This window comes from Rutilus rutilus, assembly GCF_951802725.1.
Source record: "Rutilus rutilus genome assembly, chromosome: 25".
Taxonomy (NCBI): domain Eukaryota; kingdom Metazoa; phylum Chordata; class Actinopteri; order Cypriniformes; family Leuciscidae; genus Rutilus; species Rutilus rutilus.
In genome coordinates, this window is record NC_140229.1 from 25644799 (window position 1) to 25766694 (window position 121896).

At 38.5% G+C, this 121896-nt stretch overlaps 2 protein-coding genes across 6 annotated transcripts; both read left to right on the forward strand.

The window, feature by feature from the left end:
* The first annotated feature begins 6118 nt into the window (after positions 1-6118).
* On the forward strand, positions 6119-115802 carry palm2akap2 (PALM2 and AKAP2 fusion). Of its 5 annotated transcripts, XM_084401451.1 has the most exons (13): positions 6119-6398; positions 18126-18317; positions 27150-27195; positions 43014-43094; positions 48444-48574; positions 58506-58620; positions 60037-60058; positions 60582-60683; positions 62495-63160; positions 70974-71056; positions 102312-104451; positions 107343-107536; positions 110960-115802. In XM_084401451.1, exons 2-13 carry the CDS (start codon positions 18277-18279, stop codon positions 111086-111088), a joined length of 3750 nt encoding a protein of 1249 aa, XP_084257577.1. In that variant the 5' UTR covers positions 6119-6398; positions 18126-18276; the 3' UTR covers positions 111089-115802. The 5 variants fall into 5 exon arrangements, with proteins under 5 accessions (XP_084257577.1, XP_084257579.1, XP_084257578.1 ...); XM_084401453.1 differs by lacking the exon at positions 62495-63160; XM_084401452.1 differs by lacking the exons at positions 6119-6398; positions 18126-18317 and adding an exon at positions 27023-27037.
* A 619-nt stretch (positions 115803-116421) lies between these two features.
* slc46a2 (solute carrier family 46 member 2) lies at positions 116422-121490 on the forward strand. Its single transcript, XM_084400301.1, has 4 exons — positions 116422-117759; positions 118889-118972; positions 120533-120689; positions 120803-121490. The coding sequence occupies exons 1-4, from the start codon at positions 116796-116798 to the stop codon at positions 120855-120857; spliced, it is 1260 nt and encodes a 419-aa protein (XP_084256427.1). The 5' UTR covers positions 116422-116795; the 3' UTR covers positions 120858-121490.
* The last annotated feature ends 406 nt before the right edge of the window (positions 121491-121896 follow it).

Here is a 121896-nt window from a genome sequence, read left to right on the forward strand (position 1 = left end):
TGGTTTGTTGTGAGCACATGGCTTGTCATGTATTTCCTTGTGCCATGTGCTCTCCTGTCAATTGTCTAGCCCCTCCCATTTTGTTACCTGATTATTGATTAATTTGCCCCACCTGCTTTCCTCGTTACCCTCTTTTGTTGCTTCCCTATTTAGTCTCCCTGTGTTTGCAGTCCTGTGCTGGTTCGTTGTCTATGTTCCCTTGTGTTTCCAGTTTTGCCAGATACCTGTCTTGGTTTTCCCCCATGGGGATTTTTTGTTGTAGTTTTGATTACTTAATAAAAACCCTTCTTTCCTGCACATGAATCCTCGCTTCACTATTGTTACCATTCCGTGACAGGGATACAGTGGTGTAAAGCATGCCGTCACTGGACTCTAGAGCAGTGGAGACATGTTCTCTGGAGTGACGAATCACGCTTCTCTGTCTGGCAATCTGATGGACAAGTCTGGGTTTGACAGTTGCCAGGAGAACGGTACTTGCCTGACTGCATTGTGCCAAGTGTAAAGTTTGGTGGAGGGGTGATTATGGTGTGGGGTTGTTTCTCAGGGGTTGGGCTTGGCCCCTTAGTTCCAGTGAAAGGAACTCTTAATGCTTTAGCATACCAAGACATTTTGGATAATTTCATGCTCCCAACTTTTGTGGGAACAGTTTGTCCCTGTTCCAACATGACTGCGCACCAGTGCACAAAGCAAGATCCATAAAGACATGGATGAGTGAGTTTTGTCTGGAGGAACTTGACTGGCCTGCACAGAGTCCTGACCTCAACCCGATAGAACACCTTTGAGATGAGTTAGAGCGGAAACTGCGAGCCAGGCCTTCTCGTCTGACATCAGTGCCTGACCTCACAAATGCGCTTCTAGAAGAATGGTCAAAAATTCCCATAAACACACTCCTAAACCTTGTGGAAAGCCTTCCCAGAAAAGGGTGGGCCAACTACATATTAAACCCTATGGATCAGGAATGGGATGCCATTGAAGTTCATGTGCATTTAAAGGCAGATGTCCCAAAACTTTTGGCAATATAGTGTTGGTCTATCCAGCCTATATATCGTGGACACAAATGAAGAATTCATTCATTTAGCAGCACGTACTACACAGCGTTCTGCCTGAAGCGACAGGAACAGGACCTTGTACAATAACTTTATATAACTTGATTCGTATTAAGTTCAACAAAATATTATCCAATCGATCGTTCCTGAAATCGCCATGGTTATCACTTAATATTTCTGTAGTATGGCCAAACAGTGTAGTAGATCATTCATAAACTCTTACATAAAGGGTAATGCTCATCGCTCATGCCTCAAGCGTCTACGCCAATGAGAATGCTGTATTATAAACCAATTAAATTGGGTGTTGCCCCGCCTTAATGTGTCGCCCCGCCCCAATCGTCCAGGCAGACTGCACTCTGGAGTTACTCAACCTAACTGGGTCAAGCTCCAACCATTCTGCTCTGCAGTGAGCACCACTTTGTCCCCAATATACTTCAAGCAGAATCGAGGAACAAACTGTTGTGACGTCCTTTCAAACAAAATCAGGCAAGACTGTTTCCTCAAAACCTTTTGCTCAACTAAATTATATTTAACACAGCTTAACAAGGCCTTGAACAAAGTCTTACATCACACTGGCTGAATTATTAAAACATGGTGATTGACAAATGCCTCTCTGAACCTGCATATACCTGAGCACATGTATCAGTCTGCATATCAAACCTGATCTCTAAAGTGATTTGTAGTTGTCTAATGTATGTTAGCCCACCAAAACATGTGAGATACCTATTTATTTCAATGGCCGGACTGTTGTTGTTGCTTGAAGTAGGATAAGGGGTCTTTCCTAAGAAACTATATAAGGAAAAAAGCTTGCCCACTTTGTAGATCCAACTATTTTTTTTCAGCATCCTATAATGTTGGATGCAGTAATTCATATTTGGCATACTATTTAGTATTATACTATTCATGCAAATTAGGCCACAGCAATAGTTTGAAGAAAGTATGAACGTCTAGTATCTTGTTTTGAACACAATAAACTGTGATAATGAACAGTAAAACATTAGTTGGACTCAAAAGGTCAGCGAATTACATGCTGTGAATTATTCAGCTATGCATTCATTTATATTTAATCGCACCAATAAAAGAAATAAAAATTTGAGATGAAGGGCATTAAAGGTGGCATTCGTTCCATGCCGGTGAAAAGATTGCTCTGTTTACGTGCGCAAATGCAATCAAAACAATAAAATGCGAGGGTGAAGAAAATGATTCAGCATGAGAAATTGATTGCACGTAGCGCTTGTTTTTCTGTGCATGCATGCACTCAGAATGACTGACTGATCTGGCCTGCTGGAGTGTGTGAATCTGGAAAGAAATGAATGCGACAGTTGGCCAATGATGCATCACACGTTACGAAATCACACACACTATCTGTTTTAGGCTGTAAACCTCCTGAGATGCGCAAACATATAACTCATTAAACTGAATGTCTTACATTGCTTTTTACTGTGAAGCGCATGATTTTCTTTATAACATTCCTGGAGATCTACCTTCCTGCAGAATTCAGCTCTAACCCTGATCAAACACAACTGAACCAGTTAAGATCTTCACTGGATAATAAGACAGATGTGTTGGATCAGGGTTGGATCTGAACTCTGCAGGTAAGCAGATCTCCACAACTAGTTGTGACACACATAGTGATTATAATATATTTAGCTGGGTTTAGAGCGAGTTAAATTTCAAGTTAATTTGCATCAAGCAGTAACTACTGTATGTGAGATGCCACTATCACCAACAAATGGATGCTATTACTGTGTAGACTCAAGTTTGCGGTTCAATGCCTGTAATTTGTATAGAAATACTGCCCTCTGCTGTTGTATCATTGAGATTACAAAAAAAAAAAAAAAAAAAAAAAAAAACACAACAGTAATGATATTTCTGTAGACCTGGGTTTTGATCTCTATATAGTGGCATAAGACAAGAAGCTACTATACCTCACATATAAGGTTTAACTGAATCCCAAATCAACAGAATTAAAAAAGGGTAAAATACACAAAATAACATTTTGCTTAAAGAAAATTAAGCTATTTTAGGACATAAAGACGTTCTGCATTGTGACTATTTTGAAATAATAAAAAATAATGAATTATTACAATTATCAATTATTATTAATTAATTCAATATTCACACACACACACACACACACACACACACATATATATATATATATATATATATATATATATATTAGCATTGCATATATGTATTACAATATTAAAATTTTAATTGTAATTGTATTACAATAATAATTTACTGTATTATTTTTAGGCCAAAAAGATGTTGTGCATTGTGACATTATTTTAAACTAATTAAAAAATGTATTAAAAAAAATATATAAGAAATGTTGTAAATTGTTTAATTTGGTATGTACTGTACTGGCTTTGGTAAGTAACAAATTATATTGTAATAAAGTTTTTTTTTTTAAGTAATAAGAATCACCATTGAGAATGTAGTAGATGTATTGCAGTAAAGATAATTTGAACGGATGTCAATGTCACACTCACTAACTACTTAACTAACTAAATACATATTTACATACATACACACAAACATAAAAAAACTAGGTGAACCATGAATGCTTTAGTGAGATTTACCCACGAGGCCTTAATATTACACAGTCCCATGAATTAGTGAGCAGTCTGAATAATGAAATGTTTAATATTTTATAAGTGAACAATTGCTTTCTTTATCTGCAGCTTTGTAAGTAATATAGCACTTTAATTTAACTCTCTTCTATAAAGACTAGAGTGCTGTGTAAACAGCCTTTGTCTTTGGCACAAGTCCAACAGATAGTATTAGTTGCCTGATGTTCTTAAGAGTTTAACCGCTTCTCGTTGGTCTTTAAACTACACTCAAAGTCGATTTGCAATTGCCTATTGTGGCAGATTTAATGCATTCTAAGCTTTTAACAGTAAGAACTATTGATTTATAACCCCAAAGCAATTACAACTTAAACTAGGTTTTATTGAGGGTTTTAAGAGACTGTAAATTACCAAATAGTCAGATATCCTAAAACAATTGGGTTTAAGCATGTTTAGTACAAGATTAGTCCTTTAAATAAGGATTTAAAAGCCAACATGTACGGCAGATTTGTATGTGTTGTTATGTTATACTGTAATTTTAAACTTTTGCACATAAAGTTTGCTTAAAATAACCTATTGTATTTGTAAGGATTGTCTTCTTCATCATCTTTTTCTGCAATAAAACTATCTGGATGTCAGAGACTGTAAGTTATAGACAAACCAAACTAGGTGGGATGATCAGAAATCACACCCTCTACTCAGGCACACAGAGACACATCCGCTGGACACTAGGTGGCGCTATAATAACAACCAAAATTCTTGTTTCATCTGAATCCTTGCTTTAGTCCCATTCAAGATTAAGTCTCATTGGTATGTTTATCTATAAACTTTATCCACCATTCTAATTTGTAAAAGAAAAAACCTTCTTAAACCTTGCTCTAATTTGCATAAACCTTGGCATGCATCATCTCCGGACCCTCATGTCAAAAGGATTTTGATTTGTCAAAGTGTTCCAAAGACATTAGTTAATTTATGGGTCTGGCAATGCCCATTTGCACTAATTTGTCAATTTCTGCTGAAATGTATAGTTTTATAATGTCTAATATCTAATATCTATATCTTATCAGTTACCAAAGAAAGCTGTGATCTCCAAATTACCATTATTTTTACATATCCTTATGATACTGAAAACATATCTGTCATGCTGCCAGACATGACTGAACTTATTGCTGTCCAATTAAAATGAAGAGACAATAATATTTGTGGATTGTAATGTAGTACATTAATGTAGTAGGCCCACATTCATACAGACACTAAAAGAATCATATTTAAAAAGAGACATGGTCATAAAACTATATCGTAACATGAGCCGTTTGAAATTGGACCCCGGCAATCACAGCTTGTGGCTATTCTTGTGTTTGAGTTTAATCATCAACAGAGTGGCTAATTGGTGGCTAATTGGCTATTTCTCAGAGGAACCTATTTCTGAATACTAGATTAAAAAGTATTTTCACATATAACTTATATACACTACAGTTTAAAAGTTGACGTCGTAAGATTTTTTATGTCTTCTGTTCACCAAGGCTGCATTTATTTGAAAAAAAAATACAGTAAAGCATATATTGTGAAATATTGTTACAATTTCAAATAGCTGTTTTCTATGTGAATATATTGTAAAATGTAATTTATTTCTGTGATCAAAGCTGAATTTTCAGCATCATTACTCCGTCTTCAGTGTCACATGATCCTTCAGAAATCCTTGTGATGAGGAAACATTTCTGATTATTATCAATGTTGAAAACAGTTGTGCTGCTTCAGATTTTTGTGGAAACCATACATTTTATTTCATGATTGTGTGATGAATAGAAAGTTCAAAAGAACAGCATTTATTTTGAAATAGAAATCTTTTGTAACACGCTGTAAAAAAATTCTAACCCTCCCAAATCAAAAATTTCAAGTGACCGATAACATCTAAATTTTTCAATTGGCCCAAGTGAAATTCTGTAAATTTCAATTGGCCCAAGTGAAAATCTGTAAATTTAATTTTATAATTTACAGAATTTCACTTGGGCCAATTGAAAAATTTAGATGTTATCGGTCACTTGAAATTTTTGATTTGGGAGGGTTAGAAATTTTTTACAGTGCATTATAAATGTCTTTACTGTCAATATTAACCAATTTAATGTGCCCTTTAATGCAAGTATTAATTTCTTTAACGAACTTTTCAATGGCATATATAACAATGTGGTGATCAACAGGACATTAAACAAGATGTGAACTAGCTTTCTGGCCTCTAGTGCTGATGCGAGTCATCCTGAACGACCTTAAATAGATTACTGATGAAGTGACAGTGCAAACGGTGACTGCTGAAAGGCCCCTTCACTGCAACTACAACAGAAACATTCCAGAAAGAGCAGTCAACAAAGCTAACATTGTATCAGCGTGTGATATCTGTGGCTCTGTCGCTTACATAAATGACCTTGTCCATTACGCCCCCATTTACAGGTTTTTTTTATGCTGTTTAGGAATCTATGCCACTTTTGTGAGAGTGTTTTTGTACTGTGATGTGTTGTGAACATGAGGAACATGTCCAGTCAAAAGGTCTCAAGGTCTGCCAAAAACTAATCCAACCAAATTAACGGCAAAAGGTACAGCGCACGCTCCTGATACTCCTGGTAAGCCGAGACGGGCCTTGGGAGTCGGGACCACTGCTGTGCCTCCTCGCTGGGCAAACAACTGAGACGGACACTTTCAACTGTCAGCCATCCTAGGAATGCAGAGGGTCATGTAACACTACAGCGCTCGGGTAGAGTGGCTTACCGCAGACCTGAAAGAAGTGAGTATATTAGTATTAGCACCAGCTTTGCCCTTCTCAATTTGGTTATCCTTCACTTGCTTGTGTTGTTTTCTTAGAAGAATGAATTAGACACAGATCTAATCCAGGCTTGGAACATAATCTTGTTTCATTGTTCAAAGGTAGTTTGTTATATTGCTGCCACAGTCTTTCAGAAAATTATATTCAACCATACTTTGAAATGTTATTTCAACATAGGAGAGAGTTAAGTGTCAATAGTTCAGTCAAAAATTAAGATTCTGTTATCCTTTACTCATTCTCATGATGTTTCAAACCTGTATGCATGTATTTCTTCTGTGGAACATGAAATAAGATACTTTGAATATTTCAATGGTTTTCGTCCATACAATGAAAGACAAAGTAGTCCAACAATAACTTTGGACCCCATTGACTTCCATTAAATGGCCAAGAAAGAAAAAAATCAGACACATTTTGTCAAATATAATTTACAGAGCAAAGACATGTATGCAGGTTCAAAACATTATGAGAGTGAGTAAATTAAAAAAATGTTTTTTTGGTTATATATATATAATAAAAAATGTATTTATTATGCGATTATTTTTTATGCGCAGTTTGTCATTGATATACAGCTCTGTAAACGCTGCTCCATCTGTGAAGTGCGAGTCACTTATAACGTGCATTTGAAAAAGCAACACGCGTCAAACATCTTTCAAAACATGAGAAGGATTTATGAACCTCTTGTCCAGCAAAAGACAACATTTAATAACATGCTTTTACTCCAAACTCACTTCATAAGGACAGTTGAGAATCCTTCTGTGAGATGATGTGGCTTCTGTCACAGAATAAGGCAGTTGTGTGTTTATTAGTCATGTTTAATCAATCAAAGCATTTCAATATTCTGTTTATTCAGCTACAGCAATAGTATGATGCCCATAGGGATTTCCTGGAATGATGTGCATTATTGTACTTCTGCGGCTGGGCATATTTGGCATGTCTGCCTGAGGGCACCCTCTGGTGTTCAGATCAGCCACTGACAAGCTGTGCATAAAATAATCGCAGCCTTTGTCAAATCGCGGTTTCATTGCGATCAATTGTGAGTGTAAAAAAAAAAACAGTAACATAACATAGAAACTAAATATTTCCATTTCCAAATAATATTTCACTAGTCACAGCTGTTTTGTAGCAAAGTAACATTGAGACAGGATCTAAATGCAGCAGTCAACTTTAATAAATAATAAATCAAAATAAAAAACACTCAGGAGATCAAGATAACGCGCAGGAGAAACACAACCATTATACACAGACGAGAACTGAGAACACACTGAGGGCTATAAACACACTGGTTAACTAAGGGAGGAAAAAAGAGACAGATGGGGCAAATCAATCAAACAATGAATTACCATGGAAACAAAAGACAAACACAGGAAGCACAGAGATACTTACTAAATGTCTAGGAAAACAAAAACTTAAACTGCTTGTTACATTAGTCCCCCTTCCAAAAAAGGTGCATCCTTGCACAGTAACAGTCCAACGGAGGAGGGAGGGGGCTCTGGTGAAGGAATCAGAGCTGGCAGGAGGAGACACCAAGGAGGGATGAGACGAAGAAGGGGGGAGGCAGGGAGTGAGCCCAAGTAGAGCCGTAGGCTCACACTGGAACCAATGAAGGGAAGAGCCATGGTGGAGCCAGGAGCCCGACGAAGGCCCAGGGCAACACCAATGGACTGGATGGCAGGCTGAACAGCAGCTCGGCAGACCGAGGTGGAGCTGGTGGGAGTGAGGACAATGGTGGAGCCGGAGGGAAAGAAGAGCCCTGTGGAGCCAAAGGGGTGGAGAGACGAGGCATAGCCAGAGGACCGGAAGTCTGTGACTGAACCAGGGTGATGACTGACCAAGATAGAGCCAGATAGATGAGGGAGCCTGGCGTAGCCAGAGGGATAACGTACCACAGTGGAGCCAAGGGAGCGTGGAGCCAAGATGGAGCCGAAGGGTCGACAGGCCGAGGTGGAGTCCAGGGCTCAGAGGCCCGAGGCGGAGCCAGGGGATCAACACACCAGGGCAGAGCTGGAGACCTGGAAGCCCAAGGCGGATCCGAGCAGCTGGGTGGAGCCAGCGAAGGAAAAGCTAAAGGGTTGGAGGGAGCCTGCGGAGACGGGACAGAGGAGCTGGCTAAAATCGATAAAGGAGGAGGGAGTTGGAGGCTGAGTGGGACCATCAGCAATGAAGGAGACTTGGAACTAGCCAAAGCAGGAGACTTGAAGATGGGCACAACCATCAGCAAACAAGGAGACTTGGGCGGAACCAGCAGTGACAAAAGACACGACGGACTGGATGGGACCAGCGGAGATTGCTCTCACACCTGGTCAGACTCAGCTATAAGCTCGGGCTCTGGGATGAATATAGCATCCGGCATGTACTCAGGCTCAGGCTTCGTGGTGAGCGCGTGCTTGTGTGCTGGGTCTGTGGTGGGCTCTGGCTTAGAGTCAGTCGTGGGTGTGGCAGGAAGCTGAATGGACTGTGGATCCAGGGTGAGTGAGCTCATTGATTGGCTGGTGAGTTCTTCCTCCACCTCACCCACGGTGAACGAGGAGATACGTTTTGAGAAAACCAGTTCAACAAAATTCATAACTCCCCTCGAGGACCATCAACAGGTAAGGGAACAAGTTGTTTAATGTGACTAATTAATCCAGTCCAGTAAAAGGAATTCAGGGCACTGTCGGGGTAGTGGGTATAAAAAGCTAAATCCAGAAACTCACTGGTATGGTCCTCAAGGGAGCGCTATTGATGTTACATATGACGCTGAAGCTTTAAAGCATGTCTCAAGTTTGCAGCGCGATTTCTCACGAAGCTCCGTGCCGGAGACGTATTATTTTCAGAGAAACATGTGATCAACGAAAATCAAAGCCTCACTTTCTTTCCAGTAACGTGAATACTTGATTTTGAATGTTTGAACCCAGACCACCACTCTACAGGTTTATGGAAGTTAATTTACTAACATTTTGACATATTAGCCTATATCCTATATTTCGTTATCATATATTTTTCCAGATAAACAGTTAAAAAACATAAAATAATTAGAGTACCGCATTTATTACTCTATTATTTATACTCTATTATATTTACTCTATTTATTTATTGCCTCAAAGTACTCTGTTGGTATTATTATAATTTGTATCATTATAATTATTGTTGTTATTTATTTTATTGCCATACTTTAATGTGTGAATTATATTATCAGAAAACTAAACACATTTAGCATTCTCAAGCTTTTACTTGTGCTTTATGGATAAAGCAACGAGCTGCGCACTCTGGCTTCCTTCAAAGCATTTGTCACTCTTCACCCCATAGCTACCTTTCTGGGAAAAATTATTCATGTAATTAATATTAAAATTATATATATATATATATATATTGGCAACTCACCAACGTATGATATAGTCTATATGCTTACCCATGTGCAGTTTGTAGATAGTTCTACAATGACAGGCATTTGTTCTGAAAAAAAAAGTTCAACTGTGCTACTTACAGTAATTACAGTATGATTTACTGTTTTACTGTGCAATGAATTTAAACATTGCCTCTGTGCTGAAATACAAAGTTCTGGCATGAAACTCTAGATGGCTCAGGATAACAGGTCCTTTTACTCATCTGTTCATAATCACATCATTCTCTATAGGGCACCGCTGATTGGTTCCTGCTGTATCAGTAGCCAATGAGCTTGCTGCTCAACATTCAGATTCTTGTTATAACATGTCATACCCATTACCATGCCAATGACTTTGAGAGTTGTCATGACAGAATTACTTTTAAGGCCAGATATATACATTTTCACAAACAGTATAAAAACAATTCACACACAGATTGCTGCTACAGATTTAAGCCGCATAGAGTCTTTAAATCTTTTAAAGGGTATGCTTTTCCACTTTTTCAACTTTAGTTAGTAATGTAACTAATAATGTAAATGTAATGTTGCTGCTTGAGCATAAAAAAGATCTGCAAGGTTACAAAGCTCAAAGTCCACTCCAAAGGCAAGGCAAGTTTATTTATATAGCACATTTCATACACAATGGCAATTCAAAGTGCTTTACATAGAAGAAATTAAAATAATAAAAAGAAATAAGAATAATTAAAACTTTAATTAAAATATAATTAAAAAATAAAATACAGTACAGTACAAACAGTCGGACGAACAGCGGCACAGTGCTCATTCATTAAATGCATAGCTAAACAGATGTGTTTTGAGTCTGGATTTGAATGTGACTACTGTAGCACGTCTGATCTCCTCTGGAAGCTGGTTCCAGCATAATAGCTAAAGCTGACTCGCTATGCTTAGAGTGAACCCTTGGTATTTCTAGCTGATATGATCCTAGAGATCTGAGTGATCTGTTGGGTTCATATTCAGTGAGCATATCTGCAATGTATTGAGGTCCTAGGCCATTGAATGATTTATAATAATACTTTAAAATCAATCCTAAATCTAACTGGGAGCCAGTGTAAAGACCTGAGGACTGGTGTGATATGTTCATATTTTATGGTTCTGCTCAGAATCCTGGCGGCAGCGTTCTGTATGAGCTGCAACTGTCTTATGGTCTTTTTGGGAAGACTTCATCTTTGTTTCCAAAAGCAATGACTTCAGTTTTGTCTTTGTTTAACTGAAGAAAGTTTTGGCACATCCAACTGTTGACTTCATCAATGCATCGGCACAGGGAGTCAATGGGGCTGTAATCGTTAGGTGATAGGACTAAGTAAATCTGTGTGTCGTCTGCATAGCTGTGGTAAGAGATTTGGTTCTTTCTCATTATTTGGCTCATTGGGAGCATATACAGGTTGAACAGGAGTGGCGCAAGAATTGAGCCTTGAGGGACTCCGCATGTCATGGATGTCCACTCAGACTTATGGTCTCCTATACTCACATAATAAACTCTCCCATCTAAGTATGACCTGAACCATTTTAGGACTATCCCAGAAAGCCCCACCCAGTTTTCCAGCCTGTCCAGAAGTATGTTATGATCGACAGTGTCAAATGCAGCACTGAGGGTCGAGTAGTACCAGCACGATAATTTGCCTGAATCAGTATTTAAGCGAATATCGTTTATTATCTTTATGAGCGCTGTCTCTGTGCTGTGGTGCGGTCGGAAACCAGATTGAAAATTGTCAAAGTATCCATTCGAGCTTAAGAATTTGTTCAGCTGATTGAAGACAACTTTCTCAATTATCTTGCCTATGAAAGGAAGATTTGAGATCGGTCTATAGTTGCTTAATATGGTCTTATCCAGATTGTTCTTTTTCAGGAGGGGGTTGACAACTGCAGTTTTCAGGGAGTTTGGAAAACTCCCAGAGAGAAGTGAGGCATTTACCACTTCTAGAAGATCTGCTTCATGTTTAACACACTTTTGAAAAAAGATGTTATTTTTTATTTTTTAAAAGATGTTATATCTCCTACAAAGGGAGATATGTTATTTAACAGAATTGTCACAGTGCAAAAAGGACCCAAAAGCCAAACCTGGTTATGAACAAACAATGAACAAACAATAAACCGACAAAGAAGAGAGAACACGAGATCTAAATAGCAAGAAGATCAGGGCAAAGGGGGAACAGGTGTTAGATGGTGAGCGAGTGCGCGAACGCTGATTGAGATACTGGACAGCTGTGTGAGAAGTGAGAAGGAAAACAAGCTGAGAAATCAAACCTGACTCCTGACAAAAATCCCCTTTTCAAGAACTACAATGAACAGCTCGTTTGGACTACAATGCGATTTTTCAGGATCTTATGAAGTCATTTAGTCATTTAAATAATCCGCACCCACAGAATACGCAAAAAAGGGGACAAGGCCTGGTTGACCTGCGCTAGAGAACATGAAGAGTGTTGCTGCAATGTCAAAGAGGTGATTTTTTTCCCACACTGGTTCCAAAACCCCTTTGTTTGGCCGTCTTAAAGTGGACAAACTTAGAGTGGTTAAAAAAATAATTTTAACACTGTTCCCAAACATTTAATATTTTATGGAGAACAGCTTGTTTTCAGTTTCTTTCGTAAGCTCTCGCTTTTGTAAGAAGGTTCACCGCTCCTTAGGAAAGTTAACCATGGTTTTGTGATCGAGTACTGTTTGTATTACCTTAGTTTTCAGACAAATATCACAGTATCATCGTATCGGTAAAATAAGAAAATTACAAAAAACATACCACTCTGAAACGTCCTGTGAAATCCATGCTTGCAAAGTCCTTGCATGAAATCCGTTCTGCACGATCCTCTTGTTTGTTAACACTGTCAGGGTCTGAATCAAGCTCGAATTGGTTTGAAATTGACGCCATCCTCAATATTTACACTAGAGAAGTTAGTTAAGAACTCGCAGTTATGGAGGGGCGGGACATTTCCCGAACACGCACTAAGCTCTACCAATCACAACACACTGGGCCAGCTAACCAATCACAGCGTATTTCAGAAGGAGGGGCTTCATCGAAATCGGCATGTTCGAGCCAGACTGGGGAGAGAGGTGCTGTAATAATGTAAAATATGTGAAGAATAATGTGTTTTTTGAACAATCAAGTGTGAAAGCATATATTCTAGTTCACCCCCCAAAAAAATCAAGACTTCATATAAGGGTATAATAGGACCCCTTTAAATATATAGTTTTGTAAGCAAGATGCACTAAAAGTAGAGTTAGTAAATAAGGCACCCAAATATGGTACAAACAACTGAAGTCTACAACAAGCATTCCAGACAGATAGATAACTCAAGGTACTAACTTCACACAATCACAAACATCCAAGTATGTGACACTCAAGCATGCAGATTGCAGAAAGTCTAAACACGTCAGCTGAATGTGACCTTGGTCTTGTCTTTTAGGAGCAGCCCATCTCAGTCACACTGTCTGAGGGAATATTGTAGCTTTATTACAATTAAAATGACACTGAATTGACATGCAAAACAAGTTATTTGGTCTTGGTAAATGCTTCCTAGTCAAAGTGATTTGTAGCCAAAGTGTGCTTTCAGTTTCTATACCGACACCTACACCGATACACTTATTCCTTACTGCCAACAGTTGTTCAACCAGACATCTGGTCAAACTCTTTTGTGCCTCAAATTAGCAAGGACAGGTGGCGGGGAACAGTGTATTGTAGTATCACTGAGACACTGTAAAAATGTATAAAAATGTAAAAAAAAAAAAAACTGTTTTTACAACAAACAAAACCATTACAAATGTGGTTGCCAAAATAACTCCGTAAAAATACAGTGAAAATGTAAACATAATAACATCCTGTAAATTTAACAAAAAAAAAAAAAAAATAATAATTAACTTTAAAGGGACAATATGTAACTTTTGGCTCTCTAGCAGTTAAAAAACGTCTTGGTTATTAATGTAACCCTCGTTCCCTGAAGGAGGGATGTAACTTTTGGCTCTCTAGCAGTTAAAAAACGTCTCGGTTATTAATGTAACCCTCGATTTCTGAAGGAGGGAACGGGAGACACAACGTCGATGTGACGACGTAATTGGGATCACTTCAGGGAGCCCGTTGTATGTGGCCCCCAGCCGGTGGCAAAGGCATCTGTGATGACCACAGAAAGGGTCCGACCACAAGCTGAGAGTTTGGCGACAGTGTGGGGTCACTAGGACCCGGCACGAGCCGCTCTGCCACGCCCATCTCGGTCAGTTTTGGAGAGGCCTCATATGAAGCAATCCGAGCTGCGTTACCTCGGCTGCAGATGCCATATGCCCCAGGAGCCTCTGAAAAAGTTTCAGTGGTGCCGCTGTTCTGCGTCTGAGCATACTCCCGCAGTTCAACTCTGACGGGCCTCTGAGAGGCGTGCTGTCATGTTGATCGAGTCCAACTCCATACCAAGAAAAGAGATCCTCTGCCCGGGGGTGAGTTTGCTCTTTTCCCAGTTGACCCGAAGCCCTAGGTGGCTGAGGTGACTAAGCACCATGTCCCTGTGTATGGTTCCCCAACTGGTCTCTCGACTGGGCCAGGATAAGCCAGTCGTCGAGGTAGTTGAGGATACGAACACCACGCTTGCACATGGGAGCAATGGCCGCCTCCGTGACTTTCGTGAAGATACGGGGCGACGGGGCCAGCCCGAAGGGTATGACTTTGTACTGATATGCCCGCCCCTCGAATGGAAAGCAAAGAAACGGTCTGTGTCGAGGGAGAATCGAGAATTGAAAGTACGCGTCCTTCAGGTCAATCGCTGCAAACCAATCTTGGGGACGGATGCACTTGAAAATGCGTTTCTGCGTAAGCATCTTGAATTGCAGCCTGTGAAGGGACCGGTTCAGGACACGCAGGTCCAAGATCCACCGCTTTTCTTGGGTACAAAGAAGTACGGACTGTAGAAGCCGGTCTTCATATCGGCTGGAGGGACTGGCTCGATCGCGTCCTACGCCAGTAGAACTGCGATCTCTGCCCTGAGCACAGGGACATTGTCCGCCAGAACACGGGTGAACAGAACACGGGTGAAGGCTGGGGGACGTCGGGCGAACTGAATTGCATAGCCGAGTCTAATAGTATGGATGAGCCAACGAGACGGGCTGGGAAGCGCTAGCCAGGCTCCCAGACACCGTGCAAACGGGACCAACGGCACCACAGACGTGCCCGTGGTGGGGCAGCGCGGCGGAATGCAGGGACCCGACTCGGACGGCATTGCGGCCCGGAGTGGGGTCTGAGTGTGTGGTGCAACACGTACCTGCTTCTGTCGAAGAGCGTGAGTGTGCAGAGGCGTCAGTGCGTCCAGAACACAGCCACTGCTGCTCGCTGGCGATGAAAGAGGGGCTTGAGGGTGACAAGGCATCGACCACCAATCGCGCCCTCTTGGGACCCAAAGGTTTTAGAGACTGCTCTTCTCTTGAAATTGTGGGAAACAAAAGGAAACAAAAGATTCTCCGCCCGGCCCTCCACCGGGGGTCTGATCCACCTCTGGGTCGCCCGTCTCAGGGTCGTTTGCACGTTTAAACCTGCGGAAGCGATAGAAATTCTGTATTGTACATTTTAAGGCCAGACAAGTAGTTTGTTAAGTGTTGGTTTGTAGGGAAAGACTACACGCCTGCGCACATATATTCAAATGCGCATACCTATAGACTGAACTTGTAATACGTATGGGAGGAGCCAATAGGCCGTAGTCTGGCACTATACGGTGCCGACCATGACTTAGTGAGCTCCTCATGCACCTCCAGGAGAAACCAATCATCCAACCGAGAAGGTTCGGGACGTGGTGGAGGATTCCACTCCATTCTGGATCGGACTCGGGCAATGCTACACTCCCCGAATGGGGTAACGCAGCCAAATCCTAATCTCCAGAGGTCTAAAGCTCACCCTCCGATGCTGCGACCGACATCTGATCGTCAGGAGGAGCCCCAAAAGACACGACTGGTCGTTCATGAGAAGGACCAGCACACTCTTTTGGAAGCTCCAGCGGCGGCCGTATTTGTGAGGCGAGAGGGGCCCATGGAGATTGCCTCGGCAGGGAAGCCCTCACGGTAATTCTCAGATCACCCTGGTAAGTGCCGAAGTAGGCCTATTCTGAGGTCCAGAATAGACACTAGATCGGGGCATAGGCGAGGGAACTGCACCTCCCTTAGGTAAGCGAGTCTCGATCTTAATGCAACCATAGTCATATTCCCACAATGGGAACATGAACTATTCTCAAAAGCTACCTCAGCGTGCTCAATGCCCAAACACGAGAGGCAACTATTGTGGCCATCTGCTGGCACCAGGGAACGACCGCATCCAGAAACGCACATGCGGAATGACATCCCGAAAAGGACGCAGTGTCATGCCTGTGTTGCTCTTTTGTGAAGAAAAGAGAAAAGAAAAAATACTCTTTCCACAAACTCTCACAGTGCGGAGGCACCCAGGGAATGGCCGCTGTGTACTGTGTACACTGAGGGAAACACCCACCGAACCGACACAAGCTCTTGCTGTAAAAACAGCAGTTGTTGAACATAGAATTGTTTGCGGCCACTCGCTGCACGCGCTGTCACACCAACACTGTTTAGAGAGTCTTCAACACACAGTAGCAGTCTGTAGAGTTCAGAGATGAACAGGAAGCTCGGCTCCGAAGTGAAAGACAATGTGTCCGTTTGCCCGCTTCCTGTTTAAACCCACGCTGCGGGGTGGGGCGCGTAACGCGATTCACGCACGCCAACATTCATTGGCTCATTCTGTAGACACTCGAAGATGATAGGGCTTCCTGAAGTGATCCCCATTATGTCGTCACGTCGACGTTATGTCGAAAGTGAGCAACTGAAAGGGAACTAAACTGCATGCATTTTGCGGAAGAACATTGTTTTGGTTGTGCTTTGGCTCTGCGTGACTGTGTGGATATGATTATCCTACAGCTCATTAAACATTCACTACAAGGCTTATGAGATATAACCAGTTTAGATGGAAAGATCTTAAGCTGACTAGATAAAGACATTACTGTACCCATAAATAGACACAGTACTTACTTGAAAATAAATTCCAGCACAGCGCTCCAAAAACCATAATTAAATAATCTTCACAATAGATAATGCTTTACAATCAACTCTGTTAGAGAGCTTCATATGGCAATTTATCTGTTCAATAAAATACCTTACTCACCTCTTGAGTAATAAAAACCCCATCATCTCCGCGTTGCTTTTACAACATTTCAAATCCATCAGTTCTCACCATCTCCGAAAAGTCAGAAAGTCAGCGGGGCAAAGCAAAATTATCTGCCAATGGGGTAAAATTTCAATTTGAATTAAGATTATTAGAATAATCTTATATATCAGTTTTTCAATGTAAATTACACGAAATGTAAGGTTGAATCTATTACAGTGATTTGCATTTTTACAGTATTTTACAATTACAATTTATTTTTTTAACAATGTATAGCTTTTTAAATATATTAAATTAGTTTTTATTTTTGTATTTTCGGTTCTCAATTTAATTTGATTTGATCAAAGTTTTAGTAAATTTGTTGTTTTTGTCATTTTTATTAGCCTTTGATTTTTAACAAAAAATATGTTATTAATATGTACGGGGTCATTTAAAATTCAGACAGTTTTAGTCATCCTTGATTATTGTATTTTGTGAAAAGAAATGGATTTTTCAGACATATGTCCTAAAAGTGCCCCTGAATTGATGAAATTAAAGCACAATTTCCACAGACAGACAATCAAACACGTTTAAAATAACAATTATATTATGTAAAAAATAGGTATAAAAATTGTAATGTGTGAGAATTTTTTTTACTGTTTTCAGAATGAATTTTTTTTTTTTTGAAAATGGACAGAAAGATGTTTAACACACTCTTTAGGTTTAGGGGTGAATGTTCATGGTTCACAACAAATCATACATTTTCATACTAATCTGATTTGTACTAATTCATACAAGTTGCCAACTCATACAATACATACAAATTCCCATGAATCTGAGGCTTAAAGCTGCAGTATGGAAGTGTTTATGGTTAAACGTGAACAATTAATATAATCTGTATAATGTGAGCATGTATTTTTACTGTATATTACTGTATAGCAGAGTGAAATGGATTAAATATGGAATCATTAAATCTGACTCTTTCAGTGTGATATATCTGTTACACAGCTTAGGACTTTACTGTAGATTTAATGACATATCGCTAATCAGATCTGCTGTAATATTACATTCTCAAATTAAAGTTCAAAGAGAAGCCTGTTCTCTACCAATAAAATCAGACGTTAAACAAATGTGACCCTCCCTCCTGTCTCTCACTCTCTCTCTCTCTCTCTCTCTCTCGTTCTCTCTCATCCTGCAGGCTAGACAGAGCGGAAGCAAGCTGCAAGCACCCAGCATCCATCTGAAATCTCAGGAAAAGCTGGAGAAGATCCATCATTCCCAAGGTGAAGCTGGTAACAGCAGCGGAGAGAAGACGAGGAAAGGAGGAGGAAGAGGAAGAAGACGCGACCATGATGGGCACACCTCTCCGGAGGAAAGACCCGGTATACGAGTGAGTTCTTCCATTTTTCCTCGCCCTCCCTCTGTAGGGTTGGACATCACGGACGGGTTGCCATGGCAACGGCAGCCAGGGCAGCAGCAGGAGGATGATGATGATGATGATGATGCAGCTGCTGTCTGCAGTCATAGACTCCTCCTGAACAGCGCAAATGCATGTATTGTGTCACAGTGTCATTGGCAATGGAACTGTAGTAATAAATGAACATACAGTATGATGAGATTGAATTAAGATAATGTAGACTTTCTACTATCTTATCTTTTGGGGTGTTGGCCCTTATTCAATAGTAACTGGATGGGCAATTAATGTCAGACTTGTAAAATAATAGGGACAACCTGGAATATTCTTAAAGTCACGAGGTTGAAATTGCAAGCTCCAACCAGTGTTGCGTTTCCTGAAATCATTGTTAGCCAACTATGGTCGCGAGTCCTGTTATTAGCAACATAGTTCAACGATTCAGTGTTTCCTGAAACCATTCTTTCAACGAACATTTGTGAACAGTACTGCAGCTTTATGCCCGGTACACATTGTACGATTTTGGCCTGTCCCAGATGACAGATGACCAATAGTGGCTCCTAAACGGTGGCCCTACGTCGCACAGGTAGAGAGGTTCAAAGACAGCCGATGTCACGGTCTTGCGACCAAAGATAGTCTGCAATCATTTTCTGACAGTGTCATAAATTTAGCATGATCATCTCACAGTGTGTTTGCTGCTACGAACTACGTCTGCTGACTCGCTAATAAAACTGCAACATTAAATGGCTTATTGATCAACACGACATGGCGCTAAAATTTAAAACTACTTTCCTCAAGCTCCATTTGCTAAATATATTATGACTATTTTCCCTAGCCATGACCATATCCATATTCTCCTCTTCATCTTCTGTGGATTTGAGCGTTACAGAAGTATTAAACAGCTAACTTACTCCAGCCCATAAGCCGATAAAAAGCCAACTATGGCGACTTCTGCTTCTGAGAACCCATTTCGTGAGGTCCATTGTTCGGCAAATTTCCGCTGGCGAAATCCAGTCATCCATGTGATCAGGAATTTCACTTGAAGACAAAAGTAATTTTGCATCAGGTTCAATTTGGTCATGTGGATTCACCATGTTGACTAACAGAAAGCTTAGTATGAAACGTGCACTATTGACAACAGACAATGGACCCTTTTTGACCCTTTTCACCAAAATTTTGGTGAAAATCCCAAGTTTTGTTTTAGCCATTTTGAGCTAATAAAACATAATAATTAAATATTTTCTATGTGTTGCTGTATTCAGTAAATACCATGTAATTAATGGGTAAAGTACAACCAGTCATCAATCGTGAAAAAAAAAAAAGAAGTAAACTCCTTCAGGGTGATACGAGAACTACAGTAGTCGCTCTGGGGGGTTATTTTGCGATATTGATCAGCAGACTGTATATTAGTAATAAGCAATTACTTACAAATGATATTCAAAATGTAATGGACATTTTGGATCTCATTTGTAAGTAATTGATTATTGATTATGCCAGATCAGTGCCAATGTGTTCCCTTGAAAACGTCACAACTGCAATGTAACAGAAAAGCTAAAACTAGGCTATGGGCGAGTTTACAACTGTAATTCACGATAAACAGTCTGAATTTCCATTCAGGAATTTGCACAAACCACTAAAATTAGCAATTTATCTCACCGTGGCTGTGTGACGGTGTTGCAGTCTCATTCGAGAGTGCTGTCTTGATAATAAAGAAGGCCTGGAGCCATCTCACCAAAGAATGCCTTTGAGTTTGAACTGAGCACTTGTGTGACTGCAGCTGTCACATTCCAGACACATGCAAAATTAGCAGCAGTCACAGCACAGCAACTGGCGGCCTGTAGGATAAACACCACGGGCAAATCCTCAGAGCTAAACACCACATTAATCTTATTTATAATGATATATGTGACATATAGCAGTTGTGTTTCCAAGTTGGTGTTCAAGTTATATTACCTGATATAGCAGCCCAATGAATGTCATTATTAGATTAAACTTGAAGGTGCATTAAGCGATTTCTGAGAAAGTGGATCAGACCGAGCAGCACGACACACTTGTAGCCAATCAGCAGTAGGGGGCGTGTCCAAACATGATGGCGGCGGAGAGAGAGTGAGCCAATCAGCAGTAGGGGGTGTGTTTACTCATGCTGAGGGAGCAGAGAGTCTGAGCCAATCAGCAGTAGGGGGCGTGTCCACTCATGATGGGGGAGCAGAGAGAGTGAGCCAATCAGCAGTAGGGGGTTTGTCCAAACATGATGGGGGCAGAGAGAGAGTGAGCCAATCAGCAGTAGGAGGTGTGTTCACTCATGCTGAGGGAGCAGAGAGTCTGAGCCAATCAGCAGTAGGGGGCGTGTCCACTCATGATGGGGGAGCAGAGAGAGTGAGCCAATCAGCAGTAGGGGGTTTGTCCAAACATGATGGGGGCAGAGAGAGAGTGAGCCAATCAGCAGTAGGAGGTGTGTCTAAACATGAAGGGAGCAGAGAGAGTGAACCAATCAGCAGTAGGGGGTGTGTTCACTCATGCTGGGGGAGCAGAGAGAGTGAGCCAATCAGCAGTAGGGGGCGTGTCCACTCATGATGGGGGAGGAGAGAGTGAAGAGAGACTGTAGAAAGAGAGATGGCCGAGAGACATTACAAAAGAGAAAAGGTCAGGGGAATATGGTTATGATCAGGCAAGAGCTTTAGAACCCGAGACAAAATTAGAAAAGCTTTCCAGCACTGGAGAGACCTGAGTGGGAAGGCCTGAAAACGGATGTGGAGGTTGCGTTTTTTCTGCTCCATGCGCGAGTAATATTGGTTTTGAGTGTCATTGTTTGTATGGAGCTATAGCCACTAATACCGGACACTTGCTTGCATAAACTCTTTTGTACTGAATGTTCATTTTTTGTTCTTCTTTGTCATTCGTTCATCATCTACGCTTTATTTTTCATGAAGCATTATTTTGCTTCGCTTCAGCTATGATGAGGAGACATCCACTCTTGCATTGTGTTCGTGCATTTTGGGGGCGGAGCAATGAAGGGAGGAGTCTGTTTCAGATGTCAACAGGGTTTCTCATGAATCGCTTACTGCACCTTTAAGTGGCATTTATTTAAAAGAAAAACAGCAAAGCGCACTTTTCAAGTGGTTCACAGTAGTCTACAAGCAATGTATTAGGTTTTAAATGATTAAACAACACATGTATTGTTTGAAATGAAAATAATACAATTATACAACCTAGATGCTGCCATCTTTGCTCAATTTTGAATTGTTTTTGTAACCAGTCACCTGAGCCGGCTCGTAAATGACATTATCATGACGTAACTGCACGCAACACGCATCTCTCTCCATTGACTTCCATCGTACACAGTGTTCCATTGAGATGAGTTGTAGATATAGACGAGTCTGATTATAGATCTCTTTGGGAGGTACTGGAAAATGACAGTATGACAACACTGACTGGTTGATGGCACCACAAGTCTAAAGCAGCAGACTACAAAAATATAAATTGAGACCTCCAAAAAAATCAAGGAATGTTAAAATATCTGCTATACAATGAAATTATAAAGTTAAAATGTTAATTCACTGAGAGTTAAGTATTATAATCCCAACTGACAGCACACTATTTAAACTGTTCAAAAGAAGCCAGACCAAGAGATGTGACAATCTCCAGAACAACTGCAGCCATAAACACAGAAAACAGCAGGCCACCGTTATCATTACAGGAGACAGACCAGAGTTGAATGAGTTGCTTGCTAAAGTTTTGGAGAAACTACTCTCTCCCATTAACACCATTCCAACAAAGCTAAACTGTTTGCTTACCATCCTCTTGGAAAACAGCCACGTGTGATTGTTGCTTATATTAAACACCTTTACACACACACACAAAAAGAAAGAATGAAAAGCTATTTCCTTAAAAGATTTGAAACACACTCGTATTGTGTTACACTTGTATTCCAATTTTTTTTTTACTTTTCTGGAATACGCATGGAAAAGCGGTGGCTTGATTTATGATTCATGACAGAAAAACAATTACATACTGAACCACAAACTAAACAAATCATGACTCATATGTGATCACTGTGGATGATGACTGTGTTTTCAATCACTGTTAACGAATGGTAATCATAATCACCCCTAAATCAGTGACAACTGCAGTCTTGACTTATGCAACTTCCAAACCAATATACTGCAAATAAAGTACATACATTTTACAAGTACGGTAAATGATTGTAGGTTTAAAAAGTAATATAATTATTAATCAAAATGAATAAATATTGTCAGAGTTAATTAAGTTTACATAATTGTCGCTATTTGCTCTCGTCTTGGTCACGTTTCGTGTCATTGTCATGTTTCTGTGTCTTGTCATGTGATTCCCTGTTTGTCATGTGATCCTGCCATGTGTCTTGTCATTGGTTAATTGTCTGATCATTGTTCACAGGTGTTCCTTGTCTTGTAATTATTCTGTGTATTTAAGCCCTCATGTTTGTCATGTGTCTTTGTCAAGTATTTTTTCATGTAGATCTCTGGTTGTAAGTCTATGTTCCTGTTCCTGTCTTCATTTTTGAGTTTTCATGCCACGCCATGTTTTTGTTTCATGTTTGATCTTGTTTGTAATAAACTGCACTTGGGTTCTCAATAAGCTTGCCTCCAGTGGATCCATTACAATAATACAAAAATGTAAATACATTCCTTAAATGAACAAATAGACTCACCTTCGTGTCACTCCAAACCCATAAGCAGAATGTCCAGGCTGCTCTTTTCCATACAACAAAAGTGAACTGGTTCTCATATTCAGTGTAAAACGTGCTCTGTAGAGTCAGCTAGTTCTATAATTGATAGCTAGTCTACATATTTTGTATGAGGAACAGTTTTATTCTACCTTCATGTTTTTGTCAAAGACTACATCCAGATCGGATTCAGATCGATGATCAAAACACAGATGGAGTAGACTGAGTCCATCAACGCCTCCAAAACGTCACAGTCCCGTAGCTCGTCCTGGATCGACATTTCATTCAGTAACATTAGGCAGTTTTGATGTATATGCTGTTTAATATTGATGTGCATCTGCTTACATATGGCTTGTTTCTGCATCTTCTTCGCATGTGTTTTGATCAGGAAATTCAGTGCTTTTTCAGAAGATGCGTAATAGCGCCCTCTACCGTATAACAGTGAAAACACGGAAAGCCAGAAATTTTCGTCATTGGTGGGGAAATAGTTAAACACCATTGTCAGCCACACTTTACAATCAACTAATTTAACATTTTAAGGAAACAAAGGTTATATGCACAAGTGTCTTTGGAAATTTGCGGTCTAAATTTTAGCTCAACCTAATGTAGAACAAAGGCCCTTTTGCTAAAGCCGGATCGGACACTGGCCTTTGGGCAACTCTTACATCAGTGCCCTTGAGAGACAGTTACCAATTTGTCACTTACTTGTGGCTCAAGAAGGTAATTTGCGCCAAATGCCAATGCGAGCTCAGCACTAATGAAGTGCTGTTAGTGAGCTCTCTGAGAGGCTCGTTTGAGTATGTTTGAGTGCCACTAGAAGACATGTGGAGAAACTACTAGTTCTACAGCTTAGATGCCTATAATTACTTTTTGAACAATAGAAAGGTCTCATACATTTCTTCATGCCCTGTCAGTGTGGGGTCATTACTCATCAAAAACTGATTCAAATATTCCGAAGTAATTTCTTGCATAAGTTAAAAATGTCTCAATATTTTGCAGTTATTGCATGAAAGTTGTTAGAAATGCCTATGAATGCTTTATAATGCATTCGTAAATGAGTTATTAATCATTAGTAAACATTTAACAAAGGAAAAAGTTAATGTAAAGTGTTACTACTATTTGTTCACTGTTGCACAAAGTAACTAAATACCAAAAATCTATCTCTCTACCTATCTATCTATCTATCTATCTATCTATCTATCTATCTATCTATCTATCTATCTATCTATCTATCTATCTATCTATCGTCTGTCTGTCTGTCTGTCTGTCTGTCTGTCTGTCTGTCTGTCTGTCTATCTATCTATCTATCTATCTGTCTATCTATCTGTCTATCTGTCTATCTGTCTATCTGTCTATCTGTCTGTCTATCTGTCTGTCTGTCTGTCTGTCTGTCTGTCTGTCTATCTATCTAAATATTGCTTTTGTTATCAATAAGTGCTAGAATAAAGCAAGGCAGCCCACTAATAGTGTGTTTCACTTTAAAAGTAATTTGAAAGTAATTTTGCTGCGTGTTTACTACTCTTGGATTCCCAGCGTTTGGACCGCCGCACATCTGGAAGGCATTACTGTGCCTCGCTGGCTCATGGGATGAGGTCACTGTGCCAGAGAAACAATGTTGCTTTTGTCTGTTATGCCGAATGATGACGTTGCAGCCGCTGGTTGGAAATGGAAAAGTAAAGCGTGCGGCGGGGGTGAGAAAGCCTGAGAACTAGTGCTCTGAAGAATATATAGTACTTTTGAGATTGCTATTAATTCTCTCTCAAATGTTGTCTAGCGTATCATCGTCGACAATGAAAAGTCCAGGTGCAGGAAAGTAACTTCTTAGGTTAAAGAGAGGCCAACATTAAGCGGTTTGGAACTGAAGTCTGAATTAAACTGACAGTCAGATGCTTAGTTTGAAAGAATGAAGTGTAGACTTGTAACACAGAGTGCTACAGTAAACAGACTGGCCCGAATGTTTCACAGACCTCTGTTGAATGATTTATCCTGAACCTCTAGAGCTGGATGAGTTTCACCGCTTCTGAAGTCTACCGTCTGTGAGCGCCGTGTGTTTTGTGGCTTTAAGCCTATTTCCAGCAGTTACGTGAACTTCCAGGAATTTCCTCCATCTACTGATGTTCACTGCTGCTGTAGGTTTTGATTCTGTATGAATGACTGAGACATCATGTTGAATTTCACCTATGAAGATAACTACTATTTACTGCCTGACAGATAAGAAAACTCAATATTATACTTTACATACAGATACCGGTTTGCAAAGTCTTTCTGTGCATTGCACTGATAACATTTGGAGCAAAGTGCAATTAATTCCACTAGCACAAAATTCACAAGGCATCTGAGATAAACAACATTAAATGGATTATAAGACATGTGTTTTATTTCTATGGTCAGTCTACATCAGTGACTGTTGTAATACAGCTTGTACTTGCATCTTTGCATTTATTTCCTTCAGCTCAGGAAACAGTTGTTTATAACAGCTGATTCGTCTTATATACTGTATAGCAGCAGTACTTGTACTGTACAAACACTGAAGAGTCATTGCATTTAGTTAAAATTTCATTCACTGAGATTTTTTACAATTCCCTTGAGTTTTCTTCTTGCAGAACACTCCAGACTCTGTTAGCTCGGCCTGTTCTCCATATAAGGAGTTTTTGTATCCTGAATGTGAGGGTAGATGAGGGAAAGCAGTTGGACCCCCATGTTCCCATTCCCTACTGCACACTTTGGCTTCACTGGAGAAATAAATTAGAACTAAAGATGTTTAGTACAGACTTTTGCAGAGATAGTAGACATGATTAGAGTCAGCAACTTCTGCAGATGTTTTTATGCTCAGATTTGGTCACGGTCTGAAGAGCAAGGTGAATCATTTTACAGACAGACAGACAGACAGATAGATAGATAGATAGATAGATAGATAGATAGATAGATAGATAGATAGATAGATAGATAGATAGATAGATAGATAGATAGATAGATAGATAGATAGATAGATAGATAGATAGATAGATAGATAGATAGATAGATAGATAGATAGATAGATAGATAGATAGATAGATAGATAGATAGATAGATCTGCAACAGTGAACAAATCGTGGTGACACTTTACATTAACTTTTTCCTTGTTAAATGTTTACTAATGATTAATAACTCATTTACGAATGCATTATAAAGCACCCATAGGCATTTTTAACTTTCATGCAATAACTGCAAAATATTGAGACATTTTAACTTATGCAAGAAATTACTTCGGAATATTTGAATCAGTTTTTGATGAGTAATGACCCCACACTGACAGGGCATGATGGATAGATAGATAGATAGATAGATAGATAGATAGATAGATAGATAGATAGATAGATAGATAGATAGATAGATAGATAGATAGATAGATAGATAGATAGATAGATAGATAGATAGATAGATAGATAGATAGATAGATAGATAGATAGATAGATAGATAGATAGATAGATAGATAGATATTCTTTTATGGGTGAGCTATTCCTTTAACTCGTCAGATGTTATGAAACAATAGCAAAGAATTGGCAGATGCATGTTTTTGAATTTCAAACATGGAGCAGATTTCCTCTAAGCTTGCAGCCTCTCATGTCCCCAGTGTAAGGCACACCTTTATTTTCCATCCCAGCAGGCAGGCACACACACACACACACACGCAGACACGCATGCACACACACACACACACACACACACACACACACACACAGCAGTCACAGTTAGGTGTGACAGTATTGTCCAACCCTCAGTGACATCTCTCTGCATGCTCGCCTGTAGCTCTCTTCTAAACGCAGGGGGCGGGTTCAAGACCCTGTCATCTGTCTATAACCCGGCCAGTGACGGAGAGGGAGGGATGTAGGAGGAGAGAGAGTGAGAGAGAGAGAGGCAGTCTGGCAGACACATGGCCAGTGAATGAGAAGATCTTTCCCTCAGTACACTGTGTCTTTCACTGGCTCAGAGGACCAGGGCAGAGAGTGTGTGTGTGTGTGTGTGTGTGTCTGTGTCTGTTAACCTGCTCACCCACGCCCCACACACACAAACACACTTGGGATTACCAATCTCACGGTTACTGAGAATTCTGCCTTTGTTTTTCCAGGATGGCTGAAGCTGAACTTCATAAGGAAAGGCTCCAAGCCCTGGCGGTAAGTTCTGTGTTGCTTTGTTCTTACAGTCTCACCAAAATCTTCTTTTTTTTTTCTTTTTTGACACTAACATACATTGTTGACGCGCATAACTGTGCTCCTCTTCGCTATAAAAGCATTTCAGTACTAGAGAACTAGTTTGTTTGAAATCAGTCCCAAACGAATGCATTATAGAAGCTCATAGACCTGATGGTTTTGGTGCTGTTACTTTGCCATTGTTAATGTGTGTTTGTCACAAGTGTGTTCTCATTAAGAGAAGATTTACTATTGACGAATCGCCCTATATGACCCAGAGGGCAAGAATTTGAAATGTGGCTAAAATAGAGACTAAATTTGGCACCAGGGTCAACCCCTCTGCGTAGACTAGAAGTGAGCAACAGATGGAAAACTATTTTGGCTACATTGCTTACATCTTTGTGATTCCATAGAATACACACTGCAAAAATAGTCTGTAGGACCAGCATGTGTTAGTATACACTTGGAACTGTCCTAATAAACTGTTATTGGACTCCGTTCATGAGAAACACAGTTTTTTTCTGAAGAAGTTTTTCTTTGAGTCTATCCAAAACTTTCTGCAACAATGCTAGGCCATTCTGATTGGTTGCTAGGGTGTACTGAGTGGTTGCTGAGGTGTTCAATGTGGTTGATTAGATATGGTCTCTAGATATGGCCTTCCTTCAATAAAAGTCTATGGAGCTTTTGCCTGTTTTTATTTGTAAAAGTAATAGTACACCTCTCCTCTTTCAAATCACTATCATTTATTAGCAATATAATGATGCTTGCCTTAAGAAACACCACTAATTAAAAGTCTGTCAAGTCTAACAATGAAAATTGATTCTTGGCAGCAAGAACTGCTGCAGGCTAATGCCTTTTGGATGAGGTTTGCTAAATGAAAGGTGAAGTGTTGAGATAGAGGGCCTGTGGTAATGCTGCCTCGCTTAGAAATATAAATAATTAAAGTTATACAGTGTCTGGCTGCATCTCAAGCATTGACGGATGACTGGTTCTCGATACAAATGGAGATAATCTAAATAGTGTCTACTTAATTGCTTTTGCATTGAGAGTTTGTTTGGCAGAATGGCTGTTACCCTCGAGTAGCTCAAATTAAAGTAATTACGTGACAATTTTCCCGCATTTTAGCAAGAATTCAGTGCTTTTATCGCATCTGATAGTTGTAAACATAATATACACATCATTTTCTTGACATCTGTTTTTGGTGCTAAGTTAATGTACATAGTAGTAATGGCGTTGTGAATCAGTCTTGCAGCATTATTACGATGTCAGCCTGAAACTGCAAATGTATTCAAATGCTTGAGCACACATGGCAAAGACCTTTTGCTTCTCACAAACCTGGTATTTGGTGTGCTTTGTGTTTGCAGTTGTAACATTTCACAGTTAAGTTGATTCAGGTAGTGCGTCAAGTCACACCAAGTAATTCCCTTCTAGTAATCTATTCCCAAACAGTCAGTCAGACGAAGCATTTCATACATAAAAAAAATTACAGAAGCTCTTTGACAGATATCTGACCAGCACAGGCTGAAACAGCATGTGGGTTTCCCCTTTTTTAATACTAGGGAAAAAGACTGACATTAATGAGGTGGTGAAACTTTATTGCGCTGTCTGTTTTGACGGTAGCTCTATGGAAAGCCCTCAAAGTCCCACGCAGTACTATTACTGTTGTCTGGTAGCTTAACAACTTAAGTCAAATGGTTCAAATCAGCCATCTTTGACCCATTGTGTTTTAAGCAGTTTATTCTCATTTGGTGAGATTTGTAATAGATGTAACGAGTGGTGGTTGCCAGTGCGGAAGTCACGCCACAGTGCTAGAATGTAGTGGGTGATTGCCAAGACATTGTGATGAGATTGCTAAGGTGTTCTCAGGGGTTTCTCATGTTGCTCTGGGGACTTCAGGGTGGTTGACAGTGTTACTAGATAGTTTTCAGGATGTTTTCTGTTGTTGTGTACTGGCTCATGTTGAAAGTAGTGGCATGTGAAGGCCAACCCATGATAACCTATACTCGGAATTTGTCCATCCAAGTTAGTGCACACACACATCAGGAGTAGTGAGTAGTGAACACACACACTGCAAACCGAGGACACACACTCCCTGAGCAGTGGGCAGCCATTCACTGTGCCGCCCGGGGAACGATTGGGGGTTAGGAGCCTTGCTCAAGGGCACTTCAGTAATTTCCTGCTGGTTTTGATAATCAAATCCGCAACCTTCGGGTTAACAGTCTGATTCTTTAACCGTTAGGCCACGACTGCTCTGTCGATGACGTTTGGCTTGAGCCAATAAGTCACCATGAAGACAATCATCCAATTACTTAAAAAATAATAGAAAACCTCCATAGTTATGCACTGATTATGCACTTACGTCTAATAGTCAGGATTAGGGTAGGAGTGTCAAATCCTGCTCCTGGAGAGCCATCTTAAGAGTTTCTCCAACACCATTCTGGAATTTGGTCTGAATATGCATACTTTCCAACTATATATGTGAAAAGCGGTATGTCAAAAGAGTATTGTGCCAGAATGCATAGTATTTGAATAACAGAGATTATGAAATACACATCCATTGGACACTTTACTACCCCATGAGGACATAGGGTAGGAGTAGGTCACATGACAATGACAACATGGCTGATGTAGTATGCAAGGATTACATTCATAGTGCACACACATGCTGTATATAGAACATAGTTTTTAATGTTCACAAACAAAGTTATTTATCAAAGAGCAGCTATCACCCTGTAGCCCAAGACTGGTTGCCCACTGAAGCTAAGCAGGGTTGAGCCTGGTTAGTACCTGGATGGGAGACTCCTGGGAAAACCAGGTTGCTGCTGGAAGAGGTGTTAGTGAGGCCATCAGGGGGTACGGCTCACCCTGTGGTCTGTGTGGTTCCTAACACCCCAGTAAAGTGATGGGGACACTATACTGTCAAAAAAGCACCGAGTAGGGGTGTAACCCCAGCATCCTGGCCAAATTTGCCCCTTGGCCTCTGTCCATCATGACCTCCTAATCATCCCCATATACTGATTGGCTTCACTCTGTCTCCTCTCCACCAATAAGCTGGTGTGTGGTGGGCGTTCTGGCGCAATATGGCTGCCGTCACATCATCATCAGGTGGTGCTGCACATTGGTGGTGGTTGAGGAGATTTCCCTCTTCCAAATGTGAAGTGCTTTGAGTGCAGAGAAAAGCGTTATATAAATTTAACATCCATTTAAAATGTTTGCCGCAACCATTCTATTTTTTATTAGCGAGTTTCCTTAAAAGCAATGAAAATGTGAATTGCACGTGCAATTTTATTATCAAAACAGACGTCTGGTATTGTGACTGAAACTAGTTTGGTGTTCAAAGATCTTATAATGGTCAGTCCTCTATGTAGGCTGCTCTCGTTAGAAAGCTTTTAATTTGGACTTGCCCTCAAGAAGGAAAGCACCACAGGACTATGCCCGGGGATTTTCAATTTAGGGTTTCTAGTTTCACTCCATATTCATCCAACATCTGTGTTACCCCAACCACATATTTTAAGTCTGTGGGCTGCTCGATGTTGGCCAAGCAGTTGTGTTTTTGAAATGAGCTCAACTAAATGCTATACCTCAAGTAGATTACTGAAATGTATTGGAGTTTAATGGTTGTTTTATTCAAATCATATGCTGACTTGTTGCACAGAACATTTATAGCTTCATCACTATTTTCTATCATGCTGTTTTGCTGGGAGTGCATTATAAATATCGGTTTCTGTGAGTGGTGTATATAGACTCCCTGCGTCAACAATGCTAACCACAAACTGACTGCATGACTGACAAACCGCTTGAATACCACTTTACTTTTCAATAAACATAGGCTACCATTAAGATATACAGTAGAAGAACTGATTTTGGGGTAATTTTGCCTGACAATTCCTTGTACAGTAAGTGAATCACTCCCATACTGACTGTTTGCTAGCTTGCTATGTTTCTGGTCTATTGCCTCAAACCACAGGCTGCTGCTGCTGCACAGAACAGTCTTTGGGTCCAAATCTGTGGCTTTTCTTTTCAGTCCAACAAGTGAGGGAATGTCGCTAGTTCAAATGAGAAATGGGTTAGCGGTTTGCTAATTGCGGTACACTGGGCGGAGGAGATTGCACGCGGACAGACTTCCCTCTTGACTTAAATGACCCTCCCTGAGCAGTTGTGACTTGTTTACACAGATTCATTTGGTCAAGCTCAGGTCTAGACCTTTGCTATAGGCCTCATTTACACTGTGCTCTTGCTAGCGTAGCACTAGTCTGAGCCTCAGACGTTAGACACAACCGCCCACACTCTGTTCACTGATCATCTGATGCATATGACACACAAAACTAAAACTCTTTCACTAAGGTAAAAGTCTTAAAGCCCGTTCACACCATGGATGATAACTATAACGATAATGCTAAAGATATAGTTCTAAAAATCATTCTAAATATAAACGAATAGCTGAGTCCAGACAACAACTTCAACAATAACGGCAGCTGATGAACGATGAAAACATTGACAGCCAATCAGAATCCATCCTGCTTTAAAGAGCTTGAGCATTTAAAGCAGCAGGCGACAAAACTGGAGCGCGTGGTTATAGTAAACAGAGCGATATTGTGTGTTGGCTTGGATGCTAATATTGTTATCGTTACAGTATCTTTATAGTTATGGCTCTTGGTGTGAATGGGCTGAATAATCCGATTGGCTGACTCCTACAGGTTTTCCAGGACATTTTTAATGGTCCGCCAGGAAACTTAAGCCGTGTTTACAAGTTCTGATACTGCAAAAATGAACGCTTCAGATTTAAAAAAAATGGTTTGTGAAGTTCATGGCATAGAAACTTCAAGACATGAAGCGTTTTGTTTGAGGCACTTAGTTGAATTTAAAAGAGATGTTTTCGCATGTTTACCAATGGGAAATGGGAAAAGTATTATTTTGTGAGCTAGGCAAACCCTTGGGATTCCAAAAACTGATTCCCAAGTGATCCCATTTTATTAATTGTGTGTCCTCTCACATCTATAATGGAAAATCAGGTGAAGAACTTTACTGAGAAGGGAATATCTGCGGCATATTCAGGTAAACATAAAAGTATAGATATAGTTTGTAATTGCATCAACTTTTACACGCCCCTGAACATGACACTGAGAAAGAAACCTATGATTGGTCACTTTACATGTCAGTCAGAAGGCATCTTCCTGACTAAGTGGGCAGTCCTTGGCCAATTCCAGTGGCTATAAAGCCCAGACCTTATGTTGTTAGCATAGTGCAGGCATCCATTACTAGCAGGTTACATTTAGCAGCAGCTGTCTGTGATGATTTGGCTCAGGGTTCACATATTTCAGGGAGGTTGGGTGATCCTCAGGTGGGTTTGGATCCCCAGAGCTCTCGGGTGTGGCGGCTCAGCTGCATTTCCGAAACAAGTATTGGGAATTAACTGTGCTGTAACTAAGGCCTTTCGCTAACTAGCACAGATATCAGTGCCAGATAATTCAAATGTTTCATATCTCTGTATTTCTGTGATTTTTAGTATGAATAGCGCTCAACTATTCTAAAATGTGTAAAAAGTGTTCACTTACACCAAAATCATCAGCTTCCTCACTGTATTTTCATCTCTGTAATAGTTTTTGTTAATGACAACACGCTTGATAAATACTTAGCGGAAGCAAAGCAACTTACAGTAAACACTAGTTAAAAGTAACAACCTGAGGTTAAGTGTGTCAATCAAGGGCACAGTGCTGACTAGATCTCCCCATGTGGGATTTGAAGCTCCAAACTGTTGGTGGCCCCCACAGATCTTTTAACCAGTACCCTATCCTGTTCTCAAAACAGCTAGCAGCTGTAGGGGTCAAACCTTGGAATGCAAGTCATGCCACTTACATTCAATCACAAATGTCGAACATTTTTGCTTGACCAGAATATGAAAATAATGTGACCGGTCATCATCTGCTGCTGTTACATGATCCAATTAGCAAGGCTGAAGTAACCACCCTTCAGTTTCCCTCCATTGACAAGTACATGCATTAAATATTAATATTCAGAGTTTGTCTGTCATGACTTTTAAAGGTGATGTTTGTAATTTCTGTGCCATAAGCATCATCAAAAGTAATTGCAAAAATAATAATTTTCCGAAACAAGATTGGGCGAAGAAAAAGACCAAACTCATGCGGTTGTTTGGGCCAATGTTGCTATGTCAAAAAACAATCGCACACATATAGTATTTGAAGAGGGTTCAAATTATTGTGACAAGAAATGACAAAGTTCACTTAGAAGTGAAAGAGTCCATCATAACGCAGTCCGTACTGGATGTTCCAACAGCAGGGCGTAGCTCTGCAGACATTGGAGAAAACACAGAGATCTAAAATAGCTCGTGAGCACATGAGAACAGCTATGCACTCATATCAGAGTGTATGTTTCTCTTTAAATATGTTTATAATGTGGACACTGTATTCGTAATTCACTTTAGACAATTTGCAGTATGTGGTTTGCACTAATGAAATGAAACCTGGTTTCATCTGGTTCTTTGCCACCTTGATAGAGTCCTTGGCATATGTTCCTCATCTAGTACTTGAGTGTAGCTTTCCACACATGATGTAATTATATTATGGTTTTATGATTTTTTTTCTCACTTTCACAGGATGTTTTCAGGGATAAACAGGAGGGGAACGTAGAAAGAAGGGAGTTATGTTGCAAAGTTTACTGTAATTTATGCAGTCATGTTTACTGCTATGTGTGACCTTTTGCAAGAGCAGAAATCGCCACTGAACTTTAACTGTTCCGAACCATCTGTTCTGTTCAGTTCACATTACCGTCTTCATATTTGTCCCAGAAATCTCTTCTCTATCAATTTCTCTTATTTATTTTTTTTCATATGTTCTCTTGACCTAGTCAAAAACATTGTTGGAGCTTTAACCTAGGTGTGTGCGATTCTGAGGTTTCTAAATTTAAGTCAGACTCTCGACTTCAAAATCATAAATCAATAAAATATTTTTTTTAGATTTATGCACCACTAGTATTTCTGTCGGAATTTTAATTGTTCTTTCTTAGAAAAATGACCTTCAAAATTGTTGCTTATTCCAGTTTACATCATTGCCAAACAAAATCTAGAAATGAAGAGAGGGTGGGAGAAAGCGAGAGAGAGAAAGAGAGAGAGCTGTGAAAGTTGTGCCCCTGAACTGAAGCCACAGGCTATTCATCTGCAGCATGGGGGCGTGAGTGAGAAAGTCACACACTTGTGGACACTTGTTGCATTTTTACGTAATTCACAACTAAATTGTGCTATTTTGTCGACAAGCTGGGAGTTCTTCCACACAGTTGAATTTGAAACTGTCATTTTCTGTTACACATGTAAATTTCACTATGATACAAGAGGCCGACATAAGTGTGAGTGCCACCAATATTCACTGATCTGAGCCAATCACAACGTCCTGTTTAAAAAGATACACAAAGTGAACATAATAACAAAAGTATCGATTCAGACTAGACAGAATTCAGGAACTTCTTATATCTTTACAATTGCATTTATTTATTTATTTTTAAGATTAGCAGTAACACTTTATTTTGATGGACCCTTTTGAACACTCTACTAACTATAAGTAACTTTGCAACTACATGTGAACAAACTCTTATTAGAGTATTAGAAGACAGTCTGCTTAATATCTGCTAACTCCTCAACATACATTTTTTGCAACTACATGTCAACTTATTCTACTAACCAAAACCCTACCAGTCTACTAATACTCTACTATCACTATGAGAGTTAGTAGACATGTGTTGTGTTGTCTAACAGAAGCTGTGCTTCATACATCACTACACAATACACAATATATGGACCTTTTTGCCTGCAAAATTTCGCTGACATTTTGCTAATGTGACCGCATCTTTAAACTGTTTAATTGATGTTGTTGAGTGATTTTACTTTTCTCATTTTAGTATTGGTTATAGATCAATACTGTTTTTTGTAACACTTTGAACTTCATTATTGTATATTTCATTATCAGTTAATGTTTACCACAAATGTTATCCTTAATGTGAGGCATCCAGTGTGTTGTGTAAGATTTTGTCCTCAGAATGCTTTATTAATGCAGATCAGGTTTGTCTAGATTAAAAACACACACATTTCTGTCTAATTTAAATAATGGACTGCAGACCTTCATATTGATGTCAGGGAATTTTGCAAGAAATCACCACTGCCTTAAGCATCCATTACATGTGTTTGGCTGAAATTATTTAGTTTTGGTATACATGTTGATTAAACGCAGTGACTTGTGGTTTAATTGACATGCAAGAGATGCAAAGCATGTTAATAAGGTCAGTTAAAGAATGTTATTAGCAGTATTATACTTTTTAAGACTGTATGATCTATCTAATGCCTTAAAAGTTAATGATGAATTTGAGTCATTGATGAATCGTAACTTTACTCTTTAAGATCATAATTTCAGGATGTTGCATATACACTAGTATAAAGTGCCTTTTGACTGATTTGGATGCTGATAAAAGGTACAAAAACTTGGCTCAGGTGCATCCCTGGAAATAACAACATAGCGAATGAAGGTTTTTTGGAAATGCTTCCAGAAGAAAGAGAGATTCAATAAAGCATTTCCAGTTTTTAACAGATTTTCATTTGCCAAGTCTACAGACTCATCCAAACTCATGAAAAAAGTCACTATTTTACGTGGTAGCAATTTCATGTGAATTTGTACAATGTGATTCGTTCAGAAACATGAGATTTTCAGAAATAAAGTATAAGCATGAAGGTCCACCTCTAAACCTAATGGAATTGAAGCAGATCATACGAAAATGAAGAGATGAGAAATACATGTTGAACGACACATGCACTGTTTGAAAGTGAATACTAAAATATCTTCATAATCCTGAGATCTTCATAATCCTACTATTAATGAGGGGAAAAAAGGTGACATAACTTACAAATATTATTGTGGTATTCCTTATGAAGTGTCATCACTCCATCACTTCAAATGAGTTTCATAATAACTGCCGAAACCAATAGCACAAAGAACTTCTTGAAGACTTCCTTTCCCAAAGTGCTTTCTGGGAAAATGATGTCCAATCTATATTTGTCTGTCCTCTGGGACAAGCGCTTGACTCTTGATAAAGAGCCATCATCAGTAAAGACATTTTTGGTAGAAAAGCGACACATAGAATACAAGTGATATAGCTTACACAATTAGTTTGTCTCTGTTATAGAGCATTTCGATCAGAAATGTCAGCATTGCCTGCATTGGAGGCGTCAGTTGTAGGAGTCAACAGAGACAGACACTGTGGCGGCTCGGGTCATTGGTCACACACAATAGAGGAAATGGACCGTTTCTTGACCTCAGGGAAAGTTTTCAAGTCGTGTCCATCAGCTTCTAGTTCATGGCTACATCCCATCTGGCATACTTCTCCAGTGTGTACTTCTCTGGTAGTGAGCAAGTAGGCGTACTTGTATGACAGTACGTGTTCGCAAATAACAATTTATTTTCAAGTGGAAGCATCTAGTAAAAATCATTACCCTAAAATAAATCATCTTTAAAATGCATTACCTTAAAATGCATTCAAATCATATTTCCCAGCTTAATATGCAGAAGCAACTACAAGTAAAGCAGTAATTAGTTTACTTGCAAGTTGCAGTACTGTCTGTTTGCTCAACCAAATACAAAGTGTTCTGGGAATGTTTTTGAAAGAAGTCGCCAGGTGTGTTTCCCGAACAACGACGTAACTCGCTGCTTCACTACCGTAGTGCGATGCATCGTTGAAGAAATCAACTAGCTAGTCACGACACTAAGCTAGTAGCTTTGTTTCCCGAAACCATACTGTCGCAAATTAGTCGCTCAACCACGTTGGTTAATGATGTTATACATGTGGTGGAGTAATAACTTCTGTAAAGCTCGCGCTCGATCAGCCCAAAGTCCGGCAACCGACCAGCGCAGAAGGTCTTTTCTCGAGGCAAAGTATTTTTTTATTAAATGCAATACATTTAAATTTGTATTTTCTCGTTATTTCATCTGACTCCATAAATGAAAAGGTTTTAATGTTATCTGTGCATCATTAAATGTGAGTGAATGTTTGACTATTCTTTTTTAACTCTTTAATGAAAATAATGTCAAAGTCAGTTAGAATAATCAAATGTAACAATTTATAATGTCAGGTAAATGTATCATGCCAATTTCATAATCAATTCAAAGATAATCGATACAAAACTTCAAATGCTCTGGAATTTTGTCCCAGACAGAAGAGATGCGAACCCAACATTATAAATGAAGCTGAGAGTCTCACTCGCCTCAAGGGCTAATCTGAGGTACAGAAAGGCCCGAACCCTTTGCTACATTCCAATATATAAACAGAACCTCTTTCACATGGAAACATGTACTAACAATGGGAATTGGTTACACCTTTTGCGGGTAGGAGACCATTTGCCAGGAGACCACCTTCCTTTGTGTGCCAGTTATCCCTAAACTCTTAAAAACCGTATTACCTTAGGTTTTACTTATTTGGAAATGAGATATTTGTACCAGTCACCCTGAGACATTTCAAATGATACTAAATATGTATAATACTCGATGTTATATCATTCACATTCAACCATATATTCTTGGGTGAGTTTTTGGTGATCTTCGCATGGGGGGAAGGAGAGGGTGGGTGAGGGAAAGAGATGTAGATTAGAAGGACTCGGAGGTGAGACTTTCGTCTCGATAGTGCACAAGGGGAGTTCAAATGTTGATTTCCAGAGAGGTCCTTTGTTCTCTCAGGGTCTGGTCGCTCTTCAGCCAGACTGTCCGGCATTTTCTAATTTCTCAAATTCTTACACTTCTTTTAATGAAACTGTTTGAGTTCGAATTAACGCTAAATGTTTTGATATAAATTACGGACATGGCATTTGAGAACTATTTCTCATTTGTCTCAGTTATTTTGCTTTATTTCTAGATTCATAGGCTCGTTCTTACATAGTCGAGCACGTTCACACATATGCGCAGTCTTCAAAAACGGTGCTTTAAATCTCTTGACAAACTAAAAGATGTAAATGACATTTTTATGTTTTCTAAATTAAAGACACAAAAGGTTGTACTGAATGTCAGCTTGCTTTGGCTCAAGATAAGGATTTATTAAGTCCACATGTCATGCAAACTAGAAACTATGCTTCTACCACAGCTTTCATTCCAAACACACAATTTTGCGATGCTGTTTGCGAATGTTCGTTGGAACGGTTTTGTGAAACACCGACTCGTTGAACTACGCTGATAAAGACGGAACTTGTGAACATAGTTGGCCAACGATGCTTTTGGGAAACGCACCCCTGGTTGGTACGCAGAATTTCAGAGTCAGTGTCAAATAGTTTAAGCTTTTATCATATTTCATCAACCTTATCTTTTTCTTTTTTTGAATACTACTTTTCATTTTAGTTGACTTAAAGTTTGGCCAATTTACTTTGTCAATGAAAACATTAGTCATATTTTAGTCACATTAAGTAATGCTGCTCAAATAATGGTTAAACTTTTAATCACGATTCATTTGTTCCAAATGATATCTGCAATTACTGATCAGAAATGTTGTCGTTGTCATTTGGAAAATTGATACATTTCTTCAAAATTATTGCACTTTCATGTTTCACAAATTAAGAGAATCTTAACTCATAGACATGCTTAAATTAGTGTAATTTATTATATTTATCATATAAATTAACACACTTTCTACATCGAGTCAATGGTAAAGTTTCTCTCAAAGAGCTAAAACAGTGAAATTCCTAATATTAATTCCAATGATTCCAAATAAATGTTTCATGATCACACTTTATATTATAGGTGATCATAACTTAGCCATTTGATACATTTTACTTATTAAAAGTGCACATGTTGGTGTATTGTAATTACATTTAAAGCACTTGCATTTAATTAGGGGCCAAGCGCCGAAAGTGAGTAGGCACCTATTGTATCCTTTGGCATTCTTCTTATTCTTCCGTTTCTTCTTCTTCTTCTTTCCCTCTGTAAGTCTATGGCAACCCATAGAATCGCTTGCGAGGATGTTATGAAATTTGGCACACAGATAGAGGACAGTCTGAGCTGTCAACAGAGCAAATTTGGAGTCTCTAACTCAATTCCTCTAGCGCCACCAACTATCCAAATTTGTACTCCCGTTTATGCTAATAACTTTTGAACGGTAAGGGCTAGAAACAAAATTTGAACCAGATCATCCTAAGACCTTGCTGATAAAAAGTCATGGAATTCAAGTCGATTAGTCATACAGTTCTCGAATAACTCGTGAACGAATTCAATGAAATGCCCGCCAACATGAATGTGAGGCTTTAGCATATTCTGACCAAACTTGATGTGTGTTATGACAACCATGACCTGAGTCTGTCTGCACAGTTTCGGTGAAGTGCCACCTAGTGGTGAGGAGATATGAAAAATGGATATTTTTGCTTATAACTTCTGAACACTTTGCCCAGATTCGGTGCAGCATGCTGAGTCATACGATACCCAATTTCCCCATATCGGCCATTTTAGGCATTGGCCATCTTGAATTTTGTTGAAAGATTTTGCATGAAAAATGCAATATTTTACGAACGCATTGGCGTATCGTTACAAAACTCGGAATGTGTCTTCAGCACCATGCCCTGACAGTACTCAAAAAGTTTTGGGGCAGCGCCACCTTAAGGTCAAAGTTATAATGAAATTTCCAAAAATTCTGATAACTTTTGAATAAACCATAAACTCACTAGCACGTTGTCAAAATCATCCCTGTTTACAGGGATCAGCAAAAAATTATTAAAAACGCTGTATTATTCACGCCAGTCACTGGCGCAGTCACTGAACTCTAGTTTGTTGCACACAATCAAGGAGGGGGCTATATTTATCAAACGGGAATGTGGCCTGTGTTTGAGAACATGGCCAAGATTTTCACCCTCTGAACTTGGACTCAGCTATAGTGATTTCCAGTTGTTTTTGTTAAGCTTTGGGTCTCTGGGAATCTCTTATATTTTGTCTGTAGCAAAAGAAAAGCTAATCAACTCAAGAAAGGCCCCGGAGTGTTTGGTCTTTGAGGCTTGATGCCATCCGTCAGGATGGAGGGGGTGGCTTCAGTAATGCCATGCAGATGTTTTCCATTTGAGCTGGGAAACAAATCTTCATTGTTTGGGTCTCACCAGCCCAACAGGCTCAACGTCACAAATGAGCATTTTTATTACCTGTTTTCATACTCAACTCACATACCGAATTCTTTACAGATGCTACGGTCTGTCTGGAAATTAGCCTCCACATGAGTGATATTTCAGGATGATTGGGTCACAGATTACGTGTCCGAGGAGCGTCTCTTGCTGCTGGCCTATTTCTGTATGTTACTCTGAGCTCTGGTATGTGTCAGCATTCTTGGTGTGAAATAGATCTGGCTTCAGTATTCTCTCCAGATGAGAGGGGCGTAAGATGCCGTGCCAGTCTGTAGGGCATGTAACCGGTGACGAACCCACTGCCGGTGTAATTACAGCCCTGCGCTCACATGAGAAATTGCTTGCATAGATTCCGAGTTTATGTTGTTGTGATGCACATTAAATAATCATCTGCGTTTATAAAGGACGCAACCACGATATTCAAAATGTCATAGAAATATCAACAAGAAATTAGCTTGGCATCTGTTTTGAGGTTTATTGTCACTGTTTTGTATCTACATTTACACATTTAATGTATTCATTTAGCCAACACTTTGAAGAGTGTTGATTTGATCATTTTTTTCAGTTGTGTGTTACCTGGAAATCAAACCCTCTATCCTACAAACAGTGTTGGGCAGGGTACTCTACTTACATGTACTTACAATGTATTTACCTGAGAAAGTACTGGGTAATAAGGTAACCACATGGGTTAAGGTTAAGGTCAGAGTTAATACCTAGTTATTACAGAGTTATAATTACTGTAATAAGTACATAGTATGTACATGGGGAACTGGACTGTAAAATAAAGTGCAACCATTACTAGCTACTAATTACATCTTCAACAGTGTGATTAGATTACTACCTCGACCAGTTGAACAATAAAAGGATAGACATGAAACAGCTCTTTTAATTCTTTCAAATAAATAATATAAAATTGTATAAATTATTCTTGAACTGACCAAAGTATTTATAGGGAGAAAGTTACATTAAAAACAGAAATGTTAACATTACACATTACATTTTGATGTTATATCCACTATTGTTTTATATAAAATTGTTCTATAGTTTACAGTATTAAATGCAATTGCATTAGAAGTAATTGTAATTCAATTACAGAAAAAATAAGAGTAATCCCTTACTTTACTTTTCAATGAGAACAGTAATTAAATTATTGTAATTAATTACGTAGTAATGCATTACACCCAACACTGCCTACAAAGCATATATACACAGACATTATAAAAATATATTAACATTACATATGTTGTTCTAAAAAAATTGTTTTCATATAAGATGTGAAGTTTATGATTAGTTCAAGTCATAGTGTGTGTACATGAATACCAACCACTACAAATGAAATCACCCATTTGATGGGTTATTTTGCAGAAATGCAAGTCACATAAGTGCAAACTTTAGCAATCTTTCACATAATCCATTCAATTACTCTGCAGTAGAAGGTAATCAGGTCTTTCCCCTTATTTTTTCCTTCTCAACATGTCAAAATCAGGGATTATGTTTCAGTTAGCAGACTCAGCTTTTAAAAGAGGACATGAAAATCCTTGTAAGCCATTTCCAGTAGCTTTCGTGTAAAATCCAGTGGCATCATTCACTGACGGATATGTAAGGGTCCGTTTTTAGAGGCACATTTGTTCACATCTGGATAACATATCAGTTTTCCCTCTGTGGAGAGCGCATACTTCCTGCAGCAGTGCTCTGCGCTGGAATGTGCTCGTGAAATGGTGTCGAAGCCAGCCAAGATATTTGAACCCGCTCAAGAACCTGAATAACCTACATATGTGGCTCGGCTTTCCTCTACGCTCATGTAAAGTGAATAAGAAGTAGATAACCTGCAGAGAGGAATGTAAAAAACTTGTGGAGTTCAGGTTATGATGTGATAAGTCATGTTTTCAACCAAACTTTCATGGAGCTTGCCATGTTAAACAACCTTAACAATTATTTTGGTCCCTTTGCAACTCACTATAGGAAAATGACTTCCTGTTTTAATCATTTGTCATTCACAGTGAAACAGCTGCTGAAGTATTTAGCTATGAATAGCTCAAAACTTGCCTTAGCAAATATCACAAACTTTATTTCTAAAAGAAACCCTGAAGATGCTTTTAGATGGGATTATCTTGATGTGATGCAAAAATACTTATCAAACAAGCTTCTATTAAAATCCCCCTGTTATGAAAATCAAACTTTTAATGTTGTTTATATGGTGTTTTTAATATGCCTATGCTTTAAAATGTCTCAAAAACACGTTTTGAAATCTCTGGTGTTTCTGACGTCACAAACTACCTTGTAACCAATCAGATCAACGTGTGATCGTCAACGAGTGGATCTCTGAGCTGAGTGAGTGAGTGGAGGCGGGGCTCATTTGCATATTCGTATAACCGCGTATACTAAATGAGGCAAGGGTGTAGAGTTACATTCAAGATATTTTAAGGCATGAACAAAAAAAATTTACGGAAAAAACTTTTAAATATGTAATTTTGGTGATCAAAGATGAGGTTTAAGGCTACAGGGGGACTTTAATGCATTAAAATGGATTGAAACTCACTGCATGCACTAATGAGCTAAATTTATTCACTCTTATTGTCACACAAAATGTATTATTTCTGATTTAAAATCTTTTAAATGACATTACTCTCAGTAGTTTAACACAACATTTCTATTATATTTTCAGGAAAAACGGAAAAGACAAGCCGAGATAGAGGACAAAAGAAGACAACTCGATGAACTTGTTCTACAACTTCAACATTTCAAGGTAAAAAAAAAACTCTTTATATCATCTCTAAAAGTTTAAGTACAATCAATGCATTGCTATCTCACAAAGTTGTCTTATACGTTCATTTCATTGTGGACCATTTGTCCACTCGAGTCCATTTGACATCAAGACTTTGGTTCATGTGCTTGTTTGAAGTGGTTTTCTGAATTTGAGTGTGCTTGAAACTTGCATAAATGAAGCTTCTGCTGATGCCATAACATTTGCATCTTTGTATCTCTGGGTAGTACAACACATTTCTCATAACTGCTTGACTCAGAATAAGAGTTTAAGACAATAAGATTGTGTCTCTTGCAGCAGACAAATGCAAATGTCAATCAGTAGCACCGTTTCCATGTGTTCAAAATGGTCAGTTCCTGGGAAATTGGAGCAAAATATCCGAAACACAATAAACGCTGTCATGCTCTCTTGCATTCGGCTGCGGATGCCTGGTTAATCGTATCCCTATCTTTATGTGTGCATCATTAATGTAGATAGTAGCGTTAGCTGTTAGCTAGGTAATGATTCAGCTGAAGACAATGCAAAAGACACAGTACCACCATAACACCATCCATGTGCATTTTTATGCACATTTTGGGATAATAAAAAAACGCTGGATGGAAACGCAGAGATTCGCATAAATTCTAAACATCTGCATAATAAACATGTGCTCAATTGAGGTGGATACTGTTTTTTATCCAACAAGATAATGTCATGATATCATGTGATCAGAAAATGGCCGAGAGCGAAGGGTACTGCATGTTTGGATGGACGATGAGGTCAGAACATTCTTCAACATAATTTTGTAAAACATCAACAAAATGCACAGATTTTCCAAGAACTGCGAGTTGAGATGATCCTTAAAGGATATAAGGGGAGGATCTGGAATTTGGGTTTGAAATCTTAGAGAAGTAATTTCTCTCTTTTGTTCTCTCTGCTGGAGTCTGAGTCAGGCCAACATGTCTGACTCTATAACGCTTGAGTGTGTTATCAGATAGCCAGAGGTTTGCCTCATTTACAGAGAATTGCTCTGTAGTGTTATCACCCGAATTTTATGGCGGTTAGTTTATACAAATCAACCTCAGTTTAAAGTCACTCATGAAAGAGATTTTGTCTAGGACTCAGGAGAGAAGGACCTGAGGGAAAAGAAACAAAGATCTGATAATGCTCTAACTGTGAGACTTTTATAAAGACTACAAGATAACAGTAATAGCTTATTGTGAATATGTTTCATGAAGAACACAACAGCTAACAAGCCCTGACAATTAGCTAGCTAATCACATGCGCAAATTCTGAGTGATCTTGAAAATGAAATGAAAAGGAAGAGAATGTTTTTTCAAAGAGCTGAATTCAAAGTGAAGACTTGACTGAGAAAGAGAAGCACATCCAGGAAGGGAGATGTTTGTTTAGTAGTGGGTGTAAGCAAGTTCTCATCGGAAAGTACAGCTGCAACGACTGTGATGAATATCGAGATTTTGTGAGAGCCATCCGAAAGATTTGTTTCTCAGTTTATTTTCTCATAGAAGGTTAAAATACTATGAGAAATTCTAAACATAAAGACATAAGAATGTGTGCTGTGCAGATACTAAACAAAACATTCATTAAAAATATATATAATGATTTACTTCTTTTTTTTTTTAAATACGGTGTGCAGTCGGGTTCCAGAAGTAAAGATCCCTATAATTATAGAGTAATGGATTAAAAACAGGCCTCATATACTGTATAGATCAAATCTTTTTTAATGTCTTTAATGAATAGCTTTATATATATATTTTTTTTTTTTTTATTCAGTTAGTTCACAAATTTTCATGGGATTGTAGTTCTTTTCAATTAAGGACATTGTACCATTTTTGTCCAAATACTTTTTTGTTGATGTGATTTACCTCATAGCTGGTTGGTTCCTGGCTTATAACTCTTTACAGAAGACTTTTTTTAAATGCCCATACTATGCTAAAGTGCATATCAAATAAAGTTAATGTCTCCCAAAAAAAGAATGGATTTTGAACTGCCTGAAACTAGTCATCAGTTATCCCAGTCTTCCTGCTCTAACCTATTTAGGTTTGTAGGAAATTTGCATAATGCCAGCCTGTGGTCTTCATTGGCGTTCTGCAAACGACGTCTACTTTGACGTTCAAAAAACACTGTAATTGTAGCTGAGACTGAGTTTGGTTCTTGTTGTTCGTCATGTCGAGAAGATGCTGTTTTCTGTGCTGCGAAAGCAAATCACAACTGACTATTTACTATATATACTAATATAATATACTATTACATTTTCCGTACAGTTAACCGTACAGTTGAGGGAAGATCAATACATGCAAACCTGTGCCGTAATGAAGAAGCAACTAAGTATTTATAATTAAAATACACCCTCTGTATGACATCTTTGGAATTAAACATCTCCTTTTATCCAGGCAACCTTTAACGTTTTCAATGACTCCTTCCCAATTTTTCCCAATCCCAATCTTCGCCAAGATACACTCCTAAGTATTTAAAACCTAATTTCCCCCAACCTAAACCTTCAGGAGGATCTGGTTTCCCACCTGTGCATTTACCTAATAATAATGTTTCACTTTTACTCCAGTTTACACTCGCAGAAGATAAACCTTTAAAAGTTAAGTAAACTTAACAAAAACCTGTATGTCACTTTGCCTGCCAATCATGATTATAACATTATCGGCATAAACTGACAATATAAGATTATTTTTACAGTTTGGCAAGCGTATACCAATCTTTTGAAGTTTGACCCTTATTTGTTGTAAAAGATGAAAAATTTAGATTTTCCGTCCTACAGCAACAATATAGTACACATTCTACCAGCCAAAGAATTCCCACTGGTTGGTCAGGAAGGATCAGGCTTTGTTTCTTCCAGAAAAGGTTTATAATGACCGGCTGACCATACATTATCACGCTTATTAAACGACATAATTATTATACAGTTATTATATATACATACATGCATATTATACAGTTTATATATTCTTTATATATTTGATGGCAGAATGCCCCAATTGGCCAATCACAATCAATTATCCCAGAAAGCCATGTTATAAAACATAATACAGTTTTCCACAAGCAAACCTTTAAGAATATAATGCGATTGTCAAGTTATGAAAATCTTAATTAAAAAAATTAGTGTTTAAGCACAATGATTTGAACACTACTTTAGAAGCGCTGCCTTGAGTCTTTGAATCAGAACATGTGGGTAGACTTGAAATCTAAGACCGCATGCCTTCAGCAGCTTGTGAAACAGTCCTGAGCGTTCCTGAGTTCCTGCGGTTGACCTTCCTGGAGGTGATGACGAGGCGAAAGAGGTCCTGAGAGACCTCATCGCTCACATAGAGTCAGTTCAACCACAGCTGGTTACTTCCTTAACAGCTGCGCATGTTGGACAGGTTTTAAATGTATTCAAGTTTACATAAGAATGTGGCAACACAGGACATTTATATTCTGAACTTAAACGTCAAACAATGCACATAAAAAGAGTTTTCTTTTGGTAAACCACAGTCCACACAATAATGAGCTGACTAAAGCATGAACTAAAATCCTGTTTTAGATTCAGCTGGTATATTTAGGCTACAGTCACCCAGCAGCAGTGCTGTTTGTAGTGCTAAATACGGTTTACGGTGTGTTACGGATTGACATTCTATAAATGAGTGTTGCTGTCTACTCCAAAGGCTTCAACCAAAGGTCTCCCAAGCCCATCCAAACCCCTTTGTCAGACTTTGTCAGCTTTTTGTCAAAGCTGTTTCTTTTTCAGCAGGGCAGTTCAAAAATACTGGTTAATTATGAATTGATGGATGAACTTGCACCTCACTTGGACTCATTAATTAGATTATGTTACTCTTCTAGTGTTGGGTGTGTTGCCATCTTTGATGCACATTTTAGTGCAGTCAAGACAATTCAAGTCAACTTCATTTATTGTTTGATTGTTTAAAAGCAGCTTTACAGTGATAATAGGAAATTAATACAACAAAGATTGTTTTGACAGTACAGCAGCTCTAGACGAATGCCATTGTCTCGCTTAAGTACAGTTTTGAATGATTCATTTCTATTGTAAAAATAATTACTTATTAACTTAGAGACACGTAAAAGCTTTTAAAACATCAGGAGTGGGGTAGTACTGATGAATTATGTCAAACAAAATAAAATGTGAAAATATCTTGAGCTTGTGTTTTAGTCATTTAACCCAAAAAACCTCTGACTTTGGGACGATGGAAACGGAAGTCCAAAAATGCTCGTTTCCAGGTGTTAGGACTCATTTCTGCAGAACTCTATTGTCACTATAGCCTCTTTTCCACCATCGGGCCGAACGGTTCTAAGAACGGTAAGGAACGGTTCCTGTTATACAGGGTGGGCCATTTATATGGATACACTGTAATAACATGGGAATGGTTGGTGATATTAAAGTCCTGTTTGTGGCACATTAGTATATGTGAGGGGGCAAACTCCTCAAGATGGGTGGTGACCATGGTGGCCATTTAGAAGTCGGCCATCTTGGATACAACTTTTGTTTTTTCAATAGGAAGAGGGCCATGTGACACATCAAACTTATTGGTAATGTCACAAGAAAAACAATGGTGTGCTTGGTTTCAACGTAACTTTATTCGTTCATGAGTTATTTACAAGTTTCTGACCACTTATAAAATGTGTTCAATGTGCTGCCCATTGTGTTGGATTGTCAATGCAACCCTGTTCTCCCACTCTTCACACACTGATAGCAACACCGCAGGAGAAATGCCAGCACAGGCATCCATTATCCGTAGTTTCAGGTGCTGCACATCTCGTATCTTCACACCATAGACAATTGCCTTCAGATGACCCCAAAGATTTTGTTCAGATTGAACACATTTTATAAGTGGTCAGAAACAACAGTTACGTTGAAACCAAGCACACCATTGTTTTTCTTGTGACATTACCAATAAGTTTGATGTGTCACATGGCCCTCTTCCTATTGAAAATTCCTATTGAAAAAACAAAAGTTGTATCCAAGATGGCCGACTTCTAAATGGCCACCATGGTCACCACCCATCTTGAGGAGTTTGCCCCCTCACATATACTAATGTGCCACAAACAGGACTTTAATATCACCAACCATTCCCATGTTATTACGGTGTATCCATATAAATGGCCCACCCTGTATACAGTATCCACTTGAGCTTGGTTCGGTTCGGCACGCCACAATTAAAAACCATTCTCAGCCCAGAATTATCTTCACGGTATTGTGCATGTAGTGATGTCACCGTTCAGGATTGGTCACTTCCTTGTTGCCTGGTTACCAGTTTCTCTGTAGCCAAGCGCGATCCCAACTGATCTAGATCAATGACCTGACCAGAACCTGTTTTTTCCTTACAGTCTAAAGCCATGAGGGAGAGATGGCTCCTGCAGGGGTCACCAGCGGTGCCACAAGATGAAGAGGAAGTTCGTAGGAAACAGGTTGAGCAAGATGAACTTCACGTCAAAACACTAGAACATACCATTCACAGGTACAATAACGCTTTTCTGATTGTTCAGTATTTACGGGACACTTTTCATTAATCAAATCTTAATAAATAAGTGATGTTTCTTTGGGTTATATGTTTACTTCCTGTAACTGCAACCACTGTCCCAAACACTGGAGTCATTTCCTCCAGACTTCAGTGGGATGTGTATTTCTGCTCAGCTTTGCTTTTAATTATAAGAACTTCAAAGCTGCTCTCTTTAAGCTCATCTGGTAGATGCATTTGAAGCTCTGCAGATGCCAATTTAAGGTTCCTCATATGGGACGCATTGCCAAACCAATGTGCATTTCAGTTGATTGCTCTGTAGCCGTATTATTTTTGAAAATCACTCATTGCTGTTGCTTCGAAAACAAGATGTTATGACTTCATGACGTGCTAGAAAACCACCTAAATTGTGGTAGGACTGTTGCACGTGAAACTACAAGGCTGTGGTGTATAGGTTAATCATTACGACATGCTTGAATCTAATCACAAACAAAACTGAAACGCATTTGGAATTTGATTTACAATCTAATAAGAAGATATGCAAAAACAAGAAACAGATGCACATATAACCATATACTAATAAAATAGCTTTCCATGACTGTTGATAAAATGCACATTCTTTTCCATTCATTTGGTGCGGGAGTTCTCATGGCTAAGGCTCTGGAACAGTAAATAATTGAACAATAAATGTTAGAACATTGGAATATTCCAACATAACTGCTGTGAAAATTGGTGCTCTTGGAAACTATGTTGGCTTAATTGAGGTTTACTGTATTAGCATGTGTTTTTTTATTATTACAGACGGCCTGGAGGGTCTTTTGATTTCTCTCATAATATGTTAAAAGGCTGAAGTTGAATGTCTCAACTAAGGCCTCTGAATGTTTGATGAAACCAGCAGGAGCAAGTCTAACCCAAAGATTATCTCAAGAGTTTGAAATGGTATTTGAGGGCTTGCTGGTTTTCTAGTTTTGATGGAATCAATTGTTATTCAGATATTTCAAGTGAGTTGTGTGGGAGTGTTTGGAAGATGTTTGGATTTTGAAAAACTAATATTACATAAGTTATGTGCTACCTTTTGGTCCTCAGAGGTGATTATGTAATCAGTTAGTTTGTGATTGAAGTGGATGATGCTCTCACGCTCTATTTGACAGTAATGAAGTACATCATTGAGTTGACTGCGGATTTGCCCTTCCGTGATGTCATCCATGGAAAGTTAACGTCCAGTCCATTGTTTTGATTTTATTAAATCTCTGGGGCGGGCGTCCTCTCTGCACAGGATGTCACCTTAGAATGCCTGTTTGGGATGTTGAATTTTCAAGTAAAGTAAACACAGTGGTGTCATACAGTGTCTAAAATGAATTTGCATCAGTTATGACACAGGCAAAGTAGGAAGGTGGGATCTTAACAGTTGATGCTGTTGGCCTTAAAATGGGTCTTTCTACTAAGGAACTATTGTACTGTTTTTTTTTTGGGGGGGGGGGGGGGGGGTTGGTGAGGGGGTGTAACAATAGTTTACAGTTGGAAAAAAAAGGTAGATCTTGGTCCATTTCCAAACGCACTCTGCTGCGGTTCGACTGAAATATGAACGCAACACGGACCAAACCATCTAAACGAACCAAAAGATGTCACAAGATGCGACCCTAAAAAGGACAGAATGCTCAAGCATACCTGTTTTTTTCTCGTCATAGTCACGATTACAGTTCAGTACAGGCGTCAGAACCACGTCTCCACGTAGCAGATCTTCGTTTGTGTGTGTGATGGAGGAATTCCTGCTGCTGTTTGTCTCCTTTACACACTTTATAAGCCCTTCACGAGTTCTCAGCTGCTCAAAATACCGTTATGTACAAGCATGTGCAAGCGCATTTAGCCCAGAACACAGCATTGTTTTGGAAGTTCAGTGCTTTACATATCAGTCAGACTGAGTTGGTGGTTCTAAGAAGCCGTTTGGGCCAAACATTTTTGCGATAGTTAAAGTTTGACTATGCAAAACTAGTGGACTGCAGATCCATCCCAGAGACATTGAACTAACCATTAACTGCTAACAGACTTCAACAAATAATTTGTATAATGGACTGGCCAGTTTAACAAAATCATCAATGTCAGTGGTTTTCAGTGTAGACTTAAACTAATAGAGCATATCTGAGTTCCTAATATTAGCAGGAAGGTTATTTTAAGATTTCATAAGAAGCCTTCTGTAGGTTTGCTCTCCTAGTCACTGGCATTTTATATCATTAAACAGCATCACAATTTGCATTTACTCTCACTTACGGTCATTTAAAAAAGCATACAACTTCCTTGGGCTGTAAGCTCCCATCTGTCATTGAAAGGGCGGTTTAGTCAAATGGACAGGGCGAATGTTCAGAAGATTGTGTGGCTGTACTGGTTGTGGGTGGAAGGTGATATATCCTGGTCTGGTGGGTGTGGGTGACGGGGCAGGGTGCACTCGCACAGAAACCTCTCTGTCAGGACAGCGGCAGGAAAGAAGGAATAGAACCGCCTCTGTGGCGAAAGTATGAGATTGAGGGAGTGGCTGGTGGCTATTTCTGTGCCCTGCAGAGGAGATTCTCCAAAATACATGGGTACTCAAGACTTGTTTTCCCAGAGTTGATAAAGAAGAATAAACTTACTGTATAGTTAAAGAAGCGTTACATGGTAAAGTGCCCCTATTCTGCTATTTTAAAGGTTCCTTATTTTGTTTCGGAGGTCCCTACAAAAGGTTTACAAGCAACCAAGAAAAAAAAAAAAAAAAACTCTTACATTTTCTCATAATATACATTGCAGCATCAGCTCTTTTCTCACAGTGTCTGAAATGGATTGATAAAGGATTTGGTTTATCTATACACCTCCTTTCTGAGAGCCTGAACTCTGCTCTGATTGGTCAGATGGCCCAGTCTGTTGTGATTGGTCTACTCTGCTCTGATTGGTCAGATGGCCCAGTCTGTTGTGATTGGTCTACTCTGCTCTGATTGGTCAGATGACCCAGTCTGTTGTGATTGGTCTACTCTGCTCTGATTGTTCAGATGGCTCAGTCTGTTGTGATTGGTCTACTCTGCTCTGATTGGTCAGATGGCCCAGTTTGTTGTGATTGGTCTACTCTGCTCTGATTGGTCAGATGACCCAGTCTGTTGTGATTGGTCTACCCTGCTCTGATTGGTCAGATGGCCCAGTCTGTTGTGATTGGTCTACTCTGCTCTGATTGGTCAGATGACCCAGTCTGTTGTGATTGGTCTACTCTGCTCTGATTGTTCAGATGGCTCAGTCTGTTGTGATTGGTCTACTCTACTCTGATTGGTCAGATGGCCCAGTCTGTTGTGATTGGTCTACTCTGATTTGATTGGTCAGATGGTCCAGTCTGTTGTGATTGGTCTACTCTGCTCTGATTGGTCAGATGGCCCAGTCTGTTGTGATTGGTCTACTCTGCTCTGATTGGTCAGATGACCCAGTCTGCTGTGATTGGTCTACTCTGCTCTGATTGGTCAGATGACCCAGTCTGTTGTGATTGGTCTGCTCTGCTCTGATTGGTCAGATGACCCAGTCTGCTGTGATTGGTCTACTCTGCTCTGATTGGTCAGATGACCCAGTCTGTTGTGATTGGTCTGCTCTGCTCTGATTTTTCAGATGGCCCAGTCTGTTGTGATTGGTCTACTCTGCTCTGATTGGTCAGATGACGCAGTCTGTTGTGATTGGTCTACTCTGCTCTGATTGTTCAAATGACCCAGTCTTATAGTGCGTGTTGGAAACGAAACACTCATTATCATATCTGAATTTCAGCTCCAGTTCTTTCTCAGCACTTGTATACACAGCAGTATGAACAGTAATGATGGCTTTGGCTTTACCTCTTCTAGTCTCAACTACAACTATGGTCAAAGTAGACATAGTTCGCAGGCAGCCAATCAAGACCATGAAGAATGTGTCTCGCATTATGCAAATTTATTACAAACGGTTAGAGCAGGAAGACTACAATTTGAACTTCCATTATCAATGTATTATAGTTTAAATGATTTACTATGATAATTGACCAGTATGTAACAGATGCAGTTGACTGTTGTTTTGCAGTCTAAAGAAGATGGATTATGAGTGGGACTGTTTGAGACACTTGTAAAAGAATGACTGTCAGCAGATGAAACGCATTATCAACAGATGGCTAGTTTTGAAATAGGCAAATATTTATCAGCCTAACCAATACATCACTCTATCACACTAAAATGCAAAGAAAGAAAAAAAAGAGTTTAAAAAAAGAGAAAGAAAGAAAGTTAGAAAAAGAAAGAAAATTAGAAAAATAACATCAAAGCATGCAACGAGAACATTAGTGTAACTTGTTTTGGCTGTAGTTCTGGTGGTTTTAACTATAGCCTCGGCTGAACAGCAATGCGTCTCTTGCGAGGGCAGACTTCTCCTAAAAACGTATCACTACAGAAGACAGCCCAGCCACTGAGTCTAAAGTGAAGCTCTAACTACCAGGCTTTCCAGGAAAAATGTGGCGTTGACATGATACTAACTCAGTCATAAAGCTCCCTCCCCGACACATCTGCACACAAACTGTTTATACAACTGAGCAAAATGAGCTCCTAATATGGTGAAAAGAAAGTGTAAGGTCTCTCGGCCTGCACTGGAGTAAAGACAGACAGAAAAATAAACATATAGGCTTTCAGATAAGACTGCCTGTTATTACTATAGTAAGACCTCTTAATGTACAGTATCAGGAGCTACTGAATTTCAGTCAGCATGGAAGTTTTTGTGCCAGCTCAAGAACAGTGTTATTGTACCATTAAGATACCATTATAGTTTTTATTTTAATTCTTTTTAGTTATTTTTTTAGTTATCTATAATAGCCCTGCTTCAGACAAATGAATATTAACAATTAAAAATGTTTTGGTTTGTGTTTTTGGTTTTAGATCAGTGCTATTTTAGCTAGTTACCTGGTGCACTTTCATTTTCTTCAATATTCAGCAGGAGAATATTCAGTTAAATTTATGCAGTATTTTGCTCCACAAAGTCACACATGGATTCATTGTGCCGTAATGAGCGTTGCCCTAGAAACGAGAGGTTTCTGCGTCTGCAAACACCTCAGAGAAGAATCAAATGTTGTCGTTTCATGATTACGGTAAGGACAAACACACAATGTGAACACTGCAGAAGTCCCAGAGATCTGCCTCAGGGTCCTTTAGTTTTGACATCTGGTAAACTGGACAGGAAGCGCTCCGTCATGTGTTATCGTGGGAACAGGAGCGGGGGGCTGATGAACTCTGTCTGAGTGCAGGGACATCGCTGGACAATGATGATGAGCTGACTCTAACCGAGCTTACAGTGAAGATGCTCAGCAGAGATCTTGTAATGATTGCAAATGTGTGAATCTCACAAACAACAGGCCCTGATCACATTTCAACCCAAAATCAGAATTCATCAAAATTGAGCCTATTTTAGGACATATTTTGAAATTGTTGTAACCGTAATGCAAAATTTGTTTTATTATTATTATTATTATTATAACGATGTCAATTCAAATCAAGTAACTTTTATTTATATGCAATTTATAAAATGCATAATGTTTCAAAGCAGCTTCAGTGATAAACATGAAAAAAATGATCAACACTTGTACTTGTAACTTAAATAAATGCATGGTTGCAAGTCAAAAATGCTGATTTATTGTTTTAATTAAACATTTTAAGTTGCATACATTATTTTGTTTAGTTCTTTTGACATAATAATTCTGATCATGACATTAACTTCATATTGTGTGTAATTTAAACTCAAATTTCTGAGTTAATTGACTGTTTCAAGAATTTAAGTTGTAGGAACTTGTGGATTTCTAGTTCCCTGCATGCTTTGCATAGGACTGGATAAGGAGAATAAATGTTGAATAAATGTTGTTATTTTATTTATATTTTTTTTAGTGAAGGGAAAGGCCTGTTAGTGTTTGCTGCAGTTATGTTTGACATTTAAAAGAGTTTCTGTAATGTTTAAGTTTTTCGCACTGTGCTGAAGAGTAATGAAGTCATCTAGCAATGACTGCGTTAATGCCGGATCTCACTTGTTCATTAAATATTCATGTTAAATAAGTTATTTTAAGCATGTGCTATGATAGCTGTGGATTTGAACTGAAATAGATAAGATGAATTAGTTCCTGGTCTACAACTCAAGTAGTTGTAGCGACTTGCTACAAATTGTTAAGTCCCTTTAACTCAAAGTAGTTTGTTGGTTGAATGTAATTTCATTCGAAGTTGTCACATGCAAACTCTTCCAAACAGAAATCAAATTCTGCTGTAAAGCAGCTCTAAAAAGGCAATATTGTCATTATTCAGCTGAGGTCAGTTCAGTGTTGATTCAGTTCAGTTCAAATGAAAATAATTCAGTTCAATAAAATTATTTTTATGTAAGCGTGTTGAACACCCTCTACTGTACAGGCGTGAATTTGCATTTCCTTTTATTTCACTTTTGGTGTGAAAGGCCCTTATTTGCCAAATATATATATATATATATATATATATTATTATTATTATTATTATTATTATTATTATAAAATAAAATAAAAAATCAAGCCCGGGTTATAAAAAGTGACGTAACATTACTTTCAATAAAAAGTAGTTAATTCTTCAAGAATTAGTCTTTTTTTTTGGGGGGGGGGGGGGGGGGGGGATGGGGGGGGGGGGGGGTGGGAGTAACGCAATATTGTAATGAATTACTTTTAAAAGTAACTTTCCCAAAAATTGGTAAGGATGTATGAAGAAGTCACTTTCTAACCAATCAGCTTTCTGTTGGTCAGCATGGCAAATTCACATGACCAACTTGAACTTATGGCTGGATCTGAAATGAACTTGAACTGAAATGACTGGGTTTTTCACAAACATTCACCAAACAACAGGAAATGTGACTGAAGCTTAATGGTTTTATGTACTGTAATTTAATTTATTAATAAAATCATTAAATCATTTATATTACATCATTTTTACTGTGATGTGATAATCAAATAAGAATGACTTTAGAATAGTTGGAAACGCTTCTTACACTCAGATCCCACAGGAGAGAATGATGCGGCGTGAGGAATCCTGCAGGAAGTGATGTGTGTGTGAGTGTGAGGCCTGGATGAGCTCATCAGACTCCAGAAGATGCACTCTTGACCTCTGACTACACTTCGGAAGAAGGAAAAAAGGAGACACAAAAATTCTGCTTTCTGAATGAGTCATGTGGTCGACACCCATCCTACTGGAGCTCACAGGCAGGGTGACACAATGATCGTTTTGATCCAGTTCTAATAACATTGAAATATTAAATAACCGATAAATCCACTAGATAATAGTGTGGTTCAAGTCAAGGTTTCCATGCTTATTTTAGTTATTTACACATGGAGGTGCTGCATTAGCAGTTATTAATGAAAACATATAGCAAGTGAAAGGGCCTAGTGTATACAATCACACCTCACAGAGACTTTCATAGTTACGGATGTTGATGCAGATTTCCTGTTCCTCGTTTTCCAAGTCTTTATGGCTTTTTTCTGCGTGCGTGTGTGTGTGTGTGTGTGTGTGTGTGTGTGTGCGCGCGTTTTGTGAATTCTGTACTTTTTTTGTGTTCTCCATACTAATATTTCAAACAGAAATTATTGTATTTTGTAATAGCTGTTGGCTGAACAAGTGAACACAGCAAAACACAATAAAACCATACTTTTAATGTCAGATTGGGGCAAGTTATTGATTAATTAATCATTTTTACTATAATTATGTAATCAATTTCTATTAATAAAAACAAAAATATTTTTTGTGTTTTGTGTGTCATATTTTTTACTATTTATAAAAGCGATTACACAGCCTTTAATTCATTTTCAAAACATATATTATGGAATATGGCATTTTTCCTTTAGTGTTTCATATTTCGTCACTGGCAGCAGGTTCCTATTGAGACAACTTACCTCATACCGCATGTGGTTTATGAACTTATGTCATAAATCTCATTTTTTTCCTGGTCAATAATCATGTAAAGTTTTAATAGCTTAAATAAAAGACTTCAATGTGCCATAACAGAAATTACATTTCAAAAATGAACTTACCCTTTGACTGAAATATTCAGTCAAATTAAAAAAACGGAACTAATCCAGTCGCCCTATATGAATCACAAAAATCGAATGTATGATTACTGATAATGCTATATATGAGTTAAGAATATACAGTATTCAGTCTTGAAAGATGCATGATTCCACCACTAGATGGCCTTGAAGCGCTGGCTCTTTGACTTTCTCTGATATCTTGCCATGACAGCTTCACTCCTGCTCTTTCTCCTGAGAGAAAGCAAGTTGCATATTTAGTCTTCTAATATTTTAGTTTCAGTTTTATTTATTGACACTATTTACAAAATAATCTTCTATAGACAGTGCAGCTAAAATTGTCAATGTACAAATTGTAGCAACTTTTGACGTTCTCATGAATTAAAGACTCTTTAGATTCATTTGATGATCCAGTTCTTTGTACTTTACTTTTCTATTCATATCTACTTTTCCTATCTACTTTATAATTATTTTTATATTATGTTTCCCTTTTATTTATTTAAAGGTTAAAGCAATAGTCCTTCATTTTTGGGTTGAAACCCAGACAGCAACATAATCCGGCCCAGATCCGGCCTTATGTTGGTGTCTGGGAATGCTCCTTAAAATGATTCACTATTTTTTATATATATATGTGTATATATATATTACAAATACATTTATAAAATATTAATATTTTACACATATATATATATATATGTGTGTGTATGTATATATATGTCTTTCCTGTCTATCTTTCTGCTCTTTTCCATAAAATGAAAAATAATAATAATAATATGCCACACAAATTGTATGGGTAACTCTTGTGATGCTTTTTTTGTGTGTGTGTGTGTGGTGTTTTAGGGTCCGGGGGAGCAGGGTCATGCCGTCTAACATCTCTTTTCCGACTTCCTCAGACTATAGACAACCAAACGGCTTTCTTTAATTGGATTTGATCTTGACGTGTTGTATACAAATCAAATGAAAAGTTCAGACAGTGCCACATGTTGATGCATTCATGGTCATCCATTATGTGTACACAGATAGCACATGTCTTTATGTAGAAGTGATTTTTGTCAGGAATCGTGGGAAGGCTCCTTCTCTTTTGTTATTGCAGACCAGTAACCTCAGTGATCCAAACAATAGCAGGAAATTCTCCTGGGCGGAGGCAGTGCGGCTTCCTCATTGGCTGCCAGCATTCACAATGAGTGAGAATGGAGTCCGCTGGGAAAAGTGGAATATGCGTGGCTTAATTGACACTAAAGGGATATGTGTCTCATTCATTTCCAGAGTGTGCGCACACATCTGTGCATTCCAGTGCATGATTTCATTCAGCGGGCAACACGTGTGCATGCTTTGAAAAAGTTCAAAGCGCTGATACAGTCAACAGGTTCTATGTTTCTGATTTTTCTTCAAGAAATAAAGAGCACTGACATGCCTGATTTTGTTTCTTTCATGGGGTGCAAAACTACTTTTAGTAGAATGTCTAGACCGCCTTTTTCCGTACAGCATGGTTAAAAAAAACTCCCTCCTTTGCAAGTGAATGCAAAGTTTCTCTGGGGGCGAAAAACTCACCATCTCTTATTTTTTTCCATCAACATTGTAATAATATTTCACAATATTGCTGACTTTAAAATATCTCACCAACCCCAAACTATAGTTGCATTATTGATGCACTTGATCTCCATGTGAACCCAGACAGCAACAGTACCGGCCCAGTTCCGGCCCACATCCGGCACGCGTTGAGTCCACATGTACCAGATGTGACCCGGATCTGGGCCGACACTACATTGCTGTCTGGGAAACGGTCTCTGCTTTTCTGAAGAATTTATATAGCATGTTATGAATAATTAATTTCAGCAATTTTATGTATTGAATTCAAAAAGAAGAGGATTGTTATGGTTTCTTGTGTTTTTGTAGATTGGAATCAGAAATCTGTCTTCTGGAGAACGAAGAATCCCAGATCTCGGCTAAAGAGCAGGTTCTCAGAGAGCGACTGCGGGAAACGGAGAGATCTATTGAAGATCTACAGAAGGCAAGTGATCCTCGAACACAGAGAGAGAGGCCTCGAAAACTGACAGACACAGATAAAATGTCTGAATATCCTTGCATTAGGCAAAATATCAAAGCAAGTATCATTTATTTTAATAGGAGACAGGACAAATACCCATTTAAACTGATGGACTACAACTGTGGTTACTCTTGAACTTGAGGGTTACTAATGGTGTGTTCGAGTCCTCAGGGAAAGTTCACATTTATGAGTCATAATTACAGCATCAGATTGGATTCAGATCACAGTGCTGATGAATCTTCTCTTAATTAACTACAAAAAACACAACAAGAATTTTTAAACTCTACTTCTACAAAATAACGAACAATGAACATGCATCAAGTGTGTTCTTGCTTTTTTATGTTTTTAATCAATTTATGAAACTAAATCGTTACATGTTCTATTGTACGTGTCTGCTCTTACAGGCTCATTGCGTTTATACTCGCACTCTTTTCTAACTATTCAAACTTTATCATAAACTGTTGCTGGTCACAGAGCTTATTTTCTGCAATAATCCAAAAGCCAATGAAAAATGCTACTGGGTTTCTGTCGAGGGAACCAGGGTGAACCAGAGTCTTCGGGGTTGGCCTATAAATAAATACGTCAGCTCTATTAATATCCACAATGATTTCTCACGGACACGTAAACTCAGAAATCCTGAGGTTATCACATGACTTGACATTACACATAATCATACATCCACTAAAAATCACCTTCAATCCAGTAATTACAAAAATAGCTCAGTCCAAATTAGTTCTCATTTGTTCATGCTAACCACTTCTACAGATTGATATTTTGTTATCTAACATTATGGCATGCAGACATTTTTTAAATGTGAAAGAGAAGTATGTAATTGTTTTTTTTACCCCTTCCAATAGCAGATGAGGAATAATTCTGGAAACCTGTTTAAAACAGTCATAACTTTTCCAATAGCTTATTTCGATGGTCCACTTTTAGACATTTGACTGATTACAAGTAACTTTGCAACTACATGTCAACTATCAATCATTAGGGTATCAGTAGACTGTTACGTTATGGTTAGGGTTAGTAGAATAAGTTGACATATAGTCACTTATAGTCAGTTGAATGTCTGTTCACAATAAAGTGTTATCAGATATTAAGCAGACAGTCTATTAATACTCTAATGAGAGTTAGTTGACATGTAGCTGCAAATGTACTTATAGTTAGTAGAATGTCTAAAGTGGGCCATCAAAATAAAGTGTTACCATACGCTTTGGTCAGAATAGTCGTGCAGAAATTACACACTTTGTCTCTAAAAGTCTAAATAATGTAACAGTAATGCTGAAATTTAGAGGAATGCAGCTATTTAAGAAACACTGGGTAAAAATGTAACAAAGCACAAGTATGTTAAGCATCATCTTTTCTTCTTTTTTTCTACAGAGTCTTCAGAATCAAGATGGAGGTATGGAAGTCATTTGCATCTGTATTTTAGATGTGGGGTTTTTGTGTCCTGTAGTGCCAAAATCAGTCTCAATACAACATAGACATTTCAGGCCTTCTCGATCATGGATGTTACTTCCAAGGTACCAGTGCGATGGTAGACAGTCACTTAAAACATGCTCTTCTCTTGCATCCTTTTGTGGGACAGAGGTTTCCAACATTGGCCTCTTGGACCATTTCCCTCTTGCCTCAGCCGGACTATTGAACTCCACACATATGGCAATGACTCTGCACTTTGTTTACCTTGATCCACCTATTCACAGGGAATCCCTGTATCCCAGAGCCACCATTGTTTTGCTGTAATTCACTTGCGCTGCTTTTGCTGTCTAAGCAATGAGCTGTTTTACGGGAAAAAAAGGGGCGATAGAGAGAGAGAGAGGGGCACTCAGTTTAGTATGGGGTATTGGAAGGGGAGGGAGCAAACTCTGTGGGCTTTTGAACACAGGAATCTAGTTTTAGTGTCTCTTCTGCTCTCCACCGGACAGATGCGGTGAATTACAACTGCTCCCAGATCCCGGACCTCCCAGAACTGAACTCCCAAACTCCCGTCTCAGCTTCAGGGGATCAGCAACCGCCAAGAAAATCTGGTAGGTGCTTGTTGGGCTTGTGGGAGGGGCTGGGGTTGGTCACGGGTTTGGGCCAAGGCCAAAAGTGGGTATGGTAATGTAGATTACAGATGGCGCAGTTTTTCGCCATTCGAGGATGGCATATTCCATAATCTATGTACAGTAGGGTAGAGGGTCACCAGTTTCAAACACATATCAAAGGCTTAAACTGCTTTTGTTGGGCATGTGCTAATGACCAGTTCAGAGAAGCTCAGCTTACAATAGGCCTGTGATGGAGATGAGTGGAAAAGTCCATTGCCGTTACCATTTATTGCATGTCTAGTTCATGTCTCACTCCGTCAGTTGCAGAGAAATGGTATGAATGTACAGGGGGAAAATCTGTTCCAGAACAGCTTTGAATAAAATCAAGGCATCAGCTGAAATTCTTCAGGTATACTTCTTCATCCATTCAAGTACTTAATGTCTTTACATATAAGGTTTAGATCAGTGGTTCTCAAAGGGTTGTAGACTTTATATTGGACACCAAGTTGTGAAAGTACCACAATTAGTCATCGTTTAAAATGTCAAAGAAAATATGAAGAACTTCATAAGTATTGCTGTGAACGCAGTTCACTGAACTGCATGGGTCCATCAATATGCAAATGTTATTAGCATGACATCGGCTAAATAGGAAAAAATACATTTTTGTAAATGCATAAACAATAGCAGAAGTGTGATTTACCAACAAACACTGGACCAAATTAGTACTCGCCATACAGTATAACCAATCGGCAGATGAATGCAATGCATGAAAATGTGTTGTAGTTTAAATTTATATTAAATGCAATTAGCTGTGCGCTGTTTTTGCCTCACTTATAGGACTAAAATGCATTGTTATAAGTAGTTTCATAATTACTTCTATTGTCTTTGAAATATGGTTAAAGTTGCTGCAGAATGAACTGACAAACATTTATGGAAAAACTAAAATATACTTTAATGTAATTTCAATTAAACTTGTATATCATGTATTTAGATATATTTGCAATTACACTTTTGCAATGATGAAGTTGCAATTCAGTACATTTAAAATATATGAATGTTTTTTTATTTAGTTAAAATTATATTACCTGCAAGTGAAAATTTCAAGTTTTTAAAAAATATACTTTTAAGATTTGAAGGACACTGCAAGTGCACTATAGTACAGTTATGCTCACTTCTTTTTCACAAGGATATTTTTTAGCTGCCCTAACTATGCACAATTACATGGCTAGTTGCATTTTATTATTTGCATTTAGGCATTGCTTTTCTTCCCTGCGGCTTATTTTTAGTTGCAAGCCTCCAGTTTAGAAGTAACATTGCACCTACAAGTCTACTAACCCTCTTTATAGTGTTAGTAGAGTATTAGTAGACTGGTAGTTGACATGTAGTTTCAAAGTTAGTCAGTAGAATGTCTGTTGAGGGAACATCACAATAAAGTGTTAACAGATATTAAGCAGACAGTCTACTAATACTCTAATGAGAGTTAGTTGACAAAGTTACTTATAGTCAATAGAGTTTTCAAAAGGGACCATCACAATAAAGTGTTACCAATAACTCCAAAGATTGTGTCATCGACTAAGCTTACGTCAGCATACAGCGGTTACTGGCAACAGCGTAATAACAGTGCAAAGGGTAGGTTGAATTTGTTTTCTGCCTCTGTTTTTAATGCCAATTTATGAGACTGTACGAGTATTGCATGGGCATAGTGACATCACTGAAAAACCCATTAATAATAAGCATGCCACATTTCAGTAATGCATGATAGACCACCCTGAGTAGACATTAACCCACAACCATCTGCACTCTTCCCCAAGCATTATACGCCATGGAGATCAATGTCGAAAAGGACCGGAAAACGGGTGCCACCAAGATCCTCTCGACCTCAGCAGTCAGTCCACGGGACGCTCACCAGAGGGGCGTCAAAGTCTACGACGACGGCCGCAAGGTGATCTATGAGGTGCGTTCTGGGGGATCTACCACACTGGAGAACGGCACGCACCCCTGGAGTCCCGGACAGGTGGACCAACTGATGCAGCAAGTCGGCCAAACCCAACAACGAGACGACGTCGGCCGAGTCACTGTCACTCCGGCTGACCCGCAGCCAAAGGGAGGACAGTTGAGCACCAGAGAGGCCAAGCAAGACACACAACAAACCCCTAGCAAAGGCTACGAAGGCGAGGTCATGGAGACGCCAAAGGCCTCGGCCGACAAACCGGTGACCATGATCTTCATGGGCTACCACAGCATTGAGGACGAGGAGGAATCCAAGAAGCTGCTCGGCTTCGACGGCACCATCAAGGCCGAGATCGTCCTCATCGACGAGGACGACGAGAAATCTCTTCGGGAGAAGACCGTCACCGATATGTCCACCGTCGACGGCAACGCCGCGGACCTCGTGTCGGGTCGGCCTCTGTCCGACACCTCTGAACTGTCCTCAGAAGGCAAAGACGAAAGCTCGACCAAGGAACTGCCACCCACAGGTACTGAAAAGAAAAAACGCTGCCAGTGCTGTGCTGTCATGTGACCTTTCTCCCGCAACTTCTCTTTTCCTGGAGCACATTCACCAAGGCTCTGCCTTCCTTTAAAAAACAAATCTCACCCTGTTACTAACAGCACCTCCACCTCTGTGACGTGAGAGAAGTACGCTTCTCACTCTTTCTTTTCCACAGATCGTCTGGTTCTCTTGGTGTAAGGTTGCTCAACATTTTGAAGACAAGGCATTGGCCGATAGCGTATCACACACTCTTAAAAATAAAGTTCTTTATTGGCATTGACGCTTCCATGAAGAACCTTTAACATCCATGGAATCTTTCTATTACACAAAACATTCTTTATAGTGGAAAAAGATTCTTTAGATTTTTTAATGTTCTTCACACTTAGGAAAAAAAAAAACGGTTCTTTTAATTGCTGTTAATTAAAAGGTTCTTTGGGGAAACAAAAATTCTTCTATGGCATCACATCGGGGGGAAAAACCCTGTTTGGAACCTTAATTTTTAGGAGTGTACGTGAAGCTTTTGCCCCATAAAAAAAAAAAAAAAAACTTTTATTATTCTTTATTGTAATTATCGTTTGAGATATAGATGAAAAAGTCAAAAAATAGTATGTAAATGTAGAAGACTTCAACCTAGAAGTCCAATATATAAGGTTGGATAATTTCATAGAACTTCATACAATGGTGTAGCATTGATTTTACAAAAATATTGTCCATAAATGTCCATCCCATTTGATCATTCACATTATGGAAACACAAAGGTAGATCCATAAATAAGCATGTTTGACTATTATTATGTTGTCCAGTAGCCTTACGAAGCCTTCAGATTACTTAACAATTACCAGAAGCATTGTTTATCAAAGATATTTTTGTTTACAGATCCAGATTTATTTTTCCCAACAAATAGAGACAATGTACATATGCTCGCATTCAACTGATCTCATTGAAAGACGTTTGCCTTTCTGTGCCTCTGTATCCTCGTATTTGATGGGATTTTTATGTTTTCAGCTCCAAAAAAGGCACTGAATATTAAACAGACTCACCATAAAAAAGGTTTCAGATTCGACTGCTCTCAGATCAGCTGAATCATTCAAACAGCGTTCAGACAGAACAATACCAAGCTCAGCACTGCCAGTGTGTGCATTGATAAAACCTCTCAGAGAATAAAAGCTCTGCTGTGACACAGACAGACACTCGATAACATGCACTATGGAAGTAAACAAGGTGCTAAATATATTTAGGTCCATTTGTTCTCAACTTCGACACTCAAATTCAAAGCATGCATTGATGTAAAGTGACAGGTTAAGCAGTGAGAGAAATATATAAGAAATGGTCTGAACTATTGTACATGAATAGTTTAGAATAATTATTCATAAATCACAGAGATTACAGCTGCATATATCTAATATGCCTGTAGATAAAGATTGTATATATATATATATATATCCCACTCAAAATGAGTGTTTAATCCACACTTATTTATATTGAAACCTGAAAGTTTATTTAATATATGCACACTTAGATGCCAAGACTTCTCAGTATGGTCATAAAGGACATATTTTATTTATTTCTAAGTAAATTCTTCTTCTTTCACTAATACCAGCTGCCTTGCTGTTTTCTGTATTCATTTTTCTAAGTCTTGCCACATTACTGAAGAACTTGTTTTAGTGCCATAAAACATCATGTTTTTGTACAAATGATACTCAGATGGGGAAATGAAAAGCCAGCTTACTGTCACTGCTCATATTCACAGTGAACAAATATATGAAATATGGTCAAGATATTGGTAAAACGCTGCCCTTTTTGCCCGTCTTCCAGGCATAACTCACAGCACCTGAAATATGTTTCACCCAGTCTAAAATGAAGATAAATCTACATTAGTGTGGGTATAATTATGCATGTACTGAACATTTTTTTTTTTTTTAAGATCTGATGTTGATCTTTGATTCATTGATTTCCCAGAAACAAGATTAATCAATAATTGCCTAAATAAGTTAAATATGCAGAATCAATTCATGTATAATGGCTGATGAAATTCATTAATGACATGCTATAGATAACTTATTTAAAGTGCCGTGTATTAAGGCCGTAGCTGAAATGATTCTGTCAGTGCCAAAACAAAATCACAGTTCACCTTTTTAGGCTTAAAGACCCCATGAAATTGCTTTCATGAGTTGACATTTCCTGTTGAAACAGGAAGTTGGGCCAGAAGTTAGTTAACAGCTAACTAGCTAGCCACAGCCCACCAAAACCAAGGATTCAGGGTCTGACTGGATAGTTTTGGCAATTATCCCCTGCTGGTCGATGCTATAACTGCACCTCCAACCCGATCTCATGAGAATACTTGAATGTTATGACATGGTGATTTTTTTAGAATTAACATTCAGCTTAAACGAACCGTCAGTGAGGCGTAAACAGATTTGCTATTCAGCACCAAAATATTTATGACCTGCCATAAGAGTGTGTTGAATTTTCCTGCAGCTGTAGAGTAATTAGTTATTGAAAATGTATAGCTCATGTGATTGGCAAAAAAAAAAAAAAAACATGTACGAAACTGACTTCCCGGGTTGCATACTGTACTTCCGAACATCGGTCAACCGAGGTGAATGGTAGCATTTAGCTCTCTCCAAGTATATTAAATACATTGGATTTTATTGTATTGTTGTCCAGGCCCCTGTGAACAAGACAAGTCATCAATATTCTTGTTCAGCACATTTTAAATGCATGTAGGCTATCTGTTAAATGTTAATGTTTTCACACTTTATGAGCACACACAGATGGTCTCGAAGCGAACTAACTTGGACTTTTTTTAATTCATGGGGTCTTTAAGACTGGCTGAGCATTTCACGTTTGAGTCTGTTTCCACAGTGTAGTTATGAACCAGCTACTTAAAACATTTATGATCCCAGAATAAGGCTAGTGTCCATGTTGTCTATCAGGATCTTTCAGCCTCAAACTGCCAAACAGTCAATTCAGTTTTGGACTCCGATCTGCCATGAAATTACTGCTGTGCTTCTTAATTGAGATTCTGCTGTATTTTTGTAATCTTGAAGTGTAATTTTTAATTGTTCCACTTTGCTTATCTTTTTTAATGATTATAACATTCTCTTTCTGTATCATATCATCCTTTTCCTCTCTCTCTCTCTCACACACACACACTCTCTCCAGTACGGACTGCCAGCACCGATGCTGTAACATTGGCTTTAATTTATTTATTTTTTCCTTTGTATGGTATACTTAGTCCAATAAACAGCATTTTTTCCAATGTGCCTACCCTCCTGTGTCTGTGCTATGGTTCTTTCTCTAACTAATTTCCCATCATCGGGACATTACTACCACTTCCCTCTATCCGTAACCTCATCATCCCTCCTCACACGTGTTTCTGGGCAGCACTAACTACAGTCTTGAGCTACTCTCTCCAGATGTGAATGAGATGCTGATGTGTCTGTCCCGCTTCACAGATTGCATGAACAGCAAGTTTAACCCTCACCAGATCTGTTCCCTCGCTCACAGTTAAAGCTGAGGAGTTCACTGCAGGTTTGTAAGAGTCATCATATCAGTAGGATTAGAAAACCCTGGACTCTGACAACAGAAGGAGCGTCATGTTTCAAATATGTAAATATTAAGTATATTTGTGTTTGATTTTCAGTAAAAACATCCTTATAGCAAGATCATTTTACCTGCTAAAAAAGCTATATGTTGACATGTGTAGATGCACTACTGTTGAAAAAGTTGGGGGTCGGTTAGATGTTTTAATATTTTTAAAAGAAGTCTCTTCTGCTCACCAAGGCTGCATTTATTTGATCAAAAATACAGTAAATATTGTGAAATATTATTATAATTCGAAATAGCTGTTTTCTATGTGAATATGTGCTAAAATGTCATTTATTTCTGTGATGCAAAGCTGAATTTTCAGCATCATTACTCCAGTCTTCAGTGTCACATGATCCTTCAGAAATCATTCTGATGATTTGATGCTCAAGAAACATTTATGATTATTATCAGTGTTGAAAACAGTTTTTTTTTTTTTTACAGAAATTACTGACCCAAAACGTTTGCACGGTAGTGTATATAATCTAATCTAAAAATAAGCGGATACAGTCTTGCTTAACCAGTAAATCTTTCTTGTTTCAAGGATGTTTTTAGTGGAAAACTGACATTCTCATTTAGCTAATCTAATGACTTAATACTGTAATAAGCACCAAAGGGCATCGCACACACTCAAGCCTTTAACTATGTACATATTATGTGTTTATAATCAGCATTTCATTTCATTATAGCCTGATTCTCCATCTTCAGTTTCAATTATTCGCTGAGGATATTGCATTGTAGAGAGCAGGGTGGCCAATGTAATGGCAACATATAATTCAATTGAATCTGAAATAAGCATTTTGCACAATATTGTCTGTAACTAGATTTTGGAGCTGACACAAGTGGTACAAAACACTGGGACAAAACTATACATGGTTAATTGGCCAGTGCTAATAATCTTTAAAATGGCTAAATAGATGATCAACATGGTTTGCCTGAACGGATGATTGATACTTTGAAGAACTGTATTTCATAACATACAAAGTTCTGACAGTCTTCCCTCATAACCCCTAAACACCAGCATTCACAAACACATTAGGTTACACTTTATTTCAATGGCCCACTTTAGACATTCTATAAGTAACTTGAGTCAACTCGGTCATAAGAGTATTAGGTTTGGGTTGGGTTGACTTGTAGTTGCAGTGTAGGCAGTAGAATGTCTAAGGGGAGCATCAAAATAAAATGTTAGCAGATATTATATACTAGTTGTTTATGTTTAACGAATACACAAAATTTATGAAACTTACTAATGTGCATTAATACCCTCCTACGCTTCATGTTTGCTCTAACATATTGAATACTATGGGTGTTGTAACGGAGTTGTTAAAGATCTGGGCTGGTAACTGAAAGGTTGTAGGTTCAAACCTTGGGATGATCCACTATTTGTGCTCACCGATAACTCCAGGTTACGTACTGTAAGTTACTTGAGTAAAATCATCAGTTGAGTCTTCAGCTGCCTTCCCTTCAGATACTTTTACAATAAGCACATTTATCAGAAAAGTGCACATGGAAATTGCCGGTAAAATCAAAAGTAACTCACTTCATTCACGTAAAAAAAAAATATATAATAATAATAATAAATATATATATATCACTGAATCAACATACATTAATTTATGCCAACAATTTTTTTTTATATGCATTAGATTGCAGGTTACCACTTTGTATACAGTGTAAAAACTACAGATTTTCTCTATATTATGTCGCATTAGTGCAAATCTTCCTGTGTTTGTCAGGTAGTGAATCTCAGATAAATATTAATATGTATTGCATAAAAATATCAAATCGCCTAACACATCCACATCCCTTTTTATTTAAAGTCACAACTTGTTGTAATTACAATTTGAGAGCATCATTAAAGACGTTCAATATAATGTCATTAGTCAGAGAGCCTTCCAAGAATAACAACAGCACAGCTGCAATCCTCCCTCATTTACATAAACCAGTCCAGTGACAAACGGCTTATTTACAGGAATCTTCTTCTTTCTTTCTTTCTTTTTTCAAAAAAGGACTTGCAGTAGTTGAAACACTTATGGACAGAGCAATAAAGATATCTCAAAAATGATACATTTAGGGGTACAACTGCTTGTCACTGGGACAGATGTTAGTATACATTAAGGGTACATATTACTACTTTAAGGTACTAAAATGCACCTTATAGGGGTAAATAAGACACAAAGTTGTCCTTTTAAGGCCACTGACAAAGGTGCATTTTTGCATATTATTTCTGTTAAGTGTATAAAATATGAGATATAACCTTATATAACCATTGAAAATGCAGTTCAGTTCACACACCCCCTGTGAAATCTGTATTATGTTTAGCATTTTTAAACATAATCAAGAGTCCCTCCGCTGTCCTGAGTGGCGAAGCTGGATCTTGATTTCAAGAACTGTAGGAAATATTCCCATGTGTGGAGCGGAAACATGAGTGGAAGAGTTTGCAAGACCTGGAGGACTTTTCTAAAACAGCTTCACTGCTCAAGACAAACAGGCACTCATGACCAGTTAAAGATTCGAGAGGAAAACAGAATATTGGGGTAAATATCGTCATCATGGCCAGTACTAAAAATAATTATTATTAGTATTTATTATCAGTTATGTCTGAACTAAACTCTCTAACTGGATTACAAACAGGCTTTGAGAGAATAGAACACACATTTAGAGAAGATGCTGATTACATCTATATTATCAAAGCTGAAAGAGTGTGTTTGAACAAACATGCTCATGTAGGATTAAAGGGTTAGTTAATTCAGTCATCATTTATTCACCCTCACGTCATTCCAAACCCATAAGTCTTCCGTTCATCTAGATAAAAGCCTGAATTAAATCTCTTCATCGTATAAAGCAATCATATCCTATGGATTCAACTCCTCCAAGACCCTTTTGGACCTTAATATCTTAATTTGGGTTTGGTTTTGAAGAATCAAAGTCTTATGGGATTGGTATTATGTGTGTGTGTGTGTGTGTGTGTGTGTGTGTGTGTGTGTGTGTGTGTGTGTGTGTGTGTGTGTGTGTGTGTGTGTGTGTGTGTGTGTGTGTGTGTGTGTGTGTTACACACAGCATATTTAGCATTTCAAACCCACCACATTATATTGACCTTTGACCCTAAGCCTGTGTGTGGGCTGCTATAATAAACACATGTGCTGTGACCTAACATCCTCCTCTCTAAATACTTCGGTTACACTTTAGTGCTGTTGTTACAGTGTAATTATACAAATGAGTACTGAATAATATTAATTAACAACATGTACTTACCATATAATAAGTGTTAGAATTTGGTTTAGGGTTAGTTGCATGTAATTATGCATAATTTTATGTTATCACAGTAATTACATGTAATATGGGTAACGGACATTAAAATGAAGTGTTACCATAGCATCAATTTACTTCTGTTGCACACAAATAATCAGGGGAAACGCAAATAACTCTATACTTTATGCAAGTATAAAATATACTTTATGCATTTAATCTCACTTTATTAACCAATATTTTTGCTGCTGACCTTCAATGATCCAATTCAACCTTACGAATACGCAAAATGCATCCTATTCTTCTGCAACACAGAATGACAACTGTACCGGTGTGATCTACTGTGTAAATCTGCACTTCTTTCAGCCCGAGGCTCATTCATATTCAATACATTTTCCAAAAATATAACTTTTTTTTATTTTATTATTATTATTATTATTATAAAACAAGCAAGCAAGCCCAGCAGGTAAGAAAAAGTAATGCAAAAGTAACATAACTCATTACTTTCCATATAAAGTAACGGTTACCTTATATGTTAAGGTGTCTTTGTTACACTGTAAATATACATGTAAGTACTGGGTAATATTAATTAACTTACTTAATTCATCATAGTTTGCATGTAATTATGCATCATATATAGTTATTATTATAGTAACTACATGTAACATTTGTAACAATGAAACAATGTAAAATAAAGTGTTACCAAAGTAACTAAGTAACCAGTTACTTTTTTAGAGAGTAATGCAATATTGTCAAGCATTACTTTTAAAAGTAACTTTCCCCAACACTGATAATCATCTCGGCATGACTCCAGTTGGAGTAGCCTACAGTAAATGGATTAAGTTGTTTAAATCCGGAATCTCCGCAAACCTGCATAGGGCAGGAGAAAGATGGATGGATGGTTGTTTTGAGTTATGATAATGCGCTTCATAAATGAGTGATTGTGTGATGTTTTGTTGCAGGCGCTGAAAAGGCACGATCAGTGTTGCTGACGGCAGAGAATGGACTGTATCCTGCAGCCACTGCAAGATCTTCAGACCCTCTGGTGAGTCTGATCACATTCACAGGGCCACCTGTATTATACATTCAGGATGTCATCTTGATGCATCTTTCACATGCATTAAACCTTACGTAGTAGGATGCGAATGGGTTTGTTTGCATCTGGACAGTATTCCTGACGCTGGGTATACTGGTAAACTGGACAATCTGTTTCCTCCTGGAATAGCAGCATTGTGCGCCTCTACAGGAAATTAGTGCACTTCCCTATATATATATATTTGCATATATTAAATATATAAAATTACATATAGGCTAAGTATAGTTCAAGTATGAATGCATGATCATTTATATTTGAAGTTATACTGTATTTTTGTCATGCATCATGGCTGGATCTCACGAAAACATGCCTAGTTCATATTTCACTTCATAATCAAACATAAGAAAATAATAAATGATAGGCTATTTTGCGTGAATTCAAGCTTATGTGTAAGACATAGGCTAAATATTGTTTGCATTAATTGTGACATTATTTTCATGACAATTTCCTCATTATTTTATTCTAAATGTGTATTCTACTTATTTTCTCACTACTGTAATGCATTCATTTATATTATTCATTATTTTTGAGATTCGCCCTCTCGTCATCTGCAAATACCGCGCATTAATTAAAGTCATTTCAAACCACACGTCTTTGATCAATCGCTGAGGAGGAATGTTCTGATTACACCAGATGCGTGATGAAGACATTCTTCAGATTCTTTGAAGGCTTGTAACTTTTCCTCTAACGAGTCCGCAGCGGGATATAGTTGCGCAACTTAATTGTTCTAGAGAATGTCCACTCACAAAAAAAAAAAAAAAAAAAAATGCCCTCGGCTTTCAATATTTCACTGTTGACCCCCTGCGTTTTTTGTTTGCTGGAGTGGAAACAAAGGCAGGATGAGGGCCAGACTGAATAGGAGAGCTGTAACCCGAGCAAAGCGCTCGACTCATTGTGATCAGTTCCTGATTGCACTAGAACGAGAGAGAAACGTCCACGCGGCTCCAGTGCTGCTTTAATCATTCATTATTCAGCGGGCGCGTGCTCAGCGCGCGCGAGAGAGAGAGACTAGCGCGAGAGAGAGAGTGTGTGTGTGTGCGCGCGCGAGAGAGAGAGAGAGAGAGATGTCATAACGCTCGTGCGTTAAAGCAGCAAGCGCTCAATGTCAAAGTTGCTGCAGCAGCGCGTGCATCTGAGAGAGGTGATGCACTGACGCACTGACTCCCGTATCACAATATTCGCACAGTGACGGTTTCATCTTACAACCTACAGCTGAGGAACTGATACACACTTCATGCTGTCCACTGGTGAGCGGTAACCTTGCTTTCTATATCATTACAAACATGTCAATAACAACATATGATACTGGCAAGATACCTGACATCAATTGCTACACGTTACAGACCTGGTTGTTCATGTACTGTATGTGTCTTTTGTCTGTAAATATTAATAAGAGTGTTGCTTAAATCAAAATCTGAAAGAGGCAGCTGCAGTGGTCCTCATATCCCTTGTCCCAGTCCAGGCTCTTTTTTAATTGCACGCAAGATTGCACCTGTTATAGAGGTGAATATCGGTCACTGTGTCTTGTGCGAATAAAGTGCATGTGAAACAGACACATTTGCATATTATTCGCGAGATAATTAATCATGTATATCTGTTCAAAGAACACACAGATTTGTGCCTGCATGTGAACTATGATGCATGCTGTAATTCTATAGCAACTAGCCTAATTCATATTGGCTGTTTACTTTAGCAGTTCAGTTAGCATTAGATACACTGTCTGATGGACGCATGCGTTTGAGATGCGGATGCACTCTGATGGGAGTTTATTGATTATAGTGGCACTGAGATGTCATTTGAAGGATTCTCAGAAAGGCATGTCTGTTATCTAATCAGTAATAGTTTTTTGTTGTTGTTTCTGGAAGGGCCTCTAAATAGCTGGATTTTAATATAACATATTCATCTGCTCAGTTTGTACATGGAATATAAAGGAGATGCAAATTCTCATATGGTCAGCATTCCTGAGACACTGTGATCCATGAGCGACGCTTACAGTGCACCACAGTCTAGCACAGATGTGATTCAGACTCACTGGGTGAAGGAACTCAACGAATGACCAAGCAGGGATTAGTTTCCCGAAAGCATCGTACTATGGTCACACATTCTGTTGTTATCAACATAGTTCAATGATTTAGCGTTTCCCGAAACCATAATTCCAAGGAACATTCGCAAACAGCATCGCAAACTTACATGGTGTGAGCTCTCCAGCTGTGCTTAGAAACATAGTTTCTTGTTAACTCTTTCCCCGCCGGTATTTTGAATCATTTCCACAAAAGTTTCATGGCCCCCAGAATATTTTGTTGTGTGAATATCTGAACATGCAATACGTCAAAAGAAAGAACAGACTTTCAAACAAAACAAAAAACAGTTTTATTTTTTTTAGCTTAATGCATTCCTTTTTATCAACACTTGAATGTGGTATAAGTTTTAATAAAAAAAAAAACATTTTGAGCAAAAAGCTGAGAGCATCGTGATTTGTCAAAGACTACATCCAGATCAGATTCAGAACGATGATGAAAACACATATGTAGTAGATCGAGTTCATCAACACCCCCAAAGCTTCACAGTCCCGTAGCTCGTCCTGGGTCGACATTTCATTCAGTTTTGATTTAAATGCTGTTTCATTTTGATGATCGCATATTTTAACGTATGCATCTGCTTACATATGATATCGCTTGTTTCTGCTTCTTCTTCGCCTGTGTTTTGATCAGGAGATTCATCCCTTTATCAGAAGATGTGTTATAGCGCCCCCTACCGTATAACAGTGAAAACACAGAAAACCGGCGGGGAAAGAGTTAAATGGCATGTGGATTTAAATTGATCATGTTTTTGGGCACAATAAGCAAGCTATATGTTCTTTGTCTTTCACTCTATTTATATATAAATTTGTATCTATATATTGTAACTAATACTCTAATGAGAGTTAGTTGACATGTAGGAGCAACGTTAATTATAGTCAAAGGAATGTCTAAAGGGGACCATCAAAACAAAGTGTAACCCAAACATCAAAAACAGTGAAGCAGTCATTAGGTGCCATGTTCACTACAGAAGCATCTCGGAGATCTTTAATAGTTATTACTCAACTACATGCATGTGAAGCCATTAATGGTTCAAACGACAGAGGCGTGACCATGTAGTTTTGGGAAACAGTTATGACTCGATGGTTAGTTTCTCCAGCTATGCATACTATGGTAGTTAATCAGAGAGTTAAATCATATGAAACTCACTCAGCTGAAAACTCAGCTTTTCCTGGCCAAGAACTTAGTAATACATATGGTATTCAGATAATGATGCAGCTGGTCCATCTACAACAGGCTGTGCAGAATACACAGATTCAAATAGCAGACTTCATAATCATAATTGCAGAAGTCCATCCACCAAATCCATGGCATTTCTGCATGCAATTTGCTTTGGATGGTTTGTAAACTGTAGACTTTGGTTGATCTGTAGGCACACATTTAGTAGAAAACATTTAAAGCCTTGAGTCCAAATGTAATCAAGAACATACTATTTGTAATAATGCTGACAGATATTTAAGATGCAGATTCATTTAGAGAACAAAAGTTAAGAGTGCAAGCAAGAATCCAAATGTAGAAGCAGTTCAATCATCCAAAGCTCACATCCAGAACTCAGAATGTGGTCAAAACCAGAAACACCAGGGAAACAACAAACAAAGTATAACACACACAATATATCTCTAAGATTTGATGGCACAGAATTTATTAGCACTTAATTCTTCCTCTAAAAATGCACATCCAACAGTCTCGTGACAAATTCATAACTGTTTTATGTTTTGGCAAACTGGTGACAAATTCATACGTTTTCGTATGACGTGCGCATAACCCACTAAGGGTCACAGCTGGCACTTTATGCTTACTTTTTGAATTATAAATCATGAGCTTTTCTATTAATCACATCGTACAAAATGACAACATTGCAAAATACGTTTTCTCATGAAATCAAGATGCTGCACCTTAAATACTGGAAATTGTGTAGTAACTATGTAATAATATAGTTATGCTAAGTCTTACAATTTTTGTTTGTAACTTTCATTAGACAGAATTATGAACGATTCTGCCACGTAACTAACATTACAAACCGCTGAAACTGGGGATGAATGAGAAGAGTATATTCTCTCTACCAAACAGCTATTTTCCTCTCAATCCAGAATCGTATTGATTGAAAGTGGCCTTTAGTTTCAACACTTACAACAGGTCAACTCACTTGCTGATTACTGAATGGGAATATAGGAAAGAACGCTCCCTTGCACTCCCTTAACCTCTTCTTCTAAATGAGGTTAGACAAATATGACCTCTGAAAAACCATATCCTGAAATGTAGATCCAAATGTTAAAAGGAAAGCCATCACTGGACACTGACCCAATGCTTGTGAAATTCCATCTAAACATTATGAAAATATGAAAGTTGTGGGTGGCGTGAATTGCATCCAGGAAACCGAGCAAAGATTCCAAGAAAAACTAGTTCTTTGAAATTGTGAAATTCTGTTAGCACCAGTTAAACAGTATCTATCCTTGGATCTCTTCAAACTGTGATTCCAGGAAATCATATTCACATATAAAGAGTATCTGTCATACACCTGTCCTAGACTAAGTTTTCAAAAGAGAACTATTTAATTCCCGAGACACTGCATCATCTCCCTCATGGTTTTGGCCTTAGATTACACTTACATTAACTACCATTCACAACTGTATTTGCTATAAATTATCCATCCATATCCTGTTGCTTGTAAATGAAACAAGAATTCAGCTATCTGCACATAATCATCAACAGGTGAAGTGGTGTTGTGTTCTGACATTATATCTTAATGGGAAGCACTGTAGAAAGCATGTTAGCGGCTTGGCGATTTCCCTGCTGTGTAATGGAAGCATTGTCGGATAGATGTGAGCCGAGGGGTATCATTTACGCTGTGGTTAGAAACCAGGACAGTTGAACCCATGGGGTATATTCCACTTTGTTGTCCTGTTGTCCACTGAAGTCTATGGAACTGAATTACATTGTTTATGTAGCTTTTACCCAGAGCCCTAGAGGTGCCAGCTGACCATCAGCTGTGTTTGCTGCTTTATTTTCCTCTCACCTGCGACTCAATTTCCAGGAAAAAAGGTTGCACAACACTAATATTTCTTGTCTTCTTGTTGCTCATTGTCTTTTGCAGTTAAGCAACAACACAATACCCTCTTATTTTCAGAGTAAACACTCTCTCAGTGATAAGAATTCTAATCTTTATCTCTGCGATTATTTCCCCAAACAAAGTCAATTCCACTTGTCTTCTAATCACAGCACACTTTCAGCCCATCATTCAATCATTCCAGGATAATTCTATTTCAAAGTGCCACTATTATGCTTTTTCGGATATTATCTTTCATGTAGTGTGTAATATAGCTGTTTCTGCATGTAAAAGGTCTGCAAAGTTTCAAAGATCATAGTGTATGACAAATAAAGTTATTGTCTTCTAAATGAAAGAGTAATTCTGAACTGCCTGAAACGAATCGTCAGTAATACCAGTCTTACTGGAAAGTCTTTCTGACCAGTCTTACTAAAATTCAGATTTGGTTTCCGACACGCGCTGTAAACGGTAGACCAGTCACATCAGACTGGGCCATCTGACCAATCAGAGCAGAGTAGACCAGTCACATCAGACTTGGTCATCTAACCAATCAGAGCAGAGTAGACCAATCACAACAGACTGGGCCATCTGACCAATCAGAGCAGAGTAGACCAATCACAACAGACTGGGTCATCTGACCAATCAGAGCAGAGTAGACCAATCACATCAGACTGAGTAATCTGACCAATCAGAGCAGAGTAGACCAATCATAACAGACTGGGTCATCTGACCAATCAGAGCAGAGTAGACCAATCACATCAGACTGGGCCATCTGACCAATCAGAGCAGAGTAGACCAGTCACATCAGACTTGGTCATCTAACCAATCCGAGCAGAGTAGACCAATCACAACAGACTGGGTCATCTGACCAATCAGAGCAGAGTAGACCAATCACAACAGACTGGGTCATCTGACCAATCAGAGCAGAGTAGACCAATCACATCAGACTGAGTAATCTGACCAGCAGCCAGCAGCCATATCTCCCTGTAGCCCAAGACTGGTTGCCCACTGAAGCTAAGCAGGGCTGAGCCTGGTCAGTACCTGGATGGGAGACCTCCTGAGAAAACCAGGTTGCTGCTGGAAGAGGTGTTAGTGAGGCCAGCAGGGGGTGCTCACCCTGTGGTCTGTGTGGGTCCTAACGCCCCAGTGTAGTGACGGGGACACTATACTGTCAAAGAGTACCGTCCTTCGGATGAGACGTTAAACCGAGGTCCTGACTCTCTGTGGTCATTAAAAATCCCATGGCATTTCTCGTAAAGAGTAGGGGTGTAACCCCGGTGTCATGGCCACACACTATTGGCCCTTACCAATCATGGCCTCCTAATAATCCCCTTACATTGAATTGGCTCTATCACTCTCTCTCCTCTCTCCACCTATATCCGGTGTGTGGTGAGCGCACTGGCGCCGTTGTACTGTGGCTGCCGTCGCATCATCCAAGTGGATGCTGCACACTGGTGGTGGTTGAGGAGAGATCCCCTGACATGATTGTAAAGCGCTTTGGGTGTACAGTAGTACATATGAAAGCGCTATATAAATGCCCGATTCTATTCTATTCTATTCTATTCTGACCAATCAGAGCAGAGTAGACCAATCACAACAGACTGGGTCATCTGACCAATCAGAGCAGAGTAGACCAATCACAACAGACTGGACCATCTGACCAATCAGAGCAGAGTAGACCAATCACAACAGACTGGGTCATCTGACCAGTAGACCAATCACAACAGACTGGGTCATCTGACCAATCAGAGCAGAGTAGACCAATCACAACAGACTGGGTCATCTGACCAATCAGAACAGAGTAGACCAATCACAACAGACTGGATCATCTGACCAATCAGAGCAGAGTAGACCAGTCACAACAGACTGGGTCATCTGACCAATCAGAGCAGAGTAGACCAATCACAACAGACTGGGTCATCTGACCAATCAGAGCAGAGTAAACCAATCACAACATGGGTTTCAGGAACCTTTAAACAGCATAATAGGGGTACTTTAAGATGTTTTTATTGTTTAAAATAATTTGTAAGCCTAATGTATGGTGCTACCTTTGTCAATGATGCCTTTGTCGTCATTTGTTACATTTAGCCGACAGAAATGGTGGAAAATCATTGATCTTTCTAGCCATGCCTCATGGGACTGAATCTGTGAGGGAATGTTCAATACAAGTTAAACTCTGTCAATGGCATTTGTGACACAATGTCATTTAGTTTTAAAAGACACTTTACAGTAATACCCTTACAGTGGAAGTCCACACTGTATAACAACATTATGTGTGCTAACATGAGACTTGATTGTTAACTTTGCCTGTGTAAAGTTACATTCAATCTTCTAACACCTGTCAAAGATGGTAAACCCAATAACATTTGTGTGATATGTATAAGGGACATGATGAAACTATCCACACAAGTATTGTACATATAGATAAATCCACCCACACTGGAAACACAAAACCAAGAATTCACGAGGTTAACCTGTTTTGCTCCCGGAACATTCCCTGTAGCCCTGCTGATTTATCCGTGGAATTGTTATCGATTATTGAGGAATTTAGCATTGTCTATCAAATTCTACCATGTGACGAAATTCCATGAAGATGAGAAACTAAATACTGGATTGTTGTAGGTGTGGTCGGAGAGCTTAAAGTAGAACCAAACGGTGATGCAGAGTGCCTGAAAATAGCTTTTGACTTCACTTTTTGGGTTGAAACTTCCCCTCCCAACTAGCCAGCTGTAATACCAAGCAATATAAAGTCTCATACAAAGTAGTCAATGCAATCTATACACCATATTCCAACCGCTGGTTACTAAAATACACTTTCTGTTATAACTAGGGTTTTCATAAGGGGTTTTTATAAGTCCTATGATGAACACACTGAAATAAAAGTTATTCACTCACTCAAGTATTGCACTCAACTGCAGCTCCCAAATCACATAGCTATTTTTATTTGACTCATTGATCACAATGTCAAGTTTAACGTCAGTGACATCCAACTTTATTGGTTGTCATGTGTCTCATGAGCAAATGTCCTTCTAGCGCCATGTTGTATATGAGAGCTACAGCAGGGGAAGATTTTCAGTGAATAATAATTCAAATTCTGTCTTTTGAGGCTCGAGAAAAGTGGGAATAAATAGCGCAAAAACATAGACACATTTTAAAAGACTTTACATTCGTTCTATGGAAAAGTTTGGTGACACTTTACAATAAGGTCCCATTAGTCAATGTTAGTTAAAGTACAACTGTTCATTGTTACTTCATGTTAGCTCAGGTCATGTTAGCTCAACTTTTAATTTTGGGTCAATATCTCATTATTCCTCCTGAGATACATAGCCGTTTTATGACACACAAAATAAAACATTAATAAGTAAAAAGCCAAACTATCTACGGTGTCTGACCATGTTGAATATCGATTCCAAATGGAGAGAGTGAGAGAATGGATTGGCAGTGGAGGCAATGAAGGCCCAGGGCTTATTCACACCGTCTAAATAAAGCAGGGTAATCAGGAGCTGGAAATAGGATTGTGGGATGTGGTGATTATCTGTCTGTCGCATGTTACGCTCTCACAAGAACCAGTGGCACTATTTATTTCCACACAGCTTTGCAGTGTATGCATCTACAGGGTGTTGCTGAAGGCAGCCCTGCGGACAGACAGACAGACGCTAATCGAGTTTGCAATGCTGTCATTGGCCGCTGATGCCGATGAAAGCCGGGTCACGGCTAGGAGTTGCGCTCGGGAGTCAATAGGCAAGAGTGACGATCACGCAAATGGGATTAATCTATATGTGCGACTGTTTTGACCAGGTCATGTCTAAGGTCGTCTCACAGGGATTTCAGTGGCACTACAGGTAATGGTCTCATTCGTTTAGGATTATTTGCTGATGATTCCATAAAGTCAGTATTTCATGGATACAAATCAGTCACTTATTTGCTGGCTTATCCCATGTTCTAACTGATATAGAATTACAGGAGTTGAGAGTTGAATATGTCCAACTTCCAGTGGTTATTTACAAGTTTGGAACGTAGAATTAGACAGCAGCTCTTGATGTAATCCATCGACAGCATGACAGCTCACTAGTTTCTGGAAAAGTGTCACACCAGATTGTGGATTGCATGTGTTGACATGAATACACCTGTGCTAACAGACTCTGAATGAGGGAAAGAACCTCTGATTGAAATCGTGGTGGACGTTCACAGTGTCCCTCATCGGGAAGCTTTCATTCACATCTGTCGTCCAGATCAGAGTGAAACTCATTATCTAGCTGTTATCAGGGCTCAGATCAAACCCATGGCGACAGACGTGTGCCGTATGATGAGGAAGAGGGGAGAGGTGCAGTGCACTGTGGGAAACCAGGCTAATCTCCATTCGTCAGCATCAAAATGAAGCCTTCTGCTCTCAGTGTCAATGTTATATGACAAGCATCATGAGAACAGATGCTGTATGCTTTGAAATGTCCGTTCTTTTTAGTGAATCAGATTGTTTGGACTTCACGATTTGAGTCCCTGCGTAACATTAGCTATGTTTCAAATCAAAGTTGCGAATTTAACTTATGCACAAAATGTATTGCATAAAACATTTGGGAATAAAGCGGCATTTCCATCGCATGTGTTCAAGAGAACATAATCATCACTTCCTGGGAAAATGGAGGTGGCTTTTTCCCTCCACCGTAAATGAGTTGCGTCTCAGACGAAACACAATAACCGCTGTCACGTTCTCTTGCGTTCGGATGCTGGTGTTTGGGAACGCAATCGTGTGAGTCCCTTCTGGGAGGGAATTAAACCAAATCATTCTGATGACAGACTTTGACTTTGACCAACATTTGAGACGCTGTGATGCGATTGGTCCGCTGGTTAATCCAGTTATCCAATCACAACCTCTGTTGAGGCAAAGTCCGGCAAGTTTTTTGTTGTGCATCGAGGGATTCATTCGGTAAATGTGTTTCCATCGTAGCTTGAGGCGGAATAACGTATCGGCCTCAATTGAGCGAATACATTTTTTATTCACATTTTTAGGTAACGCCCACTTTTCATGATCCAATCAAGTTTCGTCCTACATTTTTTTAGAATATGCTTTTACTTGGCTATACATCTGATTTCTGAAGTAAAACAGGTTGCAGACAGCATTTCACCTTGATTCTAAGGTTGTTTGTTTTGCTGGGAGTGTGCCATGCTGACCACAGCACATAAGACAGACCAAAAGCCCTGAATGCGCACTAACAAGAAACCTTCCTCCTCGTGTGCTCAGTTTTCTCAGTGAAGTAGTGTTCAGTGTCCCTGTGTGCATAGTGGAACATATGTGTGATTTCTGTTTGTATTGTATCGCACTTTTGTGGAAAGATTTGTTTTATATAGACTTAACTTGCAGGATCACGATTCATTGCATTGTGAGTGATGTCCATAAGCGGATGCAAATGATTCTGAGCCGGAATGCGTCTAGAATCTCATGCACAGAGTCTTTCTTTTCATGTCTCCCCAGCATTCAGCCTATTGTTGAGCTGCCTGTTTATAAAGAGAGAGAGCGAGCGAGCGAGACCCATGTTGCCATGACTGTTGCCAACGTAGAGTCCATCTTAGTGTGTTTCCCAGTTAAATCAACAGATCAACAAGAAATACTGCCGGCATGGTTTCATTTTGGATGATATTTTCTGCCTTTTTGGTAGGTGAATTTTTTTTTTTTAATGCTCATTTACACTTTTTATACACGTCTACAATTAGACTTTGGTTCTTTTAAGATGCTTGTTTTATGCTCTTGATTTAATTAGTTAGTTTTAGATTATTTGTTTTATTTAGAAAGTCTACTATTTAAGGAAATTTAGGTTTTTGTACAACATATGTTCTTAACATTGCTTTAACTCATCAGAATTTGAGCAATTTTCAACTTTTTTTAAGGGTAGGGTTAGGGTTAGGTTAACTCATTTTTTTAAGTTAGTTTAATGCAATTTAAGTTGAAGTTGAAGTTAAACATTCAAGTTGATTGTACCTAAAAATTTAAATTTAAATTTACAGTGAAATGAGACTAGTATAACCTTTTACCTTTTCTGCTTTTCTTTTTTTATTTCTGAACAATTACAGATACTGCAGAATAAATGTGTGCATTAGTTTCAGCAGGGTTTCCCAAAATGGGTGTTTGAAGAACATGAACTCCAACTTCTATGTATAGTCAGTATATTCAGTCAGTATATATTTTTTTATTACACGTTAAGCATTAAAAATCAATAACTTATTCATTTTAATAACTTATTTTGGACAGTAAAAAAAAAGTAATTAAAAATTAAATTAAATTAAATTAAATTAAAAAGTTTTCCCTATGTAGGTAGGGTAATTTGTTCAGGTAAATTAGGTAAATGTTTCACAGATGAACTTATGGAGCAAATTACCGCTCTTACTTAAGTCTTCTGAGAAAATCTCTATGAAAGAAGACTAGGGGTGTGGTTTTAAGTTTTTAATGTCCTTCCAAGTTTGAAATGCAGATAAATGTCAAAATAACGGTAATACATTACACTAGAGTTGTGTGGGGTGGGGGTAAATTGAGCGTGATCTGCTATGACGTCACAATCATGTTGCATCGTGGTCTATAGATCTGCCTGAAGTGTACATGTTAAGTAGACTCTGTCAAAATCGAGGGGTCGAGGGTCTGTCGAAATAAACTTCCCTCGCCCACTTGACAAAGTTGAACGAACTTCAAAATGGCGGCCGGGATTCCCCCGAGGGGAAGTTCCCGAGTGTATACTAAAAGTGGAGTTAAACGCAGTCTTGGTGATTTTAGTGATGCCCTCATCCTGAGCACATGACCTGTGGTAATCCCAACATCCATAGACATCACTTTAGTAATAACTACATATGACCTATTTGAATCCTTAAATTAAATGGCAAACGTCCCCTGTTAATAATGGTTACTCCAGTGTCCTTTGAAAAACGATTCCATCTGGTTTGTGCTTTTAAATCTTTATTCTATTGTGGTATATGTTTTAAAAGTATATGAGTTTTTGCTATGAGCTCATGTTGTGACGTTGTGCTCACTCAGCAACATTTAGAGAAATATTAATAAAGGAAAGCAAAAATGACCTGGCAGCAAACATCTGGGTATAGAACAACATTATCCAAATCCTCTTCTTTAAAAGCAGCCAAAGAGCTCTCATTAACTCCAAGGCTATCTCTAAGCTAAAGCATTTGGAAGTGTAAATGTTATGGCGGGAATATGGCACTTTTTCCTTTGGCCTTTGATTGAGTTGTTCGGGGTTTGTCCTTGGAATGGTTTTGGGTTTTTCCTGTTTGACTTGACCTCTCACATTGTGCTGAAGGCACAAACAAATCAGCTGCTTCCTCCCGTTGAAGTTTTGTCATCCGTTTAAAGCAGTTAAAGGACAGCTGGTTTCAGTACTGCTTGAGGTATAACTGTGCACTGCACAATATTCCTTTCACCTGCCAAGAGTGTGAATGGCAGAGAATTTCTTCTGATCGAATCACACTGTCACATGGTCTTCCATTCTGTGTTTACTGTATATAAAGTGTAGATTGTTGAAGGGAAATGATCCCTGTTGACAGCCAGCTATAGCTTCAGAGAGAGATGCCCAAAATTAGATGAAAGTAAAAGGATTCTTTGCATTTAGATTCCTGGAAAAATACAGAAACCGTGTCAGCTTCGCTGTGTGAATCTGGGTCGCATTTGGCAAGGACGAGCAGACTGGTGCACTACATACAGAACCAGCCGAGTACGAGAGTCCTTTGCTGCAGCTGCAGAGCAAGTACAGGACTTGCTACTGCCAATACATACACGTAAGCCAATACAGCAAGACATGCTGTTGCTATACAATATAACATACATGAATTACCCGTAGCAGATCTAGACAGGTGGAGCTGGGGAAGGTGGAGGGTTTCTGAAAGCGCTGCACTGCTGTAGCAAATGCTGACCAAGTATTTGAAGGTTGAGCAGCGAGCTCATTGGCTACTGAGACAGCAGGAACCAATCAGCTGTGCTCTACAGAGAATGATGTGATTGCAAGCAGATTGAGTTAAGGACCTGTCAGTCTGCGCTATCTAGAGTTTCATGACAGAGCTTTGTATTTCAACATGACCAACATGTTGGCAGGAACCCAAAATCTGCTGTTTATGAACTTCAGGGTGTAATATTCTAAACTGCAATAGAGAAATTATTTGATGTTTTGGTCTATTCATTTGTCGAGGCTTGGTTAGCTGTTCAAATTAGTTGGGTTGAGTGGAGCTATTCTTCTGCTGCCACATGAAGTCAATGTAAAACACTGTTCGCAACTCATTTGATTTCCAAATGACAATAATATGTTGGGCAGAGCTTGAGTTTATCCATTGGGAATAGAGTGCATTCGTGCCCGCCCAAGTATTTTTTTTACCATTCTTTGTTCCCATAAAGATTTTTTTTTTAATCATTAAAGGCAAGTATTTTAAAATCAGACAATGGGCCAAGACTGTGTACTTAACGGCTTCGATCTGGGAAAGAACTATGATCCTTTAAAGCATTGTAAATAACATCATAAACTTAAAAACAATAGAGAAATATAAAAGTGTTGATTTAAAGATGGTGATTATACATTTAGAAACAAAATATTTTACATTTATTGCAAAATATGAAATATACACATATTTAAAGTCCCCGTTTTTTCATGAAAATACATTTCTTCATTCCTTAAAATATCTTGTATATAGAATACAAGTATATAGAATGTAACTCGACACCCTTGCCTCATTTAGTATACGCGACTCTATGAATATGCAAATGTGCCCCGCCTCCACTCACTCACACAGCTCAGATATCCACTCGTTGACAATCTCACGTTGATCTGATTGGTTACAAGGTAGTTTGTGACGTCAGAAACACCAGCGATTTCAAAGCGTGTTTTTGAGACTGTCTTTGGTTCACTGCAGTTTTAAGGAGAAAATACTCAGCAATGGTGTCGACTTATGAATTTACACATGATTTGTCTAAAGCATATTAAAAACACCACATGGACATCTGTAGTTTTTCTGTAAAGGTGTGTAAAAGGACTTTAAGTACTTTGAGAATGTAGGCAAACGGCGTTATTTACGTCATTGGCTTCATGGAAGTGGGCGGAGCTAAAGCGTTTTGGTGTGATTAGCTTGTCATGATTCTCTGATTGGTCAAAATGAATGGGATTTTTACTTCCAGAACCCGACTGTCTCATTCTGTTGATTCCATTGTTAAAAGTGGACATTATATATCGATACATTGTTACATTATGTGATTATGATGATGAACTACTTTAGTTGGAATAATGAGCACTGATTCATTTAAAACAGTATACGGCCAGGAACATGCATTATAAAGTAAATGTGATAAATACAGATTTAATGTTGACTTAATTTAACCTTGGTTTGCTTTGTTCAGGTAGGCAGTGCTATAGGGTTCAACTGCGTCAAGAATGAGGTTAATGATTCTGGTGGGGTTTTTTGCAGTTCTGATCAAACATTGCTGAACTTTGACTTGCATAAATTCTGTGTCATCACAATTTCTTGAGAGAGTTATCGAGTGCACTTACACAACAGCTTCATGAGCAAATGGCTAGAAGAAACTGACTGCTCTCACCTATCAGACAGGAGACCCATATAATTGGTTCTGATGCTAAGCTCATTTTCAGATCAAAAGCCCTCCGGGATGAGATGACTTTGCTGGGATGTGCTGCTGAAGTCGGCAGTAGTGAGGAATGTTACTCCCTGTGCGGTGGCTTCCGTTCTTATTTATTTTTTTCCCAAATGAACTTTGAGGAGGTCTCAGGCCATAATTAAGGGGGAGTAAGCATCTAATGAAGGAATGTTGGACCAGTGGTTGCTGTTTTATTGTGTAGTCTAGAGAATCGAGACATCGTCGACCATGCTGAAATACACGGCACCTTGGCAGGTTCTCTGCCTCACTTTGGAAAAGAGCCACAAGGTAAGACATTATTATTTCAGAGCTTAACATGGATTTTGAGCTGTCCTTCCAGGACTTTGTGCTCTTTGAAGATTATTTTGAGGTGCACGAATCAGCTGAGGGTTGTTGTTGAGAAGGATTGCAACTGTATAGTGATAGTCAAATTATTTTACATCAAATAAGTAAGATGTAAGGACAAAAAGGAGCAAGAAACACTATTTATACACTTTTACAGCAGAAGAAAAAATAATAATAAACTTTGACATTTCTGTCTAGTATCTTTTTGTCAACTGTACAGCTTTGCCAATAACAATTTTTGGTAACACTTTATTTCCCTTTCCCACTTTAGACATTCTACTAATTGACCCTAACCCATGTCAACTAACTCTAATTAAACCATTAGTAGACTGTCTGCTAATAGTTATTTAAACTTAACTTAAAATCTTTACGTAACTTTGCAAGTGTCAACTTATTATTGACATATACTTTTATTGACTTGTAGTTTTAAATTAATTACAGTTAGTAGTTGCAAAGTTACTTATAGTTAGTAGAATGTCTAAAGTGAACCATCGAAATAAAGTGTTACCACAGTTTTTTGATGTATTCTTGCTGGTTAACTAAGCTTGGTCAACAAAGCAAGCATGACATGGTGTTCATTGAGTGTCACTCTTGTCTATTTTAGTTGGCATCATAAAAACATTTAGACATATAATTAAGTTGAAAGTGTAGCCTAGCTGTTTCTTTTTCTGGAGAACCTCTCCCTAACACAAAGCAGGGTTTACCACAGTACAGTACAACGCTGCCTGCAACCTGGATGCTAATTTTAGAGTAGAAGATGTGCTCTATTTCTCTTCTCCCGCTGGACTTGGAAAGCAGGTTAACCAAGAGTTTGATGGCCATGCTGGAAAAGCCATGTTAGAGGTTCTCTTTAAGACGAGCTTTATTGAGTTGTGTATGAAAAGTAATATTTGATAACATCATTGACACTGTTATTGAACTGAACTGAATCAACACTGAACCGAATTGAGCTGGATAATGACACTATTGTCTTCTGTAGAGCTGCTTTACAGCTGAATAGAAATTTTCTTAATTGATGAACTTTGCAACTTTGACTACGTGTGCATGTGCAACAGTAATGCGATTGTTTCCAATAATCAGAGTAAGGACTCAATTGCAGTATATGATCATGACTCAAGTAAACATTTAACAAGTCATTGTTTAACTCTAATGAGAGTTCGTTGACATGTAGGTGCAAAGTTACCTATAGAATGTCTAAAGTGGACCATCGAAATAAAGTGTTACCCTATTAGAGCTGCTTTATGAAAAAATAAAGGCATTGGCTGGTCTTTTTTTTGGGGGGGGGGGGGGGGGGGGGGGGGGTTGTTATCATGGCCATTGAATGGATTAACAAAGTTTGTTAAAGTCTAGAAGATTTTAGAATGCGGTTAGTATTTCTGCCCAGTCACTATTAGGCTGGTTGTAAGTCAATTATGCTCCTTTGACCTTTATACCATGATGTCTCGAGGTGTGTAAGTGTCAGTGTACTCACAGCCCCTCAGTAATGCACATAAGCCTTTAAGCCACTGTAATTCAGTTTTCACTAACTGGGGTTGGTGCCATTTTTAATGGCTCTTAAGCCAGGTTAAGTTGAAACAGGTTGTGTTCCAACCAGCTCTAGTAGTTATAAGTACTAAGGCTAATTGAAATAGTTCTACAATGACTTTTAGCCTTTTATAGTAGGAAATGCATTCACAAAACAACATTTTGATTGGGCTTCTGGGACAAGGCCATCCTTGTTTCCGTGTGTTTAGGGTGTTGATGTTTCCCATTTTTCCCCGGCTGACAACATCCAGATGAGCCTCTTCTACATGTCTTCCCGTAGATTAGAGGTCATATTTTAGGCAGGGCGGTGACAGGGTGTTAAGCACAATGTCCTGCGTTTATTCTCTTCTTCACCTCCTTGTCTCTAAATGTGTTGTCTTTGTTTTTCAAACCATCTCCTCTAAAAGCTGACTTAATTTCTTTCTTTCTCAAAGAGGTTTTTGATGTATTAGCATGTTCTTCCACAAACACGACTTTAATTATTTTAGAAGTGAAGACAGTCGGCAGTATTTGCCGAAGCATAAAGTGTTCATAAACCTCAGCTGCTTTCTCTCTTTCTCTCTCTCTCTCTCTCTGTGAGTTCTGCAAGTGTGTCTCTCTTCAAACATGAAAATATGTGCGTGGAACACAAAAGGAGAAATTTTGAAGACTGTGCTTGTTGCTCTTTTTCAAGCATCTGGGGACTCAGGGCCCTATTTTAAGGATCTAAGCACATGGTCTAAAGGACACAGTGCAAGTGCACTTACAGTAGGTCATGTCCGAATCCACTTTTGCTAGTTTAATAATGGGAAAAATGGTCGGCGCTCCCGGCGCATGGTCTAAAAGGGTCGTCCCTATTCTCTTAATGATTAATGGGTGTGTTTTGGGCGTAACGTGTTATAAACCAATCAGAGTCTCATCTCCCATTCCCTTTAAAAGCCAGTTGCGCTCACGTCATGACGGATTCGCTATTTACATGGCAAAATTTGTGAGCGGAAAAACTGAACGCTTCTCTTGCGAGGAAACGGATCTGCTCGTGTGCAAGGTTAAAGCGCAAGCAGACCATCTACGGGATAAAGTGTGGACGCACATTACCAATGCGCCCTTTAAATAACAAAAATATATATTACGCCATTGACTTTAGACCAGGTTTCAGTTGGTCAATGGCGCAGTCTATTTCTGTTGCCTCAAAATAGCAACGCACCAAATGCACCTGAACACACCTGATTTTCAGACCAGCAGCCCATGGGCGCAAATGCATTTGCTATTTAAACAACGTGGCGCAGGACATGAAAATGATAACTACGTCGGGCTGAAACTAGCAAAACACACTTGTCGCGCCTGACGCTGCATTGCACCAGGTGTATAATAGGGCCCTGAAGCTTTCTAGTTCTATTATGATTCTATTGTCAGTCTCAGTCGCCGTGACGCGTTTAGTGGACTTACTGATTGATTTGGCTTCATTTCTACAGTCCCCTATTCTTCCTTTAAAAGCCACAATGTATTTCTCTCTCACTGTGTAAACTGCCTTTTGAGAATGATTTAAAATGACATCTTCTTGCTTGGTCTTCAAGCTATAAATAGGTAATAATTCCTAGTATGTGTGTGTGGTTTGAATTGCTTAGGTTTGAGTTTGGGATGATTATATTCATTTAATAGTACTTTATTAGGCTCACTCAAGTGTTATATCTGAAGAGATGCCTTTCATCTGACAGCTGCTTGGCACACCTGGAACACATGACCTCCATTTGGCCATCTTTGCTAGTTGGCACTATGTTATGCGTGGTATTTTTCAAGCATGGCCAGTATTGGCAAGTAATAAAAAGCATTTCATTTAATAGTAGAGTGACAACAGATTTTTCAATATCTTCTAGTTTTTCCAGTAACAAGCTGTATTCAACAATTAGCTTTTATAGTGTGACAAAAGACTACATTGCTTAATTTTGTCACAGTGTTAAAGGAAATTACAGCATCTTGTTTTAATTATATATCTCATACTTTTATTCTGGTATTTAAATTAGGTTTTTGAGTTTTAGTTCTTCCTAAATAATATGGAAGCCCATTTCAACCACATGAGAAAAAATATGATTTGGTCAATCAAAATTATAACATAAATATACATAATTATAACATCAGAAATTTCAATTATGTTTTATATCATAATTTCAATTTAGTATTTCACAATTTCAACTTTTTATGTCAATTTCGACTTCAATTTCATAAATTAAAAGAAAAATTCTGTGACTTAGTATATAATAATTTCAAATTATGTCATAATTATCTGTTTTATCTCATAATTTCGAATTTTTGTCAATTTCAAGTTTGCATCTAATAAAAGTGACTTAGTTTATCATAATTTCAACTTTTATGTCATAAAATCAGTTTTATCTCATAATTTGTTTCTCATTATTTCAACGTTTGTCAGTTTCGACTTTGTATACTTAGTAAATCATAATTCCGAGCTTTTATGTCATGATTTCAACTTTTCATCTAATATGATATAGCCTGGTATAATGATTTTTATATCATAAGTTCAATTTAGTTCAATTTAGTCACAATTTAAACTTTTTTATATAAATTTCAACGTCCATTTCATAAATTTGACAGTATATCCTAATTTCAACTGTCATAATGATCTGTGTTATCACATAATTTATTATCGCATAATTTAGACTTTTTGACTTTTGTCAATTTTGACCTTTTATGTCATAATTTCACCTTTTAATCTGACAAATATGATTTTAGTATCTCATATTTGACTTTTATGTAAATGACAAATATGATGACATCATTATGACTTAATTTCATAATTTCAACCTTTTATGACATAATTTCATCTTTTTATGTAATCATTATGACTTTTTATGGGATTCCACATGTAAAGCACTTTCTCGAAAAGGAAGCTTGACTACAGCTAAAATACACCAATAAACATTATCAGATCTGATAATATATTATCAGAAGCCTGTAAGATAATAAAGCACAGTCTGACAGTAGCCTCCCCAGCACTGCTTTATTATTATTCCTGATACACAGTGACACACAGATTGTGGGCGGAAGGATCTCTCTAGCAGAGGATGACACACCCCATCCCACTGCTGTCAACATCCTCCATTAAAACACACTGCCTTCAAACTCCAGAGAAGGAGAAGGAGAAGTTTCCAACAACCCACAACTTCACTCATTTGGGCACCAACAACATTTTTAAACCTTTTTCAAAGTGTTTGGAGGATATGTGAGGGATATTTAGGACAAGCATTTGAAACAGCAGTAGCAACACTCTAAGCAGTCTTAGTCAGTCTATCATGTGAAGTGTTGGTTGACATGAAGGTTATACTGCGGTCTTTGTGTATCTCAGTAAAGACGCGAGTGTGTGGTGTTATTATTAGCACAAAGACTCTTTAACAGCCTTGTATGACTGAGTGGCTTTCAGTTCTCACAGCGATCTTGCCTGGATCTCTTCTGCTCTTATCTGTAATTCTATTGTGGTCCCATTTATAAAAGATACTTGTTGTCGCAAGGACATTATGGTCTTACCACAGCAAAATCTCGTCAGGGACGTACTGTACCAACTTCTATTTTGAGGTTTCAATGAAAACAATATCTAGACATCTATTTAATCATCTAACCAATTTCACAATGTGTACTTCATGACCTGATTAGATGGGGTTCAATTATGGGATGGGATACAAATATTACACCATAGCTTTTGTGAGGAAATTCCTGAAAAGAGTACTGAATAGAGCCTGATTAGATGAACACAAATCACATTGTAGTTATTCAAACTGTTTATGGGACCGGTCGGTTTCTGTGAATGGGTTAGCTGATAGTATCAGTATTGTCATAATTGGTACTATAGAGCAATGCCGTAACCACTATTTATAAAACGGTTAGTTCCAGTCCTTGATTCTGATTGGTCAATAGCTGTGTTTTATCACGGCTATGACCGCTTCACCAAACGGTTCTATGTGTCACTACACAACACCCTTAGCAACCACTCTTAGCAACGTAAACATATGATCTCATTGATATTGTTCATTGAAGCTCATATAGTAGATTATTGTGAGAGATCGCGTAAGCGAGTGTACCTGCATTTACAGTAGATATAGCATTTTCCTTCAGGTCAGTCCTATATTCATATTATTACATGGCTTGGTTGAATTCTAATGTAGAATTCAACTACGGTGTGTTATTTCTTGATAACAGAACACACCGTTGCCATATGGACGGTTGCCATAAAAACAGATCGTTGCTATGGACGCAGGATTCTAACCGTAGAGACGGAACGGACTATTTTCTTTAGCGGAAGCAATACAATCGTTTTTAAATCAATAAACTAAACAATATTTGTGTCAAATTATTGATTTATTTGGTAGGTAGCCATGTAATAAGCGGGATAATGTAGAGCGAGGCGGTTGTTATAGCGAATACAACCCCTTCAGGCTGATTCCTGATCAGCCTGTCGGGGTTGTATTCGCTATAACAACCGCCTCGCTCTACATTATCCCTTACATAAAATATCCGTTTGAATGTCCGCTGCAATATCTTGTCCTTTTAACAGTTAATGGGTTTTCCCGTGCCCTGACACGCTAGTCATTTGTCAGTTGCGTCCAGGTTGTGTCTTCTCCGTGTTCACAGCTTTCAGTCCTTTCAATATAGAAGTCTTCTTTACTGACTCACTCACTCATAAAGACAGTCTTTGCCACCATCTTACGGCGAAATAATATAACTTGTTGCTGTTCACGGTCAGGGACTATTTTTTCCAGCGGAAGGAAGGCATTTAGTGATTTTACTTTTTTTACTTTTTTTACTTTTTTTTTACTTTAATATTAGTATTCTGTGGCAACCGTTTTATAAAAGCAATAAGGTGCTCGAGGCTAGTACTGTATCTAATATTAACAACGCCCTTCAGCTGTGACTTATTCACGATACAGCACAGCCTCTCGTACCTTATTGCTTACATAGCCTATCCACTGTAGACATTGAGGAGGACATAATTGTACTGTGCTGTGTTGAAATTTCACTTGTATCAGCTTCTGAAACTTGTGTGAATGTGTGAACGTATCCAGTGTGAGTAAGAGAATCCAGACCGCATGTTTTGAGTCAGTGGTGAACAGTGTTGCTCACCCAGACGCCCTGCGCCTTTCCTTGTAAGGTGTCTCTAGAGGAGTTACTCCCTCGGCCCGGGTCGGCTCTGACAGAGTGCTTCTTTGTGTGAGGACAGGAGGAGACCACACCCCTCACTTTTAAACCAGACCCCCTCTGCATGACATCACAAGAGTCCTGACTGCAGGACAGACAGAAGAGAGAGAGGCATTGTAGGAGAGCGGACGGAAACGAGTGTTGCGGGGTGAGTGAAGCACACATGAGGAAGAGGGGCGGGGGTGGGAAGAAGTGGGAAGAAGTGGGAAGAAGTCGCCCCGGGACGGGTTTCACTGGGGCTCCTCAAAGCCTTATAGCGTGAGGAAGACTCTTTCTCACATTGCAGATTTGACAACAGTACACTCAGGACTTCTGGTATTTGCTGGGTTTTCGTTTTTCATTTAAAGGAACTCTAATTTCATGGCAGAAGTCTGTTAAGAAAATTGGAAAAGTATGAAAAAGGTAGGAAGCAAATCACTCTTTGGAATTCGGTTTTGGGCTAAATATAGGAGGCCTATAGTTTCATATTTTCATTTTGAGTCTGAGAGAAGTAATGATTAAGAAGTTACACGTTCATAGCTCAGGAGATTTATTTGAGGTCTTTAGTTTCGTTTCATCGATATATCAGCTTTGTGTGAGATGTTTCTCATAAAATCCATAAGGCAAAGTAAAAATGATGATTGTTGAGTAATTTGATTTTGGGATTTGGTCAGACTTCATATTATAGTTGATCTTAACTACTACTGTATGTACTTAATCATTCAATACAGTTTACTTATTAATGTGCATGTCGGTGCATTGTAAGTACATTTAAAGTACTTGCTTTTATTATTACTTAACAAACTGTACTTATACTATTAAGTATAATACTGTAACACATAACAGTAACCACAAAACCCCTGACCCTACCTTTACTCCTAAACCCAACCACACCTCAAACTCATCCGCAATAAATGCATTATCCAGAACAACATGCAGTAAATCTATAATCTTGTGGGTATTTAATGTTAGTAGTAGTTAAGGCCACGTAATATAAAGTATGACCTGACACTTTTTTTTTTTGTCCATAATGAGATCTCTGATATTTGACAGCAGACTTTGGTATCGAAGTAGAATTTGATGAGATATTGTTAAGATCTCTTCTTAAACTCCAAGAAGCACTTGCCTTAAGCAAAATATTTTCATTTTGCGATCCACTGGATCCAATTGAAAAATTATTGTGATTGTTTCATGTTTTGAAGTCCTGCGTTCTCTGCCTGCGCTGGTAGAGTTGATAATCCTATTTCAGGAGTCTTTCATCAGCGGTGTGGTCTGATGGGTCTGTCCTTATGAGCTGCTGAAAGTCACGCTAGACACAGGCATCTTGCATAACTGTTAAACCTGAAGAATTTTTCTGTTCTTTGACTTAATCGGAGGCCCGAAAACATATTTTGAACACTTAAACCACACTGGAAATTTCCTTTCATTATAAAAAAAAAAAAAATGCTGGGTTGTTTCAGCCCATGTTTGGGTCAAATATGGACAAACCCAACCCAATATTACATTAAAATTGTAACCCAACGGTTGGTTTTGTCTATATTTGGGCCAAACATGGGTTGAAACAACCCAGCATTTTTTAGAGTAATCAAAATATTGTTTAAAAGAAGGATTTTTTTAGGTTTTAAATGACTAAATGAACTATTTCTGATTGTCAAACATTGGTAGAACATATCTGATATAATGATCTACACCTGTCTGTACCTCCATTAAATATCGCCTGGAGAACACTTACAAGTCAATGCAAAAATGGCTCAGAAACACTCATACATTCCTAAACATGGCTTAAGTGCCCAAATACTTTTTGGGGCCACTGTATTGAAAGAGAAAGTAGGGCCCAAATGGTGTCTGTCTGACTAAACACTTCCAGATGCTGTGAGGGCAACAACATGCGGAGCGCAACGTAAACAGAGGCACCAATAAACCCGTTTCAGAGTAAGAAGACAAATGTGAGGCACTGTGCCCATGAACACATTAACTTACAAGTTGTATAAATATACAAGGAGTTTATCTCCATCCATCTTGGCCTTTTGTAGGTTTATATACACATTCAAGACCATGCATATACCCCTACACACACACACACAGTTTAATGACGTGAGGCAGGGCTGTGTATCCTTCATCACTTCTATTAGACCGCCGGAGCCTGGAAGACAGCTGAACTATGCCGGGAATGTCAGAGGGGGTTTAGAGGAACATCCGTGGAGAGCGTCTGTTCCTCAGAGGACACACTGATGTCCCTTCACTTCTGACTGCTCACGGCCACTGACTCCGGGGAATACAGATTTAATGCACAGCCACTGCAAAGACAGCTGAGGATGGCTTATGGTTATTGAAAAGAAAAAATGAGGGTTGCTCTTTCACTGTTCAAGAGACTTCATGGATTTCTTAGTTATGTTTCTTTAACGAATCAGCTTGGCCTTGCAAAAAAACAAGTAATAAAAACTCAGTGAGTGTTTTAGCGCAATTTTCTCACGTCATGGGATCACAACACTAAGAGATAGTAAATGAAAGAGAAAATAAGTTGCTCGAGAATATAACTTTCTCTTGAAATTCAAATGAACTTTCTGAAATCAAATCAGCAATGGATAATAAAAAAGGCCCAATCACTTGACTAGTTGAACACCATTTTTTTTATTAGCTCATTATATTTACATCTTGTGTTCACTCAATATCCTCGATTTTCTCTGTATCAGCTTCCTTTTCTGCTTTGTCCTCTTCAGATTCTTCCTTCTTTTCTGCTTGACTATTGGCTTGTGACTTTGTAAACTCTTCTTCTGCTTTCGAGATATTTGCCAAAACATCCTCTGAAAGCCACGAGTCATCGTAGAAATCAGATACGCCTGATGAGGAAGCCGTTGGTGTGGATGTCGCCATCTTTTGTCGCTTTGCTGAACGTTCTTCCAGTTATTTTGCAACAACCTCTTGTCGTTTTCTCATATATTCTTGCTCCTTCTCCAAATCTTGATCGATACCTTCATTGATTTCTTGCCGTAATTCAGTGGAATTAATTGTGCTCATGACTCTTGTGAATACCTTCCTTACGTATTTCTGTGGAACAATAGTTTTATAGGTGAAAAGGCAATATTTTTCTTATTTCCCTTCATATAAAGTTTTAATAAATTTTTGAAGCATAAAGGAAAGATTTTTGATCAATTCTTTTTTTCTAATATTATTGTAAATTTTAGAAGCTATCGATTGCAATTTGTTTCAACTCGATCGCTATTATGGTTGCCGAGAAATTTGCAAAAAACTGATTTTTTCCTGGAATTTCCAGGAAATCCAAAATCTTTTCCTGGATTTTTTTTTTGTGCTTTCCCGAGATTAGACCTTCCTTAACATAATGCCGAAAACCCGAAGTCTCTAGGTGGTCTGGTTGAGGAGTAGATAGAAGTGCAAGATTGGTGCGCACAGACAGAACAGAAATCATGAGTTAACAATCGCAATTTTGTCCGGTGGAAAATTGCGCAAAAAAAATATCAGGGTACGTTTACACAACAATGATGTACTAAAAACAGACAAGTTTTTCCCCTTTGCGTTTTCTGCATACTGGCGACAGCTTTGTCAAAACGATCCCCGTTTACATGGATCCACGAAAACGACAAAAAAACGCTGTATTATTCATGCCAGGCCAGTAGTTGGCGATGTTACTTTGTAAAGAAACACTATAGACTGACGACCGGCGCATGACGTCACTGTTTTCACATATTCGCATTTTTGTTGTTTACATGTCTTTAATAAATCCTGTCCCCGTTAGACAAATCTGGCCTTAAGTCTTTAGAACCTGAAGCTAAAATAGGTGTTTTTCACATAATTTGATTTTTTGACTGTAAAATTCTAAAACAATGTGCTATCCTCATGTGCAAGGTGTCATCTTTTTCAGAAAAAGATAAGCTTTCAACAAATTACAGTTATTGACCATTATTGTGTGTGTTGTAAATAGAATCTAAATAGACAAAAAAAAAAAACGAGAAAAAATTTACTGATTTTTATTTAGAAAAAAAGCAGAAAAAATCATGAACGAAAGAAACTAACATTTTAAAGTTAAAAAATGAACTATAATACATATATACACGTCTTTTTTGTGACATTGGGTTGCACAGTTTTCATGTAGGACACTTTTTTTCATACACGCACGCATACAAATGCACGCATTCATAGGCATGCACACGCACGCATTACATGCTTACATGTCTTTGTCTTTTTCGAATACTTTAGTTGAGAATCAAAGGTTGTGATTCATGTCAAACTCTTTACTGAAGATACGTGCATGGTCACTGTTGTTTTTTACTTGATCTTGGAAGAATTTGATGAGAAATTATTAAGTTCATATTAAAATTACAGTCTTTAGTATCTTGAGAAATCTGAGCACAATTTGAGAAACTGTTGAGATATCTTTTGAGAAGACTTAAGGCAAGCAGGAGTGTTTGATCTCTTATTAGAACTCATTGCTGAGGACTAATTGAGATATTAAAGAGATTGCATTTGTCATTTCTTCATATGTGTGAGAGTTGTTTGGAAGGAAGAGAGGGAAACGCATGTGTTGTGCTCTTAATGCTTGATTGGATGTTCGCCCGCTGTGGGAAGTGCTGAACAGGACACATGAGACGGTGGTAAAAACACGTGGCGCTTCTCATGAAACCTTTTATCCCGGTCAGATTTGACAATTTTCACACAAACAATTTCCAACCACTAGATCATCACTCATTTTGGCATGAGGGAAGGAGTGGCCTCATGCAGACTAGATTAATATTTTACCATGGCTTTGTTTCAGAACTGATGAGTTGATTAAGTGTTTTGTAGTGCTCAACTCAACACTCTGTATGTAAATCTGTCCTAGGCTGTTGGCTTGAGGGAAATTCACATGACTTCCTTGTGTCATTATTTGGTGAGAGTTTGGGCTGGACGCTAGTGAACACACCCTGAAGGGAAGGGTGGTCTGTGTGACTGAAGAAAGGGGTCTTATTGAGCTCATGCCACATTAAAGACACATGTGACACTGCCTGCTACTTAGACCCAGAACAGCTTGAGACAAGAAGGAAGTTATTAACACTGTTTGATCTGAATTAAATCTGCAGATTGACTTAAACAGTTCATATTCTGCTTTTTTAGATCAAGCCCTCTTACATACTTTGGAAAAATCTGGTAATATTAGTTATGTATGTTAATTTGGCACATATATAATTGAATACTTTAATTTAAATCTAATAATTTTTAGATTCATATATTTTATCATATTGTTGTTATGATTAAAATATGAATGTAATAATGATACGCTTTTAAAATGAAGGTTCTTTATTGGAATCAGTGGTTACATGAATCACCTTTAACATCCATGGAATCTTTCCATTGAACAAAAGGTTCTTTAAAGTGGTTTATTAGAAATTCTTCACACTAAGAAAAAAAAATGGTTCTTTTAATAACTATCCATTGAAAGCTTCTTTGGGAAGCCAAAAATGGTTCTTCTGAAGTGGAGTGTAAATTTAAATTGTTTTGAAATATTGTTCCATTAAAGGATTTGCTCAGGGATATTTATTTGCTCATAAAGAAATTTTGGTTAAAAGTGTATTAGAATCCCAGTTCTAATGATGTAATATAGATTTTGTTCCACCCAGTGTTAAAGGAACACGACGCCTTTTTGGGACTTTATCTTATTCACCGTATCCCCCAGAGTTAGATAAGTCCATACATACCATTTTCATCTCCGTGCGTGCCGTAACTCTGTCGCACCCACCGCTAGCCTAGCTTAGCACAAAGACTGGAGGTAAACGGCTCCAGCTAGCATACTGCCTAGAGCCCTGCACGGGGCAAAACATCCAGCCCTAACCGAGACCTGGCCCGTGGTGTTCAAGCCCTAATCCGGCCCCAGCCCGAAAACGTCAGCAATTTTTCAGCCCGAACCCGACCCGAGACCAACATCAATATCACTTTGAGCTCTCTCTGACGCACGCTCTCTGATGCGCGCTGTCTCTGCTAGACCCACACACATACACACACACACGCTACTAGGTACAATTTTATTATAGGCCTCAAACAATAACTACCACCACTGACAATTATGCCCACAAATATTAATACAGACTGTCCATTACAGAGAAGCATAAGCATGCAGTAGAGAATATTATATAGCCAAATGTGATCCAGCAGTAAATAAAGATTTACGGCCTACCTTTTTTTGATGTCAAGTAACTTTACTGAAGAACAACGTTTCAAAGAACTCTTCGCCAACTGGCTAACGTTAAATAAAAATAAAAATATAATAAAGAAAAAAAAATCTGTTGAACTGAGTAGGCTCATTCACTGTTTACTCGCGATCGTTGTGAAGAAAAAGAATAGCACCCACTGTTGAAGGCTTCAGGCTCGGTAATCAAATCAAAACTCTTTCAAAATGCAGCTTTTCCTGAAGTATTGGGAACTTTTAGTAACTCCTTACGCACCAACTTCTCCCTGATGCTCTGCATGGTCAACTGTCACCTTGCATGCACGTCGCGTTACTCGCGTGATCGCATATTGCGTTGCATATTTATAATATTATCAATATAACAATATTTCATACAGTAGGCTGCGCTCTGCACGTATATTATGGGCACGATGAAAGGGGAAAAGCTAAATGAGCCCGAGTCCAACCAAAGTCCAATCTGTAAAAAAATAAAACATTAAAAAAAAATTTATAAAATTGACCCGGCTGCTCCCAATAAGTGACAAAATAATGCCTACATTTTCCTATTTACATGTTGTGATTTGTATAGTCACAGCATGTACAAATAACATGGTCACATATTCTCAGAAGGCGAAGCTCTGCTACTTGGGTGGAGTGATTTGCTCGCAGCGCCTGAGAAGCCCCGTGGTGAGGAGCAGAGTTCGCTCAGAGTTGGAGTAAATCACTCCGCAGAAGTAGCAGTGCTTCGCCTTCTGAGAATATAGTTCCCAGTATGTATACTGTTAGAAGATGGTTGTGTCTCATGTGACCTTGTTATTCGTACACGCTGTGACAAATCACAACATGTAAATAGGAAAATGTTGGCGTTATTTTTCACTTATTGGGAGCAGTATGCTAGCTGGAGCCGTTTACCTCCAGTCTTTGTGCTAAGCTAGGCTAGCGGTGGGTGCGTCAGACAGAGTTACGGCACGCACGGAGATGAGAAAGGTATGTATGGACTTATCCAACTCTGGGGGATACGGTGAATAAGCTGAAGTCCCAAAAAGTCGCCGTGTTCCTTTAAAACAGGAATAGGTTTACTTTATGTGGCCATGGACACACCATCACCTGAAATAGCACACGACTTTGAGCTGAAAATAAAGTTATTTCAAAACAAATTCCTCTTTTCTAGGCTGTAAAAATAACATCTCTATGCTGCTCTCCCACTAGTTTATTATGCTTTTCCATTTATGGCAGGTTATATTACCGTTATTTTCTTTACAGGTCTCTGGCTAGCCTTTTCAGGAACACCAACTTTCAAACAACAGCAAACAACTGAAATTGCTCAGGCATGCACACTCGCCTCTAAAACATAAATGCTGAGCAAAGAAACAGAATTCCTGCAATGGCCTCTGTTTACCAGAGAGTACAGCACTATAACTGTTTGGCTCAGTAAAACTGCACTCTAGACAGGACTTAATAGCAATAACACTTTCATGTTTTAGTATCTTGTATGGATGCAGTGGTTTTGTATGTTGTTAAAGGTTTGCTAAAGTTTGCTCGGGAACTGTTTACTTGCTTTGGTTTGTGGCATCCTGTGGTTTCCAAACTTGGAACCAATATCAGCAGAAGAATTTCAGTTGGAACAGCATACCAAATTTGTAGCCAATATTAAACAAGAAAGCATTCAATAGAAACTTGCATACACTAATAACATTAAAGAAAAATGTAGAACACGTTTTAGCAAGCTTGTCATTCCCCAAAAAATATTTGAAAATTACCTGAGAAAAAAAAGAAAGAAAGCTCTGTCAGATTTTTTCATTTAAAAAGGGCTGTCCCATCTGGTGAATGAGTAGCAATGAAAGCAAAGCTCAGTCCAATAAGTGGTATTTTCCCCTGAGGAGACTTTACTGTGCTTCATTCTCCAAATGCATCTCAACAATCTCCCACAGGGTTACTAGACCACTTATAGGTATCAGTACCAGATCCATGCAATAGAAACCCCCCTGCAATTATTCCTCTGAAAATCAAGAGTGTCTACATAGTCTAGACATTGGTGTTTTCTTTTGGTAAACTAGGATCTATTACCCACTCACACCCATTAGACATAGAGATGGAGGGGCATAAGGAAAACTAGGGCATGCAAAACCTTTCCTTTTATGTTTTTCTTTAGTGTTTTCTTCAAATTAGCCTGTGTTTGTTTCTCATGAGTTGAGCTGAGCATAAGTCATTACAACCTCGCTTATCTTATAATGTTCCTGTAGCTTATGAAAGGTCAAGGGTTTGATTTGCAGGGAAACAGATGTAAGTTGCTTTGGATGAATGCTCTGCCAAATGCATAAATGAAAATCCTTCAAGCAAACAGAAGAAACTGAAACAGAAAATATATTTACTTTATGTTCCATTGCAGGTCAATGGTATTTTCCAAAAAGTTATGCATGAATTCCTATCATCTGATGTGGGTGTGTTAATGGGGATACTAAGGTGAAAGTCCCATGTTTTCCTCTCACTTGAGACTTGTGCAACTCCATTATACCACCGAGTAGACCTAGAGAAGAGACCTTAAATTATTAAAACTCAGGATCAGATAGCAGAGGTCAGAGTTCAACAAACCCATTATCTTCCACATCTTATCACAGTCCACCTATATTATGCATGATGGTCACATGCAATATTTCCTTTGGGATGTTGCTTTGGTCTCTGATGTTCACACAGTTGGTGGTATAGCAACCAATATAATTGGGGTTCACTTAGTTTGGGAAATTTCTGTTAATCTGCACACAAAAACAACTGAAGTACTCTGCAGATAAATAAACCAAGTACTTTTGGTTTGGGGCAGGGGTCCATCTATGCACATATTTGGCCAATGCATCATATATTACGTTATTTTCAACATTGCAGTTTTGCATGCAAAGACACAAAGTCTACATAATCAAGAGCGGTTCACATCTGCAATTTCTCTTATATCAGCAGCAAGAGTTCAGAGAAACTGCACCACAGAACACCTTCTTGAGTAGAATCAAGTGTGATTTACATGTGTGCACCCAAGTTCAGAAATAGTGTTCAGGTCATCAAACAAACCCAGTTGTGCACTAAATGTGTTACTGTATAGTTGCTGAATTTCAAAGGTGTGAAAGGTCTGAAAGTTAGAAAAAAGTCATGTCATGCAATTATGTATTTTCATGAGCAACCTTAATGCTCATACCTAATGCAGTGTATATTGTGAAGAAGAAGAATTGCATGAATGCATGTTTGAACTAATGCGATCTCTGTCTTTATTTCCCTAGAAGTCCCCTGTACTCTCAGAGGATGACAGTGAGCTGAAAAGAGAGAGAAGCCTGAAGACTGTGAGTTTTTTCGATTCAGTGAGTGTGATATCCACTGGTGAGAGCAGTATGGAGCTTGAAGTTCAGACTAAGACCCAGCAAAGTTATGTGAGCAGTGGGCAAAACAGCGTGAGACACGGGGGAGAAGGACTGGACAGCGAAGTTGCCAAGGAAATCCTGTACCTGGATCAGGTCCTTGAGGACAACTGTTGTGACCCCAGGGCCGAAATGACTTCAAATGGGACAAGTTCCCCAGAGATTAACTCAATTAGAGTTCATGGAACTGGACCATCTGTTCATACCAGTGACACATCACCCTTGCACAACCATGAAGTTGTTTTAGAAGGGAAAAAACAGACCACTTTTGTTGATGATAACTTTAACACTAAACCCAATGGTCATGCAGCGATGATAGGAAACGACTGTACAAGGTCACCTGAGTCCCCTAGGACAGCAATCAAGAAAGAGGCACGTTTTGAGCTCCGACCATTTCATGAAGAGAAGAAACCATCAAAACTATTTGACAACCCAACTGAGAAAGAAGTCCGGGTGAAGAAAGTCAGACCCACGGAGGAGATTGCAGAGCTGGAGAGGGAAAGGCTGGAACTCATTCGGGGTCAGGCAGTCAAGAAAAATCCTGGAATTGCAGCGAAATGGTGGAATCCACCTCAGGAAAAGGCACTGGAAGAGGAGCTGGAGCCAGAGCAGCTGGAGTCTCTTCGAAGATATGAGGAGAGGAAGCAGAGGAGGCCAGAAACCAACCGTGTGCCACAAGCTGCACCCAGACAGACAATCTCCTTCATCCAACCTGAAACAGGAAACAAGGAGGATGTTGTCATGGAAGAGATTGACTTTTCTGCAGCACGCAAGCAATTTCTGCAGATGGATCATAGCAAGCAGCCCACAGCCCCTAAGAGGAACGTGGCACCGCAGCTTTACTCTGCCAAACCTTTCTTCAGGACTCCCGAGGTCACGCATGTAGAGAGGCCATGCGGTTCTGTCACAGTTGCCAATCAAGAAGGGGTCACATTCTATGACGGAAGTGAAGTTACTACAGTCAAAGCTGAAAAGATTTACTGCAGCTCCGGAGAATCTGTCATAGCACCCAAAGATGGTTTGGCTCAGAACGAGTTTAAAGATGATGATTTTACTTGTGCCCGGGCAGTGATGACCATTGTGAAGGAAGAGGATTCTGATTTGTGTCAACAATCTTTGAACAGCTCCTACCATACGGAAGAAATTGACTCCGGGTTAGATGACCTATCGCTGCGGTCTCAGGACACCACTGTACTCGAGACGCTCTCCAATGACTTCAGTATGGACAACATAAGTGACAGTGGTGCATCAAATGAGACCATGAGTGTCTATTTGGAAAACTCTCTTGGGGAGTACTCTTTTCCCTCAACTCCAATGGCCACTACACCAATCAATGGGAAACATGAAAGTGGTATCAAATCTCCAGGTGAACAGATTGGGTCTTATCACGGAGAAGGCTTGACGGAAGAAGAGCTGGAATACCATGCTGGTATTCTTGTCCAAAATGCTATCCAGCAAGCCATTGCTCAGCAGAATGACAAATGGGAGCCTCTTCAGGCCACACAACATTCGTCTCCTATCCCTGAGAGACATGTGGAAAGCATTCAACCCCAACCCCTAGTGGAGAGATCTACTGTCACACCACCTCCCAAAGTGCCATCCCATCCGGAGGAGAGGAGAACAATTGCTCCTCAAATAACTGTAGTTCAAGCCGCCCCAGTTATCCCAGTCAACACTTACAAACCCCCAAGTCCCTCTCCACCACCAGCGGAGAAACCAGAATTCAGCTATTTCAGTAAGTACTCTGAGGCAGCAGAGCTCAGGAGCACAGCGGCTGTCACTCGTCCTCAGGACACAGAAGTCACCTCAGGGCCGTTCAAGCTGCGCTCACGCAAACAGAGAACCCTGTCCATGATCGAAGAGGAGATCCGGGCAGCCCAGGAGCGCGAGGAAGAGTTGAAGAGACAACGACAGGCGAGACAAACATTGCACCCGCCCCGTACGCAGAAGCTGAAGGCCAGCAACCAGCCAAACAAGCTGGTCCTTACTGGGAAGACAGCACCAGGTATGAGTATATCCAGCCAATGTGTGCAATCATGGCAGCAGTAACTGAACACTTACTGTAGGGAATAGGTGATGAACTTTATTTGAGGTCTTTTATTTGAAGGGTAACTTATCCCACAATTAATAGCCCTTTAGTATAAACCATACAAGATGCTAATTAGTACTCATAATTATATTTAAGATGCTCTTTGTGCAGTTTTTCATGGATTACACCATATTATTTTTAATTATTTTCATACTTCAATTACTCAGTCTGATGGTCAATGTGTTGACGCCTGTTTCACAAGTTCACACTTACAAATAAGTCAGATAGAATAAATGGCTGTGGTAGGAACAAGCCAAGAGTGAGGAGTCGGGGTGGAGGTGGGATGCTGAAAACTGTCGAGGAACGTAGGTGAGACGTGTGTGTGTATAGGCTTCCTCTCATGCTGATAGGATTAGACGTGATAATTGCTGATAACATGTTGATTGGATAGATCATTTGAACATGCTCCTCCCAAACTTTGTTAATGAAACATCATTTCAAGAAATGTTTGACTACTAATACAAACCATCAGCTAAAACGGAAGGCTGACATATATCTGGCTCTGTAACTCGAGATTTGATGTTAATTACCTGGTGATTGTCAGTCATATCACTGGGATCCTGGAGGTTCTCTTCATAGAGCTACTTTAGTTTACATTCCTTGCACGCTGTGTCCTTTGGGTCTGCACCCGCTGTTCAGCCTGAGTCACTTTTGCAAGCTGTGCTTTTTGAAGAGGGTTTTAAGAAAACTGCAGCATAGTGCCTGATTTGTTTTTCACTGTATGAGCTTGATGACTACTCTGAACAATTGACCAGATAATGCTATATGGGTTGTATAATATATGTAAAAGCTTTCAGTTCTAGCGACCACCAACAGTTTCAAATTATGTTGGTTTGATGTTAAAAATTATTATAACGTAGCAGTACGTACTTTAAATGTTCTGTTTACGTATGTTTGGTTTTGACGATGTAACACTCATCAGCACAGTATTTCATGGCAGTGTGTGCTTTTCCTTTTGACAACAATGTCTTATTCATGATGATGTCCTGTACTTGAGAAGTTTATGTCTGCCCTCTAGTGGTGTCATAGGGAATGCATGAGTCCTTTCTTTTAGCTTGCTTTTAGCTATTATGCTAAATCCCATAGTATTGGAATTTATCTTGTGCGATCAGTATCAGTGATTGACCTCTCATTAATGACAATAGTTCTGAGAGCACACATATAGACTTCCTGTGAAGAGGCACAGATTTTCTACAGCAAATTTTCATTTAAAGCTTTGCAAAAAGACTCGAGTTGCCAACGTCAGCAGAAGAAAATAAGAGTGCTTTCAGTTTCTGAGAATATCAACACACAATTTATCAAATACGTGACAAACTGCAACATATTTCCCATTTCCTTATAGCCCACATCATAAAAATAGGGACATAATCTGATTTCCACATCTGTAAAATAAGTATTTTTGTAAGCATCGTACAGAGTGAAATGGCCTGTGTTTGATACTTACTACAAAAAGCTTTCTCTGCTCCTAAATGGCTGAATTTTACTATGTGACCATAAAGAATGAAACAGGGTTGCTTCTGACATTTTACACTTATCACAGAGTGGAGAAATTGTGGGATACATTTTATGAAGTTTTGATTTAGAATAATGAAGCCTGTGAAATACCTTGAACTGAATCAAATTGTGTCTAGCATTCACAGAACATGTATGTACATCTCTCAAGCACTCATCCCACATGTTTTCATGAATATTAAAACCAATTTCCTCTTCCCAGTCCTGTTTTATTTTTCCTGTGTTGTTATCCACCTTTTCTAGGAGTAAATTTGTAAAAGTTTGACACACCACTCATACCAGGGTGTACATTAACAATTCTCTCTAAGGTGGGATTCAAAACTTCAAAATCTGGAAAATAAATCTACAAATCGCTCAGTTAGCTAACAATGTATTCATATAAGGCAGAAACAATGAGCTCATTGTTGATTCAGAGTGTGCATCATCTGAAGTCCTCGCAGGAGTTGGAGACTCAAAGCATCTCTTCACTGGTGTTGGGGCATCTGAAGTCTTCATAAGATGCTGGATCCAAACTGGAGCTGACGTACTCTAGTTACATTAGGATGGGCATCTCGAGATAAAACAGAAAATCAAATGGAAAGTAACTAGCCTAGCTGCTGTTCATAACACTAAGCAAAGATAACCATGTGCATTTGATCTGATATAACTGGAGTACAAGGTTATGAGATCCATTATGTGAATGCTTGGCTAAAGAGATACATCTTTAATCTAGATTTAAACTGGGAGAGTGAGTCTGAGCTCCGAACCTTATCAGGAAGGCTATTCCAGAGTTTAGGAGCCAAATGTGAAAATGCTCCCCCTCCTTTAGTGGACTTAGATATCCTAGGTACTACCAGAAGCCCCTAGTTTTGTGATCTTAAAGAGCATGATGGATTGAAGGGCGATAGAAGATCAGTTAAATACACAGGAGTTGAACCGTTTAGGGCCTTAGAGGTCAGTGGCAAAACCAGTGTAGAGATGATAAAATTGGTGTTATATGATCATATTTTCTTGACCTGGTAAGAACTCTAGCAGCTGCATTTTGGGCTAATTGTAGATTGTTTATTGAGGATGCTGGACAACCAGCTAGTAATGCATTACAGTAATCTAGTCTAGAGGTCGTGAATGCATGAACTAACTTTTCTCCATCAGAAACAGATCACATGTTCCGGAGCTTAGCAACGTTTCTGAGGAGGAAGACATGAAATATGATTTTCAAAAGACAAGTTGCTGTCAAATATAACACCCAGGTCTTTTACTGTGGTAGAGCAATGATTTATTATGGTGTGTATAAGTGTGTATTGGTCTGTCTGCAGGTAAGATTGAGAAGGTCCGTCCGGTTCCTCCAGTATCGCCCTGCTCCTCAGAAGGAGCTCTGCCCTCGCCTCTGTCTGATCTGGGCAGCGACGACTCTGGAGGAGGACAGCGGACCAAGAACTTCATGCAGACTCTGATGGAGGACTTCGAGACTCACAAAGTCAAGCGCAGAGAGAAAGCTGAGGACAGCAGTGTAAGTCTCTTATGGTCAGCTTAGAATGTGATATTTTATGGCCTAATGAATTGTCTGTGGACTCTTCTTGCACTAAATCTCTCAGACATCCATCCACATACCATTTACAATCAAAACGTTGAATTTCACTTTAATGGTCTGTTTGGAATTAGTGATTCCTAACTGCTAAAATACCATAGCTATGACTTGCATCAGAAACATAGTTCGTCTTTTTCATCTCATGCTAAGAAAGTGAGAAAAGGGATTTTCCAGCTCATTTAGAAACTGAATTCATAAAGATGTGTGCCACATGACAAACCGCCATCAAATGCCTGTTGAGGACTCACTGTTTCATATCAACCACAGTCTTTCCCCTTTTGCTTTCTCAGATATCAACAACACATTTCCTCTAAAAGCTATTATTTGGAGAACAAACAACTAAGTGCGGGTCTTTTGCAACTTGGCTGCACTGACAGTATCACATTCTGTTATTATAATGCAGACTAAGTAAAAAACAATGGCTTTGGAACCACAGTAGTGGTAACAATATTGGTCTCTGACCATTGTGAAATAAATCCATGACAATGGTGCACTTGTAAGTTTGCCAAGTAAAAAAGCCAAATATTTATAAATTGGATATTTCCTCAAGGCCTTACAAATTACAGATAACACAATACAAATTCATGCTTATTTTAGCTTAGGGAAGGGTGTAACCAAATATTTGAGGTAGGGGTGGACCAAAAATATTAAGCTTCAGAATGCGCCATTGACAAAAAAAAAACACATTTCAAAATGTTAAAATTGGTTAACCACAAATCTAAATATAGGAATACATGTGTCAGTTGTAGTAAACTCTAAACTCAGGAAACAAACGCCTGTAATGGCCAATAAATGAAATCGATATATATAGTTCATGCTCTTTGAAAAATACCAGTTATTTCAAGTGCAATCAGCAATAAGCACACAGTATTGAGCCAATATGAACTGTATATAGTATATAAAAAGTAAAATATATGAACATGACCAGTATTCATATGGAAGTTGATCTACTTTCACAAGCTGTTCTCTACACAATAGCGAGTGTTTGCACATTGACTAATTCTTCCTCTTTCCCTCTTGTCAGTATGTCCGCTCAGTTACAACTGAGGTACTTGTACAATGCTTGCTTCAAAGTTCATTGTGCCTTCATTTGTGTTGTTGCATGTTTTAATGTGGGGGAGTTGTAGCAGTGCCGAATACTTTGACACATATAATGTGTTTCCAAGAAATAATTGTCTTTTGTGTCGAATCATTGCGTCATTCATTACATATGGATTCACATTTTGAACTAGTCAAAGTATTTGCACCTACATGATCAGTGCAGTGCCACTATCAATTCACATGAATCTTGTGTCAAAGAACTACGAACTTACAATGTCCAGTCTTCATTTGAGCATTTGACCACCTCCATTCAGACTCCTAATATTTCAGCTCTTTGTATTGTATATTTTACATAATAGTCAAGTTATTTGAGAACTTCGGATTGGACATTTAGGTTCGCTGGAATAAGACACAACGGGCGTAACACTTGGCACCAGTTTTTACTTTTGAAACAGCATGACTGTTCTCTTTTCTGCTTTATTGTTTCTGCTTTCATGCTGTGTTTGCACTTGTATTGTGTGTTGTGGTGTTTATATCTAAAGCTGTTTTGGACAGTCAGACCCAAACCCAGCATGGAACAGGTGGGGTCTAAAACGGTCCATCTGATGTGTATGTCTGCACATGCGTATTGATATATTTTGTTAAAGATCTTAACTAAATCATTGATATTGGCTTTACTCCTTTTTTTGTTCTCAGTGTAAATAATGTAGTCTGCTTATCTAACACGGTATAGTATGGTAAAGTAAAATCTCCCTGCTCTTCTACAACATACTTTACATTTTAGAGCTCAGATCACATATTTTCTAAGAAAAATCATGATTCAAGTTATAATATAAAGATAAAACTGTCACACTTTATATAAGGTGTACAAATTACTTAAATCGAAAAAAAATCTATGCTTTTTTGGTGCATTGTACTTATTGTGTTGCAAAACACATGTATTGCAAAACACTTTTGCTGCTATTGAGTTGGGATAGGTGTAAGATTAACGATAGGTTTGGTGGTGTGGGTTAAGGTGTAAGGGAAGGTCAACGGTGTAATTATAGATGTAAGTGCATGAAGGTATTTTTAAATATAAGTACAGTGTGAAATGGTATCGTACAATCGCATTGTATCAAATTATTACATTAAATGTAGGTACATAGTAGTTAAAGACACTCAATATAAAGTGGGACTGATAAAACAACATTATAAGTTAACACAAGTTAATGTTGATGAAACAAGGGAAATTCGGTTACACTATTTCGATGGTCCATGTTAGACATTCTACTAACTATAAGTAACTTTGCAATTACATGTCAACTAACTCTCAGAGTATTAGTAGACTGTTTGGTTAGGGTTAGAATAAGCTGACATGTAGTTGCAAAGTTACTTATAGTCAGTATAATGTCTATTGAGGAGCATCACAATAAAGAGTTAGCAGATATTAAGCAGACAGTCTACTAATACTCTAATGAAAGTCAGGCCCTGTTTACAGCTGGTATTAAGATGCGTCTGGTCGATCGGATCACAAGTGGACGACACTAATACAGGTGTAAACGGGGTCTAAAACGTTTTGATCTTGTCCACTTTTGACCACTTCCAGAGGTAGTCGAAAACGCATTCAACCGGATTTCTTTCGTACTGTAAACACTCATGTGGTCGAATGTGTTCAAACAGCCACTAAAGACTGTCTTCTCTCCGTCTACTGACCTAATGTAACATTATGGGAAACGCTCTAGCCAGACGGGACTTGAACTTTGTCGACTGAAGACCCAAGTTTGGTTTGATGATGAAAAACAAACCAAGCACAATGTTCTCTCAGCATTCCTGATTTCTAACACACACTCACAGCGTTCGGCTGTCAGAGCACAAACCAAATCTGCGGCTCTCCGTGTGTTTCTCCGTCGTCTCCGGTTGCGTTCATTTGTAAATTGCGTGAGCTTATTTTGTCCATTAGATCAAAAGATCTGGAAAAACTCATATACATTTACCCGCCCATAGACCCTCTCCTGGAAGAAATCAGGACATAAGTGATTGAAAGTGGACAAAAGAGACGGATTAAAACACCAGGTGTAAAAGGGAATGTGTCTCCCTCGTCCACTTGTGATCCGATCGACCAAACGCATCTTAATACCAGGAGTAAACAGGGTCTTAGTTGACATGTAGTTGCAAAGCTACTTATAGTTAGTAGAGTGTGTCTAAAGTGGACCATGTTACCGTGAAACTTCTTCTTAACATGTTTTCTATTATCACTGTGGTGAATATATCATTATAACATATGAAACAACTTTGAATAACAGCCATTTTGATGTTTATCTTCAGGTTCTGGAGGCAACACGTGTCACTCGCAGAAAAAGTAACATGGCCCTCCGGTGGGAAGCAGGAATCTACGCCAACCAGGATGAGGCTGAGGAAGATGAGGAGGAGGAGGAGGAGGAGGAGGAAGAGTAAACTAAACCTTCTTTCTATACCGAAAAAGAAAACGAGAAAGAGAGAAAACAGAGGGGAAATGTGCAACAGGACAAACACAAGTATTTATTGGGAATTCACCCCTCTCTGAAGATGTTCTTTCTGTTTCTGGAGAACAAACGGGACGGAACTTTCTCTCGACAGTGAAGACCAGAGATACTATAACACTTTACATTTCCACTACCAAGATATAGCTTTTTCTTTTGTGCTGATACGTTTTAAGAAAGTGGATTGTGCAAAGACAAGTATCACATTTTTTGAGACTTTGGGATTTTTGGCATTAATGTTGCAACTTAGCAAATCAGATTAGTGTGAAGACCACATTGCATTTATACTTCCCAAACATAAAGATGTTACCGTGCAGCTAAGGACATGGGAAAATAATGAAAAAAAATTGGATCATATTTTGTTATTAGTTGAAGGAGATTGGATGAATCTGATTTCATGCTAGATTATTGACATTTCAACTTTACACATTGTGTCTTGCAGTGTCCGAAAGGGCAAAATACTGCTTTTTGGTTTCCTGTTAATTACATTTTCACATGATCTCGATTGCAGCCTATAGAGATAGGAACTCAAATCATTCTCCTAATATTGCCATATTGTTCAGAGAGAAACTTTAATGAGGTGGACAAATGAAAGTAGGGCACAGACATATAACCATGAAAGACTTGAGATCTGTAAGAGCAAACTCTTCACCCAGACCAACATAACAATACATCCAAGCAGAGGTGGTCATGGCTTTTTATAGGCAGCGGGTGAATTCTCCATTGACAAAACACAGGAAATGTATGTGAAGGAAGCTTTGGGATGTTATTGCTGTTTGCAGTTGAAGGCACCTGTGTTTGGCTTGAAGTAATAGCGTCAGACATAGTGTGGTGCAGAACATTTAATGGATGATGTAGATTTTTTTTGGGAATGTTTATGTTGTGTTGTGTTATGTGTAGGGCAGAACAGCAAAAGCAGTGCCTTTAAAGTGCCCCTGTTGTGTTATTTTAAAGGTTCCTAATCTTGTTTTGGACGTCTCCTACAACAGGTTTACTTGCATCAAAGGTCAAAAAACACTTTAATCTTTAATTTTCTCATAATATACATTTCAGTACCTGCTCTTTTCTCACAATGTCTGCAATGGTTCGATAAAGCATTCAGACTCTCTAAACCCCTCTTTCTGAGACTCTACTCTTCTCTGATTGGTCAGATGACCCAGTCTGTTGTGATTGGTCTACTCTGTTCTGATTGGTCAGATGACCCAGTCTGTTGTGATTGGTCTACTCTGCTCTGATTGGTCAGATGACCCAGTCTGTTGTGATTGGTCGACAGCTTACAGGCAAACATTCATTATCATATCTGAACTATAGTGTTTGAGGGTCAAAGTAGATGTTGTTCAAGTAGCCAATGAAGAGCATAGCCTGGCATTATGCAAGTATGTTACAACTCTACATAGGTTTGAGTAAGTAAGACTGGAATTACTGACGACTCGTTTTATGCAGTTCAGAATCATTTCATTTGGGAGACAATAACTTTATTTATCGGCACTTTGATCTTTGAAACTTTGAAGACCTTTTACATTCACAAACAGCGACATTACACACTAATCAAAAAAGCATAGTAGGGGCACTTTAATGCAAAAATGAAGAAAAGAACAATAATATGAATGATAAAGATAGCTTAAATATGCAAGACTTCACTGTGCTTAATTGCTTAGTTGATTTTTAAATGAATCATAATTTCTCTTTTTGGAATTTTTAAAGCCATTACCAGCAGGAATTATAAACACAATACCATTATTTAACACAGTAAAAAATATATTGCTACAAATGTACAAATTAATGTCTGAATTTTTTTTTTTTTTTTGGCAATATAAAGGATGTTAGGTGCAAGAACAAGCATCTATAGGCCTACAGGTCACTGACATCAGTGATGGACATGCAGCGTGAAGGAAACAAAGAGGACTAAAACATGAACACTTACTCTTCTAGATTTAATCTTTGACTTCTCATTTTTGCCTTCGGCCTGATGCATTTATCAAGCCATAAATGAAGACAATCCCACAAGCATCATTCAACAACGTGGCTTTGATGTTTTGTATACTCCACATATAATATATATAGTATTACAAAGAAAAAAGTATTTAATGGACTGCTGTCCTTTAATGAGTACATGAAGTATTTGTAGTCTCTGGTTAAGAGTGGTATATATTGCATAGTTTCTCAAATTGCAGGCAAAAAAAAAAAAGACAAACTAGAAACTCTATAACAGTTATGCATTATTATAATGTGTGGGTGTCATATAAAGTTACACCTATTCAGAATTATAAATGTTTCTGCAGAAGGTTCTCTGGATACTGACTTTCTTAGGTATCCATTTGTTTTGATGCTTAATGTGAGATTGTGTGAAGACCATCAGTTTTATTCAGAGCAAGATGTTGGATTTTTACTTGGACTCTTTGATATGAGATGATTATTGTTGGTGAACAAATAATTAGAATTTTATAAGGGGGAAATATTTTTATTTGAGCAGTGAGATATATGCAGTGTTCCTATAAATGGAAAATAGTTTTGAAAAAAAAAAAATGACTGGTGTTTAGTACTATTACTGCACATTTATTCATATATACTGTGTTGTGTGTATTTGAGGGCCAAGTACGCCATGTGATATTATATGCATTTTCAGAGGTTTTCATTAGTTTGTTTAGGTGCTATAGGTGACATTTCTAGCACAGAGTAGTTAGAGTATTGACCGTGATGCTGACAGGTTTTGCATCACGAAATGTGCAGCATTCAAATGAAATGTAAAGCCAGCTTTAGTTCACTAAAGATGGCATGCTTTTGTACTATAATGTATGGGAAATGGACAAAAATGGTTGTTTTACCTCATGAAGTTAAGTTATAAACAAGCCAATGTTCAAATCTGTAATATAACAAGATTCCTACGGCATAGGATGGTGGCCAAAATTGCTTTCAATGTACAATACCAGAGGAAAAAGGAACCATTAGGAATTGAGCAATGTTGCAGTTGTTGATGTGTAAAGCATCAGCCTTTGAGGACATCTGGAGAAAGCATTGCGATCATACTAGCGAAATTTCGACAAAATTGTCGATTGTTTATTGTCAATAGTGTAGTGATACAGAAGTCACTTTCAAACCAAGCAGATTTCTGTTGGTAAATGCGGTGAATTCGTGACCAGTTCGAAGCCGTTGCAAATTCTCGATTGTGTAAATTCTTATTGAAATGACTGGATTTAATCCACAGATTTTAGTCACACCTTTATCGTTGTTCAGCGAAATTTCCTACCGGATCTTACAGGAAACCATAACTATTTTACGGGGTGGTGATTTCGTATGAATTCGTACGTTTTGAATCGACAAAAATTGTGCATTTTTTAAAGGAAACTCATTACGAAGGACCACCCCTAACCCGCCCCGAAACTTAACCGCCATTGGGGTTTGAATTCGTATGAATTAGCCACCAATTACGTAAAATAGTTATGAATCTGTGAAATTGTGTCATGTCTGATATAGTCTACAGTCTTTCGAATAGGAATAGATTGTATGGAAGCTTGTTTCAGTTACGGAATAATACAGTTACGAGTTTATATCTCACAACTTTTTATTCTCAAAATTGTGAGAATGACTCGCTATTGCCAGAAAAATGTCAGAATTGTGAGCTTTTTCCGATATAAATGTGGGGGGGGGGGGGGCAATTCTTAGAATTGCGACTTTATTTCTCAGAATTGTAACTTTATATCTCACAGTTCAGATTTGTTTCTACGAATTGTGAGATATAAACCCGCAATTGCGAGTTATAAAATCCGAAATAGCAGATAGCCTATAAACTCGCAATTCTGAGAAGAAGAAAAATCTGAATTGCGAAATTGTGAGTAATTTTTTTTATTTATAGCCTATATATTGTAAGATAAAATGTTATTACCGCAATTACGGTTTTATTGTGTGGCAAATAAGCTTCCATAGTAGCCTATAGGGAGCTTTGCATTAGGACGAAAAATGTCCACATGCAGATTTTATTCGCTTTTACGTTATGCAAATTCAGTTATGCAACAGAAAGTGACTTCTGTGAGCGGGTGATTTGTGTATTGCCTCACTATTGACGATGGACCGTTTAGCTCGTGAAATTTAATTTTCTTTTTTTTTCTTTTTTGTATCGCTAATGTGACCGCAAATGTGTTCAACTACAAATATATGCCTTCTTTAGACTTCGTCAAGCGTTTGCCAGTGTCCATGTGCATGATAATTACTGCGTCTGTTGCAATAGATTTTTAATTTCATTGTGAGTTTCACAAAATACAGTCTGTTCTTTAAAAAAAAAAAAACTTGCCTTCAATGAAATCACAAGTATTGCTTTTTTTCCACAGTTTGAACCAAGTAAACAGTGTTTTTTACTTTTACTTTTGAAGTAACACCAAAAATATGTTTGCTCTTGTTGTTTAAATAGTTAGTTATTATTACAAATCCATTTGCAATTGCTTTCTTAAAAGGTTAAATGAGTGTTCTAGTTCCCTTCGGGAAAAACCAAGGGAATATTGATATGGTGTGATAATGCTTTCAAAAGCACTCTTTTGACATGTTAACCACTTCTTGTATGTTAATATTCTGCTTATATTGTTTTATAGTAATTGTAAGTCTCGCTCTTACACACATATATAATTATTTTCTCATTAAAAAGAAAATGTGTAAAACGTCTCTGTTCTTTCCTTGACTTCTAAATGTATCAAAATATGTGACAATGTAATAGCATAAGAATTTAAGCTGTACCCATTCAAATTCTATTATGAAACTCATAAAGAGGTGATTTCTGTTGGATTTTTATGTATGTCCACCTACACAAATCAAAATTAGAGAGAAGGTGAGCATATGGCATACATGCCTTAGACTACACACATGAGTGCAGCCTTTTATATTTTCACACTTTAAATCTGCTCTATATAGGCTACCTAAAACAATATTTACTGGTGGGTTTTAAAAGTAAAACACTTAAATGTTCAATTTCAATTTGTTCCTTTCTCACAAAAAAACTAGTGTATGACTTCGGAAGACATGCACTATGACACATACATGCCATGGACTATTATGGAGATTTTGTGTTGCATTTTGTCCAACTTGAAGCTTCACTTTTAAAGAAGAGTAGCACCAACATTCTTCGGAATAAAAGCCAATAGTATCTTCATATGTTGTAAATTATGACCATTATTATTATTATTATTATTATTAGGGGGGCTATCTCTTTAAGAAAAAACTCCCTCATGACATGGAATGAGTTCACATTGACTAATCCTCTACTTGAGGTCTTGTTTGACTGGTTCACAAAAACCCAAACAGGTATTGCATCATTTGGTGATGCAATGGTGATTTATCTTTCTACAAAATTCTCCTTTTTTGACTTTTTAAGAAGCAAATATTTTATTTTTATTGACTTTTTAAGCAAAGCAGGCTAACGTTATAGCTATAAAACAAATCTTTATGGCCTCATTAATCAGACAGTAATTTGTTATTAATAAAGTGTGCTATTGTGTGGTTGAAACGTGACTAACCACTTAAAGTATTTCAGTGTGCAACTTCCCTGTAGCAGAATGACGCGATGAGCTTCACCCAGACAGTTTGAGCTCTTGTAGTGTATCGACTCTGCTCAAACACGTTTTTTGTTAGTTTTTATTATTTTCATCAACTTTAGGATGTCCTTTCGTAAATACATCGCGCCTCTAGTATTCTGTGCCCAAGTGGCCAGCTCGTTTTTTGACACCGCTCTCCAAATGGTCGTTAAAGAGCGATGCGCAAACGCCACGGATCCGGATGGCGAGCAGAAAGCGATTACCAACTTCAACATGACCTTTAATATGCTGCTCAAGTTCATGCCGATCGTGCCAGCGATCATTCTGGCAAAGGTTGGAGACAGAGGTTACAGGAAAGTGCCAATAGCTTTTCCTCTGGTGGGTTACTTCTTGTCCAGGGCTTTGCTCCTGTTGGACATCGCGCTGGGATGGCCTCTCCAGGTGTTGTACGCGGTGCCGGTGATCTACGGGCTGTGCGGCGGGTTCGCGTCCTACTGGGCTGGAGTGATGGCGCTGGTGTCGGTGAGCTCGGGGGAGGAGGACCGGTCCGTGCGCATCATGAGGACCGAGCTGGTGTACGGGATCGCAGGGTTCATTGGCAGTCTGGCTTCTGGTCACTTATTTGACCTCTATAGTGTAGATCTCAAACACGGAGTGATTTTATCTGGTTTGAGTGTGCTGCTGTATTTAATCTGCCTGCTCTATGCAATATTTATCCTGCGGGTCGAGCATGACTCAGAAAGGCAGGAGCGACGGGAAAGTGTTGGGATCTTAAACCAGGAAGCCCGTGATAAAATAAGCATCGCCTTGCTGTTCGCTAGTGGGATCCTGTATGATATCGCAGTGGCGGGAGGGATGGAGATGTTGGCCGCGTATGTGCTGAAAGACCCGCTGAACTGGGGCGCGACTGAGGTGGGCTATGGGAACGCGGCTGGGTCCCTTCTCTTCATCACCAGCTTTGTGGGTGTGAAGATTTTCACAAGATGTTCCGTTAAAGATGAAAGCATGATCATGGTCGGGATGGTGTCTTTCGCAGTTGGGATTTATTTCATGGCATTTGTGACCACAACTCCAATGTACTTTTTGGGTAAGTTACAGCCTAACATTCAGCTACTTGACGCTAGACAACTTGAGCTTCACGGAATCCCTTTTAAAAAAAAAGTGTTCAGTTCACTTAATTAATCATTTTAAGGCAACGGGTTTACCTACAAAACATTTTTAAGTATAAACTTATTGCTTAATTGAAAAAAAATATTTGTGAATTTGACAATTCCACATTACTTATTTATTTCGATTAAGATTTTCGATTAATAAGAACTAATAAACAGCCAATATCCTAGTAATATGCATGCTAATGAGCAACTAGTTAATAGTGAGAATTAACCCCTAAACTAAAGTGTTATCACTGTTTTCTAAAAGTTTTCTAAAATCTAAATATCAAACAGACCATGTTCAATAAAAGCAAATAAGCAATCATTATGAGTCAGAAACGGTAAATCTGGAAACAGTGCACAAAAGCTTGTGATATTCCTGACAACAAAGTATAAAGGCTTTATATAAAATAGATAAGCATTTTAAAACATAAAATGTAATCAGTAATAATGTATGCTACCTTAAATATGATTACATGAATCAAAGTTTCATGGCATTTCTAACTAAAGATCTTTTGAGCATGATGTAATACTATTGTTAATAATATTATAAATGTTGCTGTCCCACTTTATATTAGGTTGGGATATATGGGTAGGGTTAGATTAAGGGTCTGTTTAGTGCTGGGGTACGGTCTAGTTTAATACACACATGTAATTACTTTAAATGTAAATACAATGTAACAACAGTTACCTAACAATACCTAAGTAACAAAGTATAGTCTATCGATTTTAGTTGGAGACATCTAATATAAACTGGGTCCAATGTTAGGTGTTGATTGTGTGAACCATGCATACTAATAGTTGAGTCTCTTACTACAGAGTCAATTTCTAAAGTTTACTTACAACACAGCTAGAGTATTATTAAAGCACATTAACATGGTCAGACTCAGAATACACCACATTATCAAAAGCACATTTAAACTGGAATCCAATAATAATTCCTCAAAGGAAGAATTTACAAGAATTTACATTGTGTAAAATTGCTAAGACCAGGAAGACTCTATAAATAGCTTTATGTGACTTGGTGTTGCGTCTGATCTGAGGTTTTGTTCTTGTCTTCTTTAGCTCGCTCTGTCACTCTGTTCGCTCTGATTCCAATGCCCACCATTCGCTCGCTGCTCTCCAAGCAGGTCAAGGGAAGCTCATATGGTAGGTCTCCGTTCTTTATTCTGTCAGTAAGAGTTGTGAGTCTGCATACGTTTTCTAAAATGTAAACTCAGACCTCAATGTACCCTTGTCACATTTTAAATGTTCATGTAGCTGTGCTGTGAAGCCTATCTGATCTGATGTGTTCAGAAAATGAAGTGAAAACAAAACAGCCAAAAACAGAGAAGTGAAACTGTGTCACTGTTCACAGGTGGAGGCCACAAGAATATTTGCAATTCTTTCTTGTGCTAACAATAAGTAGCTAAATGTTTGTTGTCTGGTGGTCGTTGAGATGTTGTCAGTGTTCTGACTGACCCAGCTGGTGTTAGATTTGTCATTGATTACAGTTGTACACACAATTAGTTAGATAGTTTGAGGTAAATTAATAAGCTGTCTAAGGTGACAAGGAGTTCTGTCTTTGACAGGTTAAGCTAGAGTCTGATAGATCAGTACAGAAGGGGGCCAAGCACCGAACCCTGAGGCACTCCAGTGGTAAGCTAATGGGATCATGATGATTTGCTCAAAGCACTTGAAACACCACAGGCTACTGGTAACGGGCATGGTGTAAATGTAATGAAAACTCAGCCCAAACATGTTTAATGACACCTTTTACTAACCAAAGGCAAAATGTTTTGTAACCAAGGTTCGAAACAGTGGGCCTCACCCTCGTTTATAAAATATTGCGTCGAAACCATCTTACATTTAATCTTACCATAATTTCTCAAATGTGCATACGTGTGATTCAGAGAATAAATGTACGCACAAAAAAGACATGTGCACGCCTCTCTTATCTTGAAATTATGCACAGCTGAATGGTGTCAGATCTCAGCTTTATAAACGCAGCCTCTAATTAATATCATTAATGTAAAAAAGAGAACCAGTCAACGTCCAAATCCTTCACTTGAGAATTGCAAGTGGCAAGAATTGCTTCTGTTTTCAAATAACTGCAGTACTCCGACTCTTTGCACAAGGAAAAGTGTGTTCTCTCCTCAGACCCTGACATGGCACTAAGCACTTTTCCACATCAAAGGTTCATAAATATGAACGTTGGCATGGATTTTAGCGTACGCACACACTAAGATCAAATCTGTGCGCACGCACATTTTATAAACCAGCCCCAGTATGATGTAAAAAAAAAAAAAAAAAACTTGTTTGTTGAAATCATGTTACTTGATGAGTTTGATTGTCAAACCACTGATTGGAATAAAAAAAAAAAAACACTTTGTAAATGTTTATCTCAATGTTAAAATACAGTTCTTTTACTAAAGATTAACTGGTCAATTGTTCTCATCATACCGTTCAAATCCCATCAGCAAACTATATTGGAGTGCCTCAGGGCTCAGTGCTTGGCCCCCTACTCTTCTGATATATCATACCCACAGACCTCACCAGCCCTGTTGGCACCGAACCTGTGTAACTGAAATGTAGAAGAGATTAAAATAAAGCCATGGTTGATGGGATGCCAAGCTGAACAAGCTCCCCTCAAACTTTGGTTTGGATCTCCACAGCTTAGTGAAACATGTCTTTGGAAATGTTCACGGATAGTTGCTTTTCATCCCACAGGCATAACCTTTGTCATGCTCCAGTTGTCCTTCAAACTTGCAAGCTTGGTCACCACACCCATCTACACTAAGATCTATCAGGCCACACTTGACACCTTCCCAGGGTTTGTCTTCATGCTGTCCAGCATCTTCACTGTTCTTTCTATGATACCCATTAGGTAAGCTGAGATTTGTTTTTGTCGCCCTTTGATATAACATTTAATTCATCATTAAATTCTAATTATAGTTCAGAGAATAGTAAACATTTCTTCTTCTTTTTTTTTATGCCAAGTATTGTAGGATGTCGCTCTGCAAGACATGGATATGAGAGAATTCAAGGGAACTGACAGCATTCAGACCCATCAAAGGAGAGACTAAGTCTCTCTCAGAAATGGACAAGTTATCAAGATATGTATATTTGCACAATTTAATAGATAAGAATTTGAAGAATTTAATAGATAATATTATCTGCTGGAATAGATAATGTTACTTCTTGTTGCACTGTGGTTGTACTTTGCATTTGTGGTAATGCCATCTCTATAGCGTCATGTAGAACACATGACTAATAATGCTGACAATATTTAGTTTTTAGATATTTCAGTAACACTTAAGTTTCCAATTGTTAACATTAGTTGCCTACATTAGTTAACATGAACACGGAAACTTGAAAATGAGTTGAAGTTTGGAGATGAAGTTTATTCATCTTATTTAATGTTAATTTCAACATTTACTACATTATTAAAATCAAGAGTTCTATCTGTAAACATTTAATGGACCTGATCTAACCTGAACTAACAATGAACAGCTGTATTTTTATTAACCGACATGTTAAATACTGTAACATACGCACATACTCATTGTTAGCTAATGAATTAACTAATGGGATTAATATTTCTGTACTGCATTGTCTATTTAAAATGGCTGACATCTTTTTTTCAGATTTGTATTGAACAGTTTTTGCAATAAATCATTTTTATGTATTTCTGTGTATGATGTATGGATCTTATTAAATATATGCAGTTTTACACAAAGTCTCTGATGAGTGTATTATGAATCATCATTCTTTAATGGCAGTTCACATAGTTTAGTTCTGCTTGTGCAAAGGCACAAAAACACATTAAAGGAAAATATATATATATATTATTAGTATATTCGTTTAATTATTTTATCACAAATGTCCAATATTAAAAATCCTTTGAGGTAAAGGGTAACAGGACTGATCCGTAAGTAAACATAAGACACTTCATGCTACACGTGATTTATATTTAAAACAAAATAAAATAAATAAAAACATTAAGCATGTAACATGACAGATGAATGGACCACAATTATTGCAGATTCTGCAGACAATCAGTTGAACGTCATATAATCACTCTACGTTTAACC

Bases quoted from the DNA above. Each gene is read 5' to 3' on its own strand.
- palm2akap2 (XM_084401451.1), top strand. From the start codon at position 18,277: ATGATGGGCACACCTCTCCGGAGGAAAGACCCGGTATACGA. The intron at 58,621-60,036 runs GCAAGTGATCCT...TTTTTTCTACAG, and splicing joins CTATTGAAGATCTACAGAAG to AGTCTTCAGAATCAAGATGG. The intron at 71,057-102,311 runs GTGAGTCTGATC...TTATTTCCCTAG, and splicing joins CAAGATCTTCAGACCCTCTG to AAGTCCCCTGTACTCTCAGA.
- slc46a2 (XM_084400301.1), top strand. From the start codon at position 116,796: ATGTCCTTTCGTAAATACATCGCGCCTCTAGTATTCTGTGCCCAAGTG. The intron at 117,760-118,888 runs GTAAGTTACAGC...TGTCTTCTTTAG, and splicing joins AACTCCAATGTACTTTTTGG to CTCGCTCTGTCACTCTGTTC. The intron at 118,973-120,532 runs GTAGGTCTCCGT...TTCATCCCACAG, and splicing joins GGTCAAGGGAAGCTCATATG to GCATAACCTTTGTCATGCTC.